This window comes from Hippopotamus amphibius, chromosome 1 (genome assembly GCF_030028045.1).
Source record: "Hippopotamus amphibius kiboko isolate mHipAmp2 chromosome 1, mHipAmp2.hap2, whole genome shotgun sequence".
Taxonomy (NCBI): domain Eukaryota; kingdom Metazoa; phylum Chordata; class Mammalia; order Artiodactyla; family Hippopotamidae; genus Hippopotamus; species Hippopotamus amphibius.
This window is the reverse complement of record NC_080186.1, coordinates 113,777,866-113,895,611: the sequence shown is the minus strand read 5'-3', so window position 1 is coordinate 113,895,611 and position 117,746 is coordinate 113,777,866. Positions and strand designations below refer to the sequence as shown.

The 117,746-nt window shown below is 38.2% G+C and overlaps 3 protein-coding genes, 1 non-coding gene and 1 pseudogene across 8 annotated transcripts; 3 read left to right on the top strand and 2 right to left on the bottom strand.

Moving 5' to 3' along the window:
* Positions 1-2,870: 2,870 nt before the first annotated feature.
* Positions 2,871-19,605, bottom strand: CTXND2 (cortexin domain containing 2). The gene is made up of 2 exons (XM_057745837.1): positions 19,549-19,605; positions 2,871-3,264 (listed from the first exon to the last, which is right to left on the bottom strand). The coding sequence occupies exon 2, from the start codon at positions 3,191-3,193 to the stop codon at positions 3,026-3,028; it is 168 nt and encodes a 55-aa protein (XP_057601820.1). The 5' UTR covers positions 3,194-3,264; positions 19,549-19,605; the 3' UTR covers positions 2,871-3,025.
* LOC130842390 (U6 spliceosomal RNA) lies at positions 14,909-15,015 on the bottom strand. Its single transcript, XR_009050418.1, has one exon. It is a non-coding gene; the product is annotated as a U6 spliceosomal RNA (small nuclear RNA).
* Positions 19,606-19,796: 191 nt separating the features above from the next.
* Positions 19,797-81,917, top strand: ARNT (aryl hydrocarbon receptor nuclear translocator). 5 transcript variants are annotated; one of them, XM_057722389.1, is made up of 22 exons: positions 19,797-19,951; positions 42,650-42,761; positions 45,966-46,010; positions 50,819-50,863; positions 53,481-53,525; positions 55,928-56,141; positions 58,805-59,018; positions 60,411-60,513; positions 63,809-63,874; positions 64,290-64,375; positions 66,375-66,451; positions 67,107-67,241; positions 69,846-69,920; positions 72,093-72,244; positions 74,946-75,056; positions 75,216-75,288; positions 75,485-75,608; positions 75,800-75,902; positions 76,284-76,431; positions 77,938-78,097; positions 78,543-78,709; positions 79,700-81,917. In XM_057722389.1, exons 1-22 carry the CDS (start codon positions 19,927-19,929, stop codon positions 79,787-79,789), a joined length of 2,370 nt encoding a protein of 789 aa, XP_057578372.1. In that variant the 5' UTR covers positions 19,797-19,926; the 3' UTR covers positions 79,790-81,917. The 5 variants fall into 5 exon arrangements, with proteins under 5 accessions (XP_057578372.1, XP_057578362.1, XP_057578385.1 ...); XM_057722379.1 differs by having other exon boundaries at positions 77,935-78,097; positions 79,700-81,856; XM_057722402.1 differs by lacking the exon at positions 53,481-53,525.
* Positions 81,918-83,029: 1,112 nt separating this feature from the next.
* CTSK (cathepsin K) lies at positions 83,030-100,199 on the top strand. The gene is made up of 8 exons (XM_057722425.1): positions 83,030-83,186; positions 84,728-84,851; positions 85,344-85,466; positions 85,552-85,707; positions 87,186-87,404; positions 90,730-90,895; positions 91,162-91,267; positions 93,165-100,199. Exons 2-8 carry the CDS (start codon positions 84,729-84,731, stop codon positions 93,262-93,264), a joined length of 993 nt encoding a protein of 330 aa, XP_057578408.1. The 5' UTR covers positions 83,030-83,186; position 84,728; the 3' UTR covers positions 93,265-100,199.
* Positions 95,070-101,428, top strand: LOC130836163 (serine/threonine-protein phosphatase PP1-gamma catalytic subunit A-like; annotated as a pseudogene).
* The last annotated feature ends 16,318 nt before the right edge of the window (positions 101,429-117,746 follow it).

Sequence of the window (117,746 nt, the reverse complement as noted above, 5' to 3'; positions counted from 1 at the left end):
GATCTTAGTTCCCCGATCAGGGATCGAACCTACCTCTCCTGCATTGGAAGGTGGATTCTTAACCACTGGATGGCCAGGGATGTCTCTCTTTGTGCATTAATATGAAGTGATCTTCAAGATACATTACTAAATGTGGACAAACAGGTGCAGAACATGATGTGTACCATGCTATGTGTTGTTATATAATAGCAAAAGTATACATTTTTCACACATATTCATAAAACATTACTGGCTGGATACCTAAGAAATAAACACTGGTTGTCTCTGAAGAGGGCAAATGGAAGGGTGGGGGACAAGAGTGGGAGTAAGAGTTTTTACAGTACACCATTTTATACCTTTTGAATTTTGAAACATGAAAATGGTTAGTTTATTCAAAAATATTACTTTAAAAATGAAAAGAAAAGATGAATGTCCAGAAAGATACACATATATGCAAAAAACAAACTACCTTTCTTCTAGAAAGAAAGATTGGGAAACAAGGGAGTGTCTAGAAACTTTCTTCATTTTTATACTTAGGTAATGTTTGAAAAACATTTTTTTTTAACCATGTACATTTATTATTATTTTACAATAATAATTTTAAAATGTCAACTCAAAATACAAATATAGAACCCGACACACACCCACACACACTTTGTAGATTACACTGGAGGGGTCTGGCCTGCTAAAACTCTTTTGCAGACCTATTGGATTTTTAAGCTGACAGTTTAAGGTAGGTGAAAGGAATGTTTAAGGATACCAGATTAACAGAGATAATATGGGCAATAAAACCAGACAGACCCAAAGTCTGTGGGCTGCAACTCCCTGAATCTCCACTCTCTGGCTACTGGGACTGGAAGTACTCTGCTGTCCAATGGCTAATTTGCCTTCTCTCCTGAACAGCATTCACATTGGCCTGATGTGAGTTTGCCTTGGGTTGTTCATCTTTCTCTGCTTCCACAGATGATCCACTTCTTCTGACTGATGTATTTTTTTTTTCTTGGATAGGTTACTAGAGAAAGTAAGGTAACAGCCAAAGCTGTGACCCTCTTGTGACTGTATATTGATGCTCTCATTAATCATGTATTTGTCTTGCATTTCATTTTGGAAGGTGGGGAAAAGGTTAATTTCTGAGCTTCTGGAGGACAACACATGGAGGCCTCAAGTACCACTTCAGTCGTAATTTGCTTTCATTTTACCCTGAGCTGCACCTTACCCTGAACTTCTTTTCATCAAATAAGGATACAAATAATCACTTTCTCTGTCTTTCTCCAGTTTAACCAATACAGCACCCTCTGTTCTGGTGAAAGAAAAGTCTAGTATCTCCAGTGGAAAGCTTCGGTTTCCCTGCCTCTATTTTCAAATAACCATGAGGATTCACTCAGGCCAAGAAAGGGGGCAGCCCTGCTTCCAGGAATCAGGAACAGAGACAAATATCAAGTCTCTGCTAACAGTGCATGGCTAGATTTACATCTCCATACCATTTGGTATTGCTGCTAAAGCTTGGTCCAGCGTAGTTCCACGGATACAATCTCCTCTGAAGTGACTGCATGTCGGTCCAAGTCCCTGCACAAGCCCAGGTGATGCCCCACACTTAGATTCCAGGGTTATGACTCTCTTAGTTCACATTCCTGTGTGAGGTCACTGTTGCCTAGAATATTTGGCAAGCCTGGCTGGACCTGAAAGCTTTAGTCTCTATTATTCACTGTGCTAGATCCAATTCTCTTCAGCCAAACCTGTGTTGAGCCTTGGTCAGTGCCCTAGATGCCTCCTTTCCTTCTACTGAATTCTCTTATAAACTTTCCTGCCAGTTAGCCATAGTTCGCTCTACCACATTTCCATAACTTCAGACTTTGGAGAACAGGGATTATGATTTTCTTCTCTTTTCTCTTAAAAGGTCCCAGTGATGGTCTTGTGACACATCATCATCATCAAGTATTATAGATTAGTTTCCTGTGACTGCCATAACAAATTATCACAAGTAATTTGTGATAATCTACAAATTATCAAAAACCAAATTATCACAAACTAGGTGGCTTAAAACAATAGAAATTTTTTCTCTCAGAGTTCTGGAGGCTAGAAGTCCAAAATCAAGGTGTTGGCTGGACTGCACTCCCTCCAAAGGCTTTGGGGAGAATACTTCCTTGCCTTGTCCAGCTTCTGATGGTTCCTGCCAAGGATTCTTTAGCTGTGGTTGCATAACTCCAGTCTCTGCTTTCATTTTCACACGACCTTTTCATGTCTCTCTGTGTCTTCTCTTTTGTCTTTTATAAAGACACTTGTCTTTGGATTTAGGGTTCACCCCACTAATCCAGGTTGAGTTCATCTAGAGATCCTTAACTTTTTATCTGCAAAGACCTTTTTTCCAAATAAAGTGACCTTAGATTTCAGGGGTAAGGACATGGACATATTTTGTGGGCCCCTTTTCAACCTACTAAATGTTATTTTATAAATGGGGAAATGTAGGCTGAGGGAGATTAAGGGGTACATCCAAGGCAAATTAATTCCCCTCTACCACAGAGCTCTGCCCACTTGAGAAGGGCATCAGCTTTTATAAAACCTCACATACTAAAAAGGCCCTGTTAGACTCTTATCATAGGATAATTCGTTCCTGCTGGCCTTATATTTGCATAACTAAAGGGACTTCCTAGGACCACCTCTAGGAGGGCTTCTAGTTTTAGATGCAACTTCCCAAGCATCATGATATTACCACTACATTACCTCATAAAATTAAGGCCTACTGTCTTATGTTAAGAATATTAAATACTGGAGGATTGAAACCCATGGCCTTATTTTAATCAATAAGTTCAACCTGTCTCTGCCCCACTTTGGTAACTATTTCCCTGAATAGGAACAACAACACAGACTGGCTTGTGTTTCATCCCTATTATTATTCTCAACTTACCCTCATGTGCCTAATGTGAAATGCAAGAGTGAGAAGACTGAGAAATAGGGAGGTGAAATAATAAAAAGTCTGTTTCATAAATGTCCGTATAAAAGATTTCAAGTCTCCTGTAAAGGGAAGTCTACCAGGCTTTATCATAGTTCAGCTCAGAGATGGTTCTGTGGTTGTGGAGCTGGCCTCATAGGGATTCTTCACCAACTTGGCACACCGAAAAATCATCACCATTAGGAACAGAAACAGAAAAACAACGAAGGCAATGGCAAAGCCTTTGTCTACATCAACACTGCTGGACAGGCTTGAATCATCCATGGGAACATACAGCTCTCCCCTTGTCCGGCTGTAGCTACTTCCTCAGGAATATCTTCAGATTTGTCACATTCCTAGACAAAAGAGGACAAAACAACTTTATTGGTTTGAATATGTATGTATATATTTCCTTAATAATGCTATGTTGAAACCAGATGGTTTTCAAAAAAAATTAGCAAGATTTATTTGAGGCACTTACGAAACTGATAACATTAGTATAGGTGACCTTCAAGATATATGCATACACAAAAGCAGAAGAAATACCCCAAGGCAAAACAGTGTGCAAACATGTGTAACTCAGAAATCAACTGGGGATTCCTTGCTCTGTTAAATCCAGGTAAAATTGTCTTGAACACCCCAATTCTGTGTTAAGACCAAATCGTTCTCTAATATTTTTTTAAATTCTGAGTACTTACTGTAAATAATTTCTTGTGGAGTCTTTTTTTTTAATGGGAGGATGTCTCTCTTTTTAAACTAATTAATTACTTTATTGGCTGCGTTGGGTCTTCATTGCTGTGCACGGGCTTTCTCTAGTTGCAGTAAGGGGGGCTACTCTTCGCTGCGGTGTGTTGGCTTCTCATTCTGGTGGCTTGTCTTGTTGCAGAGGCTCTAGGCATGCAAGCTTCAGTAGTTGTGGCACACAGGCTCAATAGTTGTGGCTCGAGGGCTCTAGAGCACAGGCTCAGTAGTTATGGCGCATGGGCTTAATTGCTCCTCAGCATGTGGGGGATCTTCCTGGACCAGGGGTGGAACCCATGTCCCCTGCATTGGCAGGCAGATTCTTAACCACTGCGCCACCAGGGAAGCCCTTGTGGAGTCTTAACTTTCTAGGTATGAACATAAAATTATTTTGTTTTTTCTAATCACTATGTTTGTGTTGTCATTCCCATCTCTTAATGAAAAATCAAGTATGTCCCAGAAGTGATCAATATCAGTTATTAAAACTTAATTGTACTTCCCTGGCGGTCCAGTGGTTAAGAAGCTGTGCTTCCAATGCAGGGAGCATGGGTTTGATCCCTAGTTGGAGAACTAAGATCCTGCATGCTGTGTGGCATGGCCAAAAAAATTAAAAAACAAACAATCCACCAAAACAATACTGAAAAGAACAAAATCAGAGGACTCCCTCTTCTCAATTTCAAAACTCACTATAAAGCTAGAATTATTAAGATAGTATCTTATTAGCATAAGGATAGATGTATAGATCAGTGGAATGGAATTGAGAGTACAGAAATAAACTCATATATGTATTGTTAACTGATTTTTGATGGGGGTGCCAATACCATTCAATGAGGAAAGAAAACAAATGGTGCTTGGACAGCTGAAGAGCCATATGCAAAAGAACGAAGTTCGACTCTTACTTCACACCATATATAAATATTAACTCAAAATAGATCAAAGACCCAAATATAAGAACTAAAACTATAAAACTCAGAAGAAAACAAAGGAGTAAATTCTCATAACTTTGGATTTGGCAAAGGATTTTTACATATGACATCAAAATCACAGGCAACAAAAGAAAAAAAATAGATAAATTGGACTTCTTCAAAATTTAAAACTTTTGAGCTTCAAAAGACAATATTGAGAAAGTGAAAAACCCACACAATGGAAGAAAATGTTCATAAACCTTATATCTGATAAGGGACTTGTATGTAGAATATCTAAAGTATTCTTACAACTAAATAATAAGACAACCCAATTAAAAATTGGACAAAGATCTGAATAGGTATTTCTCTAAGGAATATATACAAATGGCCGATAAGCACATGAAAAGAAGCTCAACATCATTAGTCTTGGGGAGCTACTAATCAATAGGCATAAAGTTTCAGTGAAGGAAGATGAATAAGCTCTACAGATCTGCCATATGACATTGTACGTATAGTTAATGATAATGTATTGTACACTTAAAAATTTGTTAAGAAGGTAGATCTCATGTTAAGTGTTCTTACCATAATAAAATAAAATTTGAAAAATAAGAAAGAAAAGAGATTGGATGAAGCAGCCTGTGGCAGTACAGAAGAAGGCAGTATTGAGATTGAATTGAACAAGGGGGATTTTTTTTTTAAGATTTATTTTATTATTTATTTATTTTTAGCTGCGTTGGGTTTTCGTTGCTGTGCACAGGCCTTCTCTAGTTGTGACAAGCGGGGGCTACTCTTTGTTGCAGTGCATGGGCTTCTCATTGTGGTGGCTTCTATTGTTGTGGAGCACGCTCTCTAGGTGCATGGGCTTCAGTAGTTGCAGCTCACGGGCTCAGTAGTTATGGCTCACAGGCTCTAGAGCAAAGGCTCTGTAGTCGTGGTGCATGGGCTTAGTTGCTCCGTGGCATGTGGGATCTTCCTGGCCCAGGGATTGAAACTGTGTCCCCTGCATTGGCAGGCAGACTCTTAACCACTGAGCCACCAGGGAAATCCCAAGGGAGATTTTTTTTTTCTTGAGGACCAGATATAGACCACAGATAGGGACTAGCCTGGGAGTCACATAAAAGAGGATCTAGCCCAAGAGAGCTTCCTGCTAAGATGAAGTTACCTTAATAGAAAATGGCTGGAGGTGAACTTGGATTCAGCATTGTAAAGACCAGTCAGAGGAGAAACATTGACCTGGAGGGATCTGCAGTTAGATAACCCTAGTGAGGGAATTTCTGGGGAGCTCATGAAAAGCACATCAGGAGAGAAAGAACCCTGAACATCATCCAAGTCTAGAGAGAAAAAAATGCCAATAGATTTGTTTTGGAAAAATGGTTTAATGGGTCTTTTGGTGACACACATAGAAAACTGCTTTATAAAAGATTAGCTGGGATGGTAAGGAACTAAATTGCTCTGTAAAATAATATCAAGAATTGCGTTCATAATGGGCAGAGTTGTACCTTGGCAGAGAATTGTAAGAAAGTGTTCCTAAACTGAAGATGAGAGAAAAACTAGTCTGGTAGCTGGAAAGTGTGGGAAGATTGGTGGATATTTGTACCACCTTTAAGATATATACCTCATTTACACATGTATTACTTTCTTTACGTGACTTATCCTTTTTCCAGTGCTCTTTCAGGGCAGGGTCATGTGTATTTTTGTGTTCCACATTTCAGTGGCTTAACACTCTCTGCCTCTGTTAATATCCTTTTGGGCCTACTTCCCAAACATGTCTCAAATCAATTCCCTTTTCTTTATCCCTATGGCCACCACTGTGCTCTAGGTCATCAAATGCCAGACACCTGTAAATACTCTCTGATCGCCTGAGAACACTCTTATTCTCCTCCAAACCACAAAGCAATCTTTAATAAATGTAAAGCAATCAGCCCTCTGGTTAAAATCCTTCAGCGGCTTCCCACTGTCTTCAAAATTCTTAATGAGGTTTCAAGGCTGTTCACGATTTGGTCTCATCTTGATTCTTGCCACTCTCTCCCTTGTACTTTTTTACTCAGCAATGCTGGGCTTCTCACAGTTTCGTGAGTTTTGCATGATGCTCCTTTACCTCCAGGCCTTTTCTACTAACATTATCTTTGCATTACTCCCATCCTTCTACATTCAATTCTTAGGCCTTAGCTTAAATGTTAATTTCCTAGGGAGCTATTCTAGTAACATTCACTATAGTTTATTATAATTAGTTTCTGTCTTCTCTGATAAAATAGTAATCCTACATGAGACTAAGGACTGTATAGAATTTGTTTTTTATCTAAAAATCTGGCATATATTAGATGTTTAGTAAGTATTTGTTCAATGAATGACTGTAGCACTGTACTTTGCAAAAGTGAGCATGTAAATATGTTCATTGAACGAATGAATGACTTTGAGAATGTGGCACTGAATTAAGATCTAAAGGAATGGTGTTAGTAGAGTGGTAAAGAAGGAATCCAGACTTTAGTGGATTAAGCAGGAAAGGGCAGTGAGGAAATGAACACACCAAGATTTTAAATCATTTATGAGGAGTTTAACTAGGAAAGAAAGAAGCAGAATAGCAGCTAAAAGCCTATTGCAGAATCAAACAAGGGATTCCTTTTCAAAGGTAGAATAGAAAGGTATCAGGTAGGATGTGTTTGTTTGCAAGTGACAGAAAAGTCCACTTAAGTGAGATTAAACAATACATGAAATTTATTGACTTCTGAGAATAAAGTCCAGAGTAAGGATAACTTTAGGTATGGTTGGATCCAGCGATTCAAGGCATTATCAGGGTTCTGCCTTTATATGTCTACTTTTCTTCTATGTTGATTTTATACCCAGGCTGACTTCCCTATGGTAGCGAGAATGGCTCCAGAAAATCTAGACCTCACATATTCCCCCTTCATATTATCTCCTCTGCATCATTTCCAGAGGAAGAAAGAATACTTTCAGCATTCTTGTTTGCAAGTAATAGAAACGCGGTCTCCTTTACTTAAGCAAAAAAGTGTTTTTATTATAAAGAGATTAGGTGGCTTCCAGAATCAAGCAGGAGAAGTGGTCCTTTAAGATAAGCAGAAACCAAGAGAGGTCAGGCATTGGGAACCACAGCCAAGGTCAGCACAGGAAAAATCTAGTGAGGAAACTGTCGACACTGGACACTACCACCACTGGACAATGCTGCTGCTGAGCACTGCTGCTACTGTCCTTGGATACAGCTGCCTCTGCCATGCCTGAATTATAAATTGTGTCATCTTTGTGTCACTCAATATTCCAAACCCTGGCTGGAGCATCTGACTGGTCAAGGCTGAGTCACACACTAGCACTTTAGCCACCATGGGGTGGAAGAGGGAATATTTGGTGTCTCTGGGCACTGTAGTGAAAATGAGGTTCTGTCTCTCACAGACTCACATAAAAGAAGATTTCCTTCAAGTAAGAAGGGGGTTTGGATGTTGGGTAGACAAAAAAATGGCAAACATCAATTTTTTGGTCTTGGCCCCAATCTATCTCTATACTGTTTATAAAAGACTCACCTAAATTTTAAAGGAATAAAAACATTGAAAGTAAAATGTATACTAAGTAAATATTCACCAAAAGAAAACTGAAGTGCTATATTAATATCAGACAAAATAGACCTTAAGACCAGAAACATTATTAGGGATACAGAGGAATAAAAGATTATGATGAAGGGCAAAATTAAGTAGGAGGATGTAACAAATTGTATGCGCCGAATAAAATAGTCTCGAGAAATAAGAAAACAATAGGACTATAGGGAGAAATTGATAAAAATTGCCATTATGGTGGATAATCAACACATTCTTCTCAATCATTGATAGTTCAACTAGACAGAAATTAGTGAAGATATAGAATATTTGATTAATATGATTAACAAACTTGATTTATAGAACCATGAGTTTATAGAACCATGCCAACACTTAGCAAACTCATACTTTTCCATAAATTGTTTAATCACATTTGAGTTGGGTTTGGGGTTTTTTTGCTGGTCATGTGAAACTAAAAACACACTAATTCCATGTATTAAATCCCTTTCTGCTTAGCATAGCTAGAATGGTTTCTGCTCTCTGCAAATAAGCCTTGATGGATACAGATACCAAGCTGAGTTTATCCCAGAAGTGGAAGTGTAGTATGTATATATATATATATACACACACACCATATGAATACCTCAACTGTTGCAGAAAAAGCATTTGATAAACTTCAATACTAATATAAAATACCCATAATAATATTCTTAGCAAAATAAGGGTAGAAGTGAACACCTTTAACCCAATAAAGGTATCAACAAAAAAAATGTATAGCAAATATCCTACTTAATGGTCAAAAGTTGAAAGATTTTCCTTTTAAGATCAGGAACAAGACAGAGATGTTCACTAGCTACACTTTATTTAACATCATTCTGAAGTTTCTAGCCAGTGCAAGAAAATAAGATAAAGAAAAAAAGAATATAGCTACAAGGATTTAAAAAGAAGAAACAGAAATATTCATTATTCACAGATATCATTTCCTACAGAATAGTCTTCAGAAAATATGAGAAATAAGCAATTTAGCAAGGTGTCTGGATGAGATACAAAAGTCAGTTGCATTTCTAAATGCCAGTAACAAACAATAAACAAATGTAATTTTAAAAAGACACCATTGGGGGCTTCCTAGGTGGCGCAGTGGTTGCAGTGATTGAGAATCTGCCTGCCAATGCAGGAGACACGGGTTCGATCCCTGCTCCAGGAAGATTCCACATGCTGCAGAGCAACTAAGCCCGTGCGCCACAACTATTGAGCCTGCGCTTTAGAGCCCATGAGCCACAACTATTGAGCACCTGTGCTGCAACTACTGAAGCCCATGCGCCTAGAGCCTGTGCCGTGAAACAAGAGAAGCCATGGCAATGAGGAGCCCGCACATCGCAACGAAGAGTAGCCCCCACTCACCACAACTAAGAAGAAAGCCTGTGCACAGCAAAAAAAGACCCAACACAGCCAATAAAATAATAAATAAATAAATAAATTTATTTAAAAAAAAAAAAGATACCATTGGGAGTTCCCTGGTGGTCCAGTGGTTAGGACCCAGCGCTTTCATTGCCATGGCCCAGGTTCAATTCCTGGTTGGGGAATTGAGATCCTACAAGCCATGTGGTGTGGCCCCCCCCCCCAAAAAAAAAAGAGACTTTATTTACAATAGCATAAAAACATATAAGGTATTTAAAAATAAATCTAACAAAAGTTGAAAAGGATCTGTTTGGAAGAAATTATCAAACTTTACTGAAAGTCATTATAGAACACCTAAGTAAACAGAGAGATACTGGTGTGGCATGCTCAGGAGGCAGAAACATAGGACTGAAGTTCAGGGGTAAAGAAGAGCAAGATCTTCAGAGTTGATCGTCACCCCAGGATAGGATAGTTGAATCATAGGAGTAGATGAGATGATCAAGGAGAATTAGAAACAAGGGAATGTCTGCATTTATGGTGGAAGAAAGAGGTCAAGGAACCACATATGGATTAGTTACAAGTAGGAAAACTAGAAGAGATGAGAGAATTTCAGGGAGGGGATAGCTTGCAAACAGCTTCGTACGCTACAGAAGGATGGAAAACTTTCAATATCTGGAAATTTGAAAACATCAAGTTATCTTTGATTCTTCTTTTCCTCTAATTAAATCTGAATCCTGAACTTTGATTCAAAGGTCACTAGTTTTATTCAAACTTCTCACTCATAGCTGCTAAGTTGCAGTAAACTAATTTTGCTCCTGTTAGGCTGATATCTTTCCTCTTGCTTCCTTAAAAAGTAAAACACATTTTTATTGAAAAGAGAAAAGAAAAAGGATGATGTTGTTTTGGTTCCAAGTATGACATGTATGTTCTTGGCTCTTATTTTCAAATATAAGGATCTGATTCAGGTTTTATAGGGCCTGAAGTTGATACAAGTTGGAGGTCTCTCTTTAAGAAAAAGAATACAAGATTTTTAATACAAAATCAGGTCTAAACTTTTTTGAATGGGAAAAAAATCACAACAAATTATTGGAGACTTGGATATTCAGTTTCCATTCTTCTGAAACCTCTCAGGTAAAGTAGCTTTTCTTGACAGATACCAATGACAGATAAAGTGGTAAATTCAAGATCTGTTTTCCAAAGAGAAGACCTGCCCTAGAATATTTTAAAGTGGCTCTTAAATTCCTGTTTTGTTTGAGTTGAATAGTAGCACTGCTCAGGACTAGGATAGAGAAAAAGAGGTCGGGCATGAATCTATCGGTTTTTGTAGAATTTGGTCCTGCTAAAGTAAGAAACAGAGTAATAGTACTTATTTACAAACCTGCAGCAATGTCAGTCCCTCTTTCACTTAACACTTCCCAGAAAGATCAATCACCTTTTCCTTTCTTTGTGTTCTCTTCCCAAGTCACTTAATTTTTCCCATCTGTAGTGTCCTATGTTTCTTAAAAACAACAACAACAACAAAAACAACAAACCAAAACTTAAAAAGACCCAGATTTTTTCCTGACTGTAAGTTTAGTCTGAAGGGAGAGGTGATGGTGAAGAAACACAGTAATAAAGCTTTCTTACTATAGTCCCTAAAATCAAAGACATCCTCTAGCTAATAGGACTAACAGGTCCCCCCTTGTTTGCCTCAAAACAAGAGTATGCCCAAGGCACTCCCTCTCAGATGAGTTTCACTTTTCAATAAAAGCTCTAAGAAAAAAAAGCTCTTTACTTGCCTGTCATTTCTCCAGTATCCCCCAAGTTTGTAGAAAGGTGTTATTAAACTCAGAAGAATTGTTGGAATTATTCCCATAAAAACTTCACCAGGCAGGCAATTCCGGTAGTTATTTACCTTTTGAGAGAGTGATATCCAAGGTTGGCTGTTGGAAGGGCAGTCTCCTCCTACTCAAGGACATCTCCCGACAGCCTCTCCTCATTTCATCAACCCCTTCTTACAAAAGGAGAGTAGTTGGTGGCTCTCTCCCTTCCCCACTCCTACACTGAACTTAGAAGCTTCATGAATTGTTCAACTAAAACAGGATCGAGTTTCAGACACCCCCATTGTGAGTGAGAAAATGATCCCACTAGATTAAATTGGAGCCTAGATCAGGAGAAGTATATTTCCACAACTCTGCTAGGGCTGGGGCAGCCAAGCTTAATAGCTTAAGTAATACCTTCAAGTAGGATCACATGGGTGGTAGAAGTTGGGTCAGTAGTCAGTTTTTTTGGTCTGTGCAATGATTCTCTGCATTAGTAGCATCAACCGAGAAGTTGTTAGAAATGTGAATTCTTGAACCCCTATTCCAGCTTTTATGAATCAGGAACTTTGGAGGTGTTGGCACCTGTATTTTAACCGGTTCTCCTAGGTGATTGCAATATATGTTCAAGTTTGAGAATTACTTGCCGATAAGATCAGTGAAGCTCTAAAATCTCCCCTTTTCCTCAAGAATTTACTTAGGACATTTGGATCAGAAAAGTCAAAACTATTTCACTTAGCATTAGTCATTATACATGTATATATACCCCGCATGCAAAATTTACTACTATTTCCTCTAAGGTTTTATTTGGTTCATTAAAAAAAACTTCCATGGGGTGTGTGTGTGTGTGTGTGTGTGTGTGTGTGTGTGTGTGTGTATGCTTATAAGTACACAGTATATTTCTGGAGGGACACACTCTGGGGCTTCTAGGTGAGAACAGGGTAGCTTATATTGCACCATGGGGATATTATCTACTCAAAATTAATTTGTTTCAATTAGACAAAATTTTAAACTATTATCATACCTTAAAAAAGTAACTCTCCTGAAGGATGTGCTACATTCAATAAATATTTACTGAATGCCTACTATGTGTCAATCACTGTACTGGATCCTGGGGACAGAACGGAGAATGAGGTATAGTCCCAGCCCTCAAACTTTTATTTTCCCAGGTAACACTGATTATAGCAATTAAAAACTATTTTCACTTTCCAAATTTTTCTTGCCCTTGACCATACCATTTCAAATTGTGTGAAGGCATTGTGGGGAGGTAAGGGTATTATTGCTTTCTTTCCAGGGTAGGAAAAACTAAAGCCTGAAACAAAATCGGGGTTTGGGGCTCACTAAAATAGCTGCCATCTATTTAGTGATGGACCTTAAAACAAAATTGTTATAGCTTTCTGTTTTGTATAATTATAAACATAATGTAAAGTCATAGTACATTCAAACATTATAGACATACACACCAAAAGACAGAAATCTCCTATTAATCCCACTCTTTAGAGATACACTGTTAACAGTTGGGTGGATTTCTCCAGCTCCAATTTCTATATCCACCATCATTTATTATCATTTACAAAATAATACTTATTTTATGCCCTTTCATTTAACAGTATATCTTGGACATCTTTCCATTTTTATACATACAAATTCACTTCATTCTTTTTAATAGCTGCTGAGCACTCAGGTACTCCATTACCTAGATATCCCATGGTCCATTTTCTCTATGAGTGGGCATTTGGGTTGTCTTGAATTTATTATTATACCAACATTGCGTTGGATACCCTTGTACGTATATCTCTGGGTACTTGTGGAAATGTTTTGTGGGATAAATTCCTCAAAATATTAGAAATATAAATGCTGGGTTCCAGGATATGAACATCTAGAATTTTAATAGGTATTGCCAAATTACACACAACAAAGGTTATAGCAATTCATGCTCCATTCTTGTTTGTTTTTTTTAACAGTGTCACCAATATAGGTTACTTTCAATCTCTGAAATACTTGTCCATCTAATAGGCAAAAAATAATACCTTAGTCTCTTAAAAACTTGCATTTCTCTAAATACTATGGTATTTGAATTTCAATTGTTCGAACATCTTTTGTGGATTTCCTGTAACCTATCCTTTCCCTTCTTTTGGCTGGGCTATTCATGTTTTACTTACTGATTTGAAGATACAGATATATTAAAATGTATTTTTACCTACGGCTTTTTTGATTTGTGCTATTCCCAGTTCCTATCCTCTTTTGTCATGGAGTCGTATGCGCTATCTGTATATTTTGGAAGCTCATTGGTCGAATTGGTTGCAAACATTTTCTTCCATTCTGCAGGTTGTCGTTTCATTTTGTTTATGGTTTCCTTTGCTGTGTAAAAGCTTAAAAGTTTGATTAGGTCCCATTTGTTTATTTTTTATTTTTTAAATTTATTTATTTATTTATTGGCTGTGTTGGGTCTTCGTTGCTGCACACGGGCTTTCTCGGGGCTACTCTTCACTGTGGCGCACAGGCTGCTCATTGTTGTGGCTTCTCTTGTTGTGGAGCACGGGCCCTAGACGCGTGGGCTTCAACAGTTGTGGCACATGGGCTCAATAGTTGTGGCTCACGGGCTCTAGAGCACAGGCTCAATAGTTGTGGCGCACGGGCTTAGTTGCTCCGTGGCATGTGGAATCTTCCCAGAGCAGGGCTCAAACCTGTGTCCCCTGCATTGGCAGGCGGATTCTTAACCACTGCACTACCTAGGAAGTCCCCATTCGTTTATTTTTGCTTGTATTGCTATTGCCTTGGGAGACTGACCTAAGAGAACGATGCCATGACTTATGTCAGAGAATGTTTTGCCTATGTTCTCTTCTAGGAGTTTTATGGTGTCATGTCTTACTGAATATGTTTCAGTCTTTAAGCCATTTTAAGTTTATTTTTGTGTAGGGTGTGAGGAGTGTTCTAACTTCATAGATTTCCACGTGACTGAGACAGGCATTTCTTGAGGCATTCTTTGTGTCCTTTTTCTTATCTCTTTTAGTTTTTGTGCCATTATTCCTGCAACCACAAGTCTCCTGCTGCTGATGCACAAATTTAGGTCGAGGTCCCATCCTCTCTTTTGGGCAGATGGCCTGTGATTCCCTAGGCTTAATAAGCATTTTCATCTGGTTTTGCCACCAACCAATCCAACAACTGAACTTCAACTGAACAAATCAGAACTTTGTTATCACCTGTTTCTGTCATTGATCTCACCTAAAAGCCTTCTTTGACATCACAGCTTCCTTTCATTCCACATACAATTACATGGTAGGCCTTGTTGATTATTCTGTCACAACAGTATTCGTGACAATGATTTTCTTTTCGGTTTCATTGACCTATGTCAAGTCCTTGTCATTTCTCCCCTGGGTTTCTGCAGAAGTAGAATCCACCAGAGTGGATTTCCTGCTTCTAGTCTCTCCCCTCACCAAAATAACCTGGATCAGTGTTCTTTAAAATTTTAACTTCCAGAAGTAGGGTTTCCAGATAAAAGATGAATACTTTTTAGTATAAATATGTCATAGGCAGTATTGAGAACATATTGATACTAAAAAATTGTTTGTTGTTTATCTGAAATTCAAATTGGCCAGCTTGTATCTATTTTTTAAAAATATGGAACGCTTTATGAATTTGCATGTCATCCTTGTGCAGGGGCCATGCTAATCTTCTCTGTATCGTTCCAATTTCAGTATATGTGCTGCCGAGGCGAGCACCAGCTTGTATCTTTATTAGCTAAATCTGGCAACTGGATCTGGAGGGACTTAGTAAAACTGATGTATCTGTAGACTGCCATTTTAAGTAATTAAAAAAACTGGCTAACTGTGAACTTACTGAAAATTTTGTGATAGTTAAGAAATTAATAGTAGTAATGGTAACTTTAATATTAGCAAGCTGAAAACATGTGCAATAGGTCAGGTTTCACAATTGACCTTCTTTTTTCTTCTTAAAGATTTATTTATTTACTTACTTACTTATGGCTGCATTGGGTCCTTGTTGCTGCACACGGGCTTTCTCTAGTTGTGGTGAGCGGGGGATACTCTTCATTGCGATGCTCGGGCTTTTCATTACCGTGGCTTCTCTTGTTGCAGAGCACAGGCTCTAAGTGCATGGGCTTCAGTACTTGTGGCGCTTGGGCTCAGTAGCTGGTGGTGCACAGGCTTAGTTGCTCTGCGGCATGTGGGATATTCCTGGACCAGGGATCAAACCGTGTCCCCCTGCACTGGCAGGCGGATTCTTAACCACTGTACCACCAGGGAAGTCTTCACAATTGACTTCTTAGTTTTTATTTCTACTTAAATTAGAAAATCTAAATGTACAATGAGCTTGTCAGATATTGCAATGAGTGTCTGGTGGCTCCTAGATAATTCTGAACAGTTGAATCTAACATGGATCTAGCAACACCGGGAGCTTCTAATTGAAGACAGCTTTTAGTAGTGTTAGATCCTAAGTAGAAGAGCATATGGCAATCTCAAAAACTGAAGATTTCAACTTGGAAGAGAGTAGGAGTTTTATTCAATTGCATGGATTGCATTCAGCTCTGAAAAGCATTTTTTCCATTCAGTTGCAACATTTGGATGTGGTTTAAAATATATTTAACAATGTGTCATCTATTTTTTTTTCTCTGATGAAGAAAGAAAATTATCATTGGGAAATCATAAACTCTTGGCAGTCAAGGCATTTGCATAAAAGCCTGGTTTTCTTACAAAATCCTGATACTTAGTTCTCAGCATTAAAATCATGGCATTTAGAATTTGAAGCAATAATTCAGGTTAATAAAATAATGAAAATGTTGCTCAGATAAGCCATTTGAACCAGCCTACTTGGAAAAATTAAAATAGTTTTCGTTTATATTATCTGTATAGTAAAGAAGGGATTTTTACTCCAGCCCTTATTTAGATATTTCTGAGAGCACCTTCCCCACTACTGGCCTCCATACTTTATTATGAAAAAAGCAGTCTTCTAATATTTGCCTGTCTCTTCTCAAAGATTATGCTTACTGGCTGCTTTTACTATATAGGTAGTAATACATTTCAGTTTGCACTACTTTGTTCTATATTGAGTCAGAATCAGGAGAAATATTGTTTGACTACCAACTGTTCTCTGAATAAAACATAAAGTGAACTGATATTTTGCTTATAGTAGGAATAATATCCCTTTGTACACCCAAAGCTACAACTCTATCAGTTTTGATCATAAGCTACCCTTTTCAGATTTTCTCATACCTCACAAAATAATTTCTTAAATGAAAATTTTTCTAAATGAAAATGCCTTCTTCTGTAACCTGAATTTTTAATAATAAACCAAATAGGAAGTTTCTGGGCATCCTTCCTTGCGTACTGCATATATGCTCTGAAATGATTCCTATTGTGTACATCGGTTGTGTCCACTCCTAAGATAAAACGTCTGTTTAGCAAGTACAGAGTGATACACCATGATTTTGATGATAGTGATATTTGATTAGGGATTTTTGCCAATAGCTTGTTATACTTTCTCCAAGCAAAATATTTATCATTAACTGTGTAGCTAGTTGCACGTTATCTCTGAAACAAAGACCTTTACCATTTTTTAAAATATGAGGGATGTACGATCTTTTTTTATCCACAAGTTCATCTATTTCATTCTGGAAAACATTACTTTGCTTTTATTCCGGAAAAATACGTTTTTTTGGCAATGAGGTTATTGTATTTAGGTCAAAATTGACTTGAAATCTTTGATGGCTTTCCAAATCATTGACAAAATTTCCTAACAGTCAAAGTGTAGTGGGCAAGGGACAAATGGATGTTAGGCCAATAAAATCTGATTTTTAGATATTCATAGTTGTACTTCCTATTTCCTATTTATTTATTTATTTACTTATTTTTTGCTGCTTGGATGAACTTACCACATTTAAAGCCACATAATAATTCATTTCCTGGACTTCCTAGGTGGCACAGTGGTAAAGAATCTGCCTGCCAATGCAGGGGACACGGGTTCGAGCCCTGCTCTGCGAAGATTCCACATGCCAGGGAGCAACTATGCCTGTGTGCCACAACTGTTGAGCCTATGTGCCGCAACTATTGAAGCCCACATGCCTAGGGCTGATGCTTCACAACAAGAGAAGCCACTACAATGAGGAGCCTGCACACCACAATGAAGAGTAGCCCCCACTCGCAGCAACTAGAGAAAGCCCGTGTGCAGCAACAAAGACCCAACGTAGCCAATAAATAAATAAAATAAAATAAATTAATTAAAAAAATAATTCATTTCCTATATCTGCACTGCAGTCTTGTTTAATAGCTAGCTACCTTTGCTTCATAATTTTGAATTGAAGTACTTGTTACCTTTTTACACCACTACTTATGCTTCAGTGTACTTCTTTTGAGTGAATGATTTTCCTCTTTTTGATGAATTGGAAATACAACACAACAAATGGTAAAGAAAAATTTAATTTTAACAAATGTAAACAATAATATACAAATTATGTTAAAATACCTTGGCTGAGATAAACTATGCTGATAACTAAATGAAGAAATGGATCTATGTAATCTTTGTAGTACATATAGAACCTACAAGAATTCAAAGATGCTCAACAGCATAATGGAATTTCTGTTAAAATTAGAATTAAACTTACATTAGACAATTTGTGAAAGATGTGTGAAAAGATTAGTACCTTGTAGTGCTAAAACAGGGAGATGGGTGGAATATATTCCCAGAGTTGGACGTCTTTAGTTTGCCTTCCTCACCAGTACTTACCAGCTGGTGTCCCTTGCTTAACCTCTTTGCTTCTGTTTCCTTATCTGCAAAATGTAAATAATAATAGAATCTACCTCACAGTGTTGTTATGAGGATTAAATTAGTAAATACCTATAAAGCAGTTTGGACAGTGTCTGGCTCGAAGGGCTCAGTGCTTCCTATTATTAGAAAATAAATCTGTGCAATCGTCTTATCACTTCTCTACTAAAAACCCATCACTATGTCCCTATCATTGATCAAAGGAAGTTATTCCACTCTTATTTTTTAAAAAAGATTTAGTCTCTTAGCAATTTGTAAATTTATTTATTTATTTACTTTTATTTATTGGCTGCATTGGGTCTTTATTGCTGTGAGCTGGCTTTCTCTACTTTGGAGGGGGGACAGGGGACACTCTACCTTGTGGTGCACCAGCTTCTCATTTCAGTGGTTTCTCCTGTTGCAGAGCACAGGCTCTAGGTGCACAGGCTTCAGTAGTTTCGGTGCATGGGCTCAATAGTTGTGGCTTGTGGGCCCCAGAGCACAGGCTCAGTAGTTGTGGCCCACTGGGCCTAGCTGCTCTGTGGCATGTGGGATCGTCCCAGACCAGGGCTTGAACCTGTGTCCCCTGCATTGGCAGGCAGATTCTTAACCACTATGCTACCAAGGAAGCCCTATCCCACTTTTCTTTTTTTTAATTTATTTACTTTACTGATTGTGTTGGGTCTTTTTTGCTGTGCGCTGGCTTTCTTTAGTTGTGGTGAGTGGGGACTACTCTTGCTTGTGGTGCGCGGGCTCCTCATTGCTGTGGCTTCTCTTGTTGCAGAGCACAAGCTCTAGGCACGTGGGCTTCAGTAGCTGCAGCACATGGGCTCAGTAGTTGTGGCTCACGAGCTCTAAAGCGCAGGCTCAATAATTGTGGCGCACGGGCTTAGTTGCTCCTTGGCATGTGGGATCTTCCTGGAGCAGGGATGGAACCTGTGTCCCCTGCATTGGCAGGGGAATTCTTTTTTTTTTTTTTTTAATATTTTATTTTATTTTTTTATTATTTTTTTTTGGGGGTACACCAAGTTCAATCATCTGTTTTTACACACATTTCCCGGTATTCCCTCCCTTCCTTGACTCCCCCCCTTCGAGTCCCCCCCACCCTCCCCGCCCCAGTCCTCTAAGGCATCTTCCATCCGGCAGGGGAATTCTTAACCACTGTGCCACCTAGGAAGCCCAGCCCTATCCCACTCTTAATCAAAATACTTTCTTCATATCTCCCCCACCAGACCATGAGAGTCCAGATCCTCTTACACTACCAGTTCTATAGCGGGCATTCAAAACTTATTAAACTTCTTTCACAGGGGACAGAGGTCCTTAAAACAGGAAAAAACTAGAAAGGATTACAAATCACTAAGTGAAGTTTAAGCATTAGAGCACTGAAAGAAGGTTTACAAAACAAAACATCTACAGCGTGGCCAACCAGGCGAATCCACCACCCAGCGAAGCTTTTTAGTAAAATTGTTTTTCACTGACGTCACTCGATCACTGACCTCTAAGGCAGAAGAGGCGGGATTAGGGAGACAGCTGGACTTCTTCCTCGCCCTCCCTACTCCACTGGACGGGCGGGCGGTTCAGTGATCAGCCCCACCTCCGGCCGAATTGGCGCTTCCATTGGTCAGTTTTCCCGAGGAGGCTGGCCTTAGGGCTCACCCCGCCCCCCAGGGGCGGGTCTCTCCGCCGTAAGGGCTGGGGACGGGGCGGGGTGGGCGGGGCGTGTTGCTGCAGCCGCCATCTTGGATTCCGCGGTAGCGGCGGCGGCAGTACGGCGCCGCGTCTGGGGAGTGGCTCTCCCCTCCCCCTCCCCCCGGTACCGTGGCGGCGGCTCCTCCCACTGAGGGGGTGGTGCGGCGGCGGTGGCATCTACGGCCATGGCGGCGACTACCGCTAACCCCGGTGAGGAGACGGAGGACTGGGGTGCCCCTAATGGAGAAGGGGCTGAAGGGGTTGGCAATTGGGTAGACCCAGGGGCGAGGGGCCGTAGTTGGGGCTCAGGGCGCTGGGACGCGCGGGGACGGCCAAGGGGCGGTGGGGGAGGGGGAGTGACCTGGGGGAGGGGAGTGACCTGGGGGAGGGCCCGACCCTGGGGAACTGGGGAGACGAGGTGGAGGGGGGGAGCAGGCGTGTGAGAGTTGGGGATTCCTTGTCCGGAGTTTTGTTGGAGTGGCTGTCCGGGCGGGGCTGGCCGGTCTCCACTCTTGTGGTGGCTTTTTGGTGTGCGATGTGGTCCTCTTTCAACCCTCTGCCCACTGTGGACCTGCTCGATGCCGAATAACTGTGGCCAGAGTGGCTCATTTTACTTTAAAAGTAGTTTGGACCCAAAAGCGCTGGACCTTATTGCTGTTTAGCTGAGGTGTTACGTCCAAACGTTTAAATTTTAAAAATCTTTGAGTTTAACCCAGTTTCTTAAAAAAAAAAAAAAAAAAAAAGCCCTTCTCCCTCCCCGGGGGCTGTCCTTTGAAACTTGCGTTTGTGTATTAAGAGGTGCCTCTAGTGTCGTCAGCTGCTGAAGGCGGAGATTTGTGTAATGTTTGAGTTTCAGGATAGGTCTTGCCAATAGCCAAGCATCCAGGACCTCAGTTTAAACCTTGTTGGGTGGGTCAAAGCATTAAATTCAGTTCATGCTTTTTCTCAGTGAACATCTAAAGTGGGAGTTTGAACATTAATAAAAAAATCTAGCCAGTCATGTCTAAGATATGGAATGGGGTGTAGTGCAGCAGGTCTAGACAGATCAGGTCTTCAAATTCCTAGTCCCAGTCCTCTTTCCGGTACATTACAGTTATTTGTCGCTAGGAAGTACTTCATTTTAGGGATCCTAGTTTACTTTACTGACCTTGGCCATTTCCCAGAAATCCCTATCTTTGATAGCCTTAAAAAAGAAGCGGGTGGGGGGTGTGTGTGAGAATAACTTGAAAATACAGCAGTGGGAAGGATTCACTGTTGTTTCCTTATTAAAATTTAAATTGGATTTTTTTCATGTATCTAAAAGGCAGTATTATTTTGCAGTACCCAGGTTTTGCTGTTACAATTGAATCACTGTGAAATTTATTGTCTTTCTTACCATGTTTCTGGGAACAAACCTATTTAAAGAATTTAATTTATGTCAGTATCATATTTTTAAATCTTTAAAATTTTGTTTTAGAGGAAAAAGGAGATAAAGTTAATGGCTAAAATTCCATTGCAGGAATTGCTGAGTGATGGAATAAAATTGGAAAGATGCTATTACTAAGGCAAACCTGACCTTGAAGTAAAATAACCTATCTGTTAACTAGGGAGTAAATAAACAAGACTTTAGACTGATAACATATTGCAAAATACTTATATAACCCTAGTCAAGTTGCAAAGCATTTCTCTTATTAAAAGGTGGCCTGGGTAAACAAGTTTAGTGCATATGTCAGAAGATTTTTTTCCAGCAGTGTGGGTGGGGTTGCTTTATTTTGTTTTGTTTTTAAACAACAGTAACCAGAATGACAGTCTCTTGACCACATTTTCATTAGCTGATCAATATCAGCTTAAATCTGTAAGCAGAAAATACCATTTATTTGTTCAGAATCTTTGCTTATGATGAAACACTTTGTGTATTGCCTTTTGGCAGCCTGCTTCTGCAGTTTTTAGGTTTCTTTTTTGGTGTTGGAGAATTCTCCCATCTCTTCCAAGTTATTGATCCCAAGTTCAACACATGATAATTAAATTAGAAAGTGCATTTTCTTCCTTCAAGTCTCCTTTTGCCCCTTTGTATCAAAAGGAAGAGATCATAGCTGCATTGTGGAATTTTGGTAGCCTGTTGCATTTTGGGAAATGAGAACCATAAATGTAGGGACACAGGTGGAAATGTACTGTTCTCAGTGAAAAGAAAGTAAATGGTTTTCAGGTCAGAATTCTTTGTTGCATGGTCAAACTTTTTTTCCTTAGAGTCATTTTCGGGACTAGGGACATCAGACGTATTTTTTTTGGAGTTCTTTTCTGCTTTGTCTTTTTTGCTAGTTAAGTTTCCCTATGGTTCTTGTTTGTTCTGTTGTTACATACATCTGCAAAGAATTTTGGTAATAATTATTTAACTCTTCTAAACTTCGTTTAAGTTAATCCTTAGCGTTAATAACAATACTTGATCATTTTAGTTGTATTTAGAGTTTGATTTAGAGACTGTTGGTGGCCCTTCAGGGTCTTGCAGGGGCCTCTGGGTCCTTTGCATTTTTACTATGTCTTAACATGGTGTTGGAACAAAAGAAGAGTAAGATATGGTTTATACTCCACTCTCTAAAAGTTATGTTGAAGTAATAGTTCTAATGTGGTGGCGGCTTTTTTCTGTGTAATTGATAATTCTTCATATTCTATTATTTTTACTAATTCTACTTACCATTGGCAAGTAGAAGTGGATGGGTAGGTGGTCCATGAAGCCTTAGGCTGTATCTTTCTTGTCTATGGAATACTAAAAATTTTGAGAAACATTTTGAAAATTGCATGTGATTTGTAATGCATTGGCTGAGGCACAGATTGGGAACAGATTAGTTATTTGATTTATAATTCAGTATTCAAACCAGAGACAGAGTGTAGGTTTTTTCTCCCTTGATTCTGGTATTCTCTTCCATAGGGACCTCTTTTTGTGCTATTAGGTACCATTTATTATGGGTGGAGAATGGGTAGAAGGCAAAGGAAGGAACACTTGTTTGGCTTTGTAAGGCTGACACTTAGGAAAACTTTTTTATTTTTTTACATAATTTTTACCTCCGTAAGTTATAGTTCTTAAAGCATCAATTAGCAGAATTCTTACCCATTACCTTTACTTACCATTTTCAGTTACAGGAAAATAGGAATTTATGCAGTGTAAAATTAAGATGGGAAGATACTTTAAAAATTATATTCTGTTGCAAGAACCTTTTTCAAAAGTGTTTAAATATATTTTACTAATTCAGCAATTGAAATACAATTAACATTTTTGAAAAAGAACTCTAATCCACATACTTCTTATGCTATTTGAATTGTGGCACCAAGCTGAATCTTTTCTGTTTTCTTAGAAATTAAGAAGTAGATACTTCTGCATTCTTGGAACTCTAGTTTTCTTGTTTCGAAATAGTGGTCTCTCACTTTAGTTTTTTGCATTCCAGCCCTACTCCTCTACTCAAACAATCCACTAACAGATGAGAATAATATGTTGTTTTATGGATGTTTGTGAAAGTATTTTGTGATTCTCTGCTATGGATGACTTTCTTCTAAGGTAGTACCAATAGGGATTTCCACAGTGCCAAGTGGTGGTTGATCTTCAAAAAACTAAATTGCAACACTCAAGGAAACTAAACCCATTTTCCTTGATTTTACTTAGGTTGTGACATTTGGGGGCATATTTAATTTCCAAAGTAGTAAAACGTGAATCCTTGATTGTGGAAACTGTCTTTGGAACATCTTTTTTTCCCCCTTCAGGCTGTTTACAATATTTATTTTAAAATGTTAATTCCCTGGCGGTAAAGTTCTGTATAGAGGCGCAAGGGTGACATTTCTGTCAATGCTCTTCAGTATCTCTGTGGTTGTATAGCTGATTTCATTTAAATGTAACAGTAAAGGAATACATTTAAAGCTCTTGTGAAATGCAAGGCCTGACCTCAGTAGAGTCTATTTGGGCCCATCATCCACATCCAATGATAGGCCCTGCTTGTGCAGTCATCTGTTTTTAAGAATGCTGCCTAATATGCCATGATGATTTCAATAAGTAGACATCAGTGAATGTTGGAGTTGGATTCGAGATAACTCCTATCATTTTATATGTAAGGAAACAAACCTAGAGAGAGGAATGGGCACATATATTAAAACATCTATTAAAATTCTTACTATATGCCAGACTACACACTTTACTGTTTTGCTGGCTATTCTGTATGTTAGAAACCATCTCTCAGTTTCCAAATAAATCCTCTGAATTTGCAACTGTTTTCATCATTTGTTCATTTTGTATTTGCCCCTTCACATTTTCTTTGTAGTTGAGTAGACAAACTGAGTTTATGACTTTAACTACTTAATTAGAATTTAAGTTCCATGAGTGTAGGACCTTTACCTCCCTTGTTCGCCACAGCACTCCACTGCTCTCAGGAGTGCTTAGTATGTAGGGCTGCAGTTCAGTAAGTGTTTGTTGAATAAATGAATGTTGTAAAACCTGGCTTTGGAGGTTCATATCTTTATGCACTGTTAGCATGAAAATACCTTGGAAAAGATAACACTAAGCCATTAACATCATGAGTTAATTTATAATAGCTAACAATAATTATATGCCAGATGTTCTAACTATATTATCTCACTTAATCCTCATATATATTATCTCATTTAATCTTTACAAGACTCCTATGAAATATATATTAATACTCTTGTTTTCAGATGAGGAAATTAAGGCACAGAGTGAATAATTAGTCTGTCTAAAGTCACATAGCTAGTAACGGGTAGGGACAGCATTTTGGGGGGGCAGTTAGAGATATTTTGATTGCTGGCAGTCCATCTACACAGTCACATTTTTTTTTAAATAGGACTTTTTTTTTAAGTTAAGATATAGTTGATATACAACATTATATGTTTCAACATAGTGATTCGCAATTTTAAAGGTTATGTTCCATTCATAGTTATTATTAAATATTGGCTAATATAGTTATTATTAAGTATTAGCTTATTTTATACATGGTAGTTTGTACTTCTTAATCCCCTGCCCTTATCTTGCCCCTCCCCTCTTCCCTCTCCCTACTGGTAACCACTAGTTTGTTTTCTATATCTGTGAGTCTGCTTCTTTTTTGTTTTTTAAAAATATTTATTTATTTATTTGGCTGCAGGATTGTTGTTGCAGCATGTGGGATCTTTAGTTGTGGCATACAGGCTCTTTTAGTTGTGGCATGTGGGCTCTTAGTTCCCTGACTAGGTAGCGAACTCAGGCCCCCTGCTTTGGGAGCTCAGAGTCTTAAGCACTGGATTACCAGGGAAGTTCCTCTTTTTTGTCACATTCACTAGTTTTATTTTTTAGATTCCACACATACATGATATCATACAGTATTTGTCTTTCTCTGTTTGACTTATTTCACTTAGCATAATACCTTCCAAGTCCATTCATGTTGTTGCAAATGGCAAAATTTCATTCTTTTTTATGGCCAAGTAGTATTCCATTGTATATACGTACCACATCATCTTTATCCATTGTCTGTTGATGGACACTTAGGTTGCTTTCATATCTTGGCAATTAAAAGTAATGTTTCTATGGACATTGAGTTGCATGTATCTTTTTGAATTAGGGTTTTTTGGGGTTTTTTTGAGGGGGGGGTTGTTAAATTCCCCCAAGTAGAATTGCTGGGTCATATGGTAGTTTTATTTTTAGTCTTTATTGAGAAACCTCTGTACTGTTTTCCACAGTGGCTTCACTGTTTTACATTTCCACTAGCAGTGTATGAGGGTTCCCATTTCTCCATATCCTCACCAACATTTATTATTTGTGATCTTTACACAGTCAGTATTCTTAATTGGTAAGTTATAAGACTTTTTTCCATTGTGATTTAAAGTCACTTCCTACAGAAATGTAGCACAGTGGATACTTTATTTAATATACGTAGGTCTTTTTATTTTAAGAGAAGTTTATTTATTATTATTATTATTTTTGGCTGTATTGGGTCTTTGTTGTTGCATGCAGTCTTTTCTCTAGTTGCGGCAAACGGGATATTCTTTGTGCACAGCCTTCTCATTGCGATGGCTTCTCTTGTTGCAGAGCACAGGGTCTAGGTGCATGGGCTTCAGAAGTTGCAGCACGTGGGCTCAGTAGTTTTGGCATGCAGGCTCTAGGGCGCAGGCTCAGTAGTCATGGTGCATGGGCTTAGTTGCTCTGCAGCATGTGGAATCTTCGCAGAACAGGGATCTAACCTGTGTCCCCTGCATTGGCAGGCGGATTCTTAACCACTGCGCCACTAGGGAAGTCCGACAGCGGATACTTTTTGAGGAGGAGGAGAGTAGGGTAGTGTCTTTTTTAGTAGATGAAGAAGGTGAAATACCACATCAGGTAGCCAGGAAGGCATAGTTGCTTGGATGGAGAAGTGAGTGCAAGGTGCTGAAAAAGTTGCTGGAAGAGTATCGGAGTTCCTAAAATCTTTCCTGTAACTTCCTGTATTTTTTCTTCATAGTTATTTTTCAGCTTTTTAAATAGCTTTTAAGGTTCTTACTGGAATCCTTCTCCTAGTTCTTCATACCCCATGATTGTGCCTTTTTGTTTTTTATTTATTTTTTTATTTTTTTTGGCACACGGGCTTAGTTGTTCCGCGGCATGTGGGATCTTCCTGGAGCAGGGATCGAACTCATGTCCTCCGCATTGGCAGGCAGACTCCCAACCACTGCGCCACCTAGGAAGCCCTGATTGTGCCTTTTTGATGAACTTCTTGAATTTGGCTTCAGAAAGACTGCATTTCTTGTTCTTTCTGACTCTTCCTTTTTTGTTCCGTAGGACTGCTCATTTACTTTTTTTTATTATCGTCTTTGTTTCTAGTCTCACTCCTGGGACTGGGACTCTTAATTAATTAATTAGTAAGCCAATCAACTTCCTTCATTTCTATTTTCCCACCTACCTGCCTCAATTAAAAATTTATTTGCTAACTACTGTATCTCTTTCCCTTCATTTATCTTTTATATATTGAAGACTCTCTAAAATTTTTATTCCTGTCTTCTCACATAAAATTCTTTCCTGTATTTTCACTTATTTAAAAAAAATCTCTTTGAATAATCCTTAACATGTTATTTTTATATATATGGTCACAGTATTTCCTTCATATCTGCCAACCTTCCTAACTTTTTTGTATCTTTCATGAGTATCACAGTTTTTCCAGTTTCCCAGGGTAAGCAATTAGATGTGTTTGGATTCTTTCATGTATTATCTGATTTGTTATCACACCTTGTTTTTTTTGCATTAAAAAAAAGCATTTTTAAACATATAAGGATATTAAAACACATAAAACATTGTAACCATATAAAATATATTCTTAAAGTAGGTTTATTTTTTATTTTTTTAAAATTGATTTTTATTGGAGTATAGTTGCTTTACAATGTTGTGTTAGTTTCTGCTGTACAGCAAAAGTGTATCAGTTATACATATACATATATGAACTCTTTTTTTAGATTCTTTTCCCATATAGGTCCTTACAGAGTATTGAGGAGACTTCCCTGTGCTATGCAGTAGGTTCTTCTTATTGGTTATCTGTTTTATATATAGTAGTGTGCGTATGTCAATCCCAGTCTCCCAATTCATCCCTCCCCCGGCTTTACCTGTTGGTAGCCATAAGTTTGTTTCCTACATCTATTACTCTTAAAATAGATTTATTTAAACATATATATGATAAAAGTTATTTTTAATAAAAGTTATCCATGCATATATTTAAAGACTCAGTTTTACATGATTTGTTACAAAAACATCAGTTCTGTATCCCCTTCCCTCAGCTCCTTCTCCCCAGTGACATCCATTTTTATTTCTTTTAACCAGACTTTTAATTTTTGATTAAATAAAATGTCCCAAAAGTAAAAGCAGTTTTCAAATTGAAGGAGCCAGAACAATGAATGAAAACTCACCCACTCAAGGCACATTATTATGAAATTTCAGCATCAGATACAAAGAGTATCCTATAAACTCCAGAGACAAAAACATTGGTCAGTTAAAAATAGTGAGTCAGGTTGGTTTTGCTTCTCAGTAGTCACACTGGAAGATAGATGACAATAGAGCAATGGCTTCAAAATTCAGAGGAAAAGTAATCTCCAACTTAGAATTCCATACCTAGGCAAACTATCAGTTAGTGAAGTGGAAGAAAGATAGTTTCACAAGCCGAAGGTCTCCCTTGTACTGTTTCTCAGGAACTTAATAGAGGATGAGCTTTACCAGTAGGCGAGAGTAAACTAAGAAAGAGGAAACATGGAATACAGGAAAGAAGCAGTGTAACAGGACACATCCATTTTGCATACATTGCTGTTAGTTTCCCTGTTTTCAGTATGGTACCCTCACTTTCAACTTTGCCTGGTATTCTCCTGGCCAGGGGACCTCTGGTTTACACTCTCCAGAGAATAAATCAGTTTTTTGACTGGGTGGAGGAGGGGCATTTTCTCTGCTGGAAGGAACAGGGAGAGGATGTGGGAGTCTACCTGCTGCTTAAACAGATATTGAACCAATCCTTTTTTTTTTTTTTTTTTTTTAATTTATTTATTGGCTGTGTTGGGTCTTTGTTACGGAGCACAGGGTTTGTCTCTAGTTGTGGCGAATGGGGGCCCCTCCCCCATTGTGGTGCGCAGGTGTCTCATTGTGGTGGCCCTTCCCATTGAGGAGCGAGGGCTCTAGGCACGTGGGCTTCAGTAGTTGTGGCTTGCGGGCTCTAGAGCGCAGGCTCAGTAGCTGTGGCTCACAGGCCCAGTTGCTTCTGAGGCATATGGGATCCTCCCAGCCCAGGGATCAAACCCATGTCCCCTGCATTGGCAGGTGGACTCTCAACCACTGTGCCACCAGGGAAGTCCCTTGAACTAATGCTTTTCATTTTAGCTTTCATTTGCCCTGCCCTCTACACCCCCCCCGCCCCAAGCCTCATTTTTGATTAGTCTAATTTGTTTCCCTGCTTCTATTCAAGTTTTAAGTGTCAGATTAATCTTTGAATTTATATTTTCTTCTTGTCACTCTGACCTAACAGTATATTTTGTCTTTCAGTTGCTTATTGGATCAAATTTAAGATTTCATCTTGGCATTTAAGGCCTTCTTACAATTGGATAGCACTTGACATCTTGTATTTTCTCCCGAATACAGACTCTGTGCTCTTTATGGGCCTGTTTCCCTACAGCTACTCACAGCTATTTTCATACCTCCCTTTATGATTTGCTCATGTTCTTTTGTTTATGTGCAATGCCTTTTTCCTCTTCTTTACTTTTTCTGAGGTTCAGCTTGACCTACCTTTCTGAAACTTCCTGGCTGACTGGCTGGCTGGCTGGCTGGCTGGTGGCTTTGCTTCCTTTCGTTTTTTCCTTCCTGTTGGGTACCTTCTGTGTGCTAGGGACTGTGTCAGACCTTAATTTGAACCATCTCAATTATCTTTTCTTTCTCTAAATTTCTCTAACTCTTAGATCCCATATAAGCCTGTTATTGAAAATATGAAATTTATTTTTTAATGGGAAAATTTTGTTTTTTCTTAGGAAAGTTACATATACATACTATTTAAAATTTATAGGGTGAACTAGGAAAAGTTAATAGTAATAACATATAAAATAAACTCAGTCTTACTAATGATAGAGAAATCCACATCAAACCAACAATGATAATCATTTTATACCTAGAAAATTAGTAAAAATTTGAAGGATTGCCAAGCTCCAGTGCTGTTGGAGAAATGAATAATTTGATGCTGTTGGTGAGGTTCTTAATTGGTATGACCTTCTGGGAGGGTAATGGGCAAAGTTTTAAATGTGCTCCTTTAGATCTAGCAAATCATTTTCAGAAATTTTTTGGTTGTAGGTAATACTAGCATCTGTGCTTAAATATGTAAAAGAATATTCATTGAAACTATTTATGATAGTGATAGTTTGAATGTCATAAATGTATACATTTGTACTATGAAATACTGTATAAGTGTTAAAAAGAATGAGCTAACAGTATTTATTGACATACCTTTCAAGATACACTGTTAATTGGAAAAAAATAAAAGTTTCAGAATAAATACAGTATGGTCCCTCTCCTTTGTTATGTAAAAATTGCTGAAACCCTGTAATATATGGTGTATAGAAAAAGGTCTGGAAGGATTCATATTAAAATGTTAACAGCAGTTTCCCATGTGGGAAATTGGGGATATGTGTGGAGGGTTTTACTTTTGACTGTTTGCTTCTGTTTTATTTGAATATTTTTAGAGACATCTACATCTAATTTTCTCTATATCCATATTTTAATATATTGCTTTTGTAATGTAAAAATTGGTAATGGCAAAATGAGTTAACATTTTGGTGTTTGATATATTTTTACAAACCTACTATTTAAGGAGTACTTATAATGTGTCAGGCACTATTCACATGCAATATCTAATTTAATCTTCCCCAAAGGTAGGTACTGTTATTAGCTACATTTTACAGATAAACCCTGAGAGATTAAATAATTTGCCCAAGGTCATACACGTAGTAAGTGGTAACCCTAGGATTGGAATCCACATTTATCTCACTTTAGAGTTTGAGCTGTGTTCTCTCAAATTTTCAGTGCATGCCACACATATAGGCACATGGACATAAATTTTCTTTTTAAAAAATTGAGATCATGCATTTTCTGATTGTAAAAGTAATATGTGTGTAATGTAAAAGATTAAACAAAATAGATATGTAGAAAATCAAATACAGGAGTCTCTAAATGCCATACCAGAGATAACCACTCTGAATAGTTTATTGTGCAACATTTGCTCACTCCATTCTAGCCATGATGTCATCCACACTATTTCTAGAACTTAACAGGCATGGTCTCACCTCCGGGTCTTTGCACTCTGCCTGGAATGCAGATACCTGCATGGTTTATTCTCTTAACTCCTTCTGACCTTTCCTTAAATGTTACCTTTTCAGTGAGGTCTTCCCTGTCTAAAACTGCTTGAACCTTTATATACTTCTGAGTTGACTGCCCTAGTTTATTTTTCTCTGCATTTATCACTATATAACATACTGTTAAGTCAAACCAAATGAAATGACTGTCCATTTTTTACCTATAAAATGTCAGTTTCATAATATCAAACCATTTTATATTTTAATCATTTCTCAATTTATCTTTCTTTTCTACTAACATGTAAAATTCATAAGGGTTAGGATTTTTGTCCCTTCTATTTATCGTTTTATCTCTAGGGCCTGCAACAGTGCCTGGCATATAGTAGGCATCCAATAAATAGAAATGAATTCTTCCAGACTTTTGTTATGCATATAAACTTTTAAAAGGATTATAATGTATATAATTTCCTGTAGCTTATTTTTCCATTTTTCCATAATTATAACATGATGGATAATGTTCCATTTCAATGATATTGATCCACCTCAAAATTTTTTTTATATATTAAAAACTTTTTTGTGTGGCAGAATACACATAACATAAAATTTGCATTTTTAACTTTTTTAAAATTTATTTATAATTTAAGTATAGTTGAATTACAGTGTTAATTATTGCTGTTCAGCAAAATGCCTCAGCTGTACATATGTATACATCCTTTTTCATTTTCTTTTTAACTTTTTTTAAAATATTCTTTTCCATTATGGTTTACCACAAGGCATTTTAAAAAAAAATTTACTTATTTATTTGGTTGCACTGGATCTTAGTTGTGGCTCACTGGCTCCTTAGTTGCAGCTCACTGGCTCCTTAGTTGTGGCATGTGAACTCTTAGTTGCGGCATGCATGTGGGATCTAGTTCCCTGACTAGGGATCAAACCCAGGCCCCCTGTATGGGGGGTGCAAAGTCTTAACCACTGTGCAACCAGGGAAGTCCCTTTTTAACTATTTTTAAATGGACATTTCAGTGGCATTAGTATAGTTACATTGTTGTGCAGCCATCACCACCATCCACCTCCAGAACTTTCTCATCTTGCAAAATTAAAACTCTGTACCTATTAAACAATAACTCCTTGTTCCCCAATTCCTCCAGCTTATGCCACCATTCTACACTCTGTGCATCTGACTATTCCAAGTACCTTATGTAAGTGGAATCCTGTAGTATTTGTCTTTTTGTGACTGGCTTATTTCACTTAGCATAATATTTTCAAGGTTCATCCGTATTGTAGCATGTTGCAGAATTTCCTTCTTTTTAAAGGCTAACTAGTATTCCATTGGATGTATATGCTACGTTTAAAAAAAACCCATTCATCTCGATTGACACTGGGTTGCTTCTTCCTCTTGGCTATTGTGACTCATGCTGCTGTGAACATGGGTATTGTAAAAGTGTCTTTTCAAGACCTTGCTTTCAGTTCTTTTTAGTATATGCTCAGAAGTGGAATTGCTGGATCATATATTAATTCTGTTCTTAATTTTTTGAGGAATTTCCATACTATTCTCAATAGTGGCTGCACCTTTTACCTTCCCAGCAACAGTGTACAAGAATTTCAGTTCCCTCACATCCTTGTTAACACTTATTTTTATTATTTTTCTTTTCTATGGTGGCCATCCTAATGGGTGTGAGTTGATATCTCATTGTAGTTTTGATTTGCATTTCTCTAGTGATTAGTGATGTTAAGCATCTTTTCATGTGCATATTGGCAATTTGTGTATTTTCTTTGGAGGAGCATCTGTTCAAGTCCTTTGTCCTTTTTTGTTTAATATTTGTGTATTTATTTGGCTGCTCCAGTTCTTAGTTGCAGCACATGGGATCTTTTAGTTGCAGCATGTAGGATCTAGTTCCCTGACCAGGGATTGAACCCAGGCCCCCTGCATTGGGAGCGCAGAGTCTTAGCCACTGGACCACCAGGGAAGTCCCCCTTTGTCCATTTTCAAATTAGATTGTGTTTTTGTTTTTGTTGTTGTTGAGTTATAGGAGTTCTTTATGTATTCTGGATATTAATCTCATATCAAATATATGGTTCACAAATGTTGTCTCCCATTCTGTGGGTTGCCTTTTTACTCTGTTGATAGTGTTGTTTGATGCACAGAAGTTTCTAATTTTGATGAAATTCAGTTTGTCCATGTTTTACTTTTGTTGCTTGTGCTTTTGATATATCCAAGAAATTGCCAAATTCAGTGTCATGAAGTTTTTTCCCTATGTTTTCTTCTATGAGTTTCATAGTTTTAGCTCTTACATTTAGGTCTTTTTTTTTTTTTTATGGCGCACGGGCTTATTTGCTCCATGGCATGTGGAATCTTCCCAGAGCAGGGCTCGAACCCATGTCTCCTGCCTTGGCAGGCGGATTCTTTACCACTGCGCCACCTAGGAAGTCCACACATTTAGGTCTTTGATCCAGTTTGAGTTAATTTTTGTATATGAAGTAATGTAAGGAAGGATACCACTTCATTTTTTTTAACATGTGGCTATCCAGTTTTCTCAGCACCATTTGTTGAAAAGATTATCCTTTTCCCATTGAATGGTCATGGCACCCTTGTTGAAAATCATTTGATTATATCTGTGAGGATTTATTTCTGGGCCCTGTATTCTAGTCCATTGGTCTATATGTCTGTCTTTATGCCAGTGTCACACTATTTTGATTACTGTAGCTTTGTGATGCATCAACATTTTAATGATAAGTGTTTGAGTATTCTCTTTATCTAGAATTAAAGGCAGTTATAATGCTTGGGCTTGTAGTAAAAGACATGCATAAAAGAGGTTTGTATTTTGAGTTTAGGTGCAGTTTATTATAAATATAATTTGGAGGTAGGTTTTAGGAATAATAAGTAAAACATTAAAAAACACATGCACAGTGTTTCATATTTTATGCTAGGTAGGAATATGATGGATTATTGTTACCAACATTTCTTTTTGAACATTTTATTATCTGTTCAACTTTTTTTTTTTTTAATTTATTGGCTGCATTGGGTCTTCGTTGCTGCACACTGGACTTTCTGTAGTTGAGGAGAGCTGTGGCTACTTTTTGTTGCGGTGTGCAGGCTTCTTATTGCGGTGGCTTCTCTTGTTGCAGAGCATGGGCTCTAGGTGCGTGGGCTTCAGTAGCTGCGGCACATAGACTCAGTAGTTGTGGCTCGAGGGCTCTATAGCACAGACTCAGTAGTTGTGGTGCATGGGCTAGTTGCTCCGTGGCATGTGGGATCTTCCCGGAACAGGGCTTGAACCCATGTCCCCTGCATTGGCAGGTGGATTTTTTAACCACTGCACCACCAGGGAAGCACTATCTCCTCAGTGTTTAGTGCTTCATCATTTCTGTTTTCCTCACTTATGTTTTTAATAACTTAGTTTTATATTATTTCTCCTATTTCAGGAAAGGAAATCACATTTAGAAGTAGCTTTTCTGTAAATCTGGGAGGCTGTGTTGACTGACTAAAATATTTACTATTTTTCTGTAATTTCTGTCATATTATGATTTCAGTAGAAGGTGCTTGAGTTCAGTGCACTAAGAATACTATGCCAAACTTAACATCACACTAAGTTCCTCCTCCATTTAAAAGGAGCTAATCTTAGTAAATTAAATCCAGAGTGTGTTAAAAGAATCATACATACATCATTATTGTATTAGTTTCTCAGTCCTGTAGTGACAAATTACCATAAACTAGAGGGCTTAAAACAACATAAATTTATTTTCTTGCAGCTCTAGAGGCTTGAAGTCTGAAACGAAGATATTGGCAGGTTAGGTTCCCTTTTCTAGCTTGTAGACACTTCACTCTAGTCTCTGTCTCTGTATCTAAACGTCTCTCTCCTTGCTTTTATAAAGACAGCGCTCAATTGGATTTAGAGCCCATCCTAATCCAACATGACCTGAGTCTTCACTAATTATATCTTCAGAGACCCTATTTCCAAATAAGGTCACATTCTGAGTCCCTGTGGACATGCATTTTTACACTCTTCAAGTTGCTACAATTTATTGAGCAAGATTTATTCCAGGAACTCAAGGATCATCAGCCTGAGAAAACCTGTGTACTTCATGTCACTAACAAACTAAAGGGAAAAAAAATGATTGTATCAATAAATGCTTTCCAAAAACATTTGTTTCTTTGTTTTTTTTTTAAGCTACAGGTACACATATTTTATTTTCTCTTTTATGAAACACATTTTAGCACTAGGAATGTTCATTTTGTATAAATGTATGTTGCATCTATTTTTTTTCTCTAAGAACTTTTATTGAGATACAGTTGACATACAATAAACTGCATATATTTAAAGCGTACATTTGTTTTTGATAAAAACGAAAATGCATTCCTGGTTTAAAGAGAAAAAAAAAGACTATTAAATCAGAGTATGGGAATTCCTGGATGGTCCAGTGAACTCAGTGCTTTCACTGCCATGGGCCTGGGTTCAATCCCTGGTGGGGTAAGTAAGATCCCACAAGCCACATGGCGTGGCCAAAAATAAATACATAAAAAATAATTAAAAAGAAAAGATGCTTAATCTTTTGTGTCATGTGGACCCCCTGTGACTGGTGACATCTGTTGAACCCTTCATCAACCTCATTGGGTTATTGTGGGAGTAAATGAGAGGCATACAAGTTGCCCAGCACAGTGCCTGGTACACAGTGAGGGCTTGGAAAAATATTAGTTGTTATTATTACTGATTATGCATGCACTCACTGTAAAGCCAAGGAGTAACACTTTTGCTTTGAGGCTTCAAAAGTTCTTATCACACTTCTGTGTTGCATCCACTTTGAAATAAAAACCTCCTGTGGTCTGGGCCAAGTTGGAATCCCCGGTGAGGGGTGGAAAGACTTTGCCACATGGGAAGAAACTCTGGTGAGCTGGCAGTGCAGGGCCCTAGACCCCCCAGGTCACCTTGGTGTGCGGCTTGCTCTCCCTATTGAACCCTTAGAATGTTATTCAGTGCATAAATATCACTACATAGTATTATGAAAAAATCAATTCTATTAAAAATATAGTTATCAAAATGTAAAAAATTACAAATTTGTAATATAGTAATGTTTCTTTATTAACACAGTAAAGAAGATGTAGTGACAAGTCTAATAATTGTCATATTCTCAAAGTAGTATTGAGTGTAGCAGTAATTCTAGATATCCGTAATAACTGTTATGGGATGTGAAAATATCTGATTTCTGTTGGTGACAAAGTCACAGATACTGCTATAAATACTGTGTTTTACTGTAGTTTCATGATAGAAGGAAATGCTAAATTTCAGATAGAGACTAATGAAAATAAGAAAGAAAATTTTTCTTCATCCAAGTTTACCCGTGGATTTTATCCATTGACCCACAGGTTGAGAACCCTTGCATTAATGCAGTAGGAGAAGGAAACTAAATACTGGTATAAATATTAAGTGAAGAAAGGTAAAATAATCATTCCTTGCAGGTAATATGATTGTATAGTAAGAAAATCCAATAAACTAAATGCTTTTTTTTGAAATTATTTTTTAATTAATTAATTAGTTTATTTATTGGCTGTGTTGGGTCTTTTGTTGCTGCACGCGGGCTTTCCCTAGTTGAGGCGAGCAGGGGGGCTTCTCTTTTGGAGCACGGGCTCTAGGTGTTCGGGCTTCAGTAGTTGCAGCAACACAGCATCAATAGTTATGACTTGCAGGCTCTAGAGCACAAAGCTCAGTAGTTGTGGCACATGGGCTTAGTTGCTCTGTGGCATGTGGGATCTTCCTGGATCAGGGCTCGAACCTGTGTCCCCTGCATTGACAGGCGGATTCTTAACCACTGCACCATCAGGGAAGTTCTAAATGCTTTTATTTTGTAAATTTTTTTTGTTTTTTGTAATTTTTCCCACATCAAATTTTATGTGATTACAATTTTTAATGCCACATGATATTTCATGGATCCATAATTTATCAACCAATCCTCAACTTTTGGATATTTCTTTCTTTGCTTTTTCCTTTTAAAATTTATTTATTTAATTTATTTATTTTTGGTGGCTGCATTGGGTCTTTGTTGCTGCTCTCGGGCTTTGTGTAGTTGCGGAGAGCGGGGGCTACTCTGTTGTGGTACACAGGTTTCTCATTGTGGTGGCTTCTCTTGTTGCGGAGCACTGGCTCTAGGTACACAGGCTTCAGTAGTTGCGGCCCGTGGGCTCAACAGTTGTGGCTCGAGGGCTCTAGAGCGCAGGCTTAGTAGTTGTGGCACACGGGCTTAGTTGCTCTGCAGCATATGGGATCTTCCTGGACCAGGGCTCAAACTCGTGTCCCCTGCTTTGGCAGGCAGATTCTTAATCACTGTGCCACCAGGGAAGCCCCTAAATGCTTTTAGATAAGGTAGTTTAGTAAAGTTATTTGAGTACAATATAAACACACTGAAGTCAGTAGCTTTCTTTTATTCTAGCAATAACCTGTTAGAAGTTGAAGTGGAAAAGATTTCATTCACAACAGTATTAAGAGCTATAAAACACCTAAAAATAATGTAACAAGAAAGATATAAGACTTATGTGAAGAAAACTATAAAGTTTTATTAAAGGGTATTAGAAATGTTGAATACGTGTAAGACATACCATATTCCTGGATGATGAAATGCAGTATCATGGTAATGTTTCCTCAAAATTATTATATAAATTTAATGTAATTGAATTAACCTCAGCGTTTTTTGTTATTGGAACTTTGCATAGATTTTAAAGTTCAAAAGGAAGATGAAGTATATGACTTTAAAATGTTTTTAAAACTTTTAAATTAAACTTTTTCTTTTGAGATGATTTTAGATTCATATTCAGTTATGAGAAATAATTACCCTTAACCCAGTTTCCCCCAGTGGTTGTATCTTGCAAAACTATAGTATAATATCATTACCAGGATATTGACATTGGTACAGTCAAGATACGGAATACTTCTTCATCACGGGTCCCTTGTGGTGCCCTTTTAAAGCAACACCCACTTTCCTCATACTTCCACCCTCTCCTGAATTTCCGGCAGCTACTAACCTGTCCTCTACTTATATAATTTTGTTATTTCAAGAATGTTCTGTAAATGAAATTGTATAGTATATAGCCTTTTACAGTTGGCTTTTTTCACTCAGCGTGGTACTCTGGAGATTCATCCAGGTTGTTGTGTGTATCAGTAGTTCACTTCTTTTTGTGTACAGATTTTTGTATAAATGTAAGCCTTCATTTTTCTGGGATAAATACCCACAAGTGCAGTGCTGGATTGTATGTTAATTGCATGTTTAGTTTTTAAAGAAACTCTCAAACTGTTTCCCAGAGTGGTTGTACTATATTATATTCTCACCAGCAATGTATAAGTGATCTTTTTCTGTATCCTTCCCAGCATTTGGTATTTTTATTATTATTATTTTTAGCCATTATGATAGGTACGTAGTGCATCTCACTGTGGCTTTAATTTGCGTTTCCCTCATGGCTAATGATGTTGAACATATCATATGTTTATTTACCATTTGTGTATCTTCTTTGGTAAAATGTCTGTTCAAGGCTGTTTGCTTTTTTACTGTTAAGTTTTGAGAGTTCTTTTTGTATTCTAGATAGAGGTCCTTTGTTGCAGTGTTTTTTCCCACTCTGTAACTTGTCTTTTGATCCTCTCACAGCTTTTCACAGAGCAGAAGTTTTTGATTTTAGTGATGTCCAATTTGTCAGTTTTTCCTTTCTTGGATCATGCTTTTGGTACCAAGTCTAAGAACTCCTTGCCTAGCCCCTAGATCCCGAAGATTTTCTCGTGTGTTTGTGTGTGTGTGTGTGTGTTTTTAAACATGAAAAGCTGCTCAACATCACTAATTATTAGAGAAATGCAAATCAAAACTACAGTGAGGTATCACCTCACACTGGTTAGATTGGGCATCATCAGAAAATCTGCAAACAATAAATGCTGGAGAGGGTGTGGAGAAAAGGGAATGCTCTTGCACTGCTGGTGGGAATGTAAATTGATACAGCCACTATGGAGAACAGTATGGAGGTTCCTTAAAAAATTAAAAATGCAGTTGCCATATGACCCAGCAATCCCACTACTGGAGATATACCCAGAGAAAACTATAATTCAAAAAGACACATGCATCCCACTGTTCATTGCAGCACTATTTACAATAGCCAGGTCATGGAAGCAACCTAAATGTCCAACAACAGACAAATGGATAAAGAAGATGTGGTAAATACATATATGATGGAATGGTACTCAGCCATAAAAAGGAACAAAATTGGGACATTTGTAGAGGCACGGGTGGACTTAGAGAAGTAAGTCAGAAAGAGAAAAACAGGTATCGTATATTAATGCATATATGTGGAATATAGAAAAATGGTACAGATTAACCAGTTTGCAAGGCAGAAATAGAGACACAGATGTAGAGTACAAACATATGTACACCAAGGCAGGGCAGGGGGTGTTGGGGCAGTATGAATTGGGAGATTGGGATTGCCATATATACATTACTAATAAAAAAATATCAAATTGTACACTTTAAATATATGCAGTTTATTGTATGTCAATTATATCTCAATAAAAGTTCTTTAAAAAAAAAAGTTACATAGTTCTACACTTTATATGTAAGTCCATGATCCATTTTGATGAATTTTTGTATAAGGGCTCAAGGTTCAATTTTTTGCCTACAGATGTCTACTTGCTCTAGTACCATTTGTTGAAAAGGCTGTCTTTCCTCAATTGAATTGCTTTTGCACTTTTGTCGAAATCATTTGAGCATATATGTGTGTGGGTCTGTTTCTGGGTTCCATTGATCTAAGTGTCTGTCCCTCTGCCAGGGCCTCACAGTCTTGATTACTATAGCTATATTATTATCTATTCTTTAAAATTAATTTATTTATTGGCTGCGTTGGGTCTTCGTTGCTGCACACAGCTTTCTCTAGTTGCGGTGAGTGGGGACTACTCTTCATTGTGGTGCGCGGGCTCCTCATTGTAGTGGCTTCTATTGCAGAGCACAGGCTCTAGGCACGTGGGCTTCAGTAGTTGTGGCACGTGGGCTCAGTAGTTTTGGCGCACAGACTTAACAGCTCCACAGCATGTGGGATCTTCTGGGACCAGGGATTGAACCTGTGTCCCCTGCATTGGCAGGCAGATTCTTAACCACTGCGTGTTGGCATCTGTTGATTGTTTCTTTTCTTGAATTTGAGATCTTCCTGAGTCTTGGTATGATGAGTGATTTTTAAAAAATTGAAGCCTGGACATTTTTGTATTATGTCATGTGACATTGAACCTTATTTATACCTGTTTTAGCTGGCTTTAATGGCACCACTTTAGGAGGGGAGGAGGGAGTGCTACCTCGTTATTGCTAGATGGAGATAGAATTTGAGATTCCACACTAAGCCTGTTTTGTTTTGCTTTTTGATTAGTTTATTTATTGGCTGCATTGAGTCTTTGTTGCTGTTCATGGGCTTTCTTTAGTTGTGAAGAGCGGGCTATTCTTTGTTGTGGTGCACGGGCTTCTCATTATGGTGGCTTCTCTTGTTGCAGAGCATGGGCTGTAGGTGCATGGGCTTAAGTAGTTGTAGCGTGAGGGCTCAGTAGTTGTGGCTTGCTGGCTCTAGTTGTGGTCCCAGGGCTTAGTTGCTCTGCTGCATGCGGGATCTTCCTGGACAAGGGCTCAAACCCACGTTTCCTACATTGGCAGGCGGATTCTTAGCCACTGCGCTACCAGGAAAGTCCCACTAAGCCTGTTTTGGCATGTGAGGTGGGGGCTTCTTGTTACTGCTGGATAGGGATGGGAATTATAATCTCCCTACATGGTCTCCATTGACGTTGAGGGGGACAGGTACTCATTTCTGATTGGTGGAAATGAAAGTTCCAAGACCCTAGTTGGTCTTCTCTGACACCATCCCAGGAGGAGTTTTGAAGTGCTTTGTTACAGCCTTGGAAAGATAGACATTTAGGTTACCCACTCAGCCTTTGCTGACAAGGTGCAGGTGGGGTCACAATTTTCCTGTGGTATTTGGCTGGAGTAGAGTAGTTGTTGTTTAAGAATTCTCTGTCTTGGTAACCTGCCCCTTTTCCTGGTCCTTTGTCTAGAGAGACTAGGCTTTTGGGGGGCCTAGTTTTGTCTGTTCTTCTAGGTTGATGACTTTTTCAGCCCCATGTCTGGGATATATGAGTCAAAAAGAAAACCCAAGGGAACTCATCACCATAAATACTTTGGATCCTGAGGTCTTTAGCTGGTCTGCTTTCTTCTCTCCACCTTTCAGAGTATTCTTATGTTTGTTTTATATATGGTGTCTAGTAGGACTTTTAGTTGTACTTAGCAGGAGGAGTAGGGAAAAGTGGATCTACTCCATTGTCCTGGAAGCAGAAGTAGTATATGACATTTAATAAGATTTTGTAGAATAATAAATGGAGAATGGAGGACTTTCGTATTTGATAATTAAAATGTATTATAAAGCTGTTGTTTTCAAAAGTGTTCAGTATTGATATGAGTCATAAAATATATTGAAACAATAAAAGTATATAAAGAGATCAATTATTTGTAGACACCTAAAATATATTAAAGGTATCACTTCCGATAAGTGAGGAAAGGATGGATTATTCAGTAAATGTTATTAGAATAATTAGCTAATAAATTTCAAATGGATTAAAAAAATCTAAATGTGAAACACAAAAGTATTATAAGAAAATATAGAAATAATCTGGAGGGTAGGTAGCTTTCCTAAGCAAGACAGAAATCCAGGAATTATTTAGGAAAACATTGATAAATTTAACAACATAAAATTGCAAAATGTTATATATTTAAAGGCTGAGGTAAGTAATAAAAAAAATTTGTAATACATAATAAGCATGTATTATCCTTTATTGATATCCTTTAATATCCTTTATATACTGATAGATCCTACAAATTCATTAGAAAAAGATATATTATTCAGTGTAAAAATATCAAAGATGTGAAGAGTCAACTCATTGACTTCAGGTGACTGATGTAAAAAGACATAAGATTTAAAACGAGTACTGTACCGTTTTTACCTGTGAGGTTAGGTGAAATTAAAAAGTATCATGCCCAGTTGTGGTGAGGGAAATAGGTACTCTCATATCCTGTTAGTAGGAGCAAAAATTGTAGCAGCCTTTTTGGAATGTAATTTAGCCGTGACCAGATGTGCCTGTTTTTGATCAGAGAGATAGATGTACATTATATGAGGGAAAAAGTAGATAAAATGAGCTCAACTTGTAACAATGGTTACTTCTAGGGGATGAGATTGAATTGAAAGGAGAGAGGAAGGATGAAAAGGGTTTAGAAAAGGGAGCCACAACAAGGGACTTAAGAGTTTTACTCTAGGACTTCCTAGGTGGCGCAGTGGTAAAGAATCTGCCCGCCAATGCAGGGGACACGGGTTCGAGCCCTGTCCTGGGAAGATTCCACATGCCACGGAGCAACTAAGCCTGTGTGCCACAACTATTGAGCCTGCGCTCTAGAGCCCGTGAGCCACAACTACTGAGCCCATCTGCCACAACTGTTGAAGCCCACGCGCCTAGGGCCCGTGCTCCACAATAAGAGAAGCCACTACAATGAGGAGCCTCCACACCACAATGAAGAGTAGCCCCCGCTTGCAGCAACTAGAGAAAGCCCGTGTGCAGCAACAAAGACCCAACGCAGCCAATAAATAAATAAATATATTAAAAAAGTTTTACTCTATATAATTTTTTTGAGTATTGGAATTTAGGTGATTTTTTATTTTGGGGTTTTTCTGTATTTTCCAAATAAAGTAAATCAGAGGAGCTAAGTTGTGAAATATATAAACCAATTTGTGTGTGTTTTAAGCTCTTTATTGGAGTATAATTGCTTTACACTGCTGTGTGTGTGTGTTTTAGATTAATATTATGTCACTATTACCAGCTTTTAAGAGTGAAGGCTGCAGAATATAGTACTACCTCTTCTAAACTGTATGAAGTTGGGGGAACTGAAGTGTAGGGAAATCTTTTTCTAGTGTAAGAATGCAAGAAAAGCAATCTGGATGTGTGTATTTTGGTTTTCTAGCATACTGCTGAGATTTTATCCAAAGCTTGATCCTTTCTTCTAGCCAGTTTGATGATGATGATGATGGTGAGAAGCAAGGACAGTATTTTTAAAATCTGTATTTCTGTTTTTCTCTGACAGAAATGACATCGGATGTACCATCACTGGGTCCAGCCATTGCCTCTGGAAACCCTGGCCCTGGGATTCAAGGTGGAGGAGCCATTGCTCAGAGGGCTGTTAAGCGACGACCAGGGTGAGTTTGAGTGTAAGTGTGTCATGAATGTCTCTCCTTTAACCCAGGTTGATTTCGTTGCTGAACCCTCTAATCCTAACCCTCTCACTTCTCCGGCTACTTACTATACCCCCGTCAGATAACATTCTTTAGTCCCTGGATTTTTCTTTGTGTGGAACTGATGTTTTTATCTTAGTTTCTTACAAGCAGAATTTTTTTTTTTTAACAAAATATCTCTACCAGGTAAAGGAATATTGCTAAGCCCACAAGTTTCACTGTTGCTGCGAAAATTCGCTGCTTTCATTAAGCTTAGTACCTGTATTCTTGAAATCTTTCTGGTAGGCTTTTTACTTTTCTGAATTTAGAGAATGCTGAACTCTAGAATACTTCTCCTTTAAGTTATTGATATGTAGCTTCGTTTGGAATCTAGAGTCCATTCATTTCCAGAATTATTTATTAGATGCCTAATTAGTGTAAGTCGTGCTGATTGCTACTAGGATACAAAGATAAATAAGGCACAGTCCTTGTCTCTAAGTTGCTATATGTTCTGAAGGGGATAATCATTACATACATAAATAAAATTCAAGGTAGAATACATCAGGTTTGCTAAGAAAGGAACAAATACAGTGCTGTGTGTTTCAGTGTATGGAAATACCACCATTGGTTGGTAGAGATTGGAAAGGGCTTCGGAAAAAATGTTTTAGAAAAGCCTGGAAGAATGGGTAGTATTTTAACCCACTTTTCAAAGTATTGAAGTATTAAATTTTAATTTTCTTTTTAAAAAAATATTTATTTATTTATTTATGGCTGCGTTGGGTCTTCGTTGCTGCATACAGGCTTTCTTTAGTTGTGGCGAGCGGGGGCTACTCTTCGTTGCGGTGTGCGGGCTTTTCATTGCATTGGCTTTTCTTGTTGCAGAGCACAGGCTCTAGGTGCGTGGGCTTTAGTAGTTGTGGCACGTGGGCTCAGTAGTTGTGGCTCATGGCCTCTAGAGCTCAGGCTTAGTGTATATGGCACACAGGCTTAATTGCTCCAGCATGTGGGATCATCCTGGACCAGGGATTGAGCCCATGTCCCCTGCATTGGCAGGCAGACTCTCAACCACTGGGCCACCAGGGAAGTCCCTTTCCTTTGTTTTTAAAAATTATGTAGCTAGTGCTGTAACTAGTCTTTAAGTTTCCTCCTACCAGTAGTAATACAGGAGTGATCCCTGGGTTAAGGTGGTAACATGAGTAATATATTAAGACTTGCTATGTCTCCAGGAGCTTTATACATTTTAACTCGTTTAACGAGGCATCTGGTGAATAAGTAACTTATCCAGGGTTTTAAAGCTAGTAAGTGAAAGATCTATGATATGAACCTTGGGAGGTTAGCTTTATAGTCTACTGTTTTAAACACAGTGTTATGGTTATGTATAGTAGCAAACAATTAGAAGCAATATTGATATCAAAATTAGGGGATTGGTTGAGAAAGTTATATTGAAAATGTACAACTATTAGAAGTGATAAATATGTATTGGTATAGAAAAATGTTCACAATATATTGAGAAAAGAGGTTACAGTGTATGTAATATACCAGCTCTATCAGAAAAAAATATGTATATAACGTGTGCCTAGCAAAAATACTGAAAATATAGTTGTCAGATGTCTGGGTGATGGGATTATGGGTGATTTATTTTTTCTTTTGTTTTTAATTATTTCTATATCTTCTGAAGTGAGTGTGTATTATTGGTAATCAGGAACATATATTAAAAGAAATAATATACTTTTTTAAAAAAAAGATTGGAAAATATAGAAAGTTAGAAGACTAAAAAAGCAACAATCCTACTACCGAGTCATCTCCCATCAGTTTTTTTTTTTAGTGTAATTACTTCATACTTTATTTTATATGTAGTTATTTTTAAGTAGTTATAATTATGTAATTTTGTAGGTGTATATAGCCTGGTCTTTTCACTTAATTTTATAAAATAACCTTTTTTTCCATATTGTTACGTACCCTATAGAAACAATTTAAAACAGTTACATAGAGAGATGTACGTAATCCCTATTTTGGGACATTTAAACTGTTTTGAAGATTTGCTATGATATGTAATGTTAACAAATATCTTTGTAGGTAAATTTTTTTCCTCTGAGTTATTTCTTTAGGATAGATTCTTAGAAATGGAGTTATGGGTAAATAGATTTTGACAGGTGATCTGGGGCTGCAGGGAGGAAGAGGAATGGACACTTTAAGGATTGATGCTATGTACTTCATAACTCATTAAGAGGCCCCATAATATCAGGTAATCTCACTAGTAGAGATGCCAAGATCACTGGGTTAACATGAATAATGTTTTAGTTTAATAGAGTATAGAAATTAATAGGAGATTGTCCTATCTTGTTGCCTATAATCTTGCCTAATCCCTTGAAATGAAAGTCACCCCTGCTTTCACTAAACATTTACAGCTTATTGATTGTGCTCCTCATATGACGCTTTCTCATTCTCACTTGTTGTGTACATTTGTCTAGGCAAAGAATCCCTTGAGGGCAGGTCTTTTGTTTTCATCTCATCTAGCACAGTATCTGGAATGTAGCATATATTACATATTCATTAGATGAATGAAGGAAAGAAACATTATTTAACAACCTTCAGGGAATTCCCTGGCCTTCCAGTGGTTAGAACTCTGCGCTTTCACTGCTGTAGGTCCAGGTTCAATCCTGGGTTCAATCCTTGGGAACTAAGATCCCACAAGCTGCACAGCGTGGCCATAAATCAATCAATCAAACAAACAAACAAACAAACAAAAAACAACCTCCGGAGGCCTTAAAATAATTTCTTATGGAACATCACTGTTTTAAGAGATGTTTCAGAGAGCTGGTAACATAGCCTAGAGTAGACGATAGAAATGAAAAATGGACCTGAGTTATTCATATTAATTTCTTATCCTTTTTGAGTGGATTCTTGCTCCTTTTGTAGAGATTGTACTCTGATGTAAAACTTTGGCAAAGGTGGATTGCTACCCTAGGAAAAGGAAAGGTAGCAATAGGTACTTTTTTTTGATTGGCCAATTTCTTTGCCCAGTTTGCTATGACAAGGAAGAGGTGATATAGCTTTGTTTATGTCCACTTCCTATTTTCCTTCTTCCATTTGAGTGGGTGTTCAGGTAGCTTATGGGTTTAGAATTTTAATTTTTTTAATATTCTGCATTATCAATAGGCTTATAATATTTTTGTTGACTTTCCCCAGATTGGATTTTGATGATGATGGAGAAGGGAACAGTAAATTTTTGAGGTAAGATCTTAAAAAACTTTCTCTAGATTTCTGATACTAAAAGTTATTTGATTATATTTCTGACTCATAATATTTTTGTCTTTATGCCTAAGGAGAGTGCTTCATCCTAAAACTAAAATTTCCTATTATATTATACTCCAAAAAATTTTCAAGCATTCTGGTAATAGGGCCAGAGAGGGCAGAGAATTTACAAGACCCTCTGTATCAGTTATCTATTGTTGTATGGCTTAAAAAGAGCAATGATTTATTATTTTTCACGATACTGTGGATTGGCTAGATGGTTATTCTGCCGATCTTGCCTAGACTCACTCATAAGACTGCATTCAGCTGCCTTGTCAACTGGGAACTGGACTTAGCTGATAAGGCTGGCTATCTCTTTCTTTGTGGTCTTTTATCCTTAAGGAGAGCAGACTGAGTTTCTTTACATAGTGATGGCTACAATCCAAAGGGCAAGTCTCACTGTAAGTGCTTATCAAACCTCTTCTTTGTATTGACATTTGCTGTTGTCCCATTGGGCAAAGCAAGTCATATGTCCAAGTCCTGACTCAGTATGGGAGGGGGGCTATACCAGATGGTGAATACCAGGAGGTGTAATTAGTTGGGGGGTCATTAATGTACTAATCTTTTGTAACCTCTGATATTCATTGACTTCTCCATCAGAGCAGGAATTGGAATTTGTATCCTTGAGTGGCGAACTTTCTGGAGAACTGAAAATGGACTTTTCAATATATTGATGGAGTTCTTTCAGAGAGGGGAAATTTTTATTCTTACTTAAGACCAGTACTTTGTTTTTAAGTAAGGAAAGCAATAAGAGTCAAACAGTGGAAGATAACCTTGATTGCAACCTGCCTTTTTTCTTTTCAAAGTTGAAATTATTACCTAGGTAATGGCTACATTGCAGAGTAACAAATATTTGAGAAATAAATAAAGGAACCCTATTTTTAAAAAAATTTATTTTATTATGTGTGCTCAGATTTCATTGTTTGTTTTATTAACTAAATTCTTAAAAGAAACATAAACATATTTTATTGCAAAATTTTTAAAAAGTGCAAAGTTATATGTAATGAAAATACATCTTCCTTTCACTTCAGACCTTCAAAATCCTTCCCCTTAGACAACTATAGTTTCCAGTTTATTAAGTATCTTTCCAGAAATATTCAGTGCATATGTAAGTGTGTTTAAATGCACATATATGTGTGCACCTGCTCACACTCATTGTCTCCTCAGTTTTTGTTTTTATACAGAGGATGCCCATATTGTAGATTGCTTGCCATTGTTTAGTTTTATAATGCTTAGTTCAGTCAGTGACATCTATCTATTATTATTGTTGTTGTTGTTGTTATTATTATTGTATTTGCAATGTTTAAAGTTAAAGCTTGTGTTTCTAGCTATGGCCTAATTGTGGAACACTACCAGATATTCTTGAAAACAACCACCATGACTTGGCTACCATAAAGAAATAGTTGTAAAATATTGGAGAAAGCAGTTCTCCAAGAGAGCTCTTGAGACTTAATGAGTGTCAACAAATGTGAAGAGGGGAAGAGATTTCAATTTCTGTGCAAGGATAGATTTTTTTCCCACAGTTCCATTGGGATTTCCTCCAATTAGGAATCTCTGATTATAATGATAAATACTGTTAGTGGAGCTGTGTTGTGCATATGAATGGGGTAGAGGTAACCACTAGTCTTATTTATACCTATCAATTAGTTCTAGCCCTGACTCATTGCTTCCATTTCTACAAAATCTGGTAGCCGCAAACTATATACAGATTTTAAAAGGTTTGTCTGTCCTTTCCCCAACCATAGAAGAAGGTTTTCATAATTCATCTTAATAAGCAGGTCATTTTGCCCAAGAGAGGCATCGCCAATTTCTTTTTTTTTATTTGACCATGGATATTTTGGGGCGGGGCAGTTAGCTTGCAGCTTGTGGAATCTTAGTTCCCCAACCAGGGATCAAACCTGTGCCCCCTACAGTAGAAGTGTGGAGTTCTAACCATTGGACCACCAGGAAATTCCCAGTACATTTTTTTTTTTTTTTAATTGCAGTTTTCCACTTTGGTCAATGAGTTGAAGTTTTACTTGCATTGTATCTGGAAATCAACATTAAATCTCCTTGGTGGATGAAAGTTGTAATTTATTACCTCTTTTCATCACTTTGTTCAAGTGTCATTTTGTCATATGAAGGCTTTGGGATTTCCCTGGTGGTCCAATGGCTACGACTCTGCGCTCCCAATGCAGGGAGCTGGGTTTGATCCCTGGTCAGGGAACTGGATCCCACATGCCGCAATGAAGATCCCACATGCCACAACGAAGATCCTGCACGTGGCAACGAAGATCCCGTGTGCGGCAGCTAAGACTGGTGCAGCCAAATAAATAAAAATAAAAAAAAAAAGAATATGAAGCCTTTGAAATTCCAGGTACTAGTATCAGAGTTGCTAGTATCTAGAATAATGCTTCTCAGACTCAACAAATGCATGTACAAATCCACCAGGGGTTCTTGATAAGGTGAAGATTATAATTCATTAGATCTGTGATAGTGCTCAAGATTCTGCATTCTGATAGATTCCTAAGTGATGCTGTTGCTTCTGGTCCATTGACCACACTTTGAGTAGCTAGGATTTGGAAGATTCATTCTTAAAATTCAAAATTAGTATGTAAATTTCAGCTTAGATCACTTTTATTCATTAAAAGTTTGTAATATCTGATTTATAGCATATTTTGTGTCTTAGAAACAAACCATTTGTCCTTGAGGTGAAATTCCACATACCTCCATGTATGCCCATTGTTCTACTTCTGCTCTCCAGTTATTTTCAGAAACTTTGAAAATTCTTGGGGTCAAATTAGTTGAGGATTTGTAGCCTGTGAAGGAGCAGTATAAATTCTGGCTGTAATTTAATAATTGGTTTAACTGCAAATTTTGTGAGCCTTGCCTATCTCCCAAAAGCTCTTGCTACCCAAAGTTGATAGATCTTTGCTATAGCCTGTGGCAGTGAGAAGAGGAAAATTTAAATCATCCAGAGAGTAGAGCAGTGTTTTCAGAGTTAGGTTTTACTCCTTCAACACATCCTCCTTTGCAGTTTCTGTAGTAGCAAACAGATCTGTCAGCTTATTAAGTAGAAGTTATTGAGATGAATGGATTGTGTTTCCTTAATCAAAGAGATAAAGTTCATTGTTTACATCATAATTTAAGACTCTTGGAAACTTTTGCACGTTAAAGGAAGCAGAGTGAAAAGATAACCCATGGAATGGGAGAAAGTATTTGCCAATCATATATCTGATAAGGGGTTAATATCTATGATACTTGAAGAACACCTGCAACTCAATAACAAAAAAACAACCTGATTAAAAAATAGGCAAAGGACTTGGATAGACATTTCTCCAAAGAAGGTGTACAAATGGCCAAAAAGCATGTGGAAGGATGCTCATCATCTCTAATCATTAGAGAAATGTAAATCAAAACTACAAGGAGTAGGCCATTAGAATGGCCACTATCAGAAAACTTGGAAAATAACAAGTGTTGGGGAGGATATCCAGGGACTGGAACTCTTGTGTACTTTTGGTGGGTAAAATGGTGCAGCCGCTTTGGAAAACAGCGTGGAGGTTCCTTGAAATGTTAAAAAGAGAATTATCATATGATCTAGCAGTGCCACTTCTGGTTATATATCCAAAAGAGTTGAAAGCAGGATCTTGGAGAGATATTTGCACACTCATGTTCACTGCCCCATGTTCACAGTAGCCAAAAGGTGGAAGCACCCCAAATATCCATTGACAAATGAGTAGGTAAAGAAATACAGTATATACAGCCAGTGGAATATTATTCAGCCTTAAAAAAGAAGGAAATTCTGTCACATACTACAACATAGATGAACCTTAAGGACATTATACTAAATGAAATAAGCTAGTCACGATAAGATAAATACTGTATGATTTCACTTATATGAGGATCTAAAGTAGCCAAAATCAGGGACTTCCCTGATGGCACAGTGGTTAAGACTCATGCTCCCAATGCAGGGGGCCTGGGTTCAATCCCTGGTCAGGGAACTAAGATCCCACATGCATGTTGCAACCAAGAGTTCGCATGTCACCACTAAGGAGCCTGAGAGCCGCAACTAAGGAGCCTGCATGCTGCAACTAAAGGAGCCAGTGAGCCGCAACTGAGGACCTGCTGACTACAACTAAGGAGCTGGAGAGCTGCAACTAAGGAGCATGCCTGATGCAACTGAGACCTGGCACAACCAAATTAAAAAAAAAAAAGTAGCGAAATCAGAGAGACAGAAAGTAGAATGGTGGTTGCCAGGAGCTGGGGGCTGGATGTGTGCAGGGAGAGTAGGAAGATGGTGTTCATTGGCTATAGAATTTCAGTTTTGCAAGGGGAAAAAGTTCTAGAGATATTTTGTACAATAGTGTGGCTATATTATAGTTAGCATTACTAAACTGTACACTTAAAAATGGTTAAGATGGTAAATTTTATGTTACTTGTTTTTTGTCATGATTAAGGAAAAACAAAAACAAAACTATCCCTAGCCTCAGAGTGGTGTTGATAGGGCAGTCAGCTGTGCCATCATGAGATAATTATCTTTTTTTGGAATGTCTGAGAAGTAAGAATAAAGGAAACATTAGAAACTTGACAATTAATAGTCATGGGTTTTTACATTCTGTAAGATGCTGTTATTATCTCTCTTGCTTTGTGATGCCTTTTCATTGGCTTTTTTTGTTGAATATTTTTATCCCTTTCTAGTTTTCCTTTAAGAGTGAAATAGATATAACAAGTGTAATACCTTGGACTAATCTTTTTTTTTTCTCCTTCAGGTGTGATGATGATCAGATGTCTAATGATAAGGAGCGGTTTGCCAGGTAATGTAGTAGAGCATCTTGGTCCTTGTTGTGGGACCAGGCAATTAAAAAACACTGAGTTTTAATTTTATCTCAGTGAGTTAATTTCTCTGTTCAGTCTCTTTCTTCTTCTGAAAGCTGGTGAAACTTAGTATTATAATTGTCGTTTATGTTGAGGTAACATGGCTTCACACTTATTGGCTTCAAACTCATGGTATATTTTTTACATGGTGTTTTTATGTATGTGATAGATGGCTATACAGTGTGCTTGCTGGGTGTCCACAGGAACATAAACTATGAATTTGTTGGTTGCATTTATTATTAAGTGGATCTACCAAATCTGTACAGATAATGGTTTTATTCTTTTAAAAATAACATCAAAGAAACAATTTATGTGAAGACTGGAGTTATTGAAATAAATTTAAGTTCTCTGTCAAGAGGATGAAAAATACTTTGCTTTATATTAAACAAATCCTTCTCAAGTCAAATATTGGTTTATTTTCAGAAAGTTTATATATATTAAGCAGTAATTTTTTTTTAAATTGTTTGCAGCCACCTTAGAAAAGTGAATAATCCAAAATCCAGTGCTTAACTAGGCACTTATTATTTATTCATTGCTGATGCTGCTGGTCTGGGGCCCATACGCTGAGAAACATTGATGCGGGGGCTAAGAAATATCAGTCAGAGTAGTTAAAAATTACTCTGAAGCAGTGAGCTGCCATCATAAGCTTTGAATGAGATGATAATATATAAAATGCATATGGGAGTTTTGTCTAGTAGCATTATATAGGACTGATTAAAGAGAAGCACTGTAGTCAGGGAGGTGGATGGGAGGCTATTGAAATAATAAGACAGTGATAAAATCATGAGACCCTGGGCTAGAATGGTGGCAATGACAGTAGGAAAGGAGTGAATTTAAGAGGTTTTTGAAGAATTTGTTTATCAAAGTAGATATTTATAAACACTTTAGAATGTGAACCATCTCTAAAATGGGAAGTTAATAATAGATATTTGGGGAGTAGTTTTTCAAAAGCTGCGTTAGAAAGTGAAGCCATCAAATAGTAGTGGTGGTACAGGTTCACAGTCTCTTGACTGAAACTCCAGAAAGCTGTGAAAACATGAACTGAACTGTTTTAGTCTTCGTTTGTCTTGGTTAATGCGAATATTTATACATTCATATATTTCATTCGGAAATATTAGAGTAGGTGAGGGATTGTGTATCTGTAGTGGTAGGAGTAGTAATAGGAATTTTAGATTTTAACTTTCCAACAACAGAATTTTTTTTTTTTTTTTTTGCCACACTTAGCAGCTTGGGGGATCTTAGTTCCCCAACCGGGGATTGAACCCATGCCCTTAGCAGTGGAAGTGCAGAGTCCTAACCACTGGACCACAAGGGAATTCCCAAAACTCATTTCTTTAAGATATGAATTGTTAAGCTAGTTCACCTGACATATCCTCCTTCAGCATTCATTAGAGGTTCTTAAAACTGAAATGAATTTTCCCAACTTTTTGAAAAAATTTGTAGTTTGTTAAGGAATTATAATAACCAAATGAATATGAAACTTCACTTAATATCACTTTTCTTTCTCTTCTTGTCAGTACACATAAGTTTTCACATGGTTCTTATCATTACTGTGTTATCTTTTGTCTCTGTCCTTTTTTTTTCCTTGCTGACCATTTTTTAGAAACTTTCCCATATGTTGATGAAGTCATTGCACTTGTCATTTTTAATAGCTAGTCTCTCAGCCTGTTCATATGTCATGCTTTACTTAGACATTTTTTCTTAATCTATTTATTCTTTTTTTAATCTATTTATTCTTAATCCCTCTCTCCCGTGTCTGTGCTCTCTCTCTATATATATACGTATATTTTTTAAGATGGAATTGATTACTGATAAACTGGCCTACCAATGCCTTGTTTCTTCAGTTGCCATCAACACTTATAGTATTTTAGTTACCCAGAGAAATGTAGTGATGATCCTTCGTTAGACCCCTCTAGGGAAGGAGAAATGAGAAAGTGACTGAATAGAAATTTACTACTTCAGGGTCATATCATTGATAGGGGATATATCAGAAACTTAGCTATTAGCTGTATTTATAGACTTTCTCCAGTGAAACCTATTTGGTTATTTTGTCTGTAAGTGCATGCGTGCTATATGTGTGTTATAGAGAGACTGTGTTTGTGATCACTCGTTTGACATTCTTATCATGATTTACTGTTTGATTTTTTTTCATTATAGAGTAGCATATGTGGATATCATTTTCTTTCCAGATTGGGAGCAGTGTGTGAGAATGGTATTCCCTTGTGTGATTCTTGTTCAAATTGTGTATCTTTGGTTTCTACAGAGAATGATTGGCTTTCTGTGCTCAGATTATATTATTTGTAATTAATATTGGCCTTGCTTTTATGTTGACCTTTGTCCTGTAAGTTACTTTTTCTTTACCCTAACAGATGGCTTTGTAGAGTTACAGGCAAGGTTCTTGTCCATATTTCCATTTTCCCCTCTCTTCTTTGCATCTGTTTTGTTCTCTTTCTTTTCTTCCGTTCCCGTCCCTTCCCTTTTTGCTCTCTCCCTTCCCTCCCTCCTTTCCTTCCTTTTTATTTTGCTTTTAGCTTAGTTCGTTAATTCTGTTTTTAGGTCGGATGATGAGCAGAGCTCTGCGGATAAGGAGAGACTCGCCAGGTAGGAGAACAGTGTCTCTTAGCATGATGAAGCAGATCATGCTGCTTTTCTATTCTTTTTCTTATTCTGCTCCCTCTTCCCCTTTCTCTTTATGTTTTTCTTTCTTTGAGGCAAGAGAGAACAGGATTTTTGGAGGTTTGTGTGTAAACGGAGCTTTGGTTCCCTCATCAAAAAGTGGGTGAGTTGAGGGAACTTTACTTAGAAATTTAAGAAATTGCTATTAGTTTTATAGATTTCTCTTTTCATCTTTATCTTAGCACTAAGTTTCACAGAATAAAAAGCTTTTAGAAACAGTGTAGCTGTGCCATTTGATGCTTTAGCAGGGAGATACTCCTTTATCAGAAAACCAATAAATATATCTGTGTTTGCAATTAGTTCCCAGTCTTTAGGCCTCAGTATTTACTCCACACCTCTCTAGAAAGCTCACCCTTATTTTTCTATGTAGACTCACAGCCTAGATTACTTTGTCACTGGTGTTGCTTTGGTGATTGAATGTTTAGTTGTTTCCCAGAAAAGCTTAGCAGACTTGATGTGGCTATGTAAAAGATCAGCCTTCTGGATTTCAGTGTCAGAAATCTGTCAGATGCTGGGAAAATAGGTGCTTTATGTTTGAGAGTAGAATTTTACATTTCTCAGGCAAAGTAACTATAAATATGAACCTATGCTGTGAGACGTTTTCACTAAAGGAGACTCTATAGAGTTCTCTTTGGAGACTGTTGTCAGTAATGTAGAAATACTGCAGAAGAAGTGTTGTGCCCAAATTTTCCTGTTTTTTGTTCTCTGTGATTTGGGACAACTAGTAGGAGATGGATCCCTGATACTAGTACCTGTTTTTATTACTTCTCCCCTCTTACCTATCATTACCTCTTTCAGCTAGGCCACAAGCTCATTTTGCTGCCATTTCAACTTACGCCTCCTACGAACTCTTTCACTCCAGAAAACGGTGTGATATGGTGGGAAGAAACTTGCATTCATTGGGAATGAGGGCAGCCCTTGGAAAAATCAACTAACTGCTTGACCTTAGTTTGCTCTTATCATAAAAAAGAGATTTATGTTAGATTTGTTGTTTTCTTTTTGTTCTGGCAGAGAACTTTTCAAATAGAATCCTTAAGTGGTAATCGAAGTCAATAAAAAAGACAAAAGCAAAGCTGCTCAAGTACAAACAGAAATGCAGCATGTTGTTTGGGTCTCTTCTTGAAGCATTCCCATGGAAGACACTGAGGAACTGTTAGGCTTTTCAGAAATCCAATTTGAAAACTACTGGATTATTATTTTTAACAGTAATACCATTTTATTTGATTTTGAGCAAGTCTTATTGGAGATGTGTTCTACTTACCCTGGTGAGATCCAGGTTGTCTGTTTTCAGGTCCTTAAACATCTTCCTCTCCACTTCACTCCTGTTTTCCAGTTCACTTTGTCCCAAATTGGGCACCCATAAGGGACCTCTAGTAGATGGTCTCTTACAAGTCTCTTGAGCTCAGTATATTGGCAGCACACCCAGATAGAGAGGTAGGGCTTTGTGCGTTAGTGGGACAAGTAAAACTTCCAATTCTGCCTTCCAGTGTTAAGAATGAGAGAGATGCTTAGAAGAGATAACATTTTACAGACCAAGGGAATCTATACTGTCAATTCTTGTATCAGCTGTTGAGCAACATACTTGTGTTGGAAAAAATTGGTCACTTTATGTTTTCAGCCTTTAAAAAGTTGAATTGGTAAACATGCAATCAGCAAAGCTGAGGAACTTAAGTAAATAAAATCAACATTTTTTTAAGACTGATTTTTTTTTTTTGGTTTCGGTGGGTCTTCATTGCTGTGCGGGCTTTCTCTAGTTGTGGAGAATGGGGGCTACTCTTTGTTGCGGTGCACAGGCTTCTCAGTGTGGTGGCTTCTCTTGTTGTGGAGCACGGGCTTCGGTAGTTGTGCTGTGAGGGCTCAGTAGTTGTGGCTCGCAGACTTTAGAGGACGGGCTCAGTAGTTGTGGCGGATGGGCTTAGTTGCTCTGCGGCATGTGGGATCTTCCCAGACCAGGGCTCGAACCCATGTCCCCTGCATTGGCAGGCGGATTCTTTACCACTCTGCCACCAGGGAAGTCCCAAGACTATGATTTCTTAAAACACTTTTTGTTCTGAGGGAGTGGTAATTTACATAGGAAATGAAGTTTCCAAGAGTTAGAATTGCTGGTATATGCTTGTACTCTGTCTTCCTCATTAGTTTCTATTCCATACTTTCTCTGCATGAGAAATTTGGCAAACCTCACTTTAAATTCTGAGACTTAAGCACCACTAAATCTAAATTCCACATTTCTTCAGCAGCTCACTTGGTATCCATGTCACCCTCCCAGCTCCCAAATGGCCAGATGTGACCACCTGGATGGGGCTTCTCCTCTCTCTCTCTCCATGCAGGGAAAATCACAGTGAAATTGAACGGCGGCGACGGAACAAGATGACAGCCTACATAACAGAACTGTCAGACATGGTACCCACCTGTAGTGCCCTGGCTCGAAAACCAGACAAGCTAACCATCTTACGCATGGCAGTTTCTCACATGAAGTCCTTGCGAGGAACTGGCAACACATCCACTGATGGCACCTACAAGCCGTCTTTCCTCACTGATCAGGTCTCTGGGAAGCACAACTGAGAGAGTCTAGAATCTTTGAAAGTTTTGATCTTTTGGGGGTGGATGACCATAATCCTGAATAGTGCGTTACATTGGGAGTCAGAGCAGAGTGAGACTGTAGATTCTTTAAAGGACAAGAATTCAGCTCTGAAAGAAGTATTCAGACTATGGGAAAGTGAGATTTCATCTCTGACTATGCCATTTATTAGCTTTGGAACAGTGGGAAGTAGAGAAGAATTATGAAAGCTATTTAGCAAAGCTTATAGGTATTTCAGAACTTTATTCATGAATCCAGCCTACAGGATAGAAGAACAGTGAAATCACAGGGAGAAGAGATGACTGTGTCCGTGGAACCAGTCCTTTTACTTGGCTTTAGGGTTATAGAAGATGGAGGAATCTAGTTTTTATTCTCGAAGCAGTTTCCAGTTTTATTGATAAAAGGAGTCTGATAGGTGGTTGTTGTTGCTTAGAGATGTGCTCTGTTACATTTGATGCACTATGAGAAAAATAGAAAAGGCAAACACATTTCTAGCCTTTCAGGAACTCAGTCTGAATATGAATATGTGAGTGGCAGGATACACACATAAGTGAAACAATGATAGGAAAATGCGTACTGAGAAGAAATGCCTTAAACTTATTAATGATTTATATAGGACTATTGTGTGTGTGTGTGTGTGTGTGTGTGTGTGTGTGTGTATACTGGAGGGACAGCTAAAGTGAATAGAATGGCCAGGCCTGAGTGAGAATAGTCAGCAAAAACTTCAAAGAGTAAGGAAGCAATATTCTGTTTTGATTATTAAAAATGACATTTGTTTATTGCAGAAAAACTTGGAAAATATAGGAAGTATAAGGGAAAAAAAATTGACCTATGATGCTAGGCTTTTAGTCAGAGAATTAGAAGGAAGATGGTTTGGAAGAAAGCAACAAGAATTTTCCAAATAGGATGGTGTATATGAAAGCACATACAGCACACATTTTATATACATGTACATTGGAATAGCTGATCAGTGTGCATTAACAGAACACATACAGATATTGATTCAGCAGACTCCATTAATGCCCCTTTTGTAACCAGGTGCTTTGTGCTGTTAGAAAAGTAAAGGATGGTAAGAGATAGTCACTGGTAGAAATAGATATGTAATTAAATCAATCATAATATAAACACAGAATCAGCTCTATATCAGAGGTACAATAATAAGTCCTGTAGAAGTGCAGATATGGGAAGTGAAGAATAGGGAAATAGTGTTGTAACTATTGGAAATAACTTGATCAAAAGCATAGTGAGGATAACCAGGTTATTCAAGGAAAATCAAGGAGTTTAGCATGCCTTGGGAGATGATAATAGGAGGGTAGGCTGGGACCTGATGACAGAATATTTAGGTGTTATGTTAAATAATTTAGATTTTAATTTTTAGGCATTGGAGAGCTATAAAAAATGTGGTAGCATTTTAAGGATGGATTGGAGAGAGTGAAAGCAGGAAGATGACTAGGACAGTGACAGTGTATTTGAAAATAGAATCGATAAAACTGAGTTATCACTGAAGTGTAAGAGAGAGTAGATTTTTGAGGCCTGTATCCTGAGAGGAAGGGGATACTGCTGATAAGAAAGGGAATGCTGAAAGAGCACAGAGGATTGTTTTTGAAGGGGGAAATAATGACAGGTTTTGAGGCGTTGAAATTGAATTGCTGGTAGAATGTCTATTTGAAGTTGCTTAATAGATTTTAGGCAAGTCTAGAGATGTAGATTTGGGTATCATTTCTTAGTGGAGGAGTGGATATGATTTCTCAGGTAGAGAGTATGGAATACATAGAGAAGAGAACTTAAGATAGATCCTTGGAAATGCTTACACTTGGGACTTGAACAAAGGAAAGGGAGCCTAAAGCAGAGAAGGGACATTTGGAAAGGAAGTAAAAGTTGGAATGTGGTGTCATAGAAGCTAGGGAGAAATAAATTTTATTTATTTATTTATTTTTTTTTTTGAGAAATAAATTTTAAAGGATAGAATGAACAACACTATCAGATCTGCAGTGAGACTGAGTAAAATGATAGACTCAGGAACGAGGACTTGAGTTGGCAGTTAGGAATACATTAGTAACCTCCTGAAAAAACGTGAATGTAGTGGTTTAGAGTGCAGATTGCAGTGGGATTGAGAAATAAATGAAAAGTAAGAGAGTAGAGCCAGTGAGTGTAACATTACTCTTAATTTAAGTTTGGCACTGAAAGGTGAGTTGGACAGAGTTGAGGGAAGTTTTGTATAGAATTGAGAAAACTTAATCATGTTTAGGATCTGAGGGGAAAGAGAGATCTTGTAGAGCAAGATCCTAAAAAGAGACCAGAGAGAGTGAGATCTTAAGAACTCAATTATTGTTAATGGTAAGCCTTTTTATTCCCTATCTTGAGTGCTGAGGTAAAGCAGAGGAGGTGGATAGTGACATAGACACATAGAAGAAATGTATCTATTGGAAAAAAACTGTCTTGTCAGTGAAGGTAGTTACACTTAAGTTACACTTAGGGTGCAAAGCTGTGCCTGTGGATTAGACAGAAGCCAGTAATTACTTATGAAGAGATACATATGGCCTGAAGTGTCATACTTCTTTCCCTAAATAATATTTGGTTTTTCAAAACAGTTCAGTGTTAACTTGTATTTCTCTTCTTTGGGCAGGAACTGAAACATTTGATCTTGGAGGCAGCAGATGGCTTTCTGTTTATTGTCTCATGTGAGACAGGCCGGGTGGTATATGTCTCTGACTCAGTGACCCCTGTTTTGAACCAGCCACAGTCTGAATGGTTTGGTAGCACACTCTATGATCAGGTGCACCCAGATGATGTGGACAAACTTCGTGAGCAGCTTTCCACTTCGGAAAACGCCCTGACAGGTATGAGTTATGTAGATGGAAAATGAATGGCAAATCCTTTCTTTTTTTTCTGAAATAGGAGAGGTGTTTCAACTCTTAAATTTTTTGATTGAATCTGGCAAAACTTTTAGAATTTTCTCCTTTAATGAAGATAATCTGTTTATTTTTTTATCCACATGCAAGTAATAGATTTTGTAGCTTATTCTTAGAAAATATTTCATTAGTGACAATGTTTAGGTAAAAGTTTACTTTGATCTTAATGTTAGTGTAAATACACAGTAAAGGCCAAGTCTACAATAACCTACCCACCCATCCCTCCGCCCCCCACAGCCATTCTAAAAGAATTAAATTATCCATGTTTCTGTCTCATTTGTATGGGTATTACCTGGTATTTTTTCTACAGTTGTGCTTGGCTTTGTACTATGCTCTGTGATAATAGATTTTTTTTTTTTTTTTTTTTTTTTTAAGAGCATAGGCTCAGTAGTTGTGGCACACAGGCTTAGTTGCTCCATGGCATGTGGGATCTTCCTGGAGCAGGGATTGAACCTGTGTTCCCTGCATTGGCAGGCGGATTCTCAACCACTGCACCACCTAGGAAGCCCAATAGATTTTTATTTTAGAGAGAAATGATCATTAGTCAGTGTATAAGGTTTTTTTGTGTGTGGGTTTTTTTTGTTTGTTTTTGTATCTATACTATTTTTCTGTCTTGTTTTTGCCCCTGCCCTCCCCATCCCCCCACCCCCACCCCCTTAATGTTATTCAGTCCTTTTGCCAGAGTTTGGCTGAAGGAAACAGGTCACATCTGCTCCTAAGCAATCTGGAAAAAATTTTTATGTGGAAGCAGATTAAAACTGGTAATTAAAATAAAATCCATTATGGTCATATTAATGTTGGTATTTAACTTCCCTTTCATTTATGTTTTTATGGATTTCATTTTTCTAGTTCTTCTTTTTTCCCAAAAGTTCCCATTGGTTTCTCTATAATAAAGGGAGGAACAATTTTAGCATGAGACAGGTGGGTGTTTCTATAGCATATAAAATTATTTGTTCTTAAGCCAGTGACATTCACTCCATATGTGTGTGTGCGTGCACGCGTATGCACATGCACGTGCGTGTATAAAAATAATCAGACCTAAGAATATAGCCTTGTTCTTGCTTGCCAACTTCACCTACTTCCTATCTTCCCTTGCACAAAGTTATTTCCAGTGCTGCCTTTGAACTGAAGAGTAAGATTCATTGATGGGAATCGAGGTGTTTTAGGCTTGGAAAAAATCCATCTCCTACTTGGCTTATTCTCTTAAAAGCAAAGAGATTGGAGAGCATGAATAGGCTACTTATCTTTGCCTCCAGTATCTCTCCCCTCTTCCCCACACACAAGAATGTACTCCAGACTGTTCTTCACATCCTTCTTCAGGGCGTATCCTTGATCTGAAGACTGGAACAGTGAAAAAGGAAGGTCAGCAGTCTTCCATGAGGATGTGCATGGGCTCAAGGAGATCTTTTATTTGCCGTATGAGGTGAGTGTCAGGATGAGGATTGTGATTTGCCATAGGAAGAATTAAGAGCTGAGGGTTTGATTTCTGGTCAGATGACAAACTTTTAAATCCAAGCTCCAGTTAGATTAAATTTAGCTCTCTAGACCCACATGAGTTGTAACACAGAATAAAGTGATAAGGAAACTAACCTTTACTGAACTCCTATGCCAAATATTATGATAGGTGCTTTATGTCTGTTATTTCCCGCAACTGCCCAATAGGGTAGAATTCATGGTCACTATTTTGCTGATCTGAAAAAAAAAGTAAAGACTCAAAGAAATTGACTTCCCAGGATCGTGTAGATAATGTTTTGATACAGGATTTTATTTTAATCCATATTAATTGGGTGCCAATACCTATATTTTTTCCCAGTATATGATGAGGCAACATCCATGTACTCAAACCATTTCTACAACCACCTTTTTGGTAGAAATTTAAGACTTTCTTATATCTTTCACTTAATATTTAGCATTTATAAATTATATACAATACATTTTAGGATTCTGAAGAAAGGGTGGTACTTTCCTTCACAGCTAAAGAAAACATCTCTTAAAGTCACAAAATAAGTTCAGGTTGTATAATGGAAATTGACTGCATTGTACTGAGGGGATGCTTCTTAGAAGTGATGAATAGGATATTAAGAAAGGTTTCCTGAGGGAGTTATAAAATTGAAGATTATGTGGCTTAATGGTTTAAAGTAGCTTCTGGACCCAGACTACTGGATTTATCACTTGTCTTCTGAGACCTTGAGCGGATTAAATGACTACTTTGTGTTTTGATTTTTTCATCGAATATTGGGAGTTATAAAGTTATATCATAAAAAACAACCTCGTAAAGTTGTTATGAGGATTAGATGAAAAAATATATGTAAAGATGTTTAAAATAGTGCATGACATAAAATTCTGTGTAAATTTTATTTATTATTAAAGAAATGAGAGAAGGAAAGAAGGAAATGAGAGAAGGAAAGTAGAGAGGATGGGAGAGAGTGTCCCAATATGTGGACATGGCTAATGCAAAGACATAGACAGCAACGAGATAAATAATAACGAAATATAGCAAATAGATTGTGTTGCAGCATAGTGCTAGAGTCAGTAAACCACAACTCTTTGTAAATAAAGCTTTATTGGAATATAACCATGCCCCGCCCCCTTTTAATTTAGTTTGGTTGTGTTGGGTCTTCATTGCTGCGCGTGGGCTTTCTCTAATTGTGGCGAGCAGGAGCTACTCTTAGTTGTGGGCTGTTGGCAAGTGGGCTTCAGTAGTTGTGGCGCATGAGCTCTGTTGCTCCGAGGCATGTGGGATCTTCCTGGACCAGGGATCAAATGATCAAACCTGTGTCCCCTGCATTGGCAGGAGGATTCTTTTTTTGTTTTTTTTTGTTTTTTTATTATGATTTTTTTGACATGCAATAAACTGCGTATATTTATAGTGTACAATTTGATATTTTCTTGTTATCTATTTTATACATATTAGTGTCTATATTGTCAATCCCAATCTCCCAATTCATCCTCCTCTCTCTTGGCAGGCAGATTCTTAACCACTGCACCACTAAGGAAGTGCAGCCATGCCCATTTGTTGACGTAGTGTCTGTGGCTGCTTTCATGCTATAATAGCAGAGTTGACTAGTTGCAATAGATTGTATGGCCCACAAAGCTGAAAATATTTACTGTCTGGTCTTTTACAGAAAAAGTATACTAACCCTGATGTAGAGAATCTCTGCATTTGCAGAGCATGTAGAACATTTTGACTGAAAACTCCAGGACAAATTACAAGTTTTAAAATACCAAACCTAACTTCTTTATCCTTCCTTGTTGGGAGCATTGTTAGCAGTTTGTATCCTGAGCCTGTTATCTGGCTGTTAATTGATGGAAACTTCTTTGATAGTGTAGTGCAACTTTTTTTTTTAATTTATTTTTTTTATTTAAGTATGGTTGAATTACAATGTTGTGTTACTTACTGCTGTAGAGCAAAGTGACTCAGTTATACATATATATATTCTTTTTCATATTCTTCTCCATTAAGGTTTATCATAGGATATTGAACATAGTTCCCTGTGCTATACAGTAGGACCTTGTTATCATCCATTCTGTATATGTTAGTTTGCATCTGCTGATCCCAGACTCCCAATCTATCCCTTTCCTACCTGCCTCCGCCTTGGCAATCTACAGTCTATTCTGTGTCCCTGATTCTGTTTCTGTTTCATAGATAGGTTCATTTATGTCATATTTTAGATTCCACATATAAGTGCTGTCATATGGTGTTTGTCTTTCTCTTTCTGACTTACTTCACTTGGTATGATCATCTCTAGTTGCACCCATTTTGCTGCAAATGGCATTATTTCGTTCTTTTTATGGCTAAGTAGTATTTCACTGTATATATGTACCACATCTTCTTTATCCATTCATCTGTCAATGGACATTTAGGTTGTTTCCATGTCTTGGCTATTGTGAATAGTGCTGCTGTGAACATAGGAGTGCATGTATAGTATCTTTTTGAATTATAGTTTTGTCTGGATATATTCCCAGGGGAATATCTGGATTGCTGGATCATTTTTCTTGTTGTTGTTTTTTTTAACTTTTGGCTGCATTGGGTCTTTGTTGCTGTGCATGGGCTTTCTCTAGTTGTGGCAAGTGGGGGCTACTCTTTGTTGCGGTGTGTGGGCTTCTCATTGTGGTGGCTTCTCTTGAGGAGCACGGGTTCTAGGCGTGCAGGCTCAGTAGTTGCAGCACACGGGCCTTAGAGCACACAGGCTTCAGTAGTTGTGGCTCGTGGGCTCTAGAGTGCAGCCTCAGTAGTTGTGGTGCATGGGCTTAATTGCTTCCCGGCATGTGGGATCCCGGACCGGGGATCGAACCCGTGTCCCCTATATTGGTAGGCAGATTCTTCACTGTGCCACCAGGGAAATCTGTATTTTTAGTTTTCTGAGGAACCTCTCTACTGTTTTCCAAGTGGCCACATCAACTTACATTTCCACCAACAGTGTAGGAAGTTTCCCTTTTCTTCATTCCCTCTCCAACATTTGTTGTTTGCAGACTTTTTAATGATGGCCTTTCTGACCGGCATAAGGTGGTACCTCATTGTAGTTTTGATTTGCATTTCTCTAATAATTAGTGATGTTGAGCATCTTTTCACGTGTGTGTTGGCCATCTGTATTTCTTCTTTGGAGAAATGTCTCTTTAGGTCTTCTGCCTATTTTTCCATTGGGTTTTTTTGTTGTTGAGTTGTATGAATGATAGTACAACTTAATTGCTTTTAACCTCTCTGTTCATTGCAACAGATGTGGCAGTAGCTCTGTGGACCCGGTCTCCATGAACAGACTGAGCTTTGTGAGAAACAGATGCAGGTAAGCTGTAAAAAAAACCCAAAGGGATGGCCAAATACCTGTAGAGATTGTCACATTTTCAGCTATCTTACTATAGTACTTCCTTCAGCAGCCCTCACCCTCATCTCTCACTTCCCAGTTACTTTTTTTCCGGCAACATTTTCCTGAACTTCTAAAGCTTTTTTTGCTCATCCTGTTTAAGGAAGTTTTGCTACCACTTCAACTATTGATACTTTCTTCCTGCTGCAGTGCCTTTCAGTTGCTTTACTTTTGGCAAAGGTAAAAAATATGGCGGTCACTTTTGGGTGGGAAAGGTCCGAGTACAGTCATCCTGTTTCTTAAACACCCAAGAGCCTAAAGTTAAAGATACTAAGCCAGCATTGCCTTTTAAATGTTACTGGGTAGAGTTTTCTCCTTACACCTGTAATTTTTCTAGGAATGGACTTGGTTCTGTGAAGGATGGGGAGCCTCATTTCGTGGTGGTCCACTGCACAGGTTATATCAAGGCCTGGCCCCCAGCAGGTAGGAAAGTTGAATAGTGACTTCTTTCTGGGTGCAGCAGTTCAAGAAGGTTAGCTAATATTTATCATGTACCTGTTGTATATGAAATGTACTTTGGTATAAACTGTAGTGGGAGAGAAAAAGTGGACTCCTTCCCTTCCCTTATGGATCTTATATTCCAGTTAGAGAGATGGATTACTCAGACTTGAAAGTGACTCAGTGTTGGCTATGTCACAGAATGTAGTTTTTAAATGTCTAAATAATAATGTATACTGAATACCTGTAGCTAAGTATTTGTATACAAAGAAACAGTTGGCATTGAATGCAGCTAATTTGGGAAAGCTTTCTAAAATAGGAGCAAGATTTGGATGGAGAAGGGGAAAATGGCTTGATTGTAGTAACTTGTAAAGGGGATATTCTCTGCAAAGGCTTTAAATCAGGATGTGAGCAGATTAGTTTACTAGAACTTGAAGTCAAAAAGAAAATATGAGAAAAGTGGTTGCGGTACAAGGATTAGCCTTTTAACCTGGCTTGTCAGAATTTCCAGATCTTAGCAACTTTACTACCTCCCTGCTGGATAGGTATGACTGGGAAGTGGGGGTTGTAGGGAGATAGAAACTAAGGGAGGCAATTTTGGAAAGAGGTTAAACTTTGGATTTGGAAAAACTTGGGTTTGATTCTGGCATTGTTATTTACTAGCAGTATAACTTAGGCTAAGTTGCATGACTTTTATGAAAACAAAACAAAACAAACCCTCAATTTTCTCTTCTATAATATGGAGATAATAATATTCCATATAGAATTATTGTGAGGATTAGATTTAATGTAAGAAAAGCTCCCAGCCCAGTGCCTGGCATATGGTAGGCACCCAATAAATGGTAGTTAAATGTAATTAAGAAAAATTAATTTAAAAGTTGTAATGATGTTTGAACTTTTTAGTTATATACTGTATAAATCATACATTTGAGATATACATGGTCTTTTATACTTCTGTGTAGCTCTCAAAGAAGTACTATTTTTCTTGGTAAAAAGAAGACAAATATGCAAAGAATAGAGAGAAAATGCAACCTTCTTCCCTTTTCACATAAAACATTGAAACAGTGGCTTCTTTCTTTTCGATAGGACATAAATAACTATTGGTATGTGGTAGAATTGCATTTTTGGTTGTTTGCTTACTTTAAAAGTCACAAGTTAGGCAAGACATCTGTTTTTTCTCTGCCTCCTATATGGTCACAGAGCGAATGGCTGTCTTCATATGTATTTGGTTTGACCAGCATAGTCTTTTAGAATACTTTGAGTATGACCTGAACTCTGCAGTTTATTATAATTAATATGAGTATAATATGTGAATTAATGTACATAAAAAGACTTAAAGTAGTACCTGAAATATATGGTAAGTTCTTTGGGTTGTTTACATTTATTCTTATCTTTTAGCAATCTGTATTGTTTTGTACCTAGTCTCTTCATACCTCCATGTGTTTTATTTTATTTTTCCATTTGTTTTTTGGGTTTTTTTTAACTCTTTATTGGAATATAATTGCTTTACACTGTTGTGCCAGTTTTTGCTGTACACCAGAGTGAATCAGCTGTATTTATACATACATCCCCATATCCCCTCCCTCCTGCGACTTCCTCCCACCCTCCCTATCTCAGCCCTCTAAGTCACATGATGGCGTGCATCTGTAGTCCCAGCTACTCGGGAGGCTGAGGCAGGAGGATCGCTTGAGCCCAGGAGTTCTGGGCTGTAGTGTGCTATGCCGTTGGGGTGTCTGCACCAAGTTCGGCATCAATATGGTGACTTCCTGGGAGCGGGGGACTGCCAGGTTGCCTAAGGAGGGGTGAACCGGCACAAGTCAGAAACGAAGCAGGTCAAAACTCCCGTGCTGATCAGTTTGTAGATTTTTTGATGATGGCCATTCTAACTGGTGCCTCCATGTGTTTTAAATCTTTTCACATCTGACTTTTGAAGGCAATTGAGTTTGAGATACCTGTTAAACCTTTTAACTTCACCTTCCTGAAGGTGTCTCCCTCCCAGATGATGACCCAGAGGCTGGCCAGGGGAGCAAGTTTTGCCTAGTGGCCATTGGCAGATTGCAGGCAAGTGTGATTTTTCTACATCTATATCACCCATTTTCAGTGGGAGAAAATCTCCTTCATAATGTGTTCATGTTATTTTTTTCTTTTACTCTCTGAATACAAATGAAGAATTTTGAAAAACTCCATATTTTGAGGAATATGGTATTCGTAGTTAAAAATGTTGCTTCTCTTGGATTTAGCAGAAGCTAGAAAGGGTGAGAGAGAGAGATCTTTTCCTCTTTCATACGTTTAGCTTTGCAATGCTGAATTTTCTATTTCCAGCTAATTTCTTTTGCTCCTATACAGTAGAAGAGAGATTTTTTCATTTTTTATTTCATGACTAACAGTAGAGAAGTGGGATTATTTTGATTCTCCTCATAAAAACAGATGTTTCTTGGCTACTTGGGAGTATAATTTTCCAATCTGAATAATGAGCACTGCCTAGCTAAATGGAAGTAGGTGGGTTTTAGGTTGAATGAATTATTATCTTTCTTTACACAGTTGGTGAAGAATAAATGTGTGGGAGTGGAGTTAGGCCTCATGCCCTATCTGTGATGATCACTTCCCTTTGGATGAGATGTGAAAGTTTAGAAATTCCTAAAATTGGGAACCTGGTGGGAAATACATCTGTAAAGAATGGTGTCATTTTATCTCATTTTAATCTCTTTACTTTCAGGTAACTAGTTCTCCCAACTGTACAGACATGAGTAATGTTTGTCAACCAACAGAGTTCATCTCTCGACACAATATTGAGGGAATCTTCACTTTTGTGGATCATCGCTGTGTGGCTACTGTTGGCTACCAACCGCAGGTGGGGAGCTGGAGCTGTTACACCACTGATATTTAGCCCTGTGTTTTCCCTTGGTTGTGTTGAGATTACTCAATCATGTAATTCCAAAGATAGCCAAAACGTGTCAGCCCCAGCTCAGAAAAAGATACGATCCTATTCCATTGATAGCTAAATATAATCTCAGCTTCCTACCAAGGTTATTATCTGATCTAGAAAAATATGGCTTGTGAAACCAGGTTCTAGCAGCATGTACAAATAGTACCTGGTGATATTAATTTGTTAGTGATATTAATACAGATAATGATACAGAAGTCTTAATTTTAACTGGTTATAATGATACGGCCACTTCAGGTAATTGATATAATCATCTAGATGCATAGTAACCCATAAAATATGCAAATTTAGCACCAGTTATTATGACTTATTTAGATATCTCATTCAGCAGACCAGGTAACTATATCTGAATTGAGAAATGAGTCATTCTGTAAACTTTCAAAATTATAGCTGCCAGGAGGGACTTCTGGCTGTGGCTGTGTATACAGATTGGTGAAAAAGAGATCTTGAAGAAGAAGAAAAAAGAGCGTTTATAGTACCTGATGTCACACCTGTTGTAAAGTTGTTGTTACCACGACAGTGTGGTGTTGGTATAGGAATAGTTATATAGATCAGTAGAGCAGAATGGAGTCTATTCTCACATTTATGGTCAACTGATTTTCAACAAAGATGCAAGACAATTCAAGGGGAAAAGAAGCTTTTCCAATAGATGGTGATGGAACAGTTGGATACTCATATGCAAAACAAAACAAAAAGAACTTTGACTCTTACTATACACAGAAATCAACTGGAAGATACAAAGATGAAAGAGCCAAAGTTATAAAACTTCCAGAAGAAAATAGGAGAGAAAATCTTTGTGATCTTGTGAGTTAGGCAAAGATTTTTTTTTTCTTTTTTTGGCCACACTACACGGGGCTTTCGGGATCTTAATTCCCCCACCAGGGATTGAACCTGGGCCACGGCAGTGAAAGCTCCAAGTACTAATGAGTGGACTGCCTGGGAATTCCCTAGACAAAAGATTTTTTATGTGACACTAAAAGCATGATTCACAAAAGAAAAAACTGAATAAGTTGGGTTTCATAAAGTTAAAATTTGCCCCAAAAGGACATCATTAAGAAAGTGAAAAGACCAGCCACAAATTGGGAGAACATATTTGTAAATCATATATCTGAAAAAGGATTTGTATCCAGAATACATGAAGAACTCTTACAACTTGTTAAGACAACCAGCCAGTAAAAAAGAGACACAGGATTTGAATAGACATTTCACCAAAGAAGAAATATGAGTGGCACATATAAAGTTGCTTGTCATTAGATAACAGGAAAGTACGGATTAAAACCACAGTGAGATACCACTATATGCCCATTAGAATGGCTGTAATCAAAAAATATTGGCCTCCCCCAATGGGGTTGTGGGGGCAAAGGGGAAGGTGGGACGAAGTGAGAGAGTAGCATAGACATATTTACACTACCAACTGTAAAATAGATAGCTAGTGGGAAGTTGTTGTATAACAAAGGGAGATCAACTCGATGATGGATGATGCCTTAGAGGGCCAGGACAGGGAGGGTGGGAGGGAGTCGCAGGAGGGAGGGGATATGGGGATATATGTATAAATACAGCTGATTCGCTTTGGTGTACCTCAAAAGCTAGTACAAGAGTGTAAAGCAATTATATTCCAATAAAGAGCTTAAAAAAAAATATTGGCAAGAACATGGAGAAACAAGACCTTCATATATTGTTAGTAGATGGATAAAATTGTATAACTTCTTTGGAGAAACATTTTGGCAGGTTCTTAAAAAATTAAACATACACTTATCCTACAAATTACCAATTCCACTCTTTAGCAATTCCACTCTTAAGTATTTACCCAAGAGAAATGAAAACATGGTTACACAAAGATTTATACATAGATGTTCACAGCTGTATTATTCATAATAGCCAAAAAGTGGCAGCAGTCTAAATGTCCATTAGCTAGTGAATGGGTGCACACTGTGGTATATCCATGTTAGAATACTTATGAGCAGTAAAAGGATATACTATTGATACATGGAACAACATAGATAAACTTCAAAAATATTATGTTAAATGAAAGGAACCAGACCCCAAAGACTACCTATTGTATGATTCCATTTGTATAGGAAAGGTGAAACTAAAGAAGCAGAAAGCAGATCAGTGGTTGGCCAAGGGATTAGAAGCAGAGATTGACTACAAATGGGCACAAGGGAACTTTTGGGGGTAATGGACATGTTCTAAAACTGAATTGTGTTAATGGTTGTACAACTGTATAAATTTATTATAGATCATCAAATTAGAATTATAAAATTCATTTAGAATGAGTGAGTTTAAGTAAAAAAATACAGTTAAAATAAATGTACAGTATCCTGGAAAAGAAAAATGCTCTAGTGGTCAGTTGTTTAAGATTCCATATTTTTTTGTCTTTTTCCCCCCCTCCACTCTTATCTGTAATCCTAGATAAAAGCAAGAGAAATGAAATCCAAGTCCCCTGCTAATGGGCCAGGAAAGTTAGATGATCATAAAAGTGTCAGTCTTACTCTTCTTTTCCTCTTTTAGGAGCTCTTAGGAAAGAATATTGTAGAATTCTGTCATCCTGAAGACCAGCAGCTTCTGAGAGACAGCTTCCAGCAGGTAACTTTTTTTTCTGGTTTGGATTGGAATAATACTTTTATCTAATATCTTTTATTACATTTATTCCACAAATCTTTATTGGCTGCTGATAAATTGAGTACTGTGGCAGGCCCTGCAGTTTTATGTTCTTTAGTACTTGTATTTTTAAGAAACAGAAAAGGACCAATACTTTGAAACTGTGGATAATGTTCAGGGTATTTTTGTTTGGCCTTGGCTACTCAGTGTTTTATATCCAAGGGACTGTCTTTAAAGTATTTAAAATATTCTACACTTCACTGACCAGTGGATAGTAGTTGAAAAATTCATTTCATGGTTCTTTTAAAGATAAGTGAAAGTTGGCTCTTAATTGTAAGCAAACTCTTAATTGTAATTTTCAGGCCTTAGATCCTGAAAATATCTGGTGAATTTAATTTTAGGACAGACTTGGCTTTAGATGGCAGTTCTTACTTTAATTAAGCCTGGTTAATTTTCCTCTTTAAGCCTCAATAGTGTTTTTACTGATACAATGGGTATATAAGATAAAGCATTTAAAGCACATAGCCTAACTTCTAGAGGCAGTCAGACAATGGCAGTCAGAAGTCTCTCTGTCTCCTGATTCCTAAGCATCACCTGTCCATCCATTCGGAAGGATCATACTCCATGTATGGGTAGTCTTTTTTTTTTTTTTTTTTTTTGAATGTGTAGTCTTAGAAAAGCTATTCTGACTTCTCTTGAAACCATTCAAAGCTAAGGACATGGACTTTTGGCATTGTGAGACGATATTGTACAGTATATTTTAAATCTGTGAAATTCATAATTCTGACACTTTTGGCCACAGAGTATCATTTTTATCACTTCTAGAAAAATGTTTATTCCAAAGCAGTGGGCTGTATGTACACTCTGTAATCTGATGGTTTTTATTCTGACATCAGTTGCTGCTATGATACTAGAGTACCTAAGCAAAGGTACTTTTTAATGTGCAGACTAGTTGCTGCTTACTAACTTTAGATGTTTCTTAAGTCTACATGGATTTATATTTCTTTTTGCTTTTCAGTACATACATTTAGTTACTATTTCTAATGAAGCTTGTATTCCTCTTTTTTTTTTTTTTTATTCCCGTTTTGGTTCTTGTCGTGCTTTGTTTCACATTTGATTTGTAAAAGTTTTATTTATGTATTTTAACTATGTCATTTTATTATTGCTAAGTGAAATATGTCCCCTTTTCTATTATAATTATTTCTCAGTCAGATTGTAATGTCAGCAGTTACTGGCACACTCTTGTCAACTTTAACACAATTGTTATCACTTAACTTTTTCTTAAAAAGCAATTTAAAGTGTAGATATTTTGAATTACTGGGCTTATACTTCGTTGGCATGGATATGTACAACAGTAATCAGGTTTCAAATCCAGTACTTAGTTTGTATACAAATTTAATGATGTTCGTTGTGTATATATTATACAGTGAACACATGTAAGTATTAAAGACTACTTATTGTTTAAATGCAGATGTTCATATCTCATTTCTTTTTTATAATGTTAAATAAATGTTGTTCTTAAAAAAAGAAAAAACACATAGCCTGACATATAGTAAGCACAAAGTAAACGTTAGCTGCAAATATTATTTTTTTTTATTGCTAAGGAGAGGGTTCAAAAGATTATTTTCTATTCTGTGAGATTAGAAACTAAAATAAAGTTACTTTCTTTTAAAAAATTGCTTTCTTTTAAAGCAAAACAAAACTAAAGCCAACTTAGTTTTATTTATAGAAACCTTCATGGGTGCTTTGAAAACAGAAATTCTCAGGCTTGGCTGAAAAAGCAAGGATTGAGGGGCAACATGTAAGCCGTGTTCAGTGCCATTAAATTTATAAATTCCCAGTAAATTTGCTAGATCAGTGTATCTTTAAAGGACTTTCCAAAGGAAGTGGGGAAATGTAGTCTTTTCTCACCTGGAAATAATTGTTACTCCTGTTTGATATTGATGAGAGTAGTTAGAGAGCTTCGGACTCTGAGAAGAAACATGATAAATATACCTCCTTATTATTTAGTCACTTATTTTCACTCCCCATATTGTTTTGTTAGTAACATTGCAAGAGACTATTACTTCAAGAACAGTGACACAAGAATCTTAGGATTGTTAATGTCTAAAGAAAATTTTTTGTGGGTTTCAACTGATAGCATGAAAACTTTTTCAGGTGGTGAAGTTAAAAGGCCAGGTGCTATCTGTCATGTTCCGGTTTCGGTCTAAGAACCGAGAATGGCTCTGGATGAGAACCAGCTCTTTTACTTTCCAGAACCCTTACTCAGATGAAATTGAGTACATCATCTGTACCAACACCAATGTGAAGTATGTACCATAAAGACCTTTTCCAATGTTGGGATTTCTCACGGGCCAAGTCTGCTTAGCCTTATCAGGTTACCTCCTCTTGTACTTTTCTAGTAGTAAACACCATTAGTTCCTCATCTTCCAACTTCTTGGAATTTGAGGTGGTTCATCCAGGTAGAGTAAAAATATTTTAAATTAATTTTTTATTGGAGTATAGTTGATTTACACAGGTAGAGTAAAATTTTAACAAACAGTAGCTTAGAGACTAGGTTCTGAAATGTGCAGGGTTTGGTCATTTGACCTTTGAACAACATGAGTTTGAACTTTTTGGGTCCACTTATACACAGATTTTTTTTCAATAGTAAATACTGTAGTACCACATGAACACCATATACGGAGGGCTGACTATAAGTTATACTTGGATTTTCGACTTCTCAGAGAGCTGGCGCCCCTAACCTCTGTGTTGTTCAAGGGTCAGCTGTATTTCAATTTTATGTTTCAACCTTTTCTAGAAGGGATTTTGTTTTATACACCAGTTTATTGGTCTAGTCTAGCAGGATTTTTTTCTAGAGCAGGTGTCTGCAGACTTTCTGTAAAAGACCAGGTAGTGAATATTTTAACATTGTGGGGCGCACAGTCGCTATTGCAGCTTCTCAACTCTGCTGTTGTAGCATGAAACCTGTTCTAGACAAATGAGATGAATAAAGATGGCTGTGTTCCAGTAAACTTTTGTTTGCGAAAATGGGCAGTGGACTGGATTCGGCCTGTGGACCATAGTTTGCTTTACAGCATAGCTATACTCATTCTTTTGTTAGTTTCTGTTTCTCTATTTCTTGATTCTTTTCTGTATGAACTTTCTTTCTCAGCTTTGTAAGAAACAATTTTATTAAAATAGATTTCACATACCATACAGTTTACTCATTTAAAGTGTACAGTTTTTTTAATATGTCACTGGGTTATTTATGTAAGTATTACCACACACACACACACAAACTGTTACTCCGCAAGAAATCCTGTACTAATTGACAGTCATCCTTCCCAAGCCCTATATAACAACTGATCTATTCTCTGTCTCTCTAAATTTGCCTATTCTAGATATTTCTTATAAATGGAGACATATAATATGTGGTTCTTTTGTGACTGACCTCTTTCACTTAGTATAATATTTTAAGACTTATACCATGTTGTAGATGTATCTGTACTTCATTTCTTTTTATTGCCAAATGATATTCCCTTGTATGGGTATACCACATTTTGTTTACCCATTCATCAGTAGATGGATATTGAGTTGTTTACACTTTTTGGCTACCAAGAATGCTGCTATGGACATTTGTGTACTAGTTTTTGTGTGAATATGTTTTATTCTCTTGGGTATATACCTAGGAGTAGAATTTCTGTCACATGGTAACTCTACGCTTAATCTTTTGAGGAACTCCCAAACTATTTTTCCAAAGCTGCTGTACCATTTTACATTCTCATCAGCAATGTATGAGGGTTCCAGCTTCTCCACATTCTTGCTGTCTTTTTTTTATTGTACCCATCTTAGTGGGTGTCAGTTGTCAAGGTACTTCTTTCTCATTTAATATATCTGTGTAGAATTAGCCTTGAACCCATGTCTGAAAATCTGATTATAAATAATTAGCAAGTGTGAGTAATATCTGGTGACAACATTGGGTCTGTATCCTCCAATTCAACTTTTAGGGCTTGTAAAGCTTAATTCTTTGCTAATTAATTTTAGGGTTTTTGTTTTTTCATCTTTATATTACAGAACAACAACTATTTTGTGTTACTGTTTTGCTTAAATTTTGAAATGTTTTAAGTCTTTTTTTATTTAATTAGTTTTATCTCTGGCTGCATCTGGTCTTAGTTGCAGCACACGAGATCTTTGTTGCAGTGTGCAGGATCTTTTGTTGTGACACACGGGTTTCTCTCTAGTTGTGGTGTGTGGGCTTCTCTCTAGTTGTGGCACTTGGGCTTCTCTCTAGTTGTGGCATGCAGGCTCCAGAGCGCATGGGGTCTGTAGTTGTGGCTCGCATGCTCAGTAGTTGCAGCGTGCAGGCTTAGTTGCCCTGTGCCATGTGGGAGCTTAGTTCCCCAACCAAGGATCGGACCCACGTTCCCTGCATTGGAAGGGAATGCACTGGACCACTGGACCACCAGGGATGTCCTGAAATGTTTAAGTCTTTTTAAGGAGTTGTTTCTGGAAATAATGGCTTTCCCCATTTTTGCATACTATAGTTTTTCTCACTAGAGTAAGTTTTAATTTATTCTTACTATTTTATTTTGTAATAAATATTCTTTGTAGAAAATTCGGGAGGTATTGAAAATGGTAAAGAGAAGGCAAAAAATTCTCACTACCCAGAAATAGTCTTTGTTAATGTTTCAGTGTGTACTTTCAGTTTTTTTACTTATGCTTTTTTTAAAACACAATATATGCAACATGTATATAACACATCCACAGCGACTAGGTATTGAATACCTGAAAGGAGTTAAAGCCCAAAACAGGATGAACCCTTGTGCCTTAGGGCATAGTTTCTATTTGTACTATGTTATCTATAGTGCAAAGTATTTGCTGAATCTGAGGTTACAAGTTATCATAGGATTGGGTTTGAAAGGGGAATTTATCAGTGATTACCTCACGTACAGGTGAATCTATAGTGTCTTATGTACAGAGTCAGATACTTTTTTTTTCCTTTGTTCTCTCTGCTATTCATTTTCCCAGGAACTCTAGCCAGGAGCCACGGCCTACACTGTCCAACACGATCCAGAGGCCACAGCTAGGTCCCACAGCTAATTTATCCCTGGAGATGGGCTCAGGGCAACTGGCACCCAGGTGAGAAATGGTAAAAGAATCATTTATTGAGCAGTGACTAGCCTGGGGGTGGCAGTCTACAGTCCCACTTTTTTGTTTGTTTGTTCTAAGCCCTTTCCCCAGATTCTTTTTAAAAATCTTTTTTTCCTGTTTCTCTCTTCACTTGCCTTTCACGTATAGGCAGCAGCAACAGCAAACAGAATTGGATGTGGTACCAGGAAGAGATGGTCTAGCCAGCTACAATCATTCCCAGGTTAGTGTGTCTTCTTTGAAGGATGGTGAGCATTTCCTTAAGAAGTGTCCCCCAGAGCCAGTTAGAGTGTATGTGTATCTTTATATGAATTTTAGGGTTATTGAGTTGTCATGTTAAAGCTTCTTGATATGGATTTTAGGGTTATTGAATTGTCATGTTAAAGCTTCTTGATTATTTTTATCATTGTATTCCACAGGTTTCTGTTCAGCCTGTGACAGCCACAGGGCCAGAACACAGCAAGCCCCTCGAGAAGTCAGAGGGTCTGTTTGCCCAAGATAGAGATCCTAGATTTTCTGAAATCTACTCCAGCATCAGTACGGGTATGTTTCTTCCTTATTCTCATTTTAAATTCTCGTTTTGATCACTTACTGATGGGCCTACAGTTGCTCAGTCGGTAGTCTCCCAGCATATTTTCAGTTAATCCTAATACCTCATGAGTAAATAGGAACTTGCTGAACTAATATACTACAGCCCCTTGACTGGCCCTCCCCCAACTCCTTTTGGTCCACAGATCAGAGTAAAGGCATCTCCTCCAGCACTGTCCCTGCCACCCAACAGCTTTTCTCCCAGGGCAACACATTCCCTCCTACCCCCCGGCCGGCAGAGAACTTCAGGTGAGCCCCATATGTGTGTGCTGCTTTACAGGGCAACTGAGGGATTCGGCTGCTGAATCCAAGTTTTATTCTTCCCTAGCTTTCTCTGGTTATTTCAGACAAAGCAGTGGAACTTGTAGGCCTAGGATAAGCCACGCTTGCTTTTCTTCCTCCTTTTTCTTTGCACCTGTCCTGTTGCCATGTTCTAGGTTCCATCTCTGTGTGTCCTGATCAGTGTGTGACTATCACTCTTTCTCCTCTTTTCCAAATTCTGTTATCAAGTTTTCCTTAACCCCAGGGAGTCAAGGGAATCTAGGGACAGCACTAGATTGTCCTGTGATTCTTAGATTCTGTGATAAACGCACTTTTTAAGTCCTTACCTCCCTATTTGTTCACTCCTAGAAATAGTGGTCTGACCCCTCCTGTAACCATTGTCCAGCCATCAGCTTCTGCAGGGCAGATGTTGGCCCAGATTTCTCGCCACTCCAATCCTACCCAGGGAGCAGCCCCAGCTTGGACCCCTAGCACCCGCCCAGCCTTCTCTGCCCAGGTAAACCTTCTCATCTGTCTGTCCCTTGTGTATTTTTTGTTTGTTAGGTTGGCCTTTTTTCCATACGTAAAATTATTATTGTCTGTCTTAGACATCTTCTCTCCAACCCCACATCCCCTATCTTCCAATTTTTATCTTTATTGAGAGCAGCTAATTAAAAACCATAGATAATCCAAACATCTCAGAGTCTATGGTTTTCACATTCACCTTAAATCAAAATTGCTCACAAATAAATCTTGAACAGGTTTAAGTTTCAGATTTGTTTTGGAGTAAATTCTGAGAAGTTTCCATTTTGGTTAGGGCTACAAAATACAGGAACATAGGAGAAACATAATCACTAATTTATATACAGTAGTATCTATTTGCCAAAAAAAAAATTGTGTTCAGGGCTTCTCTGGTGATGCAGTGGTTAAGAATCTGCCTACCAGTTCTGGGGGCATGGGTTCAATCCCTAGTCTGGGAAGATTCCACATGCCACAGAACAACTAAGCCCGAGTGCCACAACTACTGAGCCTGTCTACCACAACTTCTGAGCCCACAGCCAAAGCTGCTGAAGCCTATGCACCTAGAGCCCATGCTCTGCAACAAGAGAAACCACCACAAAGAGAAATCCATGCGCTGCAACAAAGAGTAGCCCCCATCACCGCAACTAGAGAAAGCCCATGTGCAGCAACAAAGGTCTAACACAGCCTAAATAAATAAATAAATAAATAAATAAATAAATAAATAAATTTGTTTAAAAAATGTGTTGAAAAATCCTCATATAATATATATGTGTTTATATAATATAGTTAAGGCTAAAGCTAATATCCTGTCATGTGTTGTTATATACTTATATTGCATAAGTAATGTTTTAAATAAAAAAGCCAAAACCAGAAGTAAGCTCCAGAATTGTTATATGCAGTATGATCTCATTGTATAAAAAACACCTAGGAAAATAAAAACTGGAAGAAATTATCCAAAAATGGTAACCATGGGTCTTTGGTGGTAGAATTATGGTGATTATTTCCTTTTTGTTTTCCTTCATTTTGAAAATATCCCACAGTACATATACATTGCTATTATAGTGAGAAAAATGTTTAGTTACTGAAAAAGAAGACATCATTAGGAACAAACAACTGTGGTATAGACTAAATAATAAAGTGATGCAAAGTGTTTTTTCTCTGTATATAATGCTGTACTATTATTAGTGCCTCTAGTTTTTGTATAACTCTACAGTTTATCAAATGCTTTCATTTAAGTCATTCTCATTTAATTCTCACAACTCTAAATGTGTGCTATTACTAATCCCATAGTTCTTTGCTTTTTGCACTTTATCACAAGTGCCTAAAAATAGTGTCAAATCAAGGGAGTTTGAGAGTTAATTGGAAGAAATGTACAGTGGGATATAAGTAATGACCTTGGCTCAAAAGAATTCAGTGTTTAACAGAGGGTTAACTCTCATAGGAATGGTCTGTGTAATGTTAATGTTCCAATTGCTCTCTACCCCTTGCTTTATTTTAGCAGGTGGCTACCCAGGCCACAGCCAAGACTCGTTCTTCCCAATTTGGTGTAGGCAGCTTTCAGACTCCATCCTCTTTCAGCCCCATGTCCCTCCCTGGTGCTTCCACTACATCACCTGGTGCTGCTGCCTACCCAAGTCTCACCAATCGTGGATCCAACTTTGGTGAGTTCAGACTAGAAAGAGGAAAATCACACCACTAAAGAGAAAGGATTTCATAGTTAAAATGGTTTGCTTTTGTCCTGGCTGCACTGACCTAATTATAGGAAAATACAAGGTGACCATTTAAAATCCAAAGTCCATTTGGAATTTAAAATCTACTCACATGAAAAAGACTTTTGTACATATAACAAAAAGCATGCACAGTATTGTAAATTTAATAATATGCAGATTTAGTCTGAATGAGCAAAGGACTCTTTGGAAAGGGTACCTAGAGAAGAAAAATTAATCTGGGACCAGGGTTTGAAATACAACAGGCATTGATTAGCAGAAAGGAGGGCAGGAAGTACCCAGGTAAAATTCATGGTTTGAATGTGATTATATGCTAGTTTCTCCTCCCTAATGAATTTAGCAGATTGAAGTTGTCTATTCTTCCTTGCTGTATTTCTAGCTCCTGAGACGGGACAGACTGCAGGACAGTTCCAGACACGGACAGCAGAGGGTGTGGCTGTCTGGCCACAGTGGCAGGGCCAGCAGCCTCATCATCGCTCAAGTTCTAATGAGCAACATGTTCAACAGCCATCAGCACAGCAACCTGGACAGCCTGAGGTCTTTCAGGTGAGAGAGTGAAAAGACTTCAGAAAACCAGAAACTGGGAGAGAAAGAGTCATGGAGGAGAGACAGAGAAGAAAGCATGCATGGATTGAGGTGTTTGATTGAGAAGTGGGAGAAGAGAAGAGTCGGGACATGTAGGAATAGATGTCATTAATTGAAAAGATTTGTGAACTTAGAGAGCTGCACAGCCTTTAACCAGACCATTGTTATGATGTGCAGTGCCACGTGGAGACGTCAAAGAAAGTAATTTTGGCTTATTCACAGAGAACCATATGCCAACTTGATAGTAGTTTAGGTATAAAAATACTGAAAACAGCTATAAAGGTCTATTTACATAAGGCCCTAGGGGACTGCAAGTGTCAATGGAGTAATCTCAGGTGGGACAAAGGAGAAGCTTAGTTTATTTTTTGATTTTTAAAAAATGTTTATTTATTTATTGGCTGCGGCAGGTCTTAGTTGCAGTGCGTGGGCTCCTTGTCGTGGTGCACAGGTTCCTCTCTACTTGTGTGTGGGCCCCATGGTATGCGGGATCCTAGTTCCCCAACCAGGGATTGAACCAGCATCCCCTGCATTGGAAGATTAATACTGGACCACCAGGGAAGTCTCTAGAGGAGGAGCTTAGTTTAAAACACAGGTTGAAAGAAGGCAGAACAAGGTTTTGGTGGAAAACAAATAGGATAAGAGATACTCCATATATATCCAGAGCGGGGTTTTATGAAATGTGACAAGCAGATTTTTCTCCCTTTGCAAATACTGAGGTCTAGAAAACAGGGAAAATGTGGAACTGTAGGAGGAAGACAGAGAAGGAACTAGGAAAAAAGGTTGTCATCTAAAGGAGTCAGAGTTGCTGGGAGTAAGGAAGGCTAAGAGAATTCAGCACAGCAGAGACTCTTTGGGGCCAGGGATGATAGTTCAGGGGAATATTGGGAGGGAGCTTGATAAACGTGAAGGATCAAGGTGTGTGACCCAGACTTACTCTTTTTCTCTTGTTAGGAGATGCTGTCCATGCTGGGAGACCAGAGCAACAGTTACAACAATGAAGAATTTCCTGATCTAACTATGTTTCCCTCCTTTTCAGAATAGAACTATTGGGGTGAGGATAAGGGGTGGGGGAGAAAAAAAATCACCATTTGTTTTTTAAAAGCAAATCTTTCTGTAAACAGAATAAAAGTTCCTCTCCCTTCCCTTCCCTCACCCCTGATGTATACTCCCTTTTCCTGCTGACCTTTGCCTTGTCTTCCTGCCTCTCTGAGATATTTATAAAAGAAATGGAGTGAATCCTCAAGGCTTTGGGGACCCTTTGGAAAATTGAGGCTGGGTAAGGTTAAGAATGCCTTTCCTCACGTCTCCTGACCAGAAATTTGTGCAGAGATGATTTGTGCTGGCTCAAGGGGCAGGTTAGAGAACCTGACATCCACTATTTGCCTTGGATACTGTGGCTTATTTTTGGAAAGAAATTCTGAATAAGGTGGGAGGGGAGAAATGTCCTCATGTTTGAGGACGATGAAACATGGTAGGTATACATGGGGCTTTAGGAAGTGAGCATAGGCTCTTTGTGCTGCCTATGAGCAATTCCTCTGGAAAGAAACATGCGTAAGAAAGTGAGAGAGAGAGCGCGTGTGTGTGTGCGTGCGCGCGTGCACACGCATGTGCACGTTTGTTTCTGTGTTTGTTTCTTTCTCCCTTTTGGGGAGTTATGCAAAATTTGTCCCAGATTTTATCTTTGTCTTTCTCTGTGTTTTTCAAAGAGTCCTAAGGAGTTAAATCTTCCAGGTGTTTTCCGCTTAGTATTGCGGCCAAAGAGTATTTAAATAAATGTCTTTGCTGCACTTATATCTATGCCCAGCCATATGCCCAAGTGTAAGCAAATATACAAAGTCTTCTGTTGAAATGGTTGGTCTCTCATCAAACATATATAGTGGTAAAGCTGGGTCATGTCTGCTTTTGGTGCTCTCGCCTTATATGGAAGATCTGCAAACATTACAGGAATAGGCTGGCAAGATAAACACTTTCAGAAACCCCCTTGGCCGTAAGGATAATGCTGCATTTTCTGTCAGAATCACATATAATGTGTGTTCTGTGGAGGTTTTATCTGCATGGAAACTCAACTTCTTGGATTAGCAGTCCCAGTGAAAATCCTCACTGATGGAGTTTAAACCAAATACCAAGCCTTTTTGCAAAGTAACCTCTTTCATCCCATTCTCAAAGTATCCAGTCTGCAAGAAACTGAGATTTAGGTCTCTTCTGGGCCTATAGTTCTTTCCTCTTTGCTCCCTCTCCAATCTTGAGATTGGATTTTGCTTTATAGTACAAATGTAATAAATCCATGTGATAGATGGGACCTGGACGCCCATCCCGACAGGGTCACTTAGTAATTAACTATAGCCATATAAATGCGGATACAGGTTACTACTCTCACTCTTTACCTTCCTCAGGTAACAGTCATGTGTATCAGCCTTTTTTTTGTTTATTTGTTTGGCTCAGGCCAGTATCTTAAGTGCAAGAATGAATTAATAAGCAGACGACATACTAAATGTAGCCATAGGGGACTGAGGAACACAGGTGGCCTTGAAGAGGCTGAGAGAATGTCATTAGGTTCCCCTCCCTCTTGTCTCCAGTCTGGTGGCAGGTAGCGGAGTGGAAAAGGAGACAGTTTATTTTTTTATTCTATCTGCACACATACAATATACATATATATTTATATCACAGTTTAAGAAACCAAAAAGTTGAGTTTCCAATGAAATCCTTGTTTTTTTAATAATCAACTGTTTTTAAATGTGATCAGGACTATAATATTGTACAGTTATAGGGCTTTTGGGGAAGGGGAGGGGCGGGAGAAGATGCTCTGGGGGTTTTGTTCCTGCTTTTCCTTCAGGGTTTTATTTTTGATTTTTTTTTCTTGTTGGCCATTTCTGTACTGCTGGCATCTGTGCTGAGCCTTACAGTGGCAAAAATAATGACATGTAGCAAAGATTTTAAAACAAAATATTTTTTTCCTTTTGTAAACTTTCTTGTGTTGTGTGATCTTGATTGCGGCTTTATCATCCCTTCCCAGCTCATAAACAACAAACACCCACAATCAGTTGAATCCATAGCTTGCGCTTCGAATATATAAATATAAAGCACAGTATGTCTATAATTTCAGGAATCAGAAATCATAGGGCTCTGATCACTCAGCATTCCTTAGTTGTCCTCCTGATCCTGACTCATCCTGAGTAAAATCATCAGAGACATCTGACTGTAGGATGGGGTGGTGGGGGATTGCTCAAGTCCTTGGGAGAGGGGGAAAGTTGGGACTTGAGACCAATAGAGCATTTTGGATTTAAAGGAATTAGGAATGGGGAAATTTAAACTGTTCAGGTCTAGACCTAGTTTCCCTCTAGGATAGTGTGTTTCACTAGGAAATTTTAAGAACCGGTAAGCATAAACCTGTGTTCTTGAGGGTCTGTGTATATAATCCAGCTAGAAACTGAATCTAGATCCCATGCATTACCCTTTTTGTTTCAAGGACCCTCTTTTCCTCTTCCCCCACATCTGTTTATGGAAGAAAATGTTTGGGGATGTGGTTTAGGGACTGAACTAGATTCTTATGATCTGTCACATGCCTGGATGTTGAGGGAAGCATTTGGAGAAGCTCATATGACTGGTCCTGGATCGGGGATTTTAATAATTCAGACAGATAATGTTCATCAGGCATCCCACCATCTGAGAGTTTTAGCAACAAAGAAGTCACATGTGAATTTGTCAGAGCTTATGACATTGATTCAAGTGCTTTCATAAATAACCAGGAGTACTGTTTTTGGTTACTTTTAGAACTGGTTTCATCTGGACTTTCTGGGCATATCCTTCCTCAGCAAAACCAGTTAGTCTGGGAAAGCTTTCCCCTGCCTGGAAGCAATGACAAACTTTTCACCAACAAGTTTATAAAATACGAGTGATTTTGGAGCCTGTGACTTCCGTTACATACTTTTTTCTAGCCTTTTGTGTTCATTTCCTCATCTCTCATGTGAGGGTCAGACATAAATTTAAGAATTGAGTTTTCAAAGTTGGAGAGATGGGTAATAACAGGAAGGGTCGGAAAAGAGGTAATCCCCCAGTGTAACAAATAGTATAATGTTTGTCTATCACCAAAGAGAAGGTAAGCCCGAACTTGGGTAATATGTATTGAGGTGTTTTTTTGTCTGCTCTCAAAGGCAGGCAGCCACGTGTAACTAAATACCTAACAACTCTCCGCCCTGCCACACATGTTCCACATGCGCACACTGAAGCCATGCAAATCTGCTGCCTCCTTCCCTCCTCCCTAACCCCCCTCTCTTAGCATTTCTGTCTCCATTGCCCTCCCCTATCCAAATTTTCCAGCCAACAGCTAGAGCTGACTTCCGCAATCCTGGTGGAATAAATCCAGCACCCCTAGTCATCCGCCCACATAATCCACACTTCTCTGCTGAGACGAGCCCAGAGAACAGATCCCCATCAGCAGGTAACATTTTCAACTTCCTAGGTCTTTTAACTTCTCATTTCTGTCAGTTCTCCATTTTTAGAAATACTAGGAATGTATTGACTTGGGAATCAAAATGAACTTTATAGGCTTTGCAGATGAAAACAGTGATGCCCTTCTTAGGTTACTTCCTGGCTAAAATCTGCCTGAAGTCTTCAGGACTCCTTTTATGGTTTGTAGGTATGTATACATGGTTATTAGTGAAAGCAAAGAATATAGGACATCCTTTACCCATCCCTAAAGGAGTGGCCTCTCTGGAGTTTGTTTGTTTGTTTGTTTGTTTGTTTGTTTTGGAGGGGCAGGGTGGGGAAGGTACCGAAAGGGTTAACTTACTAGCAGGGAGGAGGAGTGAGGCAGGGAGGTGGTAGCCGAGTAAGGTCTTCCTACTCTTTGAGACATTCCAAAGCCCTTAACACTCCAAATATTAAATGTCCTAGACATTTTGCCAGTTTGCAAAGATTACACAAAAATAGACTATAAATTCAAAAATTATGCAAGCTGTACGACTTGGTGCAGACTAACTTGCTCTTAAAATGGAGGATGTGTAATTAGCAAGCCACTAGGAGAAGTGAATGAAGCTAGAGTAAACTTCTGAAAAGCAGTGTATCTAATGATCACAGAACATTGCTTTTCTGTCTGTCTTACATTCTTCTAACAAACTTCACTTCTAGGGCTTTTTGTTCTGTGAGGCAGTCACAGAGGTTTTGTGGGTTTTTTGGTCAGAAAAAGAAAGAAAAACTTTCCTGCCCACAGCAGCTGGTTGAGATTAGGACAGTTTCCTGCCTGAGGAAGGAGCAGGAAGAGAAAGGAGGAAGAAATGCCTGAGCAGACTGAGGAGGCAATAGACATCTCATAGTTAGAGAGTAGGAAATGCTGTCAACTTTTCTCTTGTCCGCTCCTGGCAAGATCAGAAGTACCAGAATTTAGGCAAGGAACAGAAGAATGCCTTGAAGAAATGGCTGAAACTCTTTCCTTTATGTATTCTCTGACCCACTCATCCTACCCTGCCCTTACCTTGTCTGTGTCCTCACAGTCTTTTGGGGACACTGAGCAGACGTGCTGATCCCATCTAGACTGTCCATTTTCCACCCTATTTCTGGTTATCTGTGCAAGTGTGGGGGGGGGGGAACCTCCCTAGGTCAAAATACTGGAACCACATGTATCAGCGTCCCATCCCAAACCCAGACCTCTCCTGACTATCATTGTTTTATCATAAGGAAATCACCCCCAATCTTTGTCTGCCTTCCTCGTAAATCCTAGTTTTCTTTTGCCTTGTGGTCCAGAGGAAGGGGTTCTTAACTCTGGATTCATGAACTCCCCAGAATTATAGTGTGTGTATTCATTTTTCTGGTGAGAGGAATTATAGTGGGTTGCAAATTTTTATTAGCTTATGGGAGTCTATGACTCCCAAAGGATAAGAACCACTTGTCTGAGAATATGGTTTCAGCTCTTTCCTCATCCCAAGCCAAGTTAGGAATCCCTAAGCAAATAGAAGAGTGTCCCCTAATTATCCCCTTCTCCAGGATGTGGGGGCTCAAGGTTCTACTACTGCTGCCTGTGGTGAGCTTTGCTCTATACCCCGAGGAGCTACTGGACACCCACTGGGAGCTATGGAAGAAGACCTACAGAAAGCAGTATAACAGCAAGGTGCCTGGGAACATGGAGGGGAACACATGGAGGGAGAGCTGGAGCCTGAGACATCTAATCCTAACTTCTAGGCTCCCTTCTTCAACCCCAATACTTTAACCACTACAACCAAGCAAACCTGCCCCGTTCCCTATATGTTAACGTACATTTTCCATTACTATTCCTCAGTTCACCCTCCATCAAGTCCTATCCTTTCTTTTCTTTGTTACTGTCTTATATTTCTCTTTGGGGGAGCCTTCTCAGATTAATGCTATTAATTCATAAGCAATTTTTTCCCTATATGTCTCTTCAGAGCTTTGCATTCTATTATTTGTATTTGTTTTATATATTTCTTTTTGCATGCTTTTAATAATCCCATGGTCAGTTTCCCAACTAGATTCTAAACCCTCTATTACCATAAATTTAATCTCTCCTAAAAACTTTCACAGTATTAGGTAGGTAACTTTGTACACAGGACACAGTCTATGCCAAAACTGACTCTGTTCTGTTTAGATGGATGAAATCTCCCGGCGTTTAATTTGGGAAAAAAACCTGAAGCATATTTCCATCCATAATCTTGAGGCCTCTCTTGGTGTCCATACTTATGAACTGGCCATGAACCACTTGGGGGACATGGTGAGTTGAGCCTTAGCTCCTGGTCTACCTGCCCTGTTTGTCTTGGTTCCCTGCTCATGCCTGACCTCTTTCTTCTTTGTCCTAGACCAGTGAAGAAGTGGTTCAGAAGATGACTGGACTCAAAGTACCCGCCTCTCATTCCCGCAGTAATGACACCCTCTATATCCCAGACTGGGAAGGCAGAGCCCCAGACTCTGTTGATTATCGGAAGAAGGGATATGTTACTCCTGTCAAAAACCAGGTACCCGCCTTTCTTTTGGGTGTGGGTATGTAAACTGGCATGAGCCCTCCCTTTTTCTGCGTTTTTGTTCTTAAGCTGGAGGGCGCCAGGAAAAGAGGGCAAAGAATTAAGTTACCCCTCCCCCTGCTAAGAGAATAAAGCCTCTTCTATTATTTAACTCATATCTGTTTTTGTAGATTTAAGTTGTTTCTGTTTTTTCTTTTCTATGAAGTGTTGCTATAAGTACCTGTGTGCATATATTTTTGTGCATATGTACAAATATTTATGCAAAATAAATCCTAAAATTGGAACCAACAGGTCACAGAATCCTTTCCAAAAAAGTTTTTACAATCTTACATTCTTACATTGTTACCAGCATGAGAATATAAGTTTTCCCACAACCTTAACAATGCTGATTGTATCTGCCAGATGAACACTTGATTTAACATTCATTCAACAAACACATCTTTTTTTCAGAATCTACCAGATATAGTGCTAGGCAGTAGAGATTCAAGATGACTAAGACATAACCTGTGTCCTCAAGAAATCCCCAAACTTAAAAAATAGAACAAGAAAGAAAGAAAAATGTATAATCCAGCTGAACAAACATTGATAATAATAGCTAGTGCTTTTTGAAAGATTATTATTATTACCCATAATAATTTATCCTTTATATGAATTAACGTTTTAAATTCTCATAATTCCATGAAGTATATTATTACCCACAATTTATACGTAAAGAAAGTGAGGTACAGAGAGGTTTAGTAATTTACCCAGGGTCACACATCTCGTGTGTTGCAAAGCCCACACAGAGGGTACCTGACTTCTGATGCTTCACCTTATGATTTTTTGACTTCATGATGGTATGAAAGTGATAGGCATTCCATAGAAACCGTACTTCACATTTTGAATTTTGGTCTTTTCCTAGCGGTACGTGATGTGATACCTTCTCTTAATGCTGGGCTGCGGTAGCAAGCTGCTGCTCCCAGTCAGCCACATGACCATGAGGGTGAACAACCAATACACTTACGACTATTCTGTTTTTCACTTTCAGTACAGTAGTCAATAAGTTACATGAGATACTCAACACTTTATTATAAAATAGGCTTTGTGTTAGATGATTTTGCCCAACTGAAGGCTAATGTGAGTGTACTGAGCACATGTAAGGTGGGCTAGGCTAAGTGTTGATGTTCAGTAGGTTAGGGGTATTAAATGAATTTTTGACTTAACTACATTTTCAACTGATGATGGATTCACTGGAGGAAGAGCTGTACTCTGCTTTACTACAGCCAATGGTAACAATAGTAACAACAGTTATCGATAGCAACAGTAGCAACAGAACACTGCAACAAAGGTAAATGAAGGGAAATAGGAAGACTCATAGCAAAGGGGACAAGTGCTGGAATTATGAAAGGTGTGGAATTTCACTGGGCAGATAGAAGGAAGAAACAACAAGTGTGACTAGCAATGACTGATAGTTTCTCTGTTATGCCTCGCAGGGTCAGTGTGGTTCCTGTTGGGCTTTTAGCTCTGTGGGTGCCCTGGAGGGCCAACTCAAGAAGAAAACTGGCAAACTCTTAAATCTGAGTCCACAGAATCTGGTGGATTGTGTGTCTGAGAACGATGGCTGTGGAGGGGGCTACATGACCAATGCCTTCCAGTATGTGCAGAAGAACCGGGGCATTGACTCTGAAGATGCCTACCCATACGTGGGACAGGTGAGGCTGTCCCACACAGTCACACAGCTCTGTAATGGCTCCTCCTTCCCATGCATGGCATTTTGTACTAGAAACAATTCCAGACATCTTGTTTTCTGTTACCTATTCAGCTTTCTTGATGGATTATTTCCTACAGAAAGCCAAGAAGATTCCCACAGTCTGGGAGAATTTGGGGAGGTTAGGCTGCCATAGTTCCTATCTGCCTTTCCTCCCTGGAGGAAAAATAGGGGACAGATTATCCCACAGATCTCTGAGTAGGTTTCTTAACTCTCTGCGCAGCTCCTCCACTCCCATCACAAATCTCAAAGCCCACAATGCTAATTTCATGAATCACGTGGCTTTATTTTATATGCTCTTAGCGTGGGTTTGGGGAACATTTAAGCAAATTATTTAAGTTAATATGCTAACATGTACCAAATGAGAGGAAAAACAAGTTGCTTCGTATTTATTGCAATTTTAGAGATCAACTCACTTCCTCCTATAATAGGGTCCTTTAGTAATAGGAAGATCTTTCTTATCTAAAAGGAAGAAGAACTGAGGGCTTTTTGTTTACATGGGGTTGATAGATAATATCATATGGGGCCTTTGCAACAGTATCCTTTGAAGCAGGGCTAGCAAGTCTGAGTAATATAAATGATGGCTACTATGTCCTAAGCCATGTACTTAGTGCATATTCTCATTTAATCCTCATAAAAGCCCTGCAGGGTACCCTTATCCTCACTTTATAGGTGAGGACATTGACACTTAAAGAGCTAAAATAGCATATTCAAATTCACACGTCTAGTTATGTAGCAGAGCCAAGATCTATCTATTGGATCTGTTTATCTGCTGCAAACATTCCCAGGCATGTCTTTTATGCACATGTACAAGAATTTCTTTACTAGAACATATCTAGGAACAGAATTGTCTGAGCCTTTGAGTATGTGCATCTTCAACTTTACTAGATAATGTCAAATTGTTTGCCAAAAAATTTATATTCCCACCTGCACAGTACAAGAAATCCTATTGATTCACCTCTTTGTCGCTATGCTTTTCTGGCCATTTGCATTTCTTCTTCAGTGAATTGACTGTTTATATCTTTTGTCTATTTTTAATTAGGTTATGTTCTCTTTCTTACTGACTTTTAGGAATTTAAAAAGATTTGGATGCTAATACTATGTGTGTTGTGAGTCTGTTTTTCTTTTCATTCTCTTTATGATGTTTTTCAATCCAGAAAAGTTCTTAATTTTAGTGTTGAAAAATTATTAATTTTTTACTTTGCAATTTGTACCTTTAAAAAAATCCAATAACGGTTTTATTTATTCGTGTTTAGTCATCTGAAATGATATCTGCTGCAGTAAAAATGCTCATTAATGTAAATGACTGAATAGATCCATTGCACTGGATACTTAACAACCTACATAGTAAAGTCACTTCAACACATCATCATGACATTGGCCACATCAAAAAAGTACTGTGTTTTATAAATTTCATGCCATTATTATTCCACGTTAAGTTTTTTTTTAGCTGTCAGGTATACAAGTCAGAGGAATGGGATGTTGTATGTGGAAAGATTTTTCTTTACTCTGTATACAGTTTTCAGAACTGGTGGGTCCCAAGTTCGTGTTTGAACTCTGGGACTGCTGCTGTAAGGTACAGCATACTAAAGCTGTCCTAACAGGTTAGCTTTTTAATTCTGAATACATCAGGCCAATTAGTGAGAAAACCTGAACGTGGCAAAATATTGTTTTAAATTGTCAAATATTGTTTTGACAACTTTTTGTTGTCACTTGATATCAAAAAAATTAAATCCTAACAGTATATACAAGAAGAACAGATTCATGTTTATAACATTTTCCCATATTGATTAATCTAGGCAACCAATTTAGAGGTTTAGCTAACTATATTTTAAAAATAACTTAAATATTATTAGAACTAGCAGCTGATCACTTATCCATTGACAGCTTGCATCACTTAGTACTGTATTAACCAGTTTGTTGAGAGATAGTTTAATAACTCAGAAACTCTGAATAATTTAAATGAAAATTACATAACATTTGAAACCCTAGTTTGGAATAGCAGGAGCAGTTGACTTATAATTTCTGATCTCTTCAGCATTTTAGAAAAATGTGCAATGATTTTGGTCTCATAATCAATTAAAACGAAGAATTAGCCATATATGATGTGTTCCATTTTTAACCTTCTGAATCTTGGGCAACTGTTCTTTTTATCTACTTTACAGTTTTAAAAGCAGTTATTGTACAAAACTGAAAGAACTTCTTATATGAAAGTGTAAATGAATGGAAGGAGGTAAAGAAAAACAAAGTTTAAAAAAGAAGAGATCTGATAGGGCAGCAGCCAGGTAATACAGTAGTTTAAGTTCATTGCATAAAGCAGGTTATTTTTACTTTAAAGTATCATCACATGCTATCCTTCCAAATCCATTCCCTAGATATTTTATTTTACTTGTAGATCTATGCAATTTTTGGCACTTAGGAGGGATCAAGGGTTTGGATCATATGGCAGAGAACAAAGGAATCTTGAGAAATTATTGAGACAGGACACTACTGTAATCTTAGAATATCGTATCGACTGCTGCCATTATTGTTAATATTTAGATAATGTATTCTTGTAGATGCAAGTTTAGGATTTTGAAGGGGTAGTCTGTAGGAAAATGAACTACCAAAAAGAATACACCACCTTGATGTAACTTGCCATTAGATTCCATAATTGTGGCTTGACAGTGAAACATATCATTGTTAACTAGATCTGCAAAACATAACATTGGAAATTCACAGGCTAAATTGCCAAGTTCTTTATTAATTTGTTTTAGTGTTATGTTCTGTGCTTTTATCTCATGAGAGCACAAGGGTCCAGCCATAACTCTTTGCCTGTTATAATATGCATGGGGCCGAGCTCCTCCCTCTAGCTGGGCCTTGGCCTCCTCCTCACACAGCAGCTGCTGTCTCCCTGCCTACTGAGGACCACACGCTACATTGCCAGAAGATGATTTGTGCTTTAAAAAAAAAAACCTTATTTCAGAAATCTTTCTCTATCCTGAGGTAATAAAATTATTCTTTTTTAAGTTTTACAGTGTTTCCTTTCACATTTATGTTTTAAAACCACCTGGAACTGATTTTTGTGTATTGTACAAGGTATCCACTTTTCATATTCTTTTTTTTATAGTTTCTAAAAAGGTGAGGAGAAAATAGAGCCTTTGTAGAGACTCTAGTCTGCTGCCCCTGTTAGTGCACTGACATCACCCAAAACATTGGCAGAATTTCTCACTCACCGATTCACTGCCTGTTGCTTAGTCCTAGTCCTATTTCAACCTTGTTTTTTCCAGGATGAAAGCTGTATGTACAACCCAACAGGCAAGGCAGCTAAGTGCAGAGGGTACAGAGAGATCCCTGAGGGAAATGAAAAAGCCCTGAAGAGGGCAGTGGCCCGAGTGGGACCCGTCTCTGTGGCCATTGATGCAAGCCTGACCTCCTTCCAGTTTTACAGGAAAGGTAAGGCGCTATTCCTATAGAGCACAATCAACCTTCTCTTATGATGTGGGCTGGGCAGCTTCTTGAAGGATACGGAGCATATTCAGTACTTGTTTCCATAATCAGACTGAGTCTGCCAGAGAGAAACAGCTGCCACAGCACAGAGCATCTGTGTTGTAAGCCCTCTTGACTGGGACGAGATTCTACAGAGGGTCTCCTAGAGTGGGAGACACCACGGGGCAACACTTGGATTGCAGAAAGCTTCACCTTGATAGTTTGTTTCCTAGGTGTGTATTACGATGAAAACTGCAATAGCGATAATCTGAACCATGCGGTTTTGGCAGTGGGATACGGGATCCAGAAGGGAAACAAGCACTGGATAATTAAAAACAGGTAATAATGGGAACACTACATTTGTCACCCAGTCACCCTCTTACAACTTAACTCCAACTTCCCAGTATTCCCTTCTTTCTCTCAAATCAAGAGGAAGTTTTCTCAGATGTTTCAGTTCCCAGTTAGAGGCTATTAATTCTAACATTTAGTGGCCAGCCAAGAGTACTAAAGGCACGTGTTGGGCAGCTGCTCTGTGTTTAAGGTGCTTAGTCACATACACAAACACGGGAGCAGATGTCTGTCTTCAGTGACCTCATAGTCCCCTAAGAAAGACAGACCTAGCTAATGAGAACTTTATAAAGTAGCACCAAGAACCAGCAGGAGCTTTGGAAATATGTTTTTTTTTTTCTTTTTTCTCTAATGTGATCGATTTTTTAGGGAGGTTTCCATCATCAGTCTGTCTATAAGCGCTAGGGGACAATATAAACAATATAAAAGTTAATATCCCCTTATGCAGGCTTTTGCCCTTCCAGATACACTTACGATAGACATATATAATAACTGGCCAATGATTTTGAAGTCTGTGAAGGGAAATGCTTTTTAGAAAGTAGACATGAGCAACAACAACAAAAATTAGTATTTCCCTCTGTTATTGGGAACAAGTAAAACTACAGGTTATTAGTAGTTGGCTCCCCATTTCTTTTTAGCCCTTTGTGACTTTGTAGGTGGGCAGATTTATGGTAATTATTCCTTTTCTTTCCACATTGGTCAACACTGGCCTGGCAGTAGCACTGATTAAATTTTCTGTCCTTGGTGCCCTCTAAGGAGCAGGAGTCCTAGACTCTGGGGAGTGCACAGGCCAGTGCAGTAGTGTAACCAAGTTGGGTTTGCTGCCTGGATGGCTGGCAGGATAGAATGTGAGGCTGGGAGTTGCTTCAAACCTGAAGCAACATTTTATATCACAGTCCCAACTAAAGATGAACCTGAGCACCTTTCTAAGAGGATGTTCCTTCTCCCACAGCTTCTGTCTCGTGTTCTCCCTTTCTTGACTCCCAGCTCAAGCACTTACATTGTCCTTTCTTGATCAAGTGCCAAGAGAGCTGGGAAGAATAAAGGACACACCCAGGCAGGATCAGGATCATTGGGGACCCCTGGAGAAGGGAACAGTGGTAGGGTAAAGGTCTTAAGTAAAATGTACCGGGTAACTGGTGAATTTTCTTGTTGGGGGAAAAGGACAAAAAATTCATGAAAACAATTTAGGAAGATATATAGACCAATCTCCCCCCGACCCCCGTCTCTGTCTCTGTCTTTGTCTCTGCGTATCTAATCTTCCAATCTCTCCACTTGTCTCCTTAGCAATCTCATCAATTCTCATAGCTTTATTCATTTCTCCTATGAAACCAAGATCACCAGCTTCAGCCTCTCTTGCCTCTTTCTTATGCTCTAGACTCATGTTTTCAAGACTACTCTCCTTGAAAACACAAGTTGAATGATTTTACTCTCCCAATCAGAAAACTTCAGTGTCTCCTCTACAATCATGGGCCAGAGAGTCAAACTCTTTAGTCTGGCGGTAAAGATCATTCAACCTGATCTCCCACTATACCCTGTCAGGTACCCTGTTTTTCAGCTACATGAATAATACATGTCCCATACTTTCCTGCCTCTGTTACTCATTTCACACTCCCCCACTGGCTTCCATTTCCACAGGTCCAAATTCTATCCGCCTTTGGGCTCAGCTCAAATGCCACCTCTTTTGTTAAGCCCTTTTTGATCCTCTTGGTCAGAAGCAATTTCTCCTATAGCACTGTGCCTTCTCTCCATTTCTTGACTTTAAACTCTTTAAAGGTAAAAACTGTCTACTCGTTTTTGTAAACCATCAGTACTTAGCACAGTACTCAATAAATGTTTTATTGAATAAACGGGGGGTACTAAGTATTTTCCTTGCTTGTTCCTACAGCTGGGGAGAAAACTGGGGAAACAAAGGCTATATCCTCATGGCCCGGAATAAGAACAATGCTTGTGGCATTGCCAACCTGGCCAGCTTCCCCAAGATGTGACTTCAGCCAGCCAACCCCATCCTGCTCTTCCATTCCTTCCACAATGGTGCAACATACTGGTATACCTTGGAAGGGAATTGATGTGCCTTTCTTGAAGCAGATGTAATGATATCAGAGATTGTCCATTCAGTTTGCCTATTTGTTTGTGATTCAAGTGACACTTCTACTACTTTTCTTCTCTCCACCCAAGGTCTTTATTTTTTCATTAGGAACAGAAAATTTCCCTAACAGGTATACATTCTTAGGCTAAGAGATGTGACCACAGCCTGCCCTGTGTTGTCCTGGGGCTGATGCTGTGTAAGTAATGGCTAGAGATTTTCAGATAGGTTAGATTCTCATTCACAAGGACTACTTAGCTTTAACCACTCTAGAGGACTAAGGTGACTTGGCTTCTTAGTCTCCATGTTTACTTCTATATCTTCAAGGTGTAAATTCTACCCCATTAATAAATCTATTCATAAATCTTTGGCAGAAGTTTACATGATACAACAAACGTGTTTTCTTTTTCCTTCTTTGCATTTATAAAGTAAACTGTATTTATCACTTATCTATATTTAATAAATAGCTATTTAGTAAACATTCATTTTGTGTCAGATACTGTGCTAGGTGCTGGAGACAAAAAGATGAACAAAACATATTCTTTATATTTGATGTGCTCACAGTTTGGAGATTCTGTTGCATAAACAATTCATCCTAATTCATTTATTTGTTCATTCCTTCAATCAACATTTTTTAAGTACTTACTAACTGTTAAGAATTGTACTAAGTTTCAGGGATTAAATGGATATAAAAAGATTTCAATATGTAATTCTATCTCTGTGGGGACCAGATTAAGTGACACATGAACCTTGGTCTTGAAAAATATCTTAAGGGCCTTTCTGAGGTTATTGAACTTAAAATTTTGCTGTCACCAAAAGAGGAAATTGAAACTCTGTAATGTTTCCTAAGCAGTATCAATTCTAAAAGAATTTAGCTGTCTGGTAATGCATCAGCACAACTGGTTCTGCCATTTTTCACGAAATGTTTATTGAGCGTCTCTTACCACTAGAAAGAGTTCATATTTATTGACTGCTTACCAGATGTGTCAGGCACTACTTTATTTCATGCTGTGCAAAAATTATCTATTTTTGTGTGTCAGTATTTATTTCCATGTGGTAAGCAGATGATGGGATTGACATATAAACACTATTGATACTATGTATAAAATAGATAACGAATGAGAACCGACTGTATAGAACAGGAAACTCTACGCAGTGCTCTGTGGTGACCTAAATGGGAAGGAAATCCAAAAAAGAGGGGATATATGTGTACGTATAGCTGATTCACTTTGCTGTACAGTAGAAACTAACACAACATTGTAAAGCAACCATACTCCAATAAAAATTTAAAAAAAAAAAAAAAGCTACCAGGATGATACAAATTAGTAAGACATGGCCCTGACTTCTATGAATGTTATAGACTAGTGACAGACATATAAACAGCTGATATCAATAATATTAATAATACCCATCATCATAAAATAAATATGAATTATGGAAGCTCTGAAATGAGTCATTAATTCTTAATCGATTTTAGATACGGTTTCATTGAAAACAGAACTTTGAAAAGTCTGAATGGGCAGAGAAGACAAGGGATTGGGGTGGATGAGGGATTGCAGAGATTTGGGGGTGGGGGTGAGGAGTAGGGTTAGGGGAGGGAGGGCAGCATATCAGCCTGAAGGTTCTGGGTGAACAAAGGCACCAAGAGCTGTGTGTATGAATGGTAAGGGCTCAGTGGCTCTAAGTATAGAGTGCAAACGCATATACATGGTAGAGCTGAGGAGAGAAAGTAGGTTGGAGGTGAGTCCTAAGGCCTTGACAGCCTCCATGTCCCAGGAAGTTCATACTTTATTTTATTGATTGATTGATTGGCTGTGTTGGGGCTTCATTGCTGCGTGCAGGCTTTTTCTAGTTGTAGCGAGTGGGAGCTACTCTTTGATGCAGTGCGCAAGCTTCTCATTGTTCTCTTGTTGGGGTGTTTAATATGGGCTCTAGGCTCATGGGCTTCAGTAGTTGCAGCACAGGGGCTCAGTAGTTGTGGCACACGGGCTTAGTTGCTGTGTGGCATGTGGGATCTTCCAAGACCAGGGCTCAAACCCATGTCCCCTGCATTAGCAGACAGATTCTTAACCACTGCACCACCAGGGAAGTCCCCATACTTTATAGACACTCAGGCATTTAGTAGGCTTCAAATATTTTTTAGTAGGAGAAAGACACTATCAGGTATACATTTTAGCAGTACTCCTCTGGCAGTGGTGTAAAGAACAGATAACAGATGAAGAACAAAATGGAGATGCAAGAAATTGGAAAGTCAACAATTAGGAGACACTGTACACACTCTATTTCTTATCAAAGTAAGCATGCTTAGCGGAAGAATGACTCCTGAACTTTTTTGAAGCCTGGGTATGAGTTTGGCAGATTGGGAGATATAAAATGGCATTCACACCCAAAGAATAGTACACTGAAATGTTTAGGCATGAGAGAGCACATTCAGTAATCTGCGAGTAGTTTTTGTTGATCTTTGTAAAGACCAAAGACAAGCTTGAGGGATGTCTGACTCCCCACTAGGCAAACCTACACACTTCTAATATTTTTATTGATTGATTGATTGATTGATTGGTTTTTCTGCCTAGAGAACATCCCTTAGAATTTCCATTTGTATGGATATGTGGGCAACAAATTTCATTCCTGTATGTATTTGGGTTTATTTCTAGATTTTCTATTCTGGTACATTAATATGTATATCTGTACTTGACCAGTATCACACGTTTATAATGTTTTAATTTCTAGCCGGGTTAGTCTTCCCCTTATTACTCTCCTTTTCTAGATTTTTTCCTGAAGATTCTTGCTTTTTGTTTTTTCAATGTGATCTATACCATTAGCTTGTCAAGTTATCTAAATTCTGCTGGTATTTTTATTTGGATGACATTAAATTTATAAATTTAATTAGGGAAAATTGACCTCCTTATACTATTGAATCTTTCTATCTAAGAATAAGAGGTGCTTTCATATTTTGTCAGGTATTCCTTTGAGCCCTTCTTACAGATATTGCCCGTTTCTTGCTAACCTCTTTTCTAGGGAGTTTATCTTTTATTATTATTTTTGCAGTTTAAATAGGGTTTTTTCCGGGCTTGCTAGGTGGCGCAATGGTTAAGAATCTGCCTGCCAATGCAGAGGACACAGGTTTCGATCCCTGCTCCAGGAAGATCCCACATGTCGCGGAAAAACTAAGCCCATGCGCCAAAAAAATAAAAGTAAATACGGTCTTTTCCAATATAATTTCTAATTGGATGTATATTTGAAAGCTATTGATTTCTATTATATTAGTTTTTGTACTCAGCTACCTTACCTTGAATTCTCTCTTTAAAAAAAAAAAAAAAGTATTTATTTATTTATTTGGCTGCACTGGGTCTTAGTTGCAGCATGTGGGATCTTCATTGCTGCATGTGGGATCTTCACTGTGGGGTACAGAATCTTTAGTTCCGGTATGCAGGATCTAGTTCCCTGAGTAGGAATTGAACCTGGGCCCCCTGCATTAGGAGCTCAGGGTCTTAAGTGCTGGACCACTAGGGAAGTCCCTTGAATTCTCTTTTGGTTTATACATTTTTCAGTTGATTCTTGTGATTTTGGGTGGGTTTTGTTGTTGTTGTTTGTTTATTTTTTTGAGTATGTAAGCATATCATCCGCAGAGGTAAATTTTACCTTTTTCTTTCTGATTTTTACCTCTAATTTCTTTCTTGTCTGTTTGCATTAGGTAATATCTCCAAAATGATGTTAAGCGATAGAATTGATAGGTCTTGACTTAGAAACATGATTATTTTTATAGATGCATGAAATTCCTTTATAAAAATGTATGTAATTTATTTAACTAAACTCCAATAAATGAACATTTGTATTGTTTCCAGTGTTCTCAGTTACAAATCATACTGTAATTAATGATTGATATTTTGACAAAGAAGTTTTAAAATTATTGTAAATCAAATCTGTTGTTACATATCTTTTACTTCTTTCATAATGACAATATTAGCTAACATTTACTGAGCTTAACTATGCAGCTCATACTGTGTTAAATGCTTTACATACTCTTATTATTGCCATTTTACAGATATCAAATAGCTTCCTTAAGGTGACCTAGCTAGTCAGTGACTGAGCCAGGATGTAGACCAGGTCTTTTTGTTTTTCTATCTCCTTTTATATATTTTATTATTTATTTTTATTTTTAACTTTGTTATAGAATATTTTTTAACATATATACAAAAGGAGAGAGAGAGAGTAGTAGAGTGAAGCCCCACATACCCATCATCCAGTGTCAACAATTACCAACATTTTCCAATCTTGTTTCATCTATTCCTCCTCATTTTTTTCAGCATTTTAAAGCAAATCTCAGATATCACTTTACTTATAAACACCTCATTATATATCTCTGAGAAATTTCTTAATACAACCACCATGCCATTAGCACATCCAAAAAAATTAATCATTATTTCTTAATATCATTTAATATTTAGTCCATTTAAAAACCTCTCCAGGGACTTCCCTGGTGGTCCAGCAGTTTAGAATCCACCTTCCCCTAGAGACTCATACAAAGTGAAGTAAGTCAGAAAGACAAAAACAAATACTGTATGCTAACACATATATATGGAATCTAGAAAAATGGTACTGATGAACATAGTGGCAGAGCAGGAATAAAGATGCCGTCGTAGAGAACGGACTGGAGGACACTGGGGGCAAGGGGAGGCTGGGACGTAGTGAGAGAGTAGCACTGACATATATACACTACCAAATGTAAAATAGCTAGCTAGTGAGAAGTTGCTGCATACACAGGGAGATAAGCTTGGTCCTTTGTGATGACCTAGAGGAGTGGAATAGGGAAGGTGGAAGGGGGGCTCAAGACGGAGGAGATATGGTGATATATGTATACATATAGCTGATTCACTTTGTTGTATAGCAGAAACTAGCACAGCATTGTAAAACAATTATACTCCAATAAAGATGTATTAAAAAAAAAAAAGAATCCACCTCCCAATGCAGGGGACATGGGGTTCAATCCCTGGTGGAGGAACTAAGATCTTACATGCTGAGGGGCTACAACTAAGCCCGAGTGCCACAACTACTGAGGCTGCAAACTGCATCTACTGAGCCCGTGCACTCTGGAGCCTGCACGCCACAACTAAGACCTGATGCAGCCAAATAAATAAAATAACAACAACGACAACAACAAAAACCTCTCCAATTGTTTAAAGGTGTCTTTTTTATTGTTAGTTTACTCAAATTAGTATCCAAATAGTTTTACGAATTGCATTTAGTTGTTGAGTGCTGTATTCTTTGACAGTCACCTCCTCACCCTGCACTGCCTCCAAACACACATACTTTTTTTTCCCTTGTAATTGATTTCATGGAGAAGCCAGGTCATTTATCCAGTAGAATATCTCATACTCTGGATTTGGCTGATTGCTTGCTCTTTCTGAATCCAAGGTCCTAGTGCTCTTAGCTACTGCAATACACTCTATTTCTCATTATCCTTCATAGATGTAGTGAGAAGGAAATGGAAACTTACAAGTGACAGTCCATTAACTTTTCGTGACACAGGTATTATAATACTCCTGAGCAGTTCTATTTTTTTACAGTACATATCCTTTTTACTGAACTATCAGGCTCTAATGCCCTTGAAAAGCCTTTATGAGTCATTGACAGCCTTCATAATATTTATAAACTAAGTTTGTCCATGGACTTCACAAATCTAATTCTTCACCTCTGGGCATTTATAATCTAAGGTTTCCTTTCCTGTTTCGACTTACAGAAAAACACAAAAGGTAAAAGTTGTGAGTTGAGTTTTATTCAGGGACCTTACTGAGGACTATAACCTGGGAAACAGCTTCTCAGGCGCTCTGAGGGGACTGCTCCAAAGAGGCAGGGGGAGGAGCCAATATGTATATGAATTCTTTTGGGCTGGGAAATACATGTAGTCAAGCATACATCTTGGTAAAAGATTACTGGTAATCACAAAGAACGTATATCTCAAGTTAATGATTTCAGTGCTTTTCTATATATATAAGAATCTGGGGACATTGAAATTCTTCCTTAGGTATGCATCCTAACTATCTATTAAGCACAGAATGTTTCATCCTATTTTTTCCATCCTGAATTCCCCTCAGGGAGCACTGTTGGTGTGAGGACCACTGCACTGGGTTGCAAATTAACCCTCTGTGTAATGGAATGATGAGTGACATTGTTTGTTCTTTTTGTTTACACCTGAAACTCATATATGTGGGATTTAAGAGAGTAAAGATGCTATGCTTTTGCAGATGACAAGATCTTACATGTAGAAAATTCTAAGGAATTAATTGAAAATTTTTTAGAACTAATAAGTGAGCAGAGCAAAGTTGCAGGGTACAAGATCAATATACGAAAATCAATTTGATCTCTATACAGTAGCAGTGAACAAACTGAAAATGAAATTAAGACAATTCCATTTATTATCGCATCAAAAAGAATAAAATAGGAACAAATTTAAAGAAGTGCAAAAAACTTCAGTTATAAGATAAATGTCAAGGGGATGTAATGTATAGTGTGACAACTATAGTTAATAATACTGTATTGCATGTTTGGAAACTGCTAAGAGAGTAGATCTTAAAAATTTTATCACTAGAAAAAGATCTGTAACTATGTATGGTGATGGATGTTAACTACACTTATTGTGGTGATCATTTTGCAACACATACAAATGTTGAACCATTATGTTGTACACCTGAAACTAATATAATGTTGTATGTCAATTATACCTCAATAAAAAAATAAAGAAAAAAAGAAGTGCAAAACTTACACGCTGAAAACTATGAAATGCTGTTGGAAAGAAATGCAGAAGACCTAAATAAATGCAAAGACGTTGCATATTCATGGACTGAAAGATAATGTCATTAAGATGGCAATACTCCCCAAATTGACCTGTAGATTCAAAACAATCTCTGTCAAAATCTTAGGCTTCGCTCTGGTGGTTCCAGTGGGGAGAGAAGGAGGAAGCAGGGAGCAGGGCAGTTGGGGGCAGACTGGCCGCCACCACCATCTCTGTGCTGGTGGCACGGGCAAGGAGGTGTGAACCCGGGTGTGGGCGTGAGCCAGTGGCAGTGCTGCTGTGGGAGGGTCGGTGGTGGGACAGATGGCAGATCAACATTGACAGCATCATCCAATGGCTGCTGGAAGTGAGAGGGTCCAAGCCTGGTAAGAATATTCAGCTACAGGAGAATGAAATCAGAGGACCGTGCTTAAAGTCCCAAGAGATTTCTCAGTCAGCCTAAACGACTAGAACTTAAAGCACCACTCAGAATATGTGGTGATATCCATGGGCAATACTATGAATTGTTTCTACTTTTTGAGTATGGTGGTTTCCCCCTCAGAAAGCAATTACCTGCTTCTTGGGGACTATGTGGAAAGAGGAACACAGTCATTGGAGACTATCTGCCTCTTACTGGCTTACAAAAATCAAATATCCCGAGAATTTTCTTCTTCTCAGAGGAAACCACAAATATGCCAGCACCAATAGAATTTATGGATTTTATGATGAGTGTAAAAGAAGATATAACATTAAACTATGGAAAACTTTCACCGACTGCTTTAACTGTTTACCCATAGCTGCCATCGTGGATGAGAAAATATTCTGCTGTCATGGAGGTTTATCACCAGATCTTCAATCTAGGGAGCAGATTTGGAGAATCATGCAACCAGCTGATGTACCAGATCAAGGTCTTCTTTGTGATCTTTTGTGGTCTGACCCCAATAAAGATGTCTTAGGCTGGGGTGAAAATGCCAGAGAAGCACCCTTCACATTTGGTGCAGAAGTGGTTGCAAAATTTTTCCATAAGCATGATTTGGATCTTATACGTGGAGCCCATCCAGTGGTTGAAGATGGACATGAATTTTTTCCAAAGAGGCAGTTGGTTACTCTGTTTTCTGCACCCAATTATTGTAGAGAGTTTGACAGTGTAGGTGCTATGAGTGCGGGTGAAACACTAATGTGTTCTTTTCAGATTTTAAAGCCTGCAGAGAAAAAGAAGCCAAATGCCATGAGACACACGCCACCTCCAAAGGGTATGATCATAAAGCAAGCAAAGAAAAAGATGTCATGTTGACACTCCCTGTTGGGACTTGTAACATATAGTACATAACCTTTGTTTTTAAAACTGTAATGTGTATTGGTTAGCTTGCTCAAATAGTGTTTGTGATCCCCCTACCATTTTTGATGGCATTTGCTGGTTATAACAGCAAAAGAAAGACTCTCCACTCCCAAGTAAAATTGTTTCCTTTTGTTTAGTACTCTGTTCCTTTTGCAAATAACTTTAATGATGGTGTTAAAGCTGTACATCCAGGACAGTTTATCCTAAGGAGTAAGTGTACAAGTGATCTTTTTTTAATTCAGTACAGCCCATGAGTAATGTCAATGCTCATTTTCTTTAGGATATACAGAGAGCCCTAGGGTGCTCAATCTGTACATGTTACTGTCATAAACTGCATACTATTGGATACAAAACCAAAAATCCTAGCTGACTTCTTTGTAGAAATTGACAAGCTGACCCTAAAATTCATATGAACATAAAATGGATCCAGACTAGCCAAAACAATCTTGGAAAAGAATAGAGTTGAAAGAATAAAGTTCTTGAAAAATAATACACTTCCCAACTTCAAAACTTACTACAAGCAAACAGTAGTAACCAAGACCATGTAATACTGGCATGAGGATAGACATATAGATCAATGGAAGAGAATTAAGAATATAGAAACAAACGCTTTTATTATGTTCAGTTGGTTTTCAACAAGGGTGCCAAGACCATTTGACAAGGAAAGGAGTAGTCTTTTCAACAAATGGTGCTGGGACAACTGGATAACCACATGTAAAAGAATGAAGTTGGAATGGTACCTCACACCATATATAAAAATTAATTCAAAATGCTTAAAAAAAACCCTAAAAGCTGGAAGAAAGATGGCACTGAAGTAGAAGGATGTAGAATGCATCCCTTTCCACAGATGAATCAGGAATACACCAAAAGATGCAGTAATTCCCATAGAGAACCAGTTGAACACCAGCAAATGACCTCGGGCACTAGAGAGGACTACAAAGATCCCAACATAACTGGGTAGGACAGAGGGAAAAAAGAAAAGGAGAAAGAGGAGGAGAAGTAGGGAAAGGGACGGGTCCCACACCCTGGGGTGGGGGGATCTGAAACAGAGGGGAGATTGCCGAATTCGGGGAAATGTCCCTTATCTGACGGGGAAACCCCTTCTCCAACGGGGAGTTTCCCTGGGTCAGAAGGGAGGCATTTGGGACTGTTCAAAGAGGGTGAAGCAGCTGAGCTGTGGCAGACGGGAAAGAGCGAAAAACACACGGAGGGTCTGCACCATGGCTCAGCGTGTCTGGACTGAGACATCAGTTCACACTGAACAGGGGGCCTGGGAGCTGGAACGTGGGAACCAGAGAACTGGTTCAGGGTGAGAAACATTGTTGGCAGTGGGGAGACAGACTGAGAGGACAGGAGGGAAGAAATCCGCAGCGGAGAGTGCCTACCACGGAAAGCTGGGTGGCCATAGCGGCGGCTCGATACTGCTGACTCACAAGCAGCAGGGAGGAACCGTGGGTGTAGCCTCTCTCTAGGCTCCTGCAATGGACAAAGGAAGGACCCCACTGGGCCTGGCTAATGCACTCAGGGATAACAAAGGGCCCCAGGCGGGGCTGGCCCAGAGTGCCTGCATCCGAAAGCCAAAAGTCTGCAGAGTGGCCCAGCTCTGGAAACATTCTGCTTACACCTGAGCCACCAGCATCCCTCTGCAACAGGTACCACCACGGCCGACTGAGCCACCATGACCCAGGCAGGGTGACCTGGTGGAGTCATAGCAGGGGAGCAAGCTGTGGTTGGAGTTGCTCTCTCGACCTGAGCCACCCAAGCCACCGTGACCCAGGCCGGGCACCACTGCTCACTCACTCCCAGGGGAAAGAGCCACTATTGTACCCTCTCTCTCCCCACACATCAGTGCTTACAGACAAACAATAAAGGAAGCTTTGCTGGCCACAGAGTAATACAAAAAAGCCCACGGCAGGTAGAAGGACACTTACAGCTGAGACCCCAAGGAAACAGAAATATTATTATTAATTCTATTGATCTGGTCCATTCTGCTGTCAGTTCTAGTTTTTTTTTCTTTTAATTTTATTAATTACAATCTTAGTCTTAAGGGATCTACATGTTTTATAACATTTTTTATTCTATTTTTTGTTCTATTTTTATTTTTAGCCTTTTTATATATTTCTATTTCTAGCTAAGTTTTTTGTAGTGCTGACTGTATCTCTCCTACCTCTTTTCCAGCTCTATCTTTTATACATTTCCATTTCTTTCTTTTTCTTTTCATATTTCCAGTCACACTATGCTCTTCTGATGCCCTGTCTTCTATCCTTTTTTAGTTTATTTTATCTTAATATACTTATAGGCAATATTATCGCTCTGCTCTGTTTCCTTGCTTTATTCTCCAGATGACACACTGCTTTGGTTTTCATAGTTAGATTTTGTCTTTATCTTAGTTCTAAGTATAATTGTCTGATTTCATTGTGAGAATCTTCGGTCTGTCTGGTGGTACTCTTGCTCTTCATTTTATTTGATCCTAGCTTTCAAAATCTCCCTGGATTTGTGTTTGTGTGTGTGTGGTGTTTTGTTTTTTTGTTTTGAATTTCTGTTGGTTTTCTCTTTGACTGTCTGATGGCATACTGGGGTACTTCTGTCAGGTCTTTCTAGTGCCTTATGTTCTATTGGATTCAGTATTTGTGTGCCTTATACATGTATTTGTTTCCTTGACTTAGTGTTTGTTTGACTCAACACTCTGCCATTAGTCTGGGGCTTGGACAGTCTTCTTTAAACCCCTTTATTGCTAGGACAAGCAACCTCTGAAGTCTGGACTACTCCATCAGAAGTCAAGTAGGAGGCTCTAGGGAGGGAGCACTGAATCCAGGATGCTAGACTACTAGGGAGTCCTCAGACACAGGGAAGATTAACTGCAGAGAACTCTCATAGAGCCCTGTAACAAAGTCTAAGACTCAGCTTCATCTGACTGTCTGCAACTGCCACTGCTGGACACCTCACACCAAACTAAAAACAAGACAGGAACACAAACCCACCCATCAGCACACAGACTACCTAAAGCCATGTTAACCTCACAGATACCCTAAAACACACCTCCTGACACAGTCCTGCTCATCAGAGAGAAAAGACACAGAGCCACACACTGGAAAGCAGACACCAGACCCACCCACCAGGAAGGCTACTCAAGACACTGGACAAACCCCACCACAGGGGGCAGAGAGTAGAAACAAGAGGAATTACTACTAGGCAGTACAGGGAAAGGAGACAGCAAATCCTATAAATTAGACAAAATGAGAAAACAAAGAAACACCATGCAGGCAAAGGATCAGGGAAAAAACCCACAAGACCAAATAAATGAAGAGGAAATAGGAAAAATGCCTGAAAAAGAATTCAGAGTAATGATAGTAAAGATGATCCAAAATCTTGATGATGAAATACAGAAAATACAAGAAACAGTTAATAAGGACTCAGAAGAACTAAACAGCAAACAAACAGTAATGGACAACAAAATAACTGAAATTAAAAATACTCTAGATGGTACAAACAGCAGAATAACTGAGGCAGAAGAACGAATAATGAGTTGGAAGATAGAATGGGGGAAATAATTGCCACAGAGCAGGAAAGAGAAAAAAGAATAAAATGAATGGAAGACAGTCTCAGAGACCTTGGTGACAACATTAAGCACACCAACATTCGAATCATAGGCATCCCAGAAAAAGAAAAAAAGAGAAAGGGTCTGAGAAAATATTTGAAGAGGATATAGTGAAAAACTTCCCCAACATGGGAAAGGAAATAATTAATCAAGTCCAAGAAGCAAAGAGAGTCCCATACAGAATAAACCCAAGGAGAAATACACTGAGGCACATATTAATCAAACTAATGAAAATTAAACACAAAGAAAAAATATTAAAAGCAGCAAGAGAAAAGCAACAAATAACATATAAGGGAAAACTTATAAAGATAACAGCTGATCTTTCTACAGAAACTCTGCAAGCCAGAAGGGAATGGCAGGATATACTGAAAGTCCTAAAAGAGAAAAACCTAAAGCCAAGAATACTCTACCCAGCAAGAATCTCATTCCGATTCGACAGAGAAATCAAAAGCTTTACAGGCAAGCAAAAGTTAAGAGAATTCAGCACCACCAAAGCAGCCTTACAACAATTGCTAAAGGAACTTTTCTAAGTAGGAAACACAAGAGAAGGAAAAGACCTACAGAAACAAACCCTAGACTCCCTCTTGCAAGAGCACCGGAATTACAACTAACTGCTGAACAATCATCAACAGAAAGATACTGGAACTCACCAAAAAAGACACCCCACATCCAAAGACAAAGGAGAAACCACAATGAGACAGTAGGAAGGGTGCAATCACATTAAAATCAAATCCCATAAATGCTGGGTGGGTGACTCCCAACCTGGAGAACAGTTATACTGCAGAAGTCCACCCACTAAACTGAGGGTTCTGAGCCCCACATTCGGCTTCCCAACCTGGGAGTCCAGCAACAGGAGGAGGAATCCCCAGAGAATCAGACTTTGAAAGCCAGTGGGATTTGATTGCAGGACCTCCACAGGAGTGGGGGAAACAGAGACTCCAGTCGTGGAGGGCACACAAAAATGTGTGCTCACCAGGACCCAGGGGGAAGGAGCAGCGACCCCATAGGAGACTGAACCAGACCTACCTGCTGGTGTTGGAAGGTTGCCTGCAGAGTTTGGGGGCAGCTGCGGCTCACTGAGGATATGGGGCACTGGCGGCAGGGGTTCTGGGAAGTGCTCATTGGCGTGAGCTCCCCCAAAGTCCACCATTAGCCCCACCAAAGAGCCAGTAAGCTCCAGTGCTAGGTAGCCTCAGGCCAAACAACCACCAGGGTGGGAACACAGCCCCACCCATTGGCAGACAAGCAGATTAAAGTTTTACTGAGCTCTGCCCACCAAATCGGATTAAAGTCTTACTGAGCTCCGCCCACCCAGCCCAACCCACCATCAGTCCCTCCCATCAGGAAGCACCCATGAGCCTCCTAGACAGTTTCCTCCATAAGTGGGCAGAGAACAGTATCAAGCAGTATCAGCAGCATTTCGTCTTGTGGAACTGAAAACCACAGCCACAGAAAGATAGAGAAAATGAAAAAGCAGAGGACTTTGCACCAGATGAAGGGACAGGACAAAACCCCAGAAAAACAACTAAATGAAAAGGAGATAGGCACCCTTCCAGAAAAAGAATTCAAAATAATGATGGTGAAGATGACCCAGGACTTTGAAAAAAGACTGGACGCAAAGATCAAAAAGTTTACCAAAGAACTAGAAGAATTAAAGAGCAAACAAACAGAGATATGCAACACAATAACTGAAATGAAAAATACACTAGAAGGAACAAATAGCAGATTAACTGAGGCAGAAGGGTGAATAAGTGACCTGGAAGACAGAATGGTGATAATCACTGATGCAGAAAAGAATAAAGAAAAAAGAATGAAAAGAACTGAAGACAGCCTAAGAGACCTCTAAGACAATGTTAAATGCACCAACATTCACATTATAGGGGTCCCAGAAGGAGAAGAGAGAGAGAAAGGACCCAAGAAAATATTGGAAGAGATTATAGTTGAAAACTTCCCTAACACAGGAAAGGAAATAGCTACCCAAGTCCAGGAAGCACAGAGAGTCCCAGGCAGGAGAAACCCAAGGAGAAACACACAAAGACATATAGCAGTCAAATTGACAAAAATTAAAGACAGAGAAAAGTTATTAAAAGCAACAAGGGAAAAATGACAAATAACATACAAGGGAACTCCCATAAGCATAACAGCTGATTTCTCAGCAGAAACTCTGCAAGCCAGAAGGGAGTGGCATGATATATTTAAAGTGATGACAGGGAAGAATCTACAACCAAGAATACTCTACCCAGCAAGGATCTCATTCAGATTCGATGGAGAAACCAAAAGCTTACAGACAAGCAAGAGCTAAGAGAATTCAGCACCACCAAACCAATCCTACAACGAATGCTAAAGGAACTTCTCTAAGCAGGAAACATAAGAGAAGAAAAGGAACTACAAAAGCAAAAACAAAACAATTAAGAAAATGGTAATAGGAACATACATCTCGATCATTACCTTGAATGTAAATGGACTAAATGCACCAACCAAAAGACACAGACAGCCTGAATGGATACAAAAACAAGACCCATATATATGCTGTCTGCAAGAGACCCACTTCAGACCTAGGGACACATACAGACTGAAAGTGAGGGGATGGAAAAAGATATTCCATGCAAATGGAAATCAGAAGAAAGCTGGAGTAGCGATACTCATATCAGATAAAATAGACTTTAAAATAAAAACTGTTACAAGAGACAAGAAAGGACATTACATAAAGTTCAAGGGATCAATTCAAGAAGGGGAAATAACAATTATAAATATATATGCACTCAATATAGGAGCACCTCAATACATAAGGCAAATGCTAACAACTATGAAAGAGGAATTGCAAGGCAGAAATAGAGACACAGATGTAGAGAACAAACATATGGACACCAAGTGGGGAAAGCAGGGGTGGTTGGGGGGGCATGAATTGGGAGATTGGAATACCAAATTGTACACTCTAAATATATGCTGTTTATTGTCTGTTAACTGTATCTCAATAAAAGTTCTTAAAAAAAACCCAAAACAATTAAGAAAATGGTAATAGGAACACACATGTCAATAATCACCTTAAATGTAAATGGTTTAAATGCTCCAACCAAAAGATACAGAGTGGCTGAATGGTTACACAAACAAGACCCTTGTATATGCTGCTTACAAGAAACCCACTTCAGACCAAGGGACACATATAGACTGAAAGTAAGGGGATGAAAAAAGATATTCCATGCAAATGGAAGTCAAAGAAAGCTGGAGTAGCAATACTCATATCAGACAAATTAGACTTTAGAGTAAAGACTATTACAAGAGACAAGGAAGGACACTACATAATGATCAAGGGATCAAACCAAGAAGAACATATAACAATTGTGACTATCTATGCACCCAACATAGGAACACCTCAATACATAAGGCAAATGCTAACAGCCATAAAAGGGGATATTGACAGGAACACAATAATAGTAGGAGACTTGAACACCCCACTTACATCAATGGACAGATCATCCAAACAGAAAATAAATAAGGACACACAAGCTTTAAATGACGCCTTAGACCACCTCAACTTAATTGATATTTATAGGACATTCCATCCAAAAATGACAGAATACACTTTCTTCTCAAGTGCACAGGGAACATTTTCCAGGATAGATCACATCTTGGGTCACAAATCAAGCCTCGGTAAATTTAAGAAAATTGAAATCATATCAAGCATTTTCTTCTCTGACCACAACGCCATGAGACTAGATATCAATTACAGGAAAACAACTGCAAAAAATACAAACACATGGAGGCTAAACAATTCACTATTAAACAACCAATAAATCACTAAAGAAATCAAAGAGGAAATCAAAAAATATCTAGAAACAAACGACAATGAAAACACAACAACCCAAAACCTATGGGACGCAGCAAAAGCAGTTCTAAGAGGGAAGTTTATAGCAATACAGTCCTACCTCAAGAAACAAGAAAAATATCAAATAAACAATCTAACCTTACACCTAAAACAATTAGAAAAAGAAGAACAAAGAAACCCCAAAGTGAGGAGAAGCAAAGAAATCATAAAGATCGTATCAAAAATAAAGGAAAAAGAAATGAAGGAAACAATAGCAAAGATCAATGAAAGTAAAAGCTGGTTCTTTGAGAAGATAAACAAAATTGATAAACCACTAGCCAGACTCATCAGGAAAAAAAGGGAGAAGATGCAAATCAGCAGAATTAGAAATGAAAAAGGAGAAGTAACAACGGACACCACAGAAATACAAAAGATCATGAGAGACTACTACAAGCAACTATATGCCAATAAATTGGATAACCTGGAAGAAATGGATACATTCTTAGAAAAATACAATCTTCCAAGACTGAACCAGGAAGAAATAGAAACTATGAACAGACATATCATAAGTACGGAAATTGAGACTGTGAATAAAAATCTCCCAACACACAAAAGCCCAGGGCCAGATGGATTCCCAGGTGAATTCTATCAAACATTTAGAGAAGCGCGAACACCTATCCTTCTCAAACTCTTCCAAAATAGAGCAGAAGGAGGAACATGCCCAAACTCATTCTACGAGGCCACCATCACCCTGATACCAAAACCAGGTAAAGATATCACAAAAAAAGAAAATTACAGACCAATATCACTGATGAATATAGATGCAAAAATCCTCAACAAAATACTAGCTAACAGACTCCAACAGCACATTAAAAAGATCATACACCATGATCAAGTGGGGTTTTTCCCTGGAACGCAAGGATTCTTCAATATATGCAAATCAATCAATGTGATACATCATATCAACAAATTGAAGGATAAAAACCATATGATAATCTCGATAGATGTGGAAAAAGCTATTGACAAAATTCAACATCCATTTATGATAAAAAAAAAACTCTCCAGAAAATGGGCATAGAAGGAAATTACCTCAACATAATAAAAGCCATATATGACAAACCAAAAGCCAATATCGTTCTAAGTGGTGAAAAACTGAAAGCATTCCCTCTAAGGACAGGAACAAGACAAGGGTGTCCACTCTCACCATTAATATTCAACATAGTTTTGGAAGTTTTAGCCACAGCAATCAGAGAAGAAAAAGAAATAAAAGGAATCCAAATTGGAAAAGAAGTAAAACTGTCACTCTTTGCAGATGACATGATATCATACATATAAAACCCTAAAGACTCTACCAGAAAACTGCTAGCACTAATTGATGAATTTAGTAAAGTAGCAGGATACAAAATTAATGCACAGAAATCTCTTGCATTCCTATACACTAACAACGGAAGAGCAGAAAGAGAAATGAAGGAAACTCTCCCATTCACTATTGCAACAAAAAGAAGAAAATACCTAGGGATAAACCTGCCTAAGGAGGCAAAAGACCTGTATGCAGAAAACTATAAGACACTGATGAAAGAAATCAAAGATGACACAAACAGATGGAGGGACATACCATGTTCCTGGATTGGAAGAATCAGCATAGACATATATACACTACCAACTGTAAAATGGATAGCTAGTGGAAAGTTGCTGTATAACAAAGGGAGATCAACTCGATGATGGGTGATGCCTTAGAGGGCAAGGACAGGGAGAGTGGGAGGGAGTCGCGGGAGGGAGGGGATATGGGGATATATGTATAAATACAACTGATTCACTTTGGTGTACCTCAAAAACTGGTAGAAGAGTGTAAAGCAATTATATTCCAATAAAGAGCTTTAAAAAAAAGCCAAAAAGCTAAGAGCTAAAATTCTAAAACTCTTTTAGAAAAAATCATAGAGTCTTCCTGATCTTGTGTTAGACATGATACCACAAGTAAGAGCAATAGCAACAAAATAAATTGGACTTCATCAAAATTTAGAACTTTTTGTGCATCTAAGTGTTGCTCAAGAGAGTCAAAAGACAACCCACAAAATAGGAGAAATTGTCTGCCAATCATATATGTGATTTAAAAAGTAATATTCAGAATGTATAAAGAGCTACAACTCTACAACAATAGAAAACAAAAAACCCAATGCAAAAATGGGCAAAGGATTTGAACAGACTTTTCTCCAAAGATGTACAAATGGTCAATAAGCACATGAAAATATGCTTATCACTAGCCTTTAGAGAAATGCAAATGAAAACCACAATGAGATACCACTTCACACCCATTATGGTGGCTATTACAAAAAAGGCAAAAACTAACAAGTGTGGGAAGGATGTGGAAGAATTGGAACTCTGGTACATTGTTGACGGGAAGATAAAGTGGTGCAACTGTTGTGGTTTTCATGGTTCCCAGAAAAATTAAACATAGAATTACTTTTTTTTTTTTTTTTTTGCTGTGCGGCTCAGCTTGTGGGATCCATCTCCACAACCAGGGACCGAACCTGGGCCCCTTGGCAGTGAGAGCATGGAGTCCTAACCACTGGACCGCAAGGGAATTCCCTATAAAATTACCATATTGGTCTAGCAATTTAACTCCTAAATATACATCCAAAAGAATTGAAAACATGGACTCAAACGGACACTTGTACACCAATGTTCTTAGCAGCATTATTCACAATCGCCAAAAGGTAGGAACAATCAAGCCGTCCATCAACAGATGAATTGGTTAACGCAATGTGGTGTATACTCACAATGGCCTATTATTTGGCCTTAAAAAGGAATGCAGCGTTTATACGTGGTACAACACGGAGGAAGAGTGCAAACACGCTAAGTGAAATAAGCCAGACACAAAAGCACAAATGATTCCACTTACACGAGGCATTTAACATAGACTAGTTCCTAGAAAGTAGAATAGACTAGAGGCATTACCAGGGGCTGCGAAGGGGGCAAAATGGAGAGTTATTGCTTAAAGGGTGCATATTTTCTGTTTGGACTGATGACCAGTTTCTAAATGATGGAGGGTATGAGTATGTGGGGGCAGGGAGTATATTGGAACTCTTCATATTTTCAGCTCAGTTTTGCTGTGAACCTAAAACTGCTCTAAAAAATAAAGTCTTCTTTTTTTTTTTTAAAGTTCTGGAAATCGATGGTGGCAATAATTATACAACATTGTGAATGTACTTAATGCCACTTAATGGTATACTTAAAAACAGCTAAAATGGTCAATTTTATGTTATGTATTTTTTACAATTAAAAAAAAAAGAAAGAAAAGAACCAAAGAGAGAAGTTCTAGTAACTTTTAAAGCTTTATTATCTAGCCATGTGATTTTGAATTAAACATTACTCCATGTTTAATAACAACTATTTTGTTGTTATTCCTGTCTTCTTTGCTTCTCTTACAATCCATATTAGAAAATTCTGTCCCTCTGTCTTCAAAATATAATATGAATCTGGTCATGTCTTTACCTCAACCACAACCCACACCCCCAGTTTTAAGTCCCCACCACTTCTCCCCTGGATTCTGTTGTAGGCCTACTAACTTTCCTACTTCCACACTACACTCTCTCTACTATAGCCAAACCATAGTTTATTCTCTGGACAGCAGGTCATGTCACTCTTCTGTGCAAAGCCCTCCCATTATACTTTCATTTATTTAACATACTAGACACTCTTCTGGGACAGTGACAAAAATCTATGACCCCATGGAGCTTGTATTTTAGTGAATTTAGAAAATAATACAAAATTCTTAAATGACCTACAAGCATGATCATTTTAGCCCATGGCCCTATGGAAAGCAGTTCTCTAAACAAGATTAGAGATTACTTCCTTGGAAGAAAGCAAGGGGTAAATGGTTGTTGATAAAAAATGTTCATACCTATATTAAAAAGTGCTTACCAAAGTTCCCTTCCCAGTGAGATAACCCAGGGCCTTATCTGGTTACTCAGTTCAGCTCCAAGACCAGAATTTTGACTGACGTATATGGTCTTCCTCAACAAGTTTGGATATGACCCCTTGAAATCTAACAACTTAAAACTTAAGTTATCTATATCTAACATATCTTTAAAATGATGGAGAAGAAGAAATAGGATAATTACAATGAAAGTCTAATTCTGGAAAGGGGAGAATGGATAAAAAATAGTACAGAGTTATCACTGGTCCACAGAATACATTATACCCAGCTAGGCAGGCATATGGACCACTCCCTTCCTGGGGGCTGCGTTAGTTTCTTGGCCAGCCAATTGGAAACTTCCAAATTTGTTCCCTGTGTGGATCTTCCCTATTGCCACCATGGCCCCTGTTTTTTCCTGACAGCTGGTCTTGCTTGCCCTTATTCTCCATGGCTATGCCAGAGGTGGGCATGGGGTAAATGCCTTTTTTGGAGACTGACTACTCAACTTTAGCTGTGGTACAAATTGGGAGCCTAGAAAGGCAACAGGCTGCTAGGCTTGGGGGTCCTTTGGCGTTACAGTTTCTATGACAGCTCAGTAGCCTTTGGTTCAATTCCTTCTGCTAGTTCCCACAGCCAAAGATTTTTTTCCTAGTCACTATAGCCAGAAGGATGCAAAGTTCTGACAGACTAGCCTTGGGACCTACATGCACCCCTGGAGCTAGAGGGGAGGTTGCTTCTCTTTTAACCCCATGAAGGTGTCACGGGGAGGTCCCCATTTCAAAATATATCAAAGTGATATTATTACAGAGATAACCTGAATCTATTCTAATTTTTAAATGTATCACTTGCAAATTTTGGTACTTTATTATTACTAACAAATTTCTTGACTTACCTTGTGTCACCTTGTTGTGACACAAATGTGTCACAATTGTTATACATTTGTTGGGGGAAGGGTCTTATCTGTGGCACCCCAGTACTGCTGAGTTATGTCTTGTTTTGATCTCTTAGTAAAATTAACCTCCTTTCTTTGAGCACACGTTGCCACGTGACGAAGAGAGGCGCCCAGGATAATGGGGGTTGTCTACTGGGATCAAATATTTCCAGAATAATGCACCAAGCAGATAATCTATACAGAAAGTATTAGAAATACTGTATGTTTTCAGTTAAAATATTCATATTTTTCACAATGATTTAAGAATCCTATTTTCTTTCTTCAGAAAATGGAAACTAGATAATTCTGACATAATGTTAATTAATTTTCTAGTCTCCTATGCTCTATTAAAGGGTATTGTTCATCTCACCTTTGAGTACTTCTTGGGCAAAAGGGTCAGTAACAAGTGAGCTATCTTAACTATGGAAATAATGTATGTTATTAAGCTCCCAGCACAAAGTCAGTCACTTGGGTAAATTAGCAGAAAGTAAAACTAGCACCAGCATCATCCTAAAATTCAGAGCCCTTTTCTTTAAGACCAAGTAAGATAGTTCCTCAAAGAAACTTGAAGCAGCTAACTTTCAGGGTGCATAATCCTGAGATGGTGACTTTAAAACCTGGAGAAGCCACCAGGCTTCCTTATTCTGCTTTCATTTCCCTTTTCAACATCATTCAGGAAATGTTTCCTCATCTGTGACGGAAGGGAGGCAGCATTCTAGAGAAGATTAAGTAATGTACCATTGCAGATTTCCTTGCTTAAAAAAAGAAAATCTCTCTAGTTAAATTTGTAACAGCGAGTATGCCCCAGTTTAAAGGAAATTACTGTGCAAAAATCCAATTTACAGGTTTAGAATATTGCAGGATGACTTTTAATTTTATAAAATGCACTAAGTGTACACGAGAATAGACTATGTAATGAGGTGTTCCCTGAATGTTTTTAAATACTGTGTTATGTTTGTTCATAGACTTTTACATACCAGGAGGAGAGCAAGAGAAGCAGAAAAACCTAAGGCTAAAAGCCCCAGAAGCCACTGCCAAATGGCTGATGGATCAGAAGTGAGGATAAAACATGTAGAAGATTATAATTAGAACATTAATCCAATAAATATTTATTAGTTTTTGCCTAAACATGTATTAAACAGAACAATACAAAGATAAGTAAGACAGGATCCTGTATTCTCAAGTCAACTGGTGAGATCATCTTATGTGATACAAATAGAGAATAAGTTCAAAACTGCATGGTACAATTGGTTTCTTAAAAGTATATAGAATATTCTGTGTTGACCTAGAGGGGTGGGATGGAGGGGAGGGAGGCTTAAGAGGGAAGGGATATATGTATACATATAGCTAATTCTTTTTGTTGTACAGCTGAAATTAACACAGCATTGTAAAGCAATTATACTCCAGTTTAAAAAAGTATATAGAATATATGTATATGCATAACCGAATCACTTTGCTGTACACCTGAAATTAACACAACACTGTAAATCAACTATATTCTAATATAAAATAAAAATTAAATTTAAAAAAAGTGTACAGAAATGGAAGATGTTGAGGTAGAGAAGACTGGGAAAGGCAATACTTGAAGTAGAACTTGCAAGGTAGAGAGGCCAAGGAAAGGAGAGAGCCATTTCAGAAAGTCACGTATGACCGTGCAATTTGGGGGCCCACGAGATCAGCCTGACTACAACAGAGGGTGAAAGTTTAAAAAAATCTACTCTAAATTGAGTAGAGTGCTTAAGGATGGGCCAGATTATGGGGAAATGCAGCAGGCAACAGAAAACATTTGTGGAAAATGGCATGATAAAAATGTGTTTTAAGAGAACAATTTGGCAGTGATGTACAGGATGAGATTGCAAGGTAGATTGGATTGAAGGCTGTTGAAATAATTTAAATCTTGTCAGTAAATATTTATTGAATGCCTACTATATCATTGCATTCTATACTGTGGAGGATACAAAGATGAGTAAGATATATATAACTTCTGTACTTAAGGGGCCAACAAGTAGATTTGTATGGCATAAATAATTGTGATATTAGGTAGAGAATTAAGAGGATGATTTTTCTGGTTTCAGAATCTATGAGTCTTCCACAAGAGAGCCTAAAGTACTATAGAGGCTCAAAAAGAGACATTACTCCAATAAATAGCTTAAAAAAAAGACTGAGTTGGGGATAAAGAAAGGTTTTTTTGAAAGAGGTATCTTTTGAGATGTTCCGTGAAGGAAGAACAGGATTTCAAGAAGCAGGGATGAGGGAAGGAGATTCCAGACAGTGAGAGGCAAAATGATTTTGTTGCAAAAGTACTACTTTAAAACTGGGTTCAATCCCAGGTCAGCAATCAGTTCTGTCCTCTTGAACGTTATACAGCCTCCCAGAACTTTAATTTCCCCTCTGTAAAATGAGGATAATAACTGCACCTACCTCACAGGGTTGTAAAGATTAAATAATAATATACGAAGAGTATAGCTCATTCACTGGCATATAATTGGTGCATCCAGCAAATGTTAGCTAGGACTGTTATAAGAATAAAGTGAGTAAAAAGTATGGAGGACAGTAAGCATAAATGTCCCGGAAACATGAAGAAAAGTAGCTGCTTTGAGTGTAAGATTTCTGTGTGAGGATAGTTGTCTCAGTCTGTCTGGACTGCCTTAACAAGATACCATAAACCGGGTGGCTTATAAATAACAGAAATTTATTTCTCACAGTTCTGGAGGCTGGGAAGTCCAAGATCAAGACACTGGCAGATTCAGTGTCTGGTGAGGCCCCCTGCCTGGTCCATGGATGGCTGTCTTTTGGGGCCTCTCTTACAAGGGTCGAGATCTGGAGCCGGAACTGTTCAACATAAGCCTGAAGAGAGTTCCCTGGTGGTCCAGTGGTTAGGACTCTGTGCTCTCACTGCCAAGGGCCTGGTTAGATCCCTGGTTTGGGAACTAAGAATCCTGCCAGATGCAGCAGCCAAAACAAAAACAAAACAACAACAGCAAAAGAAACAGAAAAACCCATAAGCCTGCAATGACTTGTCATATTAGAAAGAAAAGAAACTATTTAAGAGCACTAATGTCATGCCAAATATAGGGACTCAGGACTCAGAAGCCAATTTGAATGTTTTCACTGACCAAAGATGAGACAAAATGAGTATCAATAAGGATAAAACTGCATTGAATTGAAGCACATGAAAAATGGTTAAATCCATGAATTCGTAATGATACAAAAATAACTCAATGGTTTTGCAATGTACAGACCTTACTTGGATCTCAATATGAACAAACCATTTTTTTAAATGTATAAGATAGGGAAATGTAAATATTGATATGTTTGAAGAAATTATTAATTTATTTTAGATGTAATAATGGTATTGGGGTTTTATTTATTTCAGAGTCTTTACCTTTTAGAGATGCACACTGGAATATTTACATGGTCTGACGTCTAGTATTTGGTTCAAAATAATCTGGGTAGTGGGAGTGTAAATAAAGCAAGATTGGCCACGTATTGATAATTGTTGAAGCAGGATAATGGTCTTTTGGGGGCTCATTTTACTATTATCGCTATGTTTATGTATGTTTAAAATTTTCCAAAATAAATATCTTTTTTTAAAAAAAGCTAGATGGCCACAAACATGAAAATATCTACTACAGATAAGAATATTCAACATAGGGCTTCCTAGGTGGTGCAGTGGTTAAGAATCCGTCTGCCAATGCAGGGGGACACGGGTTCGATCCCGGCTCCAGGAAGATCCCACATGCTGCAGAACAACTAAGCCCGTGCGCCACAACTATTGAGCCTGCGCTTCAGAGCCCGTGAGCCACAACTATTGAGCCCATGTGCTGCAACTACTGAAGCCCATGCGCCTAGAGCCCGTGCTCCACAACAAGAGAAGCCACGGCAATGAGGAACCCGCGCACCACAACGAAGAATAGCCCCCACGCACAGCAAAAAAAGACCCAACACAGCCAATAAAATAAATAAATAAATAAATTTATTTTAAAAAAAAGAATATTCAACATTGTAATGATATTCAACATT

What these genes read in the sequence shown, in the direction of transcription:
- CTSK (XM_057722425.1), top strand. Translation starts at nt 84,729, where the DNA reads ATGTGGGGGCTCAAGGTTCTACTACTGCTGCCTGTGGTGAGCTTTGCT. An exon ending in TTACTCCTGTCAAAAACCAG is followed by an intron (nt 85,708 to 87,185) that starts GTACCCGCCTTT and finishes TATGCCTCGCAG; the next exon opens with GGTCAGTGTGGTTCCTGTTG. An exon ending in CCTACCCATACGTGGGACAG is followed by an intron (nt 87,405 to 90,729) that starts GTGAGGCTGTCC and finishes TGTTTTTTCCAG; the next exon opens with GATGAAAGCTGTATGTACAA.
- CTXND2 (XM_057745837.1), bottom strand. Translation starts at nt 3,193, where the DNA reads ATGGATGATTCAAGCCTGTCCAGCAGTGTTGATGTAGACAAAGGCTTT.
- ARNT (XM_057722379.1), top strand. Translation starts at nt 19,927, where the DNA reads ATGGCGGCGACTACCGCTAACCCCG. An exon ending in TCAGGGCAACTGGCACCCAG is followed by an intron (nt 75,057 to 75,215) that starts GTGAGAAATGGT and finishes TTTCACGTATAG; the next exon opens with GCAGCAGCAACAGCAAACAG. An exon ending in GACAGCCTGAGGTCTTTCAG is followed by an intron (nt 78,710 to 79,699) that starts GTGAGAGAGTGA and finishes TTCTCTTGTTAG; the next exon opens with GAGATGCTGTCCATGCTGGG.